We start from the raw sequence: 144,179 nt of genomic DNA, 5'->3' as shown, positions 1-144,179 counted from the left end.
ACAAACAACGACTATTTACACAAAAAAAACTTCAACAAAAAAATGATACATAATTGTGTATGAGCTTTTATATTCTTACTACGTATGTTCAAGTAAAGATACAAACACATATGTGTTTAACAACTGCGATGAATATCGGTGGACCATGTCCAAGTAGGCTTAACTTTGAAGAGTCAAATGCAACGCGAGTGCAAAATAAACAAAGTGCTTTGTCCCGGTATTTTAGCAGCGTTTGTAAAACACCTGTAAAAATGAAGCGACTGAACATCCAGGGGTTAATCGTGGCCCCATTCACCCCCATGCACGACAATGGGTAAGTGTGACGTAACTAACAGAAGTAAATTTTGTTTTGTGAGCATGAATTTTTAAAGCTCGATTAGCAGAGAATAACAAACATTTCGTGAAACAGCATTAGCATATTAATTAATATAAAATTTTAACAAAATATGATAAAAGACGCATTATTTTCAAATAGCTTTTACTTTTTCGATTGGGTAAGAAGCAAACTTACTTCGAAAATCATTTTAAAGAAAAAAATCAAAAAATCAATTGAATTAACGGCACTTGAGACACTGATCTTAAACTACTTGGCCTGATATAATTGTCTTGACATTTTTTGACAACTCGTCTAAATTCCTGTTTTGTACGCGTGAAATAGTTTTTCCACTTTTTATGTCCTCTGTAAAGTTTTTGCTTTTTGCGTTTCAATTTAAACTGTTGAAATATATATTTTTTTATTCAAATTACTTGACTTGCAATCAGCACATTTTTTTACCTGGGGGCTTGATTTGTTATTTATTGAAAATGACTTGACTCTGACTTTAGTCATTTTAAATTGATTTGTTTACAACAGTACAAATAACATTATGACGTCACCTTGCGTGTTGTTTCGTCACAGAGAGGTGAATCTCGAGCTCGTCGGGAAGTACGTTGATACGTTGGTGGATCAAGGAGTGAAAAATGCGTTTGGTGAGTCACAAGATGCTCAATTATACATTATCCACCTAGCGGACATCTATAGCTGAGTGTTGTACCGCAAAGTGTCGCTGTTGTGTTGAATTGTATATAGGAGATGCTTAACCTTAGCAATGATGCCATTTGGTTTTGGAATAACGTGCAAAGAAGCATCGGACATCTAAATACATTATTCATATCAAGGATGTATTTTAATTTCAGTAAACGGAACTACGGGTGAGGGGATGAGTCTTACACTGGATGAGAGGAAGCAACTTGCCGAAAAGTGGATCCAATGTGGAAAGGAAAAGTAAAAACATTTATCAACATTTGGTTTAAACCAGTAGTTCCGTAATATACCTATTATCACCCTGTTACGTGTTTATCAACACTTAAACACCCATATTAATTAATTGCCATAAGCCATATCTTAGAGTTCATTAAGTGATTTTACGATGTGATAAATGGGGTTTTAGATTACGCGTTTCAGCTTTCGTTTACCAAATATTTTCTTCAGTTACATAATATCATATTTGATGATGCAAAGTTTTCCGTATTGTTGTGTGTAAAATTCCTGAGTTTTCCTGCTTTAGTTCGCCTCGTTTCAAACTTGACAGTATGACGTTTCAGCTGCCTAAAGATCTTGATTAATAAAATCAGCACGGGTTTAATAATATTGCGCATGTGTTAATTTTATATTTACTATTGCGAAAATACATCGATGTTTTCGAAAATTTGCTGCTATCAGGTTTGATTCATTAGTTAGCGCTCAACTATAGGTAAATTTCAGCAGAATTGTATGAAAAAAAAACACCAAAATATATGTTAAACTAACTTTGAAAATTAGGCAATGTTGGAAGTAAAAGTAAAAAAAATTATCAACATTTAGTTTAAACCAGTAGTTCTAAGGTACACCTACCAAAAAATCGTTACAGCTTACAGGTGTCAGGTGGACAGCCTAAAGGCCGTTGTAATGAACGTGAAGCGAAAAAGGTCGAGTAGATCGACATCATCTTAATAAAGACGTTTAGATACGAACTTGTTTCATCTTCAGTTAGTGTGGCTGAAATCTATTAAACCCCATTCATAAGCTGGAACGCAATTCTTACCATTTGGAGGATTGACAATTTGTACTAACTTAGCACAGGTTTTATTATTATTGCGCTTGTCGTAAGTTATATTGACTATTGACAAAAATAAATCGATGATTTCGATTTGCTGCTGTTTGTTTTTTGGCGCTGGTCTAGAATCCCACCCCATTTTCTCCAGGGGGTTTATATTGCCAACAATATTTGGGTTAAAGTTAGCGTTTAGCGTTCGGGCTGGTTAAGTATTTTTTTTATTTTAAGGCAATTTAATAAAGTTACTTGGGTTTTGTTGTGCTTTTACGCGGTACAGACTTTTAATCAATGATTGTTGCGTCATAGACTGGACAACGTCATCATCCACGTTGGATCGGCGAGCTTGGCAGATTCCGCCAATCTGGTGAGTCACTTTTGTAACGAAAAAAACATTTCAGGTCACACTTTGAGCAAAATGGAAAGGAAGCTTGTAAATAAAAAATGACATTTGTAAAATTAAATCTTGTGACACCAACTGAATAAAAATTTGTGACAAAATAAAATCCGGGCCATTTTATAATCCCGGAAGTGAAGTAGAAGACTCAGCTTTAAGTTTAACAAAAATATAATAAGAAATGTCCGACACTTGACGTTTTATCCCGATATCGATACTTTGATAAAAAAAAAAAAATTATCGCGGTCCGATATGTTGCTACTCAAGTATACTATACTGCTACTCCACATTGAATATCGGACGATCCGATATTATCGGGCGCCCCTACAAGGAACGTTTTGATAGTTGGGTAATATTTGAAGCTACTTTTTTTTTTTTTTTTTTTTTTCGTTTTGGTCTTCGGGCTTTTGTCGGAAACCGCCTATTGACTTTGTATATCTGAAATTGCCTTCAAACGTGACCTTGACTTGACCTTGTTGCAGGCCAAGCATGCTGCGTCATCAGGTGCTGACGCAATCGCCCTGCTCCCCCCTTTCTACCACAAACCCCCCTCGATAGATCTTCTGGTGGAACACATGGCTGGGGTTGCAAGGGAAGCCCCTAACACGCCACTGCTCTACTACCACATTCCACAGATGACCGGGGTTGACTGTAAGTGTCCGATAGAGTTTAACCGATACTTAAGAAAAAAAGTATCGCGATTCAAAGCGATACTAATGGCGTAGCTACTCTGCTTAAACGAGCAAAATGTATGTATACATTCGAAGGTTTTTTAAGGTTATTAGGCCAAACTTTGCTTTAGTTCTAAGGATTAGTTACTTCCAGTCGTCAAGCTACTACTCCGTCAACTTTAAGTCCAGTCATTGACATACGTTAACCATTGAAATAAAAAACTTGCCCGTCTTTGAGCAAATCGTTTTAGGTGAAAATATTGAACTAAATTACTCATGTTTTAGTAGAAAATATATAATGATTACATGCAGGCTAATTCAACCAAAGTAATTTAACACAATGACTCAAGTCCAAGTCAAGTCATTTGTCCAAAAAACTTAAGTAAAACAAGTCACTTAAAAAGTGACTTTTATGCACTAAAACCAAGTCATTGATTTCACAATCCGCTCTCAACTTGACTTGGTTTCATTCTATTGTTTAGTGTTTAAATTATCGTAAGAAAATCGTCATAAAAACGTTTTTTCACTTAGTTTCGATGCCCGACTTACTCGGCGAGGCGATGCGTCGAATCCCCTCTTTCGCTGGAATAAAATTCACCGACTTCAACTTATTCGACTTCGCTCGTTGTGTGGATAAGTACGGCGACCAACTTGCCCTCTGCTACGGGAAAGACGAGGTTGGTGTTGTCATGATTTACCCTAAATATGATAGATAGATAATCAGGTGGCACTGTATAAAGACAAATTGTATTGAATTCTCGAAAAGCTTTCGCACAACCCATCATCAGGTCAAACTATAAATGAAGACAATTAAAAATCATGTAAAAGCACAAACGCGAGTAAAGGGTGATAGGAATGGTGACGTTTAACACAGTGGTTTCCAACCAGTGGGTCGCGGGGCTATTTCAGGTGGGTCACGAAATATTTCTAAATTTGAGTTGATCGGGAAATTATTGCATTATCCTTACGTAACATTTATGCAACAATAGCACAAATACGTAACAATTAGATGTGTTGTGTCGCATTAACTATTTCAGTACGTACGCTGGTAGCAAAGAATCAGGTTTTATGCTTTTTTTGTTTGGTCATAACTCATTGTGGGTCGCACAGTAAAACTTACATTAAAAGCAGGTTGACAACTGAAAAAGGCTAGGAAGCATTGGTCTCGCAAAAACGCAAAAACAATTATAACGGGAGGTCTGCGCTTCAAAGTACGCTGGGCGTAAAAGTAGTGTGTTATGAGGCGTAATGTTACATAAAACCCATATCCTAATTGGGCCCAACATTGATGGCATCTAACTTTCTAACTATACTCTGTTCAACAGTGAACAAATACGGCTATATACCTAAATGTACTGAAGTTGTTTTAAATCAGGGGCCACGGGTCAAGTAATCCGGCCCGCGGAATATTTCCACTTGCAATTTAAAAATTAACTTTGATGAAATTTTAAACTGTACGGCAATTTATTAGGACTCACTACAGTTTTCATTACTTAGTTTTTTTCATATTTTCTTCATATAACGTTAATCATGTAAGAAAAGTGCGACACAAGACTTTATTTTAGGGCTGCAATTGTAAATCCCAACAATTATTCGGCACTTCATGGAAAATATTTAGTGACTTTCACTACTGTTAGATGGATCAACTTTTTCCCCAAGTATTTGGTACTTCTGTATAAAATGATGCCTATACTTCTGTATGAGTTTTGATATTCATTCTACGTCTTACTAAACCTCCAGCCATTATCTTAAGATTTATTCGAAACCTTCAAAATGCAACTTACTTCTGTATGGACTTTGACTCTTAATTTTTCGCGCAGCAATTATTCCCTGCTTTGGTGCTTGGAGCAGACGCTGGTGTAGGAAGCACTTACAACTACGCTGGAAGAATATACAGCAGAATCATCCAAGCGTGTCGCTCACGTGACTTCGAGGCGGCAAAACAGCTGCAGTTCCAGTCACAACGATTCATTGCTATTTTGTTCAAACACGGTAAAACAGGGAGTTTTCTAGTTCTTAAACTGAAACAAAGTATTAAATTCCCACTTTTACTTATCCCAACACTTTAGGATGTGAACTAATAAATTCATATTTTTATTTAATTATAAGGTTTTGGACCATTTACTATAAAATTTTCAATTATGGCAATAATATGTCAGTTTTAAATAATTGGTAGTTTGATGCTTGCTCTATTTTATTATTTACAAAATGGCTAAGTTTTAAAAAGAGAGTGTTTGCTGTTTCATACGGTCATAAGCAAGTCGGCACTGAACTTATTATTTCTACAACACGATAATAATAATTGCGAAAAGGTTTCCTCAGTGAAAAAACAAACATAGAATAAGGCCTTAAAAACAATTGATGTTAGATTCGAAAACTACGTATTTTTTTCGGGAACATAATTGTTAAAATTATTAAGTGATTTAGTGGTGAAAACAAGCTAAATATTAAACGCTTAAAGCTTTACTTTAGGATTTGTCAAAATTTAACTAAACAATGGCGAAATATTCTTTCTTTTAGGTTTTAGCATGGGGCTCCACAAGGCTTTGATGGAAAGAGTTACGGGAATACCCGTGGGAAAGCCCCGTTTACCCCTAGCCCCAACAACAGATGTTGCTAAACAAGCGCTCTTCAAAGATCTCAAAGAAATTGGATTTTTCGACTTTATTAAATAAATATTTGAAAATTTTGACACAAAACGTTGTCCTTTGCCTAACTCGTTTTAGTGTATATTTATTTCATGGCAAACCATTTTTCAAGTTAATTAAAGATTGCTTTCAAGATTTGTGAATTTAAACGCTTTAAATTTAGGCTTATTCGACTTATTTATCACAGCCAGATACGCGTGAATTAGCAAAAGTTTGCCTCAGGGGCGCCCGCAGAAAATTGAACGAAAATTGCCAGCGTCAAAAATTGTTTACTGAACAGTGACTGTAGATAAAAAAAAACATTTGTGGACAAAAATCTGTCTGATTCGATTTTGACAAAACCAGGGAGGGGGATAATGTGTTTGGGGATGTTGATATAAGGATAGTACAGTAAAATTATGTGATGGGCTTTAAACAGCTTGTCAAAATACGTTAAAATTTTGCACAAAACGACTTGCAATGCCATTTTTTTGCTTATTGAGGCTTTAAGTTGCAGATGCGTTTATTGCGGTACAATGGACATATTGCAAAGAGGGTATAAATCGGAAGAAACACAAACGTGGCCTTGACCAAATGTTAATCGGTATGTTTTAGATTAGTGGTTTTCGTTTTTTTATATTTCTTCCTTACAAGCCCAGAATTGGATGCGCCAATTATATCAACCAGCTAGTTGTAGCAAGGAAAAAAAAATAATTTAATTTTGCAATTTGTCTACATTATTTTTCAGAAGAGGTAAAAATATCCCAACAATATTTCGCCGTAAAACCCCCTTCTCAAAAATTTAGAGTGCGCTTTATCTGACAAACATTTTATTTTACCAACCAATAATTTTAATATATGTTGTAAAACGAAAACAACTGCAATATTATATTAACGGTACCACACATAAAAAAGGTTTTATGAGCGGACGTTACAAAAATATTTTTATATACCACAATTCAGCATTTACATTTAATTTACCGAAGGGACTCTAAAAAACATTCGTGCATCAAAAATGGATCGTTCTCCATTGGATGGACAGAGGTATTACTCATTATTACGAAACTATGAAAAAAACTGTAAAATGTAATTCCTCTCCAAGGAATAATTTATCAGGAGGGTCTGATGTTGGTCACTATAGTCATATTTACAAAATATTTAATTATTTTAATGTAAACCCTGAGAGCTACACCCTGTATAGCGCACACATCACTTAATAGTAGTGATGTAACCTACAACATTGAACAATTTTAAATATTTAAATTTATCAGATTTATTAAGCGGTACTAATACTTTATGATAGGTCGTGACATTTAGAAAACCATGGATAGAAACAGTCAAGAAATGATTACGTTTTCCTTTTATTTATCTGCTGTTTTTGGCTTAAACCTAATTCAGGAGATATCATATACTTTTTGGGGTAGTATTTTTGCCCATTAAAGTTGAATATACTTTGGTAAAATTTTGATCACGTGGCTTTAACACGTGTCTTTGTTTACTAACAAACACGCTTGAATACGTACATATATTCCCCGCAATAAAGATAGTTTATGCCGGTGTTGTTACACGCAAATATGTATCAGACGTGAAATATATCACTAAATTGACATTTTCATCAATAAGGTGTTAAACAACTTTAAATAGTTCAAAAAAATTAATTTATTATAAGAAATTTAGTTAATATTTTTTAAAGAATTTTTAATTTTTTGTTAAAGTAGTTCATTTTAACAACAAACTAACATTGGAGTGTCAACTTAAGGTTATATTTCGTCATTGAAAGTCAGTTAAATTGCCGTAAAGAGCCGATTACATGTTGATTTAGAATAAATTGTGTACGGTTTCTATGCTGACCGTTGTAATGGCGGTTTCGCGCAATCGATAAATCTCCAATAGCGACAGCGCTCAATTACTTAGGTCTGTTGTTCGAAAAAACAGTAGCGTCCCAAATCCGCCATTTTGTTTGTTTTAATGATGTTTGTTAATCGTTTAATTTAGTGCTTTCAAACATGCAATAAATTAATTTAAGATCAGAAACGCGTTCAGGCTTGCTTTATGGAGTCCAGTTTTGCTTTAGATCTGCATAGCGCGCGATTTTATCGCTTTATTTGCTTTTGAAAAGGCGTGAGTTATTGATGCTTGGATTCGCTGGCCGCGTCAAGTTTTGTTGACATAGTTCGCAGTTTGCGAGATTAAGTTACAGTTTAAAAAAGCCGACTTTTCCCGCGCAGAAATGCAATTAATTTAAATTGCACTGTTTATTAACTAACAAGTCGTTTTTTCACATATGTTTGGTTTGTTTTATAATAATTGCCTGATTTTCAAAATTTGTGAGAAAAACGAAAGTTGTGCGTTTTATTTTTTATTTTTGAACTTACGAAGCTTTTAGGATAATAAGGTTTCAAATGTTTATTTTTGGCTAAATATATTCATATGTAAGTAATAGATTGTAAACATGTAGTATAGCTAATTAGAAATGTTTAGAAAGTGGAGTATGAATTTGTACACACATTTTCAATTATTTCAGATGTCAGCCTACAGTTGTAAATCAAAAAGTAGAACAAACTTGCAGAAGTTCCTAATATAACCTTCCCGGTTATGACCAGAACTATAATGTTTGGCTCTCCTGAAAAAACACCACATCAAAAATGGTTGATTTTTTGTATTTTATTAAAATTTGGCAGAAAACCCATTTATTTATTCTTTCTTAAACGTGAAATGCAGACTAGACTGCATTCTGTTTCAGGTGTACATCCATTATTTTTTTGAGCAAATGGTGTGCACAACTAAAATAGTAAATTTGAAATCTAAATATTTTGATCTGCACCTGATTTGGTAAATTGCAAATCTATATATCGGAAAAAATTGAGTTGTGGCTAGCCTGCATTTCATTGCAGTTGCACACCCAAATTGTTTTAAAGAAATTTATGTGTGCATTTAAATAAGTATATTGACACTTATATTTTGAAAAAAGTTGTGGTAGGGTTTTTAACCTCGAGTGTTTAAAACACACACTTGCAAACCTGCACACTTAAACATTTGGCGCTGCACTTCCAAGAGCTTGGCATGAAATGCAGACTGTGGTGCCATAATAGTTTGTTATTTTAAAAAACCTGTATTTTTTAGATAAGTTGATATTATATAATGCACAAAAGGTACCTGTAGAAGAGTGGATTATTTATCGATCTTGCAACTTATATTTTGGATTTATGTTTGAACTACTTTTCTTTCGTATTGGAAATATATTGATAAGAACAAGTCAATGGTGAGTATTTTAATCAGTTTGTACTTTGTATATTATCATATTGATTGCTGACCTCTAAATGCCAGTTCGTCTACTTTAATTTAACAAAATCTAAAAATTTTCATGCTTGTGGATTTCTGCATTATAAATTAAACTTTGGGCGCTGGCCACAACGCACTTTATCTTGGTTAGGGTGCGGGTTAGCGTTTTGGGTTCGGTTGGGTAAAGTATTATTATTAAATAATAAATATAATGATACTTGACCCACCCACACCCAAACGCTAACTTGCACCCTAACCCAAATATTCTGCATTGATTTAATAAATTGTGGTAGGATTCTAGACCAGCACCAAACTTTGCTGTGTGCAATGTTTACAATTGTTATTGTTTAACACAAACCTTCATACAACTTCTAATTTGTGTCCGCCACTGTATTAACTTACTGTAAAATTGTGTTTTTACTTAAAAGACACACTGATATCTACAAAGATATGTTTATTATCTACCAAAACTTTTTCGAAAAATTAAATAATTTCTGTAGCACATAACTCACAAATTTTCAATTGTGCTGACAGAAGGTAATCTATATGTATAAAGGTATTACAAGCCTTCTAAAGTTTTTTTTTTACCTTAACTGTTTTTAACTTTTAATTGTAAAAGTATATATTCCTAAAAAGTGCTAAAAATTCTGTATATATTTATAGATATTTTGATTTCAAAACATCTTAGAAGAAACAGCAAAGATATCACAAAAAAGTAAGTATACAAAGTACATAAACCATCTTTTTATTAGGCAATGAATGTTCCATTTATTTTATTGTCATAATTCATAAACCAAAGCTAGCAGTTGAACAACAAAAACATGAAGAACACACGTTATTTGAAAGATTTATATTTAAATTCTGCCACTACAAAACATACCACTGATTGACCATATTCATTATATGTCAATCAACATAATTTGCAACCATTGTAGTTCTATTTTTGGAAGACACCTTTGCATATATGGAAACTTCATCAAAGTATAAATCTTAAAAACAAACAGATTGTTTGACACGATGGTAACCAGTTCTCTGTAAAATTGAAGATAATTCTTTATTTTTATTTAGTCAGTCTTTTATATGCATCTTTGCTAGGTCCAACAATTCTCACACCTCTTACAAATACAGTAGGTTATGTGCCACTAGGGTGTGCAACAGCACTGTAGTGTCAGTCTGCACACACTTTATTGACACAAGCATAACTTAACATGGGCAGAGGTGCTGCATGGAAACTGCAGCATGTTTTATCACATGGTTGTGAAATTCTTCCCTCTGTCTATCTTGTGGCTGCTGATTTATTTGATGTTTCAGGGTTTTGAGACTGATTCTAGCTTTAGGCTAGTGATTCAAAGAAGTTAGTTTTAGTTACTACTGGCCAGTTTGTTGATATATTTGTACAATTTTACCGGTCTAATGTTGAAAATTAATATGGAGATATTGCAAACGTTCAAAATGCTGCCACTTCTGTATGGCTTTGATATTCCTTCTATATATTATCAACCTAAATTGTGAAAAATTAGCATATGTTATTTGCCAACACCAACGACCACTCTTGTATATTGTAATGTACAGTTGTATGTATGTGGTAAACAACTGTGTTGGTTGTGATTGACAGTGCTTTATAAGTTGAACAAGGTACACAACTTCACACAAACAACTATGGCTGAAATACAAACTTGCATTTATCAGCCATCATACACATTAGAAAATATTTTCTGGACTATTTAGATTTTGGAAGCTGTTTAAAACTGTATTCTGCTATTTGAGAAATGCTTACCAAATCATTGTTTAAATGTTTGTGAAATATGTGAATACCTATAAGAAGGGTGAATTAATAGGCACTAGCAGATGGCTTATATAGAGAGTGTATATATGTTATTTAGTCCAGCTTGTAAGTCACACAGAATACAGTTGTAACACAAGTACACAAACTAGATCTTGTAAATATTTCCTGTTTTAATGCACAAACAAAAAATAAAATGATGGTATAAACAGCTCAATCTGCTGTATGTATCACCTCATAAATATTTAATGCCCATGGTTTTAATTTAATTCCAACTTCTGTGCAAACCAGGCCAATGGTTAGCTCGGTTCTAGCTCTTCTATGTTGACTCATAAACTACAAATCTGTCACATTCTTGGCTCTTTAATGTGCCACATACAAAGCTTGACCTTTGTACCACAGCTAACTGCTCTACAGAGTTATAAATGGCTTAGCACAGGGTAACTTATGGCAGCCAGCACTTGTTGGTCTCTTGCATGTTGTGCATCAGTGGGAGTCATACGACCTTTGATCAATGATTCATTGCTGCATTGGTGGAATAACAGCAGGATATCTTTGTTTATCAGCTGCTACATAGCTCTGTTTACAAGCTAAGCATGCCAAACAGTTAGTTGAGTCTGTTGGTTACATTGGTTTGTTGTACTTATTAGACAGGTGAAATGGTTAATTAATTGTGGTAGTATTCTATGGTTGGTTGGTTGGTTGGGTTAGTGTTAATGTCCTTTTTTACATTTGGTGTTGGTTATTATTAGTAAATATGGTCGGAATTTGTCAATACATATTTAGAAGTAAATCATAAGCGCATTGTTAAGTTAATGGTAAGGTTTGATTTTTAGTAATTTTATCTGCTTTAAAGTTTGGTGGTGAACTGTAATTAGTTTGGGTTTCCAAAGCTCAAATCAGGTTATAGCAAAACGTAATAAGAATATCAAATCCAATACAGAAGTAGGAAGCATTTTGAACGTTTCAAATAAAAATTTATTCATTTTCAACATGATGTGACATGAACATGATGTTGAAATGAATAAAGAGGTATTCGAAACTTTCAAAATGCTACCTACTTCTGTATGGGCTTTGATATTCTTATTACGTCTTACTACAACCTCCAACCATTGTGCTCCAAAGGTTATAGCAACATTTACCGTTTCACTGACCATTTAACAACTGCAATTAAGCCGATTTTCAAGCAACAAAACACAGATAGATCAGATCTCATTTGGCGTAAATATACAATTAGAAATTGAACAATGCTTTCATTTTAGTGTTGAAATACACTTTGCACAATATACCAAAGGTTTCATATATATATAGTAGGTACAGAACTTTTTTAAACCTTTCATTTACAAAGCAGTGAGTGTCAAACTAGTTATAGCAGTTCAAACTAAGGCTTAAAATACCCAATGACAAAAAGATGGTGTGAGATTAATTTACTAGACCAAGTTTGATAAAGTATCACACTTTACTACACTATTTTAAGTAATCCCTGTGCTGTCGTTTTATTGGTTTGGTGTTTAAGCATTTTTGTACCTTTATTTAGAGACTTAGCAATTATGCAGCGTTGAAATAGTTATAACTTATACATGTGCTTGCAAAGTAGGTAAATTATTAGATTTATTTCTGTTCTACTCAGCAGTTAAAATACAGGAAATTCCATGCTTCACCATCCCATAAATTACATAAAGATTGTAAATGTTTTGTTGTCTATTATGAGTTGGTTTTCTACAAGCGGAAGTATGTTGCCGTAAAGTGTTTGTCCAAAGTTGATAAGGGTGTGAAAGGGTGTGTATGCCATGACAGGGACCAGACTTATTGATTTTCAGCAGACAAAGTATCACTCTTGCTCTTTTAAGGGCACTCAGTAAGCGTTCTCTGTGATGCAACTTCAAGTCAATACAAATCAATTTTGTAACTAACGGTCACAGGCCAAAGTGCCTATAGTCTCAGGTGCAAGTTTAGTGAGCAGTTTTCCATACACTGCAATTAAACCAGGTACTTTCTTTTGTGTAATCGCTTTAGCTTCTTTTGTTTACTTTCAAGCGTCGTAATTTTGTAAGAACAATGCCACAAGTCGGGTCGATTGTTTCGTTATAGTCAGTAAACGTTACGTCATGTGACCTGTCACGTACAATTCTCCCGCCCTTTTTCTCGCTCGCGCCATTTTTTCTCTCGCCCAGTCTCGTGAGAGAGCTTTGTCTCTCTAAGTAGGTCGCACACACACGCGCCGTGTTTGAAGTGGCGCGCCCGACGCGAGTGTGTGTGCGTGCGCGAGTGCCCGAGACGCTTTGCATTTGACTGTGGCGCCCTGATACCAGCCCGCTGTGCATTGCTGTTGCTTTGTCGGGTTAATATTGTACAGACAACGACGTAGCGTTCTGCTTGCGTGTGGAAACATGCGCCTTGTGTTGTAAGGATATTAGAGATCAGAGCTTCAAAGAAATGTTTTCGTTTTCCGGTTTGAATTGCAAACAGTCGAAGAGCGTTACTTGTGGCCAGAATGCCCAGCGAAGCCATTGTTACCGGTATATATGTCACGATTGCATCGTTGTTCCCGACGCCTGCTCGACAAATGTGACACGATGCAATTATGACGCCAGCCGTCAGCTGTTTGCCTGGCAACTGTGGCGTAACAATGCAGGGCATCAACTGACAGTCGAGTCACTTTTAACCAGTTGTTGATACAAGATCAAGCAGCGAAATCATCGGAGCGGGAAAGCTAAGTCTCTCGGTTTTTGGTTTCCTTTCAAAGCTTGCCTGGGGCATCTTCACCGAATCTCTGCGTTAATTGTCCTCGCCAGTCTTTATGACGTGTCTGGTCACGCATCGGCGCTCGCATGTTTTCGTTTCCTCTGTGACGTATAAACAAAGCCTTTGTTACGCACAAGGAAGTGGCATGTTGTGTTGACGATTAACCAGCAGACCTGTGTGTATGGCGAATTGTGGCCGCCATAGCGGTTAGGTGTTTAGGAAACGTTGCAGAGAAGCGCTGGAGGTTAAGAAATCAATAAGTAAAGTGTGTCAGAACCCCAGAGATGTGTGTGGCTTAATACCTATTGATTGTTGAACCAATTTACCTTGTCTGGTAATAATCAATCTTTACTGGACAGTACTATAGCCAGACAGACACAACTTATTCTGTGATTAATGGGACAAGTAGCTAGATGTTAAGGAAAATGTATAAACCCGGTAGCTGAAGTATATGTTGAGACTAGACTTTATCTAAATTAGCCATTTATTATATTTTAATAAACAAAATATTTTAGGCAAAAAATGGATATATCTTTTGGTTAAATACCTGAGCCTACCACAAGAAATTAGGGAATGCTGTTTAACAGGATTTTTTATAGTTTGCTTCATGCCTAACTGGTCGTGTTTTTTTAGCGAATTTGTAATATAAACAAACTGATATCTGCTGAGTTTTTCTGAGTTCTTTTCTGCTACCTGATGATGCCCGGACTACATTCATGGTTGTGAAAAACGGAGTAATACGTTTAGCAGAATGCGATAGAAAATCCAGCTCGCAGAAGACGGTTGAAATGTGGGGTCCTACAGTTACTGTGAGCGAGGGTGGTCAGTCTCATGTCTCCTGGAACGAATTATCCTCATGTAGGATCGATTGGTTTAACAACAAGAGCCATAGATCACAGGAATACCACTTGGCACCCAAGAACAACAAGGTTGTGTCTGTGAAAAGCAACAACCACCATCACCAGTATTCTGGACATGGAAGTGTAGCTATTGTTGAGGACGGTTATAATGGTGCTGGGCCTCTTCATAGTGGAGGGAGAGGTACTTCTATAATTTCCTTCTGCTATAAAGTTGTTTGGATTTTACCAAATTTTCTGAATTCAAGTTTGCTTTCTCTGCATAAACTGCAAATACAGCTTTGTTTATTTGTGAAAATATACAAACAACGTTACTGTCATACATTAAACATTTTATATAACGTCACCCCCATAACCAAATTGCCCAACTCATTTTTTACACATTTTTAAAGTTTTTGATTCAGTCACTCATTTTACCATCCCCATCCATAGAAAAAGTGCTTTTCGTTTTTAGGTTATTTTCCATGCGCTTGTGCAAAAAAATAGCTACTTATATGAATTTGTAAGATGCTTTAATTATAAATGAACACCCAACACATATAGAGTATTTCCATAAAATATAAACTTTATAAATACAAAATTTAGTGATACTTTTAGTGTTTGTATTTCACTAATATAAATCCATAGGTTCTTTCAAAAAAATGTTCATTCTTTAAAAATTGTTTATTTCTAGGTATTCCTGGCAACAGCAAGAACCCATTCAAAACCCTCCTGGCACCTCTTGGATCCACTGGTACGTGTCATTTAATGTTTAGTTGCGCAATTTTGGTTTCAGTCAGATTATATAAGTGTAGTTATTTTCACATAATGCATGCCATGACTCTGCAATCTTGCTGCCTTGCACATGTGACTTGAGCCATATTTAGCAGGATTCTTCCTGCTCTTTGAACTGTGGTTTTGCATACAAGTGCACAAATGAAAGGGGATAAATTTAAACTTTAACAAGTTATTAAAAACATTACTTGCCTGTTCATAATGGAGTGGCTCTTTTTTATTGTTTCATAATGATTTATACAGATTTTAGTGATCATAGAATGGCACACGGTATATGTGTTAAAAATAAAAAGGGCACAGTCTCGTGTTCAATCTGATTTATTGGCACTTTACAAAGAATTTGTTTTCCAAAACAGTTAATAAAATATATTAGAGACTTTATACAAGTGCGTTGATGATTGGTCTTCATGCATCTTTTCGACATTCCATTGCAGTACCCTGTATTGCTTTATAACGTTCCAATTGAAAAAAAAAACAGATGTGACATTCAAAGATTAATGTAATTGTCTTTATTATATTGCAATGTCAAGCAAATCCATAGGCAACCTTATACTTGTAGGGCATTATGCTTTGCTGGTTAAGACAGTGTATTAAGGCATTTCATAGTTCTATGTTTTTTTGCTTGTTTTGTCTCTACAAAGTAGTTGTTTAAGTTTGCAGCTTTATGTACAGCATACTGATAATTGGTTTGTTTGAACTTGTAAGGCCTTGTGTTGTGGCAAACATTATAAACAACATATTGTTAGTTGGTTCCATAAAGTCTTTGAATCTTTAGTAGTCTTTAAATTAATTTTTGCGTTGAAAAGTCAAACCTAATATTTTTCCAAAGTCTTAAAATATTTTTTTAATTTACATTACGTGAAGCTTAAGTTATTTTTTTAAAAAGTCCCATAAAAACAATTTTTAATGGTGTTGATGTTGACCATGGTATTTACGCTGTTTTGTTATCAAAGCATATTAAAAAAAACTTACTTTGATTTGTTAATATTTTTCTCAATATTTTTTTTTCTTTGTGGACAGCCCTGGTGCTATATTGGCCACTTTATATAAAATCTTTTTTTAGTTAAACTCAAACTGACAAGGCTGTCTGTTGTTAGCAGCTGCCTTGAAATTAAAACTTGCTGGTTTTAGCCAACATACTAGGCCATTTTTGCTGATAAATTTACCAAATTTATGATTAGTAATTGCCCCCATCTTCCAAGGCTGTGTATTACTAGGCCACTTTATGTATAACATAATTTTTGGTTGGTTGCTTCAAACTTTTAAGTGTGTGCTGCTACAGTTTCACATCAACCAGGGCTTGCCATACTTTATAGTCAGCCACCACTTTTAATTCATTAAAACTATCTTGCAACACCTTCACTTTATCTGTTATAAACAAAACATTTATCTATCCACCATAGCTTGTATATAACACTATCAAGCGTACTTGTGTGCAAAACCTATGCTAAAATTCAATTTAATCACAAGAGAACGAAAAATATTATACTTGTCTTAAATTGGCAAAACAAGGACACATGGCACAATACACACATAGAAGAGATTCACACATTGCTTGTAATAACAGCATTTATCATTTAAGAAATTGCATTTTATGGAGTTTGTGAGTTCACACCAAACAACAAGCCATAGAATGCATGGCTTTTAGGCAGAATTTCCTTAAAACTGGACAAAAACAACTCACTGTTGCTCCTAAACTGCCAAACCCAGTTTGAGATGCACTGACGTAAACAACACAATGCTTTGTTGGCCAAGGTCCTTGTCCTAAAAAATAAACCTTGAACGATTAAAAGTATTAAACCCATCCACGTATGAGAAATAACTTAAGTAAAAACATAACTGCCACATATAGCACAAAAATTGTTTTATGTGCAAAAATTTAGATAAAAACTCATTTTCAAATTAAATGTTAAATGAAAACACATTATTTCAACCAAGGTCGTTGTCCAAAAAACTTAATCAAGTCATTTGAAAACAGTGACTTACAATGCTGCATTTATCACACATAACTAAAACAACCATATAGTCTCTGCTTCAATAAGTAAACGTCAGCCTAGACGTAAAACAGTTTGTGTAGGGCTTAACTGAATATGCAATTCGTGTAATCTTCACTTACTAATCAAATATTATAAATGTTTAAAAATATAAATAAAAACGTTTTTAAGGGAGATCTAAAAAGGCCCTGCAAAATATTTTTCAAAAATATTGTCTTAAGTGCACTTATATCAAGTCATTAACTTAGGTCATTACAACTTTATCACAAGATCCGCATATTGGTTAAATGTACAGCATTTGGAATGAAATTTTAAAAGGAGTCAAACTTTATGAGTTTACAAAAGTCCAGTCATTTGAAAACAGTGATTTAAGTGCAATTGATTCAAGTGAATACAACACTTACAATGTTGTGTGTTGTTTAGCTGCTGGGGACGGTGGGGAGAGTCGTGATTCCGACCATCGGTCTTCCCGTCACAAGATGTCGCAAGATATGGACCAGCAGTTCTACGCTCAACAACAGAAGGTAAGAATAAAGTTGCTACACCAGGCAACATATCAGTGGATAGGAATCTTCTGGTGTAAATGAAGAAACCGTTTATAACTTCGTTTACACCAGAAGAGCGATTTCTCTGTATTAAACAGAAGGTGAATACTACTCAATCCTGAATTTGAACATTGAACATAAATTACCATAGTTTTGAAAATTCGTAGTTCAGCAATCAGCATCCTTACTAAGATACTGTCAATTTGGTCAATATATTTGGCGTTGACATTGTTTTTAAAGCTACACTTAATAAATTAAAAAAATGTAAATTATTTCCAAAGTAATGGAAACGAATTAGGATTTTTAATTCTTTTTTTTGTTCTTTGTGTCACTGGTTGCTCATCTTTAAAACTAAATATGTAGCTGCATTATTGTTCATTTATGACATGTTTTATTTATGGGATTGGCAAACAAATTGATTGGTTTATGAGGTAACCTCATCTGAATGTGTATTTGAACAGTGAAGGTAGTAACTTAACATCCCAAGACTTAACGGTTGTAAATAGTCGTCCACAATGTTGACACAGATTTAAAATTAAATACCATGTTTCTGTTTTTAGAAACATAAAACTGGGTTATTTTTAGTATTTAACATCCCAATAATGAGAAAAATATTTGCGTTTTAGGAACAGATGGCTCGAATACCTGGTGAATTCCGTGACTCGAATAAGGCTCCGACGAGGAAGCTGTCCGTTGATTTGATTAAGACCTACAAGCATATTAATGAGGTAAGTAAATATTTGATGGCTTGTGAAGGCTAGTTGCCTGTTAGGGCCTCATTTAACATTAATGTTGGCGTGTTGTTGTGAACAGTGCTGGGTAGTAGACTGACGTTTGCTGTAGCTCTAGCATGTGCTGGAAATATGCTTTTACCAATAAAGTTGGGGTAAGAAAATAACTTTTATAGGAAAAAGTTAGCAAATTGTTTTTAAGTGTTTTGTAATAAACGCCAATAATTTATAGAAAATACTGTTAAAGTAATATATATTTTAATAAACACAGTATAAGTTGGAATACCATTTTGGTTGGTACATTAAGAATGCTTATATATATTATGTCAGAATATGTAGAAAATTTGTTTTTTATATGGACTTCATTTTTGTGTAGAAAAGAGCACTTTTTTAGGTGATTTTTAAAGAATTAGTATAAATACAAAATATAAGGTTAAATTGCCATAAAGTTGAGGCAGTCTATATATATATATATATAATTTCGCATAAGTTTCAAAGCCTAATCTTTAATAATTTTTATTGGGAAAAATGTTAAATGTGTTGTTTCATCACAATTTTCAGGTTTATTATGCCAAGAAGAAACGAAAGCAGCAAGCAGCGCAAGAAGACGCCAGACCTCAGAAGGAACGAAGAGTGTTTAACGATGGATTTGATGACAGCAACTACGACTATATCATCAAGAATGGTGAAAAGTGGAATGATCGATATGAAATCGATTCACTTATCGGGAAAGGGTCTTTTGGTCAAGTAAGCAATACTCTTGTGTTTGGTGATTTTTAATGATTTTAAATATTTTAAGCTACTTAGATTTCTGTAATTATTTTTTGATTTTTTCTAAAAGATGTACTCTTAAAAAATATCTGCAAATCCAAATTCGTTTTTTTTAGAAGTTTTCTTTTAGGTCATTCTGTTTTTTCAACGTAGTTTACTAGTTGTTTAAAGTTCCATAATAAACCTTATAAATTTTTCAGGTTGCAAAAGCATTCGACCATGAAGAGCAAGAATTTGTTGCAATTAAAATTATCAAGAATAAAAAGGCGTTCTATAAACAAGCTTTAATAGAAGTCAGACTTCTCGAGCTGATGAATAAATACGATGCCGACAATAAGTATTATGTTGGTAAGTAGCCAATAAAAAGAAAATTTTATTTTATATTTAAAAAAAAAAATAATTTAGCAACAAAAGTTTGTAATACTAAACTAAAAGCAATATTAAATTTGATTTTAACTTAAAATTATTTTTTATATTTAGTGATTAATGTATTTTTGTGCCATATTTATTTGATTTAATATGTGAATCTTTTTTCTTTATTTAGTTCGTTTAAAACGCCATTTTCACTTCCGCAACCATCTTTGTTTGGTCTTTGAGCTGCTTTCGTACAATCTTTACGACCTTTTAAGGAACACAAATTTCCGCGGTGTCTCCTTGAATCTCACTAGAAAATTTGCGCAACAGGTAAGTTGGCTCTCTTTCGGAAAATCCTTTTATGCTGTGTTAGTTTGCGTTCACAAAATGTATCATAATTTTAAAACTTATTAAATTTTGTAGTAAATTTTGTATGGATTTTTTTTGATAGATTTGATGACTGTATGGTAGAGCAATGTTTGTTAAACTTTCTAGTTTTTGTTCACCAACCACAGAACGCTGAATTTTATTTAATCATAAATCCTAAAACTAATGTTTGTATTACCCCAGCTATACATACTTATGTTATGTGAGATTTGTGCAATGTATAAGATCTAGTTTAGCTTTGTGTTGCAAAATCCTCAATGAAATCATCTGATCTATTTAAACAAACAACAACCTTTCAGAAATCTTATAATTATATATAAGTTTTGGATAAAGAGTTCTAATTCTAGCCATTATCTGTTTCACACTTGGAAAACCTAAATTCTCCCTTGATGCACCAATTTTAGAAACCTTACATAGATAACTTTTCTAACTATAGATGTTACTTTTGCTTGCAGCTGTGTACAGCCCTCTTATTTCTGTCCACACCTGAAATCAACATCATTCATTGTGACTTAAAACCCGAGAATATCCTTCTTTGCAACCCAAAGCGAAGCGCCATAAAAATCATCGACTTTGGAAGCTCCTGTCGTCTTGGGGAAAGAGTAAGATTATTGTTTAAAGTTTGGGATGAAATTTATCACATTTTCATAACTTTTATACAACTCTAAACTTTGTTTAATATAGACAAGTAACTAAACACTGAATTTGACCATAAGTATTATATTGCAGTATTTTTGTTAGTTCATGAATATAATCTGTTTGGTTTACATAATGTTGTTCTTGAGCAAACCATATGCATATGGCTCAAGTAACGTTATTGGGAACTTTAATATGATTAGGATGCGACATCAAAGGTTCTCAACCGATAATTTCTCTAGTTGGAAATACACGTTTTGTAGTTTTGCAACAGATTTGTTATTTTTATATCCCAAAATTTAGTGTTTTGCTCTGAAATTAAACAACTGCAAAAAATCTGATTAAAATTTACATAAATTAATCTTTAATAAATTACTTAACACTGTGTATTTTATGATCTACCAGCTGATGATATTTAAATGCTTTCTGAACTAGCAAATAATTTTTGTTACTTACAGATTTACCAATACATTCAATCGAGGTTCTATCGGTCGCCCGAAGTACTTCTTGGTATTCCTTATGATATGGCCATCGACGTTTGGTCTCTTGGTTGTATTTTAGTTGAAATGCACACCGGAGAACCAATATTTGCTGGATCCAATGAGGTATGGCACTGCACAAATGGTCATTTGATACATTTTATTCAGAAATGTAGTGTCCATTTAATTTTATTATTAATCCAATAAATGAAGCATTTATAAAATCTTAGTGTTAAATATCGCACAAATGCCATACATTTTAAGAATTAAATGATAAATAGGTTTATTTTAAGTGTTCTACTAGTTGTTTTTATTTTTCATTCAATAATTACATTTATGAATTAACACTGTCAGTGTCATATATTGTATATGCAATGGTTTCAGCCTTCTAGGTTAACTTTAAGTGTTTCAAGTGTCATTTCTTGTTAATTCTAATGAATAATACTGATATTAGCTTCTGTTAACATATTAAGCATTTGGTGCATTTTAATATGTAAAAAAGAAATCCAGGTCAATTTGACATTTTGCATGTCACTTTATTCATCGGAGAATTCAAACGTTTATAAATATCTTGGCCTGATTTAGTTCTTTCACACATATCATAAATATTAGTCATTCAGTGACTCAATGGTGTCAGCAGTTTACATGTTCTAAAGGTTTCTTTCAACAATTTTTACTTTAACGTTTATTTTTTATTCTTAGAACCTAAAACTTGTTTTAATGCTGGTTGATAGTGTATTTGTTAAAAATAAGTGTTACTGTTCCTTTTGTACAACTTGCTTCAACAATTCAAATACCTGAAGTAAAGGCGCTGCAAAATCATTGTTTTACTAATTTGTTAAATTTGAAATATTTCCACAATACGTTACTTGAATCAAGTTCACAAATTGTAAACAAAATTGTTGATATCTTGTATTTGATAATGAATTTGCAAAGCCAAAAAGGTTGAGTAGATCGACATCATCTTGATAAAGACATTTCAACACGCACTTGTATCATTATCAATTAATGTGACTAATACATTAACTGATGATGATACAAGTTTCTATCAAAACTGCTTTATCAAGAAGATGTCTATTTACTCAACCACTTTGGCTTTGCAATTTAGTATGAAGCTGCATTACAGATCTGTGCATAGGCACCTGAGTTTATTTAGTTTTTGTTTTGAACTGTTGCAAACTTTGTTTTGTTTTCCAGGAAGACCAGATGAACAAGATAGTAGAGGTTTTGGGGATGCCCCCACAGTCAATGTTGGAAAATGCTTCGTCGCAAAAAGTTCGTAAAATGTTCGAGAGGCAAAGCGATGGTTCGTGGAAAATTAAAAAACAAGGAAAAAAGGTAAAAAAATTTCAGGAATGATTTATTTATTGTTTTATACTTTCTGCACAGCAGTAAACAAATATATTGTTAGCTTATTTAAATTGAGGTTCATACCTTCTGTAAGGCTTTTACACATATTTTATACTTCTTTATAGAATAAAAATAAAAATTATTTAATTGCTTATAAAAAAACTAAAAATATTGTTTCTTCTACTGGATGAAATAATTCATTTTCAAACATGTTAAAATGCGAACTATGTTATAAAATCATCCTAATTAAGTTTTTATGTGTCTTTAATTGCACCTTCCTTCTCAGTACAAGGAACCTGGCACTCGCAAGTTGCACGCGATTCTTGGTGTTGAAAGTGGAGGTCCTGGTGGCAGGAGAGCAAGCGAAAACGGACATTCAGAACAAGATTATCTGAAGTTTAAAGGTAATATACCTCTTTGTACATCAACTAGGTCCAAAAGTGGCTGACATTTGATTATTTGAAAATTGTCACCTTACTTGTTTTAGCAGTTTTCCTTTTGGTAAAGCTATGCAGACCAATTAAACTTTTGTAGTAGAAAGCTCAATATCAATTGGAATTATGGTCACTTTTTACTTTTTTTTCAAATAAAACTGTTACCAAGTTACAGTAACATACATAAGCCTTTTTGCATTTTACCAATATTCATTCTGTGACATAACAACCCCCATTGTTTGCCAACAGACCTGATCCTCCGCATGCTGACGTACGACCCGAAGGAACGCCTCACCCCATTCTATGCATTACAACACAGCTTTTTCAAGAAGACCGCCGACGGTTCGACAAACACAAGTTCGAGTCCGGCACAGGATCTTAGCAGCTCATCAGGTTCGTACTGACCCTAGGTGGGGCTAATGAGCAATGAACCATTGTTAATTCACTGTGCCTGTTCTATTTGGGAATACTGGTGTATTGATAAATAGAAAGTGTGGTAAGATCCCTTTATTATGTTTTGTGTTTATAAAAACAAAGCTGCTTTTGAATTTATAAGGGTCAGGTTTCTATTGCCTCTAGATGGGGCTAATGAGCAATATCCACTGTGAAGTCACAATGCTTGGCTTTTAAAGAGTTTATAGTCCCAAATTGCTCTGTTGGTTAAGGGACCTATTTCCATTTATATGATAATAAAATAAAAACTTATTTAGATATATGTAAGATTGCATAAAGCCAAAAAAGGTTCAAATCAAAAGAACAAGCATATTGCAACAATAAAAATACCTCAAGGCATTGTTGCAAATGAGGTGTTTGATCATTGAAGTGGCTTATACACCTCTCACTGAAAATTGGTGGACGGATTAACTCGAAACTATTATTAAAAAGAAAGCAAAGAAATTAAATTATTGAAACAGAACCATGATAACCCTATTTACGAATCAAAACTGTGTCTATTGAAAAAAAAAATCACCGTTTAACTTCAATTACATTCTAATCAACAAAGTATGTTATTTTGCTTACAGCGGGCAGCAGTTCGTCTGGTGGTCGTGCAAGGTCAGACCCTGGCAGCCAACAAACCTCGTTTGGAACCACTGCTGAAATATATGCACAAGAATCATCCATCACATATGCATCTCCTGGTACGTGCCTTTGTGTGAATGCATTTTCTAATTTCCAGTTTTAAAAAATCTCCCTTCTAAGATTTACATAAATTAGGTTCAGTATATAAACAAAACAATATTTTCAAATCGTTTTGTGAACTTTTTTCAGTTATTTGCTGCTATAAAGGAATGATTTTAACAACACCTCATTAATTTCCAGGTTACAGCAGTGGCACTTACCTCTCTCCCTCCGTATCAAGTGTGAAATCTCCCACATCAGCCCCCCACACAACGGGGGGAACATACCCCCAATACGCACACACATCGGCAGCCTACCCCCCTCACTCCCCCAACAAACCCCGGGGGGAGCAGTACACCCACCCACCGTTTCCGGCGCCGGCCCAAACCTCGTCGTTCTACGGCACCACACGTTCCCCCTCCTACAATTACCCCCCTGCCGCCTCTGGGGACATGACAACCATCATACAACAGGGGTTCATGCCCCCCACCGTTGTACCCATGGACTTTACCCAGCACCCGATGGCCCGGAACCCCCCTGGGGGTCACTCGGGCCGGACTCAACAGGACTCCCCCATGACCGGGGTGGTCCAGCAGTCCCCGGTTCCATCGTCCTGACCGGAGCCGTGCGCCGGGGCGTTTCGGGCTCCTAGAGGCAGAATTCTGGCAGTGAAGGTCGAGTGGTGACCTTGAAGGGGTGGCTGAAGGTCAGACAGAGGTCGAACGCCGAGGAATCTTGTTGTTGCTATTTATGGTGCTATGAAGCACGAAAAACATGACGTTGTTTGTGTAAATATCTTGCTCTTTTTTACCTGTTTTTGCATTTTCTGCAAAAAATACAAAACGAAAAAATTACTCTTTTGTTTGCTTTACTGTAATTATATTTAGTTTTACAGTGTAACACTGTGACAAGTTTTGATTCAGTTACTATATGACCAACAAAATATTTTTGACACAAATTTGCTATAAATGTAATCCCTAAACAGATATAGGATGCAAGTCTTGAATCATTTAAGTCTGATCCATCATATCCAATTAAAACAGCAGTTTAAGAAAAAAATCAAAGTTATTGCTTTACACATTTCACCCTAACCTGAGTAATTTAATTTTACCCCAATATGTATGCAAGCTATAGATTGATTTCCACGATGGTTAACGTTATGGATATTTTTAAATACAAACCTATTAAACAACATTTTAACTTGAGCACTTGATAACTATATAAAACAATCAAGCTTTTGTGATGGTACAAGGTAGTTCTAATAAAATAGGTTTGTAAAATGAACTGCTATATATAGCTAACAACAAATGTTTAGGAATATAAACGCAGTTTTCCTAGACATGAATTATTAGGCTTAATGATGATATTGACTTTAGACACACAATGCCACTGGAAGAGCAAAGGAACTGCTGCCCAAAACGAAAGTGATTTAATCACCTGACTAACTAGCTTTACTAAGCCATGACTCTTTAATACAAGCACTGGTATAGTTTATCAGGAATGTTTTTAGAGTAAATTTGTATACTGAAGTTTTTAAAGGAAATTTGAATTGCTTAAAAATGGCAACATTTTGTCCTAGGTTTGTTTGGTTTTCATTAGTTGTGCAATTTTGGCTGTTTAAAGGTAAGTTCGTTATAATTTTGTATTAGCTGTAAGAAGGTTTTGTCAAAGTTTATAGAAACATTTTATATGTCATGAATACAAAAGCTCAAAATGGTTACACATATCTAAATATAATTTTCCTACTTATGCAACTATTTCACAACTAAACTATACAATGAGTATTGTCCTTGAAGTCAATTGTATGCTTCTTCTGCATAGCTTATAGCAACACAGGTGATAAGGGTTTAAGAATATTTTTGCTTTTAATCAGTTCATATTAGATTGTTTAGAAAAAAAACAAGCATATGATGACTGTTTTTTATTCAGCCAATATATATATATATGAATATATATATTTTTTTTTTCTGAAATGACTTCTGCTTTCGTGTTTGTTTTGTTCATGGCCAAATATGTTTTCTTTGTATATTGGATAGTTCTAATTCATTTATTTACTAAATTACATTCTTGGTATTAAAACTTTGCAGGCACATCTGGACAAAATAATTTAACTTTGACAGCATTTCCTGACAACCAAACTATTTGGGCAACAAACTTCACAGGATTATTAGCCATTGCAGAAGTCAATGTAGATTATGCTATTCCTTGTGATGTAACTTATTATCTCCACCCCACTGTAATAGGCAGTTTTAATGCAAGTAACTCTACAAGTGCATGGCCAGAAGTGAACATTACAACAATTGTGGTGAATGGCTATGTTACTGCTGAAATTACTTTCAATAATCCCATTACTAGCAACTTTGATCTTGCATTATCATGTTACGGAGTTTCTGGACTGGGTTTTTTTGAAACGATGAAAATATCTGTCTCAGGTATGTTGCTAATTATTATATAAATATATTTCAATATGCTACCAGGTACAGTATATATTGAACATAGGTTTCTTCAAAAACAATTTTCAGAAAAACTTGTTTTCCGGCATATATATATGTTTATATGTAATTGGGAAGTCTAAATAAAAATAAATTTCAATATGCTGTTGCTACCAGGCACAGTTTATACTGAAATAAGTTTCTTCTGAAATATTTTTTAGAAGAACTTTATTTTCATTATATACATATATTTCTATGCAATTGGGAAGTCTAAATATCCCTTTTATGAAATCTTTACAATAAATTTATTGAAACAAATGTTTATTTTTCATAATGCTTTGATCAGGATTTTTCAATGATTGCCCCCTGGTGCGTTACAGTGCTTTGTTACGGGGACCACAAGCATATATTATTTTATTAATTATCAAGTTAACCTTAAATCTGCCGTTTTAATTATTAATTAATAGAACTCGCTTGTGATATTCCAGAACATATTTTGCTGAATTGTAGGTTGAGCTTTTTGTTATGAGCCATAAAATGGGGTAACCACACATGAAAGGTTGAGATCCACTGGCCTAAGTACAATATTCAGGAAGTTTTTGTTGCTATGAAACTCAATATGTACTATTTAATATTTCTTGATAAATTGTTAGTGTAGGTTATTTTCTTTAATTTTTAGATTGTCCATCAAACTTTTCAACTTATGTGGCAATAAGTTTTAATGAAACAGCAGATTTCGAAAGACCAGGTGAATTTCAATGTATTGACACCGACAGAGAACTTTTCCATTCATCCGGTCATTTATTGAAAACTTCAACTATTTGTCAATCTGATGCTACTTGGGAAAACCAGGAAAATGTTCAATGCTGGAAAGGTTCGAAACATTTTTGTCTGCAGTTAACCATTGCTCTTTAAATACATTTTGTAAAGAAGCTGTATTACAGAATCTCTTCAAAATAAAAATTATGTACTGGAAATCAAATTTTTTAACTTTTTAGCTTGTTCCACATTTATAAAAGAGATTAATTTGCCTCAAAATTTAATTTTTAAGAAATTGAATTTTTTTTTGAAAGTTGCACTTGCACATATTCTATGGGCTTATATGTTTTAGAGACCACTACAACACAGCAGGGCAATGGGTAAAAGTCATCAGTTGATTATTAGAAAGTGCATTCAGTAATTGCAATTTGTTAACTAGTTGTTTTCTTTTCCCAACATTACAAAAAGTTGTGCGACACACTTTGTTAAAAACTGACTTACGCAATAAGTATTTGAGTGGATCAACGTGTAACACACAAATGCCCTTAATTATAAGTGTATATATTGCAATTCAATAAACCTTATCAAAAGAGGCCAAGATACGCAATCCTGTGATGAAACAGTCTTTTGATTAGTTAACTGATATTTAATACATTTGTAGATAGAAATATCTGTATACCAGCCTTAACATCTACATTTAACTGAAAATGACAATGAAACCAAGTCTTATTTTTTTAAGTTACTGTTTTGCAAAAATTAAAAATGCTTGTTGACGACAAAATTTTTCTCACAGCTGCAAGCGTAGAGTTGACGGGAACTTATCAGTTAAAAGCAGGAGAAACAATTTACTTGCGATGTGAATATCTAGATGATGGTTTTCCCAATGGAACAAGTTCAACAATGTTCGTTGGAAATCAAAACACAAAGTTATCAAAAGTAAATGTTTTTTTATTTAATTATATATTTCAAATTTAAAACAAAATAACCCAACAATTATTCCTGCTTTTTCTTATAATAACTATATATTTGTAGCATATGTGTAGCAATTTTGGATTAGTGGGGCTATGGCATTGAGAGGTCATGAATGTATAACATTTTAATTGTTCCTCAGTTAAATTAGAAATTCAGGTTCTCATTGTGACTTCAGAGTGACGTTATGTGACATAGATTTTCTCGACAAAAGGGAAACCATGAATGAAAGGTTGAGAACCATATTAACCCCAAGGGTTAATATGAAATTAAGACTGAAAATAAGCATATGCAATTTTATTGTTCTACTAATTTTTTTAATTTTGTCAAAGGGTGACAATTACACCAGAGTTGTTACTTGGGAGGACAACCACAAAGACGTTTATTGCCAAGCTGAAACTCAATTTACTCAACATTTTCCAGAGAGTGGAAAATCAAAGGTTGAAACAATTGACATCATTTGTAAGTATAAGTAGTTAATATAGTTTCAGGTTGCAAAACTAGTCGGCCAATAGACTTTTAATTTAAGTTCACAGTGGTCAAAAGCATGTGGTAAGTTTTAAACTTCTTTAGGGTTGTCTCTCCAACAACTAAACTTTTTCAGTGATACACACGCCAACACAATAAAGTTCTAAATTGGTTGATCCAACTTGTTTACAATAATTATACGCACAGGTTTTCTGTGATCTAACTTTTATGAAGTTGTACTGATGCAAGATACCGCCACATTAATACTATTAAAATTAGAAAGGACTGCTATTCAAAAGTCTTTAGCGAAATCAAGCAGCAAGTCACAAACCAAAATATTTGGTTGTTTAAGAACAAACACTTTTAAACTGTAAAAACACACTTAAGCTAGGTTATTTTGGTTACATGCAATAATTTGCATATCAACGCTTTTTTTTCTTGCTGTTGTTTCACAAATACTCAAATTGTTTTTTTTTATGTTTCCAGATGCACCTCTGGTCACAACCTCAGAATCAATAGTTTGTGAATGGCATGTTAATATTTCTGGGCTGTGTTTGTTAAACTTCCTGTCAAATCCACACGTTGATGAGGTTTATTTGTTTATCAATGGTAATATTTGTTTTACTTACATTGGTTATGATATTTCTACCAATTCGTTATACCTGTTTTATCTAAATTTAAAATTAAATCTCACTTGTTTATTTTTTGACTAGGTTCGACACCTGTTTTAAGTGAAGCAAAAACAAACTTAACTTCAAATGGGGATGAACAGATATTTCATTTCCTGAAAGAAAAGGTTTGTGACTTTTAGTTAGTTTCCTTTCTTATGTCTGATTTTTTGTTATCAACATTTCTGTTAAATAAAGGCTATACCATTATTCTACGTATTTTACTTTTATTACAATTTTGTCTGATTTTAGTTAATGTTTTTTTTTGCCCTCTCCGGATTGACTATAATTTAAAAAACTATGTATAGATTTTAATTAAAGCTATATCGTTACTCTGAAAAAGATTTTTCATGATAATTTTTCTTAATATTATATTTGCAGTTCAAAGAGATTTTGGTTGATTTACCTTATGTCTCAATATTTCATTCATTAGTATATTTCAGTATAATTTATTTTTAATTAAAAGCCAAAGTGGTATTTTACATAAGTTGTTCATAAATTGTTAAGGGTTTTATTATTTTGCCAGGTTGCTATGATTGACAACGGAAGCTACACCCTAGAAGTGAAATCATCGGCATTCCCAAGCAACCGCCTTTACATCAACTTTGACATATTTGTGTACAAAGCCCCTGAAGTAATTCCTCCTCAAACCGAACCTTCAGAACTTCCATATATCATTGGCTTGTCGGTTATGGCAGCTGTCCTGGTGGTTTCTGCCATCTTCAATATTTACTTGGCCCGAAGTAAAACAGTCCATAAGAAGAAGGTTGTGGGTGAAAAGAAAGTGATCACAAGTAAGTTAGTTTCACTTTGCTAAAGTGTCTTGAAATTTTTGCTAGGTGGTCTAGTGTAAGTCACAAACAAATGAAATTGAATCAACTGTGCACTACGCAAGAAAGCTTATCAATAGATCAACATTTAGAATTCTAAACCATCAAAAATATATTTTGTGCAGCACATTTCTTGCTTGCTAGTTTCGTTTTAATTTTTGACAAACCATTTTCTATTTAACAATTATTCAAACTTTTTTTCAGGAGTGAAAAAATAATTGACACAAGCCTTAAAAATAGGAATATTGTCACCAAAAAATATGTGTTTAAGCATTTGTGTAGGAAAATTACAAAAAATGTCTGATTAGGTTCTTATATTCCTATTTTCAACAACAAATATATTTTTGTTTGCAGTTCCAAACCGCTATGCTACTGCGACTAGTGTCCAGGTAAAGATTTAAAGTATTTGTTATTTATGTTGTCACCCAATGGCTTTTAACAATGTTAAAAGAACATATGAATTTCGGTTCAAAAGTTATTGCCTCAGTAATTTGTAATATCATTATTTCAAGTCAAACAACCTAATAAATTTTCAAAATGCTTGTCTTGATAGCAATGCAAGGTTTAGAATTTAATGCAATAATATTTAAAGAAAGCATCACTTAAATATAATCTAATACCATTTGTAACAGTTTGTAAATGTCCACTTGTTATTGATTTTGACGACATTTTTTAAACTTGCATCTAACAAAATAAAAAAACTTGTTATAACATTATTAACTGAAACTGACTAATAGGTAATTTTTACGCCATTGAAGAATAAACCAAACTATTCCTTTGCAGGTTCCAGACACAGAGGAAGCCATTTATGAAGGAACAGATGAACACATTTATAATGATAATGTGGGTGATCAAGACATTTATGCCGATGTCATTTAGATGAGAACTAATATTTATAAAAATACAAATCTGTTGTTCGGCTTAATTGAATGTGTACTTTTATTGTGTAAACATATATTAAAAATTTCAATAAATTTATATAAACATGGTTGATAGGTTAGAAAAAACATCAACTTTATTTTCTAGTATTAAACTTTTAAGCAAAATTCACAATCGTAAAATTAGCTTTTCACCTCATATTTTTGTTTGATCTTGTTTGTTTCATGTTTTCCAATATTGTAATTTCTTTTAAGTGTGTTTTAAAGTTACTAAGAAATGTACATAAGTTTTGACAGCATTGTTGAATACTAAAATGTTTTTTGAAATATTGAGATGCACAATTTCTAAATGACTTTGTTTTGGTTGTGCAACTATTATTCATGTTTGCTTGTTCATCGTTTTGAGCTTTTACATTTCATATGTTTCTAACTGTACACGGTAACAGATTCAATGAATTATAAAACCTTATTACTTTTGAATCCTAAATGTTTATCTTGTTAATGTGTTATGTTGTTGCTGAATTTACAAGGAATAAAGTAAGTTTCACAATAATAAGTCTGAGTTAATTATTCCAGTAACAACTACAGTACCGTATTAAAAAATATAACACAAAATTTCACAGAAATATTGATAATAAATAATTTTCTTTTTAATATGCTCATCATATTTAGGTAATTCATTGTTGGCCTTACACCATTATCATGCACCAAGACAAAGTTTGTTCAAGCATCACAGTTGAGAAACTTTGAACAGCTAAAGTGAAAGTGATTTGACAACCTAAAGCATAACGACCTAGATGCAGAAAAGTTAATAAATCAAAGCTAGTATTATCAGTGTTATTCATACTGCTGTGGTATCATTTCACGGTATAGCTTGGCAGCTTTTATAAGTTTAAAGTGTTTGGGTTGACTTGATATTATAGAAGCTAACAAACAATCTGTACTTGTCAGAATGTCGTTTATTATGATTTGTATCTGCTTTTTTTTTTGTCTTCAAGGTAAGTGTTTGTTTTAAAAGAGGACATTTTTGTATGCCTTATATGTTTAATTATAACAATAAATAGTGAATTTTTTCAAAAGTCATATAAGGTAATTTTACAACAAAATAATGAATTATGAGCCAAAAATGTTGAGTAGATCGACATCATTTTGATTATTAAGACGTTTCGATACAAGCTTGTATCATCTTCAGTTAATGATGACAATCTACTCCGCCTTTTTGGCTTTGCAATTTATTATCAAGCTACATTACAGATCCGTGCATAGTGTACCTAATTTAAACAAGATTTTACAAGCTTTTATTTATGTTTTGTCTTATTTAGTTAATTCGTTGGTTGTCAAAAGCTAACTACTATTATCAACTAGTTCAAAGTGTAATGAAAACTAATTAAATAAAACTATTTGTAGGCTGTTGACATTTATATTTTCTTAAGATGCCATTGCTCAGCAAAACATGACGTTTGCCACAATCCCAGAAAATCAAACAACGTGGGCGACAAATTATGCTCCATTGCAAGTCCGGGCAAATGTATCTTTTGAGCATATAACTCAGTGTTGGATGTACTTTGGCAGTGACACAGCAGTGGTTTTTAACCAAAGCTTTGTAGGAATACATTCTGGATACCAAGCTCAATATGAGCATAAGGCGGACAGTATTGCAATGATAGTCACATCGCAAGATCCTGTGAAAAGCAGTTTTAATACCACTTTGCAATGCTTGAACAATTTGTCAAACTATGACAGATTGCAGCTGTTGATTCTAATTAAAGGTATTGGAAAATATTTGATGAATTTTTTTAAACAGACACACCTAAAAGAGTAAGCACTTATGACTATATTGAGCAGTAGGTTATTCTTTTTAATTTTCTAGCAATAAATTAGTATCGTTTCTCCAGAAAATATTTAAAATATCAAACCTATATTTAATACTATAAAAGTGAACACATTTTTGGTTTATCACAATAAGATTGCCCACTTGTTAAAAATAGTTTAAAGGTGCACAACATGAGAGTCTGTATTTATGTTTTATCAATAAAAGATCTTACATTGGTTTTGCAGACTGCCCAACCGTTTTACCTGGCAATTTAAAAGTGAACTTCAGTGTAAAAGCGGATTTCCAAAGATTAGGCGACTTTGAGTGTTTTGACACAAACGCGGAACTTTTCCATTCCTCTGGAAACTTATTAACAACAACTTCAACTGTTTGTCAATCTGATGCTACTTGGAAAAACCAGGACAATGTTCAATGTTGGAAAGGTTTGACATTTTCACATAGACTCATTTTTATTTAAATTTATAACTGTTATGTGTTGGCTGAAACATTCATACATATAATAACAACTGTAGTCTAACCATTCAGAAAGTGTCCTTTTGTATCAATGCCAATGGCTTTTAACCATAATCCAGTGGTTCTCAAACTGTGCGATGCATCATTTTAATTTTTTAAATGGCGTCACACAATGATTGCATTTTCTATCTAAGCTTAATTGCAGCATTAAGTTCCTCATATATTATTATCCACTTCGAACTTATTGTTACAAGAAAACTGGGGCAATTGATTAATTATGGTTCAATGACACAAACAAATAAATATATTGGCTTTGGTGTAAAAATTTAGATGAAACTTAATCAAGTTCTGATTGCTGGGTGCATTGCAAAACCTAACAAACTTTAACAAAGGCGTTGCAAGTAAGAGTTTGAGAACCACCGCCTTAACTAATTGACTAATTCACAGATTATTTTTTTAGTTTCTGTTAAAAATTTTATGTGTTTTAGCTGCTGTTGTGACATTGAATGGTGTTTTGCAAGTCATGGATGGTGAAACCTTGTCACTTTACTGTCTATATGCAGATGAAGGTTTTCCTGAAGGTTTAAAATCAACTTTTTTTGTTGGAAATCAAAATCAAACAATAGACAAGGTAGCTTACTATAAATTACAAGTTATTTTGCAAATATTATTCGAGAAATTGACAATAGGATTTATAAAAAAATGCAAATAAATAGTTTATAAACATATGATATAAAAATTACATGAAAAACGACAACTGGTTTATTACAACATATGCAAACCTATAACAAAAAATATACATATCAATTATATTATTAATGTTATGTTTGTATGTTTTACAAATTTAAAGTGTTTGCAGAAAAAAAGTTTTTCACTTCTTAATGAACGAGAACTTTTATTATTTAAAAACACTATTGAAAAAAAACATGCAATGACTAAACTCAAATAAAAATATAATAATAAAAGCTTTATTGCAGAACCAAAACTACACACAAAATGTTACTTGGGAAGATAACAACAAAGAAGTTTATTGCCAAGCACAGACTCCATTCACTCAACATTTTCCTGAGAGTGGAAAATCCTTGGTTAAAACAATTAATGTCATGTGTAAGTATTTTATTGTTCATCACAATAAGTAATTTTTTTCACAGAGAAACATAAACCAAATCCTTGTTAGCTTTAACTGTTTTGATAAACAGGCTTGCTTTCAAATTTTAATTTAACATTCTTAAACATATTCAGTAAATTCCAAATATTTTTGATATTCTTGTTATACCAAAGGGTTGACAAAAGGTGATATGCTTGTATGTTAAAAAGATAATGCTTTTAAAGCAGTGGTTTTCAACCTGTGGTACGTGCACCGCTATTGGTACGTGGAAGCTTTTCAGGTGGTATGGCAGCAGCTTTTGGATGTTAAGCAGTATTGGAAAATTATTGAAAATAAAATATGCTGTCAGAAGTTACATAGTTAAATTCTTATTGTGTTACAATAAATTGACTGATAACCCAAAATGTGAAACTGGCTCTGGTGTCAAGTCATTTTACATCAATTTTTTCGTCTTTAATTGAACTTAGTAATTTAATTAAAATGCCCCCAAAAAAGGTTGAAAACTACGGAACAGTTAAATTTTAATCAATATTTTTCATATTAATTGGGCGATTTTATTTTCATGCATCCAGATGCACCCATTGTTGTTTCACTTGAGCGAGTCATTTGTGAATGGCATGTTAATATGACTGGACTTTGTTTGGTGTCGTTTCACTCAAACCCAAAGGTTGATCAAGCTCTTCTTTTCACTAATGGTGAGATTCATGAAACACAAGTTTTTTGTCAGTTACATTTAAAAAATAATAAAATAGCATGACAATGCCATAATAACTTATATTTTAGGCTCAGTTCCTGTTTTAAGTGAGGCAAAAACCAACATGTCAGAAATCCAGGATGAACAGACATTTCATTTTCTGAAAGAAAAGGTTTGTAAATTAATAAATAGTGCATAAAAATAAATGTTTTAAGTAGAGATCCAATATCACTTTTTGGGACCGATAATGGATATTTTAGGTTTTCGCCAAGTGTTATTCGAAACCAACTTTTTTGTTATCTACCCAAGATACAGTGGTAATTAATTAATTTAAAATTTAATGCAAATTACTTTTTCTTTCTATTTTGTCATTTAATTATTATATTACATGCTAACTTTGCTTATATATGTTTAAAACCATAAAACTATAGTGAATCAGTCGGCCATTAAAATAAGCAAATGACAAATTAACAAAGTTCAAAAATTAGGAAAACCCTTTCTTTTAAATAAACCATATTTAATACTTTTATAGATTATAATTACTCCAACTTTATGTAACATAAATCATTTTAATGTGTCTTCCTGTACAGGTAACACCATCAGACAATGGAACATATACACTTGAAGTGGAATCATATACCTTTCCCGGCCAAAAACTAAGTTTAAACTTTGATATAATCGTACATGAGCCCCCACAAGTTATCCCAACCCCCGACTCATCTCAAATTATCCCATATATCATCGGGATTGCCGTCATTGGTGTCCTGATTATTGTTTCAGTAATTTTTAATGTATATTTGATCAGAACTAAACCTAAAAAAGTTAAACAGAAGAAGGACATTAAAGTCACAACACGTAAGAATTTTTTTATCAGTTCCTACAATATAAGGATACTTTATTTATTTAGAAATATACAAATGTTTTTCCTTGATAAATTTAATTTTCTTGAGTTGCTTGTTGCTCTGCCCTAAAAACTTTTTTTTTTTCAGTCCCAAACAACCCTGCTACAAAGACGGAAATGCAGACCCAGGTAATGCTTGCATATGTCTACTTTGTTGTTTATGTAACATGTATGAAAATATATCAGACTGCAAGATATATTTCTTTGGTGAAAAAATTCAAAAAACCCTTTAAAGTGTTTTAATCAAAACAGTATTTTTTTTTTCATCCTGACTTGATGAGAGTAAAAAGGCAATGTTTAACAGGCGATAGGCATGAATAATGTGCCTTAACCAGGTGCTATAAGATACTCTTTTAGGTGAAAAAAACTCTTAGGTGAAAAAAACAACAACTCTAAAGTATTTCAATTAAATCACCATTTGTTGTGTACCTACATCCTGACGCCCTATACCACAGCTTGGTGTGTAAAAAGCAATGCATATCATTCCACAAGCATGAATAATGTGCCTGCTTTACTTTCATATGACGGAAAGCATGCTGGGTCATGCCAACCTATTAGTTTATTATAGGGGTGGGCAGATCTATTCAATGGAAGAGCCATTTGCAGAAAATACAAGTACCAGTTACTATCATAGGAATGAAATTGCGTTAACATGCTGCTAACTAATTACATCTAGTGTTACATCATAAACAAAATTCTGGCCTAAATAAAGAAAATAAAAAGAGACAAACGTATATAAACTATACTTAGCCTTCACAATTTTTTTTTAAATATTCCAAAGAGCCACAAAAAACATGCTGACAAGCCACAGTTTGCCCACCCCTGGTTTATTATATATGCTTATATCGGAGGTACATGGTTTGTGTTCATTATTTTGTTTGCATCAGGGCTGTAAAGTTGGTTTAAAATAACATGAGTCAAATTCTGGATTAAGAAAATAATGTCACATACTATTTTGACTCTACAGCCCTATATTGCAACAGCCCATGTAACTAAAATAGGGAGGATATACAGCGACTCATACGGGTGTCATAAAATTATCCACCCACATTAAGTGGTTGGTAAATATTGCACCATATGCTATTCTACCAACGATTTAAAGTGTGCAGCTCTAATGGTTTCAAACTTGCTAATGCAAAATCACACTTCAGACTTGGGCTTTAGTTTTGTCACACGTCAGCTAAATAAGCTGTCCTCTTAAAGTCCAGGGTTGAAAATTCTGAGGCCAACTCCAACTCCACAGCCCTGGTTTATATATATGTTGGCATTAACCCTGACAAGGCGGGCTGTATGAATGTTGAAGCTTTTGGGTAAAAACACAATAGCCAGAAGAAGTGTTTTATGTGTAGATCAATTAATATTATATTGTTGCATTTAGGATCCTCTAAAAAGAAACGTAGAAGCGAGTGACGATATTTACGATGATAATGTGGCAGAAGAAGATGTTTATGATTCTGTTAAATAAATGTTGCAAAATTAAAAGCGACCATTAACTTCTTTGTGTATATTACTTTTGTTTGGGCTGTGAATTGTATAAAAGTTGTGTATTTGTAGAACAGCAGTGTACGCATTTTTACCAAAAAAATCAATTAATTTACAACGCAAATTTTACTAATAAATTTTTCTTAAAACCAACTGTAATATATTCTAACCAGAGTCGCTAGACAGTTAAAAACGCTTACTACAATTTTATTTTACAATATCTTTAAATCATGTCACACTCTCCCAATGCATTCTTTATGTAGTTATGAATCAAATAATGAAATGTGTGGATTTTGTCTGGAGGGTGTTTGATGCCAAGTAGCTTACATAAGATATTTACCAAAATCTGTGACATAGTTTGATTGAATAAGATGAAGTAAGTAATTAAATCTCCTGCTTTTAATTTTTTCTTTATGTAGGTTGCAACAAGTATGATGTTCATATAACAGTTGCATGTGCTAACAGGAAACAACATGTGGTGTTTTATTTCGTTTATGTTTTATTATGCATTTTTATTTTAGGGTAGTAAAAATTCTATAGATATCTACCTGGAAAGGTATTGAGATGTATTTCTCATCTAAATTCTAATCAAAACACTATAATAGCATTTGTAAAAATGATGATTGTGAACATATAGCTTTTTTTAAAAGGGTTTTAAATAAAATATTGGGTTTTACTTACAAACCAATTTTATGTTTTTAAAACTTAATATACACAATATACACATTAAAATAGCTATGAGTCTATTAAAGTGAGTTGGTAAAATTTTAAATAATTTTTTTATTTAATTAACAATGCTCACACTTTTATTTGAACATTGTCACAACAGGGTGAAGTTTATATTTCAATGCCATAATCCATTGACATAATGAGATATTAGTTAATTTTAATACTTTTGCCATTATCATGCTAATTAATTTTTAACCTTGAATGGCCAATGATTTTAAGGGCAGCAGTAAAACAAACACCCAGAAATAAGCAAAGATTTAATTTATATTACATACACAATAATCAATTAAAGGAAAATAGTACAGGTTTATTATAGTAAAGTGTCTGATGAATAATAGTTGTTAAATCAGTGTCATAGATATTTATTTTGAATTATAATGCTTTGACTTCCACGAACAGAAAGAAGTTTAACGACCTATATTTTATGACCTTGGTAGGAAAGGTAATACAAACCTGATGTATATTCACTGCTTGAATGGCTTTCTACAACACTGGTGCAAATTTCAATGCACTGAAGTTAGTTTTCAGAAATTAAAAAGTTATTTATAATAGTGAAGGGTTAATGATGAGTTATTTGATTTTATGGTTTCTTTGTTCGGTCTTGTATGTTAAGCGTGAGTACCAATTTTAAGTGCTTTAATTGTTTTTTTCCTTCAAACAGAAAATTATTATAAATTGCAAGAAGATTTTTAACAGTTAATATTGCGTTAATTGATGTTTTGTGATACTAGCAAAATATTTTTTATTCAAATTTGGTGAGAACTTGACTGTGTTTATTTATTGTAAGAATATTAAATTACAAAAAATACAGCAAAATAAACACCATTATTTCCATTGTCAATAAATTGGTACAAAAATATTGTTTTAGAATCCCTTGCACAACCAAACATGACATTGTCTACGATTCCTGAAAACCAAATGACAAAAAATTACGCTGGATTGCAAGCAATAGCCGATGTTTCATTTAAACACATCAGATACTGCTGGATCTACTTTGATGGATATACATCAGTTTACTTCTCTGATGATGGACGTGTAAATGTATATTCAGGATTTCAAGCCCAGTATGAGTACATTAGTAATGGCACAGCAATTAAAATGGTGGTCACAACATCAAGGAAATACCAAAGTGATATAAGTGTGTTGTTACGGTGCTACCCTTATTCTGGATCATATGAGGATTTGTTGTGGGTCATTTCTGTTGTGGGTATGCAATAATGTATCTGTAATTGTTTTTTTGGGGGGTGTTCTTTCAAAAACATTAACCTGTGATATTTGTCTTGCAGAATGTCCAACTACCTTACCTGGCAACATAGAAGTAAAGTTTAGTGGAATGGCAGATTACCTGCAAAAAGGCTATTTTCAATGTATTAATAGCGATGCAACTATTGTTGATTTAGAAGGAAACCTTTTGACATCTACTTCAACTGTTTGTCAATTTGATACTTCTTGGGAAAATCAAGAAAATGTTCAATGCATATATGGTTTGTAAATTAGGAAAATCAAGAAATTAAGTGACAATTAAACCAAATAAACAAATAAATATGATATATTTTCTTCTAAAATAAAGTATTATTAATTTTTTTATTCCACAACAGTAATTTGATATTTTATTACCATTTTGCATGTTTTTAGATGCACTTCCACAGAATTGGACACTGACAACAAATCAAACAAGTTGGGCAACAAATTACGCTGGAATTCAAGCCCAAGTTTTTGTTTCGTTTAAATACATCTATAGATGCTATCTTTATTTTGATCGGGTGCAGTCAGTTTATTTTCATTATGATGGCAGTGTTCATATGTATGCAAGCTTTCATGTTCAGCATGATTACTTAAGCAACCATGCTGCCATCACTATGCTTGTCACATCCCCATGGAAATATCAAAGTGATATCAGCATTTGGTTAGATTGCTATTATTCTGGATCATATGAAGATTTGTGGTTGCATATTACTGTTGAAGGTATTTTTTGCTTTTATAATGGCTGTGTAAGCAATTCTCTGACAAATCAATCAATTTTACAATCTTTCATTTATAATCTCTTAAACAGTTAAATAACTTCTAATTTAAAACCCAATAAACTACTATGATGATAATAGTTACTTTGCATTTACATTTACACACTTGAACACCAAACTTGGCTTACAATATGTAAAGTTAAATTATTTGAATTAAATCAATTGAGAGTTCAAGCATTGTAGAAAACCAAAAATTATAAATGGCCCTACATTGGCGACCTGTTTTTATACAAGTCATGTAGAACTTAGCAACTTTGAATAAATTTGTTGCAAAATATTGCAGCCACTATAAAGGTTTAATGAAAGATGCACACACATATGTTGTGATCTAGCCCTTCTTAAGCTGCTTTTTGACCAATGACTACAGCTTACGTATCATTAGTATACCGCAAAGCCATTGCAGACTCTACACCGAATCTGTCGATCAATGATGCAAGCAAGGCAGGATAAAAAAACAACTAGTCTGAATAATGACATGGTACAGTGGGTCCTCTTCAATATGAAGTTACTTGTACTAACATAATGTAGCAAGCATTGGCATATAGTTGTTTCTCAACTCGCTCCACTCTGAGCCTGTGTAGCTTAGTTCGTAGAACAACAGTCCCGGTATGACTGGAGGTCGTGAGTTCGAACCCCACTGCAGGGTAGTTGTATTTCTACCGTGCTTGCATCATTGACTGACAGTTTTGGCGAGTCTGCAATGGCTTTTGATTGTACTACAGTAAGCCCATACAATTTAAAATTTAAAGGTTACAATTTAAAGGTTGTGTTAATCATACTAAAGCTAAAATCATTATTTACAGACTGTCCATCGTTTTTACCTGGAAATGTGAAGGTGCACTTTGTTGAAAAAGCAGAATATCAGCAGTCAGGTAACTTTGAATGCATTGACAAAGATGCAAGGCTTTTTGATTCAGCTGGTAACATTCTAAATAATAACTCAACTACTTGTCAATCTGATGCTACTTGGGAAAATCAAGAAAACGTTCAATGCTGGAAAGGTTTGTTTAAGTAATGTTTGTCAATTTATTTGTAAACGTTGCAATTTAACTGCACTTAAATCCTGTATTCTATGGTTCACCAAATTTGTTTTTTTACATCAGTATTTTTATAATGATTATAGACAATGCTATTACTAACATTTAATGCAAGCAAAGTATGAAATAACTAAATTATTTTACATTTAATCGGTTCAGACTTGACCCAAACAATTTTTTGAAATAATATTTGTAGTTTTATACTTATACTACCACGCTTGTGTAAACAAATTTTGGTTCTAAAATATATTTGCAAAAATATTGTTTTATGTACTAAACTAAACATTTTTTTTTTGTTAGATGCATATAAACAGCAGATTACACCATTCCACACGATTCCGGAAAAGCAAACAATCTGGGCGACAAATTATGTTGGATTGCAAATTCAGGCAAATGTTTCGTTTGAGTCTATTGATGTTTGCTGGATTAACTTTGGTAGCAACAAAGCTGTTAAAATCCAAAACGATGGAAGGGTAACAATAAATCCTGGATACAAAGTTAAGCAAGATAACCATGGTTCTGGCATCGTAATTCTAGTCACTTCTGAAAATAAACTTCAAGATGATTTCAGCATCACTTTACAGTGCTACAACCATACTGGAATGTATGACACCCTTTATATGCCTATTCTCCCCCAAGGTAATTAAAAATATTTATATCCTTCTGGTAATTTAAATATATTAATATACTTAAAAATTTTGTATACCTTTACCATTGACTTTTGCTTCGTAACTCCAATTAAATCAATCTTGCAAGTAAGTTGTCATAAACGTCTGTGTTCCAATGGAATAGATTTCAGTAAAACAGGAATTAATTTAACTCAATTTTTACATATAAAAATGTTTTTTTATGATTTGTTTTTTGTTTATGGTATATTTAAACTTTGGTTCAACAAAGTCAGTTTATTTAGCTCGAGTTGGACAGAAAAAATCCTGTAGTCCTACTTCTGACATGCTTGCATAGCGGCAATTACAGGATCAGGCTGCACTGTAAATTGTAAAAGTAGCAAAAGGTGGAACACTTTCCAGCCACATTCTGTAAATAAGTTGTATGACACCTCTATATGTAGATTGTTGAGTCACGTCTGGACTCAGAAGTCAATGTATTTGGTTTCTACCTTATTTTCTAAATGGCTTGGACTAATTCATTTTCTAGGCTAAAGAGGCTTTATTTTCTAGGCTGAAAAGATCACAATTTTTGCTTGAGTTGTTTTAAACTGACTCTACACCATCTGGTACACACAATGTTTAAGACCGATATGATTAACTACATCCACTATGTGTTACAGATTGCCCGACATGGTTACCAACAGATTTAGTTGTAAATTTTACTGGAACAGCGGATCACCAACGCTCTGGTGACTTTGAGTGCTTTGACAAAAGTGCAGAGCTTTTTTATTTACCTGGAAACTTATTAACAACAACTTCAACAGTTTGTCAATCTGATGCTGCTTGGGAAAATCAGGAAAATGTTCAATGTTGGAAAGGTTTGAGATTCCTTTAATTACAATTATTTGGAGAGTTGTTAATTACAAAAGAGTAATACAAATGTGTATGTGTTTAGCTGCCTAGGTTGAATTAGTTGGAAATTTGCAATTTACAAATGAAGGAACTCTATCCCTCCAATGTATGTAAATAAACAATGGCTTTCCAGATGGAACATCATATTTGGTGTTTGTTGGAAATGAAAAATTTGAACTGGACAAGGTACTAAAATATTTAATCATTTTGATGTAATTATGGTAAATTCTCAATAATGACAAAAAGTAAAAAAAATGAGACAAATTAAGAATAGAAAAGCGAATACAGAATGTGTATCATTTTGAACTTCCCTTTTACTTAAAATGTTCAAACTATTACCTACTTCTTTTATGAGCTTTAATATTCTTACTTCGTTTTAGTTGCTACAACCTCCAACCATTATGCTCCAAAGTTTAAAAGAGTGACTTTATAACAATAATAAAATCTGGTGAAACTTATTAACTAGAAATCCGTGCAACTAGTTACTTTGTAGTAAATATAGTAAATGTGTGCAAATAGGCAAATTAATAACATTTTAAAAATATTTTTCACCTTTGATATCTTCTAGGGCCAAACCCACACACAAACTATTACTTGGGAGGACAACAACAAAGAAGTTTATTGCCAAGCACAGACTCCATTCACTCAACATTTCCCAGAAAGTGGAAAATCAAGGATTAAAACAATTGAATTTATGTGTGAGTGTTTGTCGTTAAGTATAAAATTTAGCTATTCATGAAAACATTTTTTTATTTAATTAAATTCCGTTTTTGCAGAATGTTGCTAAATTAGTTAATAAATGTTTCTAAATTGGCTGTTTCCATTAAGGGGCACAAGGTGCTATTTGGTCACCACAGTCATTCAGTATAACATGGACAGATGGCCACCACTTTTAAAATGCTAAGAAACCCTGATTTAGAACATTGTCTCATGTAGACTTGTTTTTATTTGATTTCATGTATTTTTTTATGTTATAGATGCACCTCGATTGCTTTCAACAGAGGAAATAGTCTGTGAATGGTTAACTGACAAACCTGGTATTTGTTTGTTAACATTCCGATCAAACCCAAGTGTTGATGGAGTTCAACTTCTTATTGATGGTACATTTGTGATTGTAATATTAATAGAAGTTTCAGTAATAAATTATTGACTTTTTTGTTACAAAAGCCTTATTATATTTCCAGGTGAAACACCAGTTTTAAGTGAAGCAGAAAACAATTTAACATCAGATGGGGATGAACAGATATTTCATTTCAGAAAACAAAAAGTTTGTGCGGTTTAAAAATCATTTCTTGATGAAATTAGTCATTTATTTGGAAAATACTTTTTCGTCAGGTAACTTCTTTGGACCACGGAAAGTACATCCTTGAATTAAAAACTTCCATGTTTGAAATGGTTGAAGTTAAATTTGATGTTATTGTGCACAAACCCACAGACGAAACCCCATATATTGTTGGTTTATCACTGATGGGTGCTCTGATTGTTATTTCTGCTGGTGTTAATGTCTATCTTGTTAAATTCAAACCTGAAACGAGCAAAGGGACACAAAAGATCAAAGTATCATGTAAGCAAACTTTTATCAAAATTGGTTTAAACAATTGTATATCTCATTGAAACGTTGTTTAAATAGTGTCTGTACAATTTTCTATGAACTTAAACTTATTTTTTTACTTAACAACAAATATTTGTCAATAAAAGCCCAAGCATTTTTTAGATTCAAACACCTATTCAGAAGGGACAACAAAACAATCACAGGTAATAATTTGAATATCTGGCTATAAATATATGTTAATAGCAATAACATAAATTCATTGTGAGGTATTTTTTTCATAGCTTCCTCAGGAGATTAACACAGAAAATGTATATGCTAATAACATAGAAGACAATCAAGAGATTTACGCTGATGTCATTTGATTGGATTATTTGGCTCAACATTAAACATCTCCTATATATAATCCAAATTTTGATTCCTTCTGTTTTGATCAAGGAGCCCAAACTTGTGATGCTTTCACTTTTGTGTATTTAATAATTTGTAGAGTTAAGCATTCGGTTGAAAGCATATTCAGTTATTATTGGTCCATAAGACTTCCTAAAGGTTGTATTGTTATCGCAGTTATGTATAAAGTGTGTATAAAAGTTTCACTTTTTGCTTACGTGAATTTTCAAGTCAAGCACTTGTTTGATTTCATTATTGTTTCATATACTTTAATAATGACATACATTTTTTCTTATCGTAAACTAATAAGTGTTTCACATTAATTTTTATCAACAGTTGTTCATCGATGCACATCATACATTTATATAATTTTGTATTTGCTTGTCCCATTAGCAACTATTTTATAATTAAGATTAAATCGTGAATTAAAACCGAAGAGTGCTAGCTGTGTTGCAATTGATTTATTTATTAGGTTCACAGTTGGCTTTGTGTGTCAGTCCCTGACGAAGGCTTGCCGGATAGTAAGCCGAAACGTTGGTAGAAAGTAATATATATTGTCAGAGGAACCTGTTTTAAATATACTATGCCTGGTAGCAACAGCATATTTATTTATAGGTTCACAGTTATTCAGTACTTTAACAGCTAACTGGCACAGAAGGTACATGCAATGTAGATTAAACATTTTAAAGTTTGTTCAATGTGCTATGGGTTATAAAGTTTTGCCCAATATGCATACAATCTTAAACTTAGTGTTTATATTACAATGTCTTGTAGCAGGGATTTAGAGTTGGTTTAAATAACCCGGCACCTGTATTCCACCCATTCACCTTTTTCAAATAAATATTCAGCAATCCACTCGTAGGGTTGTCAGAAAACTTATCCCCCATTACTAGTCGGAAAATATCTCACCCTAACCTTAGCACATTTAAACACACAATCTTAAAATTAGTGTTTATATCGCAATGTCTTGTAGCAGGGCTGCAGAGTTGGTTGAAATAACCCAGGTCCGACTCACAATCCGACTCCAGCCCAAAAAATGAACCCAAGTTTGCCTCCACATTGTGGTTCCAATTTTACAATTTACAATTTATGGCATTATAGGTTTTAAATTGGGGACCTTGTGTCAGGGCTGTGGAGTCGGTTTAAAAAAAAACAGAGTCTGACTCCCTAGTTCCGATTCCGGCCAAATGCGCGTTTCAAGTCCGGTCCTGACTCTACAGTCTGTATTCCGCCAATTTATGTCACTAATGTGGATATTCAGCAATCCACTTATATAATTCATTCACTCACAATACATGGTTAGAAAATATTCAACCATATGTTATTCCAACTTTGCATAAACACAAAGGACTAAGGTAGTTTTATGTAAAATAAATGCTTAATGTAAGTTAATAGATAAGTTAAATTATTAGTTGTGTTAAAGGTGAAATGTGTGATTAGCAAAACAGGGAATGTACCTAATTAAATAACCAGGTTGAATGGCTTGTACAGTTTCATTTGCCCTAAAAATGATGGCTTAGTGTTTCAATTAATCTTTATAGTGAACATTTTAGTTCATGATAGCTACCGTTGTAGACACTTTGTGAACCAGATTTTTCTACTGTAGTCTCAAACTTTTATATTCAGGCAGTTTTGAGGTAAAAGTTTTGTGCTTTGGCCTATATTACTTATACCTTTACTATTGGCCCATTTGGAAAGTTTGGCAGATCTTTACGAGATCTAACAGGTGCACGGCCGAAAAAATCAGGCTGACCGGGCGCAACTAAGCTAAAAATACAACTTGTTACTATAAGGTATGGGAAAATCTGTGTACCAGTATATTCATTTTTTCAGGTGTTAGACATTGCGGGTGCACTTGCCATTCTTCCCATACTGAGCTAGTGATGACTCTAATTTAAAAAATATAACTTTGCAGAATTTCTGACTTCGGAAATCTGATATATATTTGTTGTTAATTTATATAAAAACAGTTTTTTAGAATTTATTCCTAGAGCTCTAATACAGTGCTTCTCAACCTTTTTTCGCGAAGACAGTATGACAACTGAGCTTTGGCGACTCCAATTGGTTTTTCTTGTAAGCGAAATAAAAACTAACTTCTTGTAAGCGATCAAAAAATAGGCATTAGCATAAAGAATTTTGAAATTTAATAACTATTATTAGCATTATTTGTATTGCTTTCTTAATTTTCCTAATTTATTAATTTTTCTCTGAACCAATCTCAATTAGTTTAAACATGTGACTACTGCGGTCGGCGACCCAACCAAATCAAACAGCGACCCAATTTTGGGTCGCGACCCATAGGTTGAGAAGCACTGCTCTAATAGACCGCAATAAATTCCCTAATTTCACTCCGCAAAAGACTGTGGCAATTCAAGTTTTCCAAGTTCCCTTTAGGAACCCTACATCGGAATCAGATGGGTGAACAACAAATTGATTTTATATTTGGCATCGCAAAATAAAAACTTTTCGAACCACAACCTAAGCCAAGATTAAACAATTTTTTTGTTTCAGTTATCCAGGATGTCAATTCAAAACGAGCCAAAATGTTGTTACAACCTGCAGAATGATAAAGATCTGTTGTGGTTTATTGAGAATTGTGTCTACATTGGAAATCGTGTAAGTATTATTCAGTCTTTATTCAGAGTTATTCAAACAGTCAAAATACAACCTAATTCTGTATGGGCTTTGATATTTTTACTATGTCTTACTGCAACATCCAACCAATGTCTCAATGGTCATTTGCATTTATTTAAAAAACTTAATTTGATAAACATAAATTAAATAGCTAATACATTTGTCTATTCCGAATTGACTATACAAAAATATGTATAAGATGAATTGGCTATACAAAAATATGATATTGCTCAAACAATATTTATGTCAATTAATTATAATCTAATTAATAAGGGAAAAAATAGAATGTCATTTAAATTCTTTTTCAACTCATTTTAGTTTGTTTTAGCAGAAGTCAAGTATATGGTTTAAACCTGTGCCCTAATTTGTTAATAATTGAAAATAATGGACAAACATTGTAAGGTACTTACACCGTTACAAAAAGTAAACATTTGGATTTTGGCAGCGAATGTCATAAGTCAAGTATCAGATATGTCATAAGTCAATGTTTTCCAACAACAGTAACGAAAGTTAGCATCGCAGCGATGGCTGGCCACAAGGAAATAAAAATGAATAGTTTGATTTTGTCGTTTCTTTGTTCTATTTTCTATGCTAAACGTAAGTGGCAATTTCATCTATTTTTCAACCTACATTAGTAATTGTGTAAAATGTTGTTTTAGTAACAAAATGAATTCCATAGCTTAAAACTTGTATTTAAAGATACAATTTTGTAAAATGGCCTACACCGAAGTTTCTGATACTGGAATGATTATGAAAATTGTAAAAACTTTGGGAAGCATAGTTTTGTTAAGGCTGTTATTTGTAATTGTTTTTCATAAAAATGAATATATTTACTTTTATTACCTATAAACAAATTGAAATGTTTTCAGAATGCCTTGCTCAATCGAGCATGGCATTGTCTACAATTCCTGAAAACCAAATGACAAAAAATTACGCTGGACTTCAGGCAAAGGCCGATGTTTCATTTGAATACATTCATTACTGTCGAATCTACTTTGATGGATCATCATCAGTTTACTTCAGAAATGAAGAATATGTGAACATATATTCAGGATTTCAAGCCCAGTATGAGTACATTAGTAATGGCACAGCAATTAAACTGGTGGTGACAACATCCAGAAATTATCAAAGTGATATAAGTGTGTTGTTACGGTGCTACCCTTATTCTGGACCTTCGGAAGAACTGGAGTTGCCAATTACTGTAGTTGGTATGCAATACTTCTTTTGTCACATATCTTTTGAGTTCTGTCTAAAAAGATAAAACTTCTTCTAATATCATATCATGTGATATCTTGCAGATTGTCCAACTTATTTAACTAGCAACATCAAAGTAAAATTTGATGGAATAGCAGATTATCAGCAAAAAGGCAATTTTCAGTGCAATGATAGCGATGCAACTTTAATCGATTTAGAAGGAAATCTTTTGACATCTACTTCAACTGTTTGTCAATCTGATACTTCTTGGGAAAATCAAGAAAATGTTCAATGCATATATGGTTTGTAAAGTAGGACCGTCAAAGGAATAAACTGATAACTAAATTAAATTAACAAATAAATATAAGGTTTTAAGTCTCAAGAAATCATTAATATTTTTTTATTCTATAACGCTATTTTGACGAACATTTTGCATGTTTTTAGATGCACTTTCACAGAATTGGACACTGACAACAATTCCTGTAAACCAAACAAGTTGGGCAACAAATTATGCTGGAATTCAAGCCCAAGTTTTTGTTTCATTTAAATATATCTATAGATGCTATCTTTATTTTGATGGGGTACAGTCAGTTTATTTTCATTATGATGGCAGTGTTCATATGTATGCAAGCTTTCATGTTCAGCATGATTACTTAAGCAACCATGCTGCCATCACTATGGTTGTCACATCCCCACTGAAATATCAAAATGATATTACCCTTGTATTAGATTGCTTAAAGCATTCTGGAATTTATGAGAACTTGCAGTTTTCTATTACTGTTAAAGGTACTTCAGTCTCAAATACATTTTGTGGTGTTGATCCTTATAGCATTGTATCACAAAAAACATGTACCTCCTTGTTTTATAAATATTGTGACATTTGTTATGTTCGTATATAAGGGTTTTTAAATTTACAAAAGTTTGAATTTACAGGAAATACATTTTAATAAAAATTACTTTACTCAACCTATTTTACATACTTTTCTGACAGAAATCTGATTCAACCTAAAGTAAAATATTGTGTTTTAATCAAAAGATTGTCCAGAATTTTTACCAGGCAGCATAAAAGTGGATTTTTCTGGAAAGGCGGAATATCAGCGGTCAGGTAACTTTGAATGTATTGACAAAGATGCAAGACTTTTTGATTCAGCTGGTAACATTTTAAATACAACCTCAACTACTTGTCAATCTGATGCTGCTTGGGAAAATCAAGAAAACGTTCAATGTTGGAAAGGTTTGTTTAAGTAGCATGTTGATTTTTAATATTTTTTGGAAAAAAAATTGGTATTTTTTATGTTTAAATTTATACACTAGTGTAAACATATTTTAGGTCAAATATAAAACTTGGAAAAAGGATAATTTTATCTTCAAACTATCCATTTTATTTGTTGTTAGATGCATACAAACAGCAAAGTATAACATTCCACACGATTCCTGAAAAGCAAACAATCTGGGCGACAAATTATGTTGGATTGCAAATTCAGGCAAACGTTTCATTTGAGTCTATTGATTATTGTTGGATTGACTTTGGAAAAGAACAAGCTGTTAGCTTCAATAAGGACGGAGGGGTTTCAATAAATCCTGGATACAAAGTTAAGCAAGATTACCATGTTTCTGGCATCGTAATTCTAGTCACTTCTGAAAATAAACTTCAAGATGATTTTAGCATCAATTTACAGTGCTACAATCCTAGTGGAATGTATGACACATTGTACCTGGCTATTCTTCCCCAAGGTAAATACAAAGTGATACTACGTAAAATGAATGGAGTGCCAGGTCCCACAAGTGCATGCACAGTTTCCTAATAGGAAACTGCTACAGCCGCAAATTTAGGATTGTAAAGGTGGATAATATATTCTTAATTTTTTTTCCAGCCATGTATTGTGGTTTGGTAAGTTATATGACACCCCTGTGAGTGGATTTCTGCATATCACCCTATTTTAGTTGAGTTGATTGCTGTATTTTATCCTATAATTTATACAAATGGGTGGTATACAGGCTGTAAAGTCAGAGCCAGACTTGACAAAATCTCAAAGTTGTCAAGAGCCAGACTTGGTAGTGGGACTAGGGTTTATTTTTTAGCTGGATTAGAACTCTTGTTAATTTTAACCATTGCGGCTAACTGGTATTTCGACTCGAGCTCCATTGCTGTTTGTTTCTTGTTAGAATAGGGATTTGCCCAAGTCTGTTTATTTAGATATATCGAATAAGGGCTTGAGTGAAAACTATTGGAGTCATAAGTCAACATGCACTTTGCCTTATGTGTTACAGATTGCCCGACAAGGTTACCAAATAATTTAGTTGTAAATTTTGATGGAATAGCAGATCACCAACGCTCTGGTAACTTTGAGTGCTTTGACAAAAGTGCTGAGCTTTTTCATTTACCTGGAAACTTATTAACAACAACTTCAACTGTTTGTCAATCTGATGCTACTTGGGAAAACCAAGAAAATGTTCAATGTTGGAAAGGTGTGCAATAATGAAATTTTTGGAAATATTTGTAACTGTGATTTGATTCTAAAGTTATTGTTTGGTATGTGATAACAAAATACTGCATTAAAAGCAGCTCTTTTTTAGCTGCCGAGGTTGAATTAGTTGGAAATTTGCAATTTACAAATGAAGGAACTCTATCCCTCCAATGTGTGTATATAAACAATGGCTTTCCAGATGGAACAACTTACATAATGTTTGTTGGAAATCGAAAATATGTATTGGATAAGGTAGAGTGGTCATTTACAAATAATGTGTAAAATTCCCTTGCCTTATAAAAACAAGCTTACTATGTACCAGAGCATAGTCGATAAAGTTATGGTCCCCTTAGAGGTTGTGAGTTGAAACCTCACCGCCGGTTAGATTTTTTTATCCTTGAATTGCTTGCACTACAGTTCTGGTTAGGACGACTGATTTTAATATTTCTAATGGTGCTTGGTATATTATAATAAGTTAATCATGTTAGTTAACATCCCTTATGCAGGCCTGATGGCTGATCACACTATATACATAATATGTATTTAATTGAAATTGCTGGATAAACAGAATGTTAAAATAATTTTAAGTCCTAATTCTTCTAGGGCCAAACCGTCACCCAAAAAGTTACTTGGGAGGATAACCACAAAGAAGTTTATTGCCAAGCTGAAACTCCTTTCACTCAACATTTTCCAGACAGTGGAAAATCTTTGGTTAAAACAATTGAAGTCATGTGTGAGTGTTTGTGCTTTAAGTTCAAAAGAATATCAAATCATTTCAAGGAACATGTTTTTTTAGTTTATTTAAAAAAAATATGTTTTTGTTTTGTAGTTGTATGTTTAGGTCATTGTTGGTCTCATAACACTTTTTTATTTTGCAGTTGCACCTCGATTGCTTTCAACAGAGGAAACATTTTGTGAATGGTTAATTGACAGTCCTGGTATTTGTTTGTTGACATTCCGATCAAACCCAAATGTTGATGAAGTTGAACTTTTATTTGATGGTAACTTTGTTTTTGTAGCAGTTGGCGTAAGAATTAATTGTTTACCACAGTCCTGTTAAATACTGAATTAACCTAATTTTAGAAAAAAATGTACATGTTGTCTTAGTAATTTTAATAGAAATACTAAAGCCATAATTTTCCATAAAATTAATATTTCGTCATTCACAAATGTTTCAGGTATAGCTCAGGCTATCATCAGATTCAAATTTAGAGTGAAGCTAAAAGCGAAAATAAAAAAAATAAAAAAATTAGCCAGTAAAGAAGGCAATTTTATAGCGCCACTAAGTGGTTAAAATGTATGGGTTAAGCTTTGGCTTAATTTTAAATTGACTTAAAGTTTTTTTTCAGTAGAAAGAAGTGGCCCAAATAATAGATGAATAATAGATGCACTTGCCGAAACATATGCAAATAAAAGAATGAATCTTTTATCTATTATTCAGGCCAATCTCTTTCTACTAAAGAATATGAACAGACCTGTGTTTAGTGTTACTACTTAAAGTGTTATTTCCAGGTGTAACGCCAGTTTTAAGTGAAGCAAAAAACAATTTGACAACAGACGGAGATGAACAGATATTTCATTTCATAAAAGAAATGGTTTGTGCAGTTTAAAAGTAATTTATCGTTGAAAGAGTTATCATCAAAATAAGTTTACTCTTTTGGCAGGTAACTTCATTGGACCATGGAAATTACATTCTCCTATTAAAAACTTCCACATTTGAAATGGTTGAAGTTAAGTTTGATATCAATGTGCATATACCTACAGACGAAACCCCATTTATAGTTGGTTTATCATTCATCAGTGCTCTGCTTGTTATATCTGCTGGTGTCAATGCATATTTCATCAAAACTCAACTAGAAAAGAGAAAAGAGAAGAAAAATATTGAAGTCGAATGTAAGAAAATTTTACTATACCTAACATTTAAAAAATAAATGTAAGTATTGTAATGGTTTAATTGATGAATTATATCAATTATACAAACACATATGTGTTACCAAACCTAACATGGATAATTTTATTGCTAGATTCAAACACCCATTCAGAATGTACAACTAGACAAGCACAGGTAGTAACTGAATATTTGGCTATTTTAGTGGTAATAAAATTTAATTTATTATGAATACTTTTTTCATAGCTTCCTCAGGAGATTAACACAGAAAATGTATATGCAAATAACATACAAGACAATGAAGAGATTTACGCTGACATCCTTTAATTTGGTCATTTGGCCCAATATCGAACATCTACTCTATTAATTCCAAATAGTACTTTATTTAAATTTGTCATTAAGAGCCCAAACTTGTAATACTTTCACTTATTTGTCTTTAACCTGATTTAAGCATGTTGTTAAGTTTGATATGAAATGTATTTTTGCTCATAAATACAATTATTTGTAAAAAAGCACTTGTGTAACTCATTCATATTTTTATGCGTAATTTAGTCATTTAATTCTGTGCAAATATTTGTTTCAATCCTATAAAAGTATGCGTATTGATTTATTTTTGATATTTTTTTTTGCCTGCATTTCATTACTCATTTCATGTCATTTTTAGTCTTTTTTTAAGTCTGCTTGTCACCATTTCTGCATTTTGTTTAAATAAAAGTATATTTGCTTATTGAGAACATGTCCAGAATTACTGTTTTACAGGCATACCTTTTGTGCAAATATTGAATGGGTCTAAATACACTCAAGATGTTTTTTTTCCTAATCTCTTTTCTTTTTACAAAATCAACTTTTAAACTACACCTGAAAAACTTCAATTAGGCCTCCACAGGGTTGGCAAGGTACAGGCTGCCGTCCTTTTGCGAAACAAAATGCCTCATGCTGCTTGTCTTTGGTGTAAAAGCCAGGTTGTTCTTTGATTCCCAAAAGCAGACCATGTACAATTTTAAAGTGAAATGTGGTGTATGGTTCAGCAATTTTTTCTAAAGCCATTCAAACAAACAAAGTAAGACCAGCTTGTCCTTGAAACAATTTTTTAGAAGTTAAAAATACAGTTTAGTGTCATGTGGGGCGACTTTTAATCAAAAAAAGATACTTCAGGGTTTGTACTTAAAGGCTAGGTTGTTCATAGCAGTTTAGGAGGTGAAAATGTAGACAAGTAGTCGTGGTGGCTTATACGAGTGTTTTTTAAACAGGGACATCTTTGCCTGTAAGATGTAGATAAATTAAAAGTAGTTTTGGGTACCTAGTCTTATAACGGTGCTATGTTTTACAAATTAAAATAAAATTATTACACCAAGTTCAGCTTGATATATATTTTTACAAATTTCGAAAGGCAATAGCAGGTTTAGGCTTAAACCATTCGGCCGAGGCTATTTTTTATGCAGGTAGGCTAAGTGATGTTTAAAAAAAATTATGAGAGTGATGCATTGGCATATTACTATCATTCTCTTTTGGTTGATAGATATTGTCCAGTATTTTCAAGTAGATTTGAAAAATAGCATAAATACAAATATAATATTTCTAGTGTTTATTTTGTATGGTTGGATAGCATTGAAATGGTAAAAGTGAGCGTTTAAGCTATTTTTAGAAAACACTAGATTAACCCGTGACTGAGTATAACCTTTAATGAAAGGCTAAAGTATGTCAACAAATTGATGACGTAATTTACGCGTGACTCACAAGACGTGACGAAATACGCAGTTTATCAACACCGGGAATTTACCTTTCAGGCAACTGTTTGAATAGTGGTTTGTTTTCTTAAATCTTGTGCAGATTCCAAAGTTGGAAAGTTTGACTGCGCGAGAAGCGCAAAGTCATTCAAACACGTATAACTTAAGTCGCGCTTTACGGTTTTCGTAGCCTAATTTATTTACAAGTTTTTTAAAGGAATTTTATTGTTATATTTACAAATTTAGGCGCAGGTATACAATCCTACCACATTTACAAACACTATTAGCGTTTGGGTTGCGGCGGGTCAAGTATAATTGAAATGTTGAATGAATAAAATAATACTTGAACCACCCACACCAAAGGCTTACCCACAACTTAACCCAAACATTATACATTGATTTATTAATTGTTTAAATGCTGGGTAGTATTCTAGACCAGCCCCTTTTTATTTATTTTCTTCAATTTGTATGAATTTAATAATTTAACATCAAAGAACTTTTTAAGGAAGGTACTGGAATGCAATTGGGACCACCACCTGAACAGTGCTTGTATCAATATGTTGTTGGTTAAATAAATAGGCTGTTGCTACCAGGCACCTATGCTAAAAATAAGTTCTTGTGGTATATTATATATTGGTTAAAGTTCCGCATTCAGAACTGTGTGGGCTTTAAGAATAGGAAATGAGAACCACCCAGGTTTATTTGGATAGCTTCTATTTACAACCTACGACTTCCTTTTGTATCTTTGGAGTTTATGCTGTGCTCAAGCAATAGCTTTTCAAAAGATTTGACTTCAGTTTATTGTTAGAATATTGTATATAAATATCTACATTCTACATATTCTTTTATATTAAATGCAAACCAGAAAGTATTTACAGCTACTTTTAAAACAGAATTTGTTTTTATGTTTCTACAGCATGAGTTTGTTTAACATATTTCTTCTGGTTTTAATTATTCTGAAGAATATATCACTTAATGGAGTTCAAGGTAAAGTTGTAGTAAAGTTTAGATTTATTAAAAGTTTCCAAATGTTGTTTTTAAAGTGTGATTTTTTATAACTGGTTGATCTAAAAAACACAATTAACAGGTTTCTCTAACTATTTAAATAAAACTGAGCCAAAACATTCAGTAAATCTTTATATTTGTTATTTCTGGGCAATAGCTTATGCAATCTTTAGTGTAAAAATGCTAAAACAAGTTTTTTTAAAGTATTATAATATTCTCTAAAGTTATTTATGTGTAGCTTAAATCATCTGTTTTAAAAGTGCCATAATAAAACAAATTTTAAACGATTTTTTATTGTGTTGACTGTTGACCATGGCATTTATACAGTTTGTTTTCTAATTATGGTCAAAACCTGTAAAGCAGCGGTCCCCAAAACTCTGCGGACCAGCTGGGGTCCATACAGCAGTTTCAGAAGGTCCGCAAGGAGAATTAGTCTTTAAGTTTTCTACATTAGGCTTTACCAAACGTTTTTAAACATTAGTCTATGTTTTAAACATTATCTGTCATCACTATTGTCTTTTGTTATGCTTTATTATTCGATCATGACATGTTTTACGATGTCTCTTGTGACATCATAAACCATCTATTATACTGTACTACCTGCTATAAGGGTCATATCTAAACCTTGAATTTTTATAAGGCCGCAAAATATCAAAATAATTGAAACAGGTCCACCAGGCAAATTTTTAGAAAAGTTTGGGAACCACTGCTGTAAAGTGATCAAATTTTGGGTTATTGAAAACCTAAAAAATATATTTGAACTTCTTTATTTTTTTTCAGAAGAATATGTGGCAACCCTTGTATAGTTGTTCTATTTTTATAGAATTAAATTGATTAACCAAACTATCTGACAAGTGTGTCCGTGCTTTAATTAATGATACTTCATAGCAGTGTTGTAATGACTTATGTCAATGACTTGACTTAAGTGCACTTAAGTTACTGTTTAGTAATCACTTAAGTCGTTTTGGACAAAGGGCTTGACTTGGGCTGAAATAAAGTGTTTTAATTTAATAGTTTGTTCTAGAATTGTCTTAATTGTTGCACATCAGACGATCCAAATGCTGCATTTGTTTTTTTTATTTTTAGTTTTCCCGACCCCTGGCCTATAGGGATTTGCTATTTACCCGGCTAACAACTAATTTAAATCAATTTTCGAAAAAAAATATTAAAAAATACGCAAAACAGCCAAAACTAAATCTAATACAAATGACTTGTTTACTGCTTCATAGTTATTGTGACTTAATTGTGATCTCACAAAAATGTTAAGTTTCAATGCTTTGTTTGTTGCAAGAAACTGTACTCCCCTCTAGTGGGCTCCAGGACCAGTTACATCTGAGAATATATTGCATATTAAAATTATTTTTTTAAAAGACTTGACTTTGACTTGAGTTATTTAGCAAATGGCTTGTTACAACACTGCTTCATAGTTATTGTAACTCCAATTAATGTATAAAATAAAATAATTTTAAATGTTTGGCTGTGACCTTAACCCAAATTTTAACTTCCATTGTTTGTTTGTTGCAGGAAACTGCACCCATCTTCACACAGTGCTGCCTGCAATTGCAACATGGGCCACCAACTATTCAGGAACATTGTACACAGCAAATATATCTAAAGTTGCAGGGAATATATCTTGGAGTATAGGAACGATAGAAATAAATAATCACCCTTCCAATTCATGTCTACATTCAGCATCAAGCAGCTCAATGTTTGGGACGAACTGTCATTCTGACGAGAGATTTATTTACCCTTCAGTCAATGTTACCAACCTTCTGTCCTTGTTTAATCGTTCTATTTCACTCTCTTTGTCTGGGGAAGTTTGTTTTCGGTTGGAAATTCTTGTCAAAGGTGCTTGATTAAACTTCATATAGTTAAAAAAATTAATGGCAAACACTTTAAATACCCTATTTTTTTAACATTTAAAATATTTAATTTTTCGGAAATTGTAAATATATACTGCTACTGGTATGCAATTTGTATAATTACCTTTATTAACATATAATTATGACAAAATCGTTTTGCTTAATTTAATTTTTTTAAGTTAAAACATTTAAAAATTGTTTGTAGATTATTTTGTTTATATATATTTGTAGAAAGTTTTGCATTAAGTGTTGATATTCAATCATTTTATTTTGGAGATGTTTATTACTCTAATATATATGTTTTTTTAGATTGTCCCGCTTCAATTGGATCGGGCATACAAATAAGCCACACATCTCGTAATTATCGTGCAGTTGGAAATGTTTCTTGCAACAATTCTGGAACGGAGTTGTACTTCTCAAATGGGACCAAACCCACCACTACAACAACATTTTGTCGTTATGATGCAATGTGGGAAAATCAACAGGCTTTTCAATGTTGGGGAGGTAACTTTTGTGTGTTATTCTCTGTACAATAACAAGTATGGCTCAGTTGGACAATCTTAGCTTAAATTTTGTTTTTGTCTGAAATTTTATTTTTGTACAGGTATAATTGCAACTGTGCCGTAAAGAATAAATATGAAAGCCCATACAGGAGTGCGCAGAATTTTGTTAATATTTGAAACTTCAAATATATTTTTAATTATTTAAAAAATCGAAAAATATTTATTCTAAACAGTCGAAAATATGCCTACTTTCCTACAAAGAAGTTGGTCACTAGACCATAAAATAAATATTTGTTTTATAGTTTATTTGTGTATCTTGTGAAGATTTTTCTTTATCTATCTTTTTAAAATAATCCCAATTTAAATGTTAAGAAAGCTATCCAGTGTTACACAACTGGCCTTGTTATTGCTAATATTGTGGCCCGGGTGCTTTTTATTGAGGCATTTTATTTCATGTTAAATAATTAATTATTCATGAAAACAAATGCCTTTAGTTTTGAGATTATCAAATGCTGAAAAACCATCTTATTTAACTGAAGCCTGATTAAAAAAAACACTTTTAATTTGTTGTTTAAAAAGATGTAAAGTTACTAACTTACATATATTTTCCTTTTGTAATCTATTTTCTAACTCACTTTATCTTATTATTTTCAGCTCCGACCACAACAATTATAAGCAACAGCTCACAACCATGGACGTTTTTGAATGGTTCTCTCATTCAGCTATTCTGCAGCTATAGAAGTGTGAGACCATATGGAAACCAAACTATTTATTATATTGGTCAAACTGGCTATGTTGTCCAAAGAGTAAGTATTCAAAGTTGAATTGCTATTATTAAAATATGTCAGATTTATACATCAACAGTGATTTAAAAACCCTACAGTTTTTCTAAACCACCTTTTTTCCAGCTGTGTGCTTTTATCATTTGTCACAATCGATTGCTCCTGAATAAAAAGTTTCACACTAAATCTTCACGTCAACATTTTATTCTACTTTCATAAGCATTGTGGCCGAACACTAGAAATTGATATGAGTTTATTTTAAAATCCAGCATATTATTTAAACTTTGATAAGTTAAAAGGCATTAACACTTGCACGTAAAAAAAAATTAATATAATAAAGCTTATCTTTGTTTCGGTAACTCAATTTTAAATTTTAAAAAACATACAAGATTGAATAAATAGGTGTGTCATTTGATTTTTTAAATATGTTTTCTAAATATCAAAATACTGCTTCTTTCAGCTTTATTTCTTTGCATTATAGACATATTGTATGTAAATAAAATTGACACAAAGCATTACTTATATATATACTTGCATGTTTCCAAACTTTTTATATTTTTTGTCCAACAAATTTTATATTTACTAAAGGGAGTAAATTTCAGCATCACAGCTGAGGAAGATTTTGACGCCAAGTTCGTTTCCTGTCAAGCTGTTTGCCCATATACTTTACTTAACAATGCAACTGGACGCTCCCAGCGATTTCCTCTCTCCATCACATGTAAGCCAAATCCCTCATTCGTGTGGTAGTTGGAGTTAGTTTGTTGCAGAAATTTGTTGCCAAAATATATTTTGTTTCTGTCTAAGAAATAAACAAATATAGATGTATGTTTATTTTCTCAAGAACAGTGTTTGAATAGGGATATTTATTTTTTATCAAAATAATTCACTTGAATAAAGATAATATTAATTTTAACAAATAAATTTAGAGCTAAATATGCTATAAAAAGCAGATTTATAAAAAAATATTTTTTTTACTTGACAGATTTTAAGTGGTGCACTTCTGTAAGTTTCTGTTTAAAATAGGAAAATCGGGATACTTTAATGACATGCCTTTTCTGTAGGAACAAAATGTTATTTCTTTCTTGCAAAAGAATACCGTTTATACCGTCATTATATTTATAAAAAATAATTCGGTATTTTAAAAATAATTTAGAATGTTTTTTTTTTAGTTGCACCTCATGCTGAGCAAAGTGTTCCAGTTACGTGTCTTTGGACTTTGGGAGAAAACAGCAGTTGTGAAGTAAGGTACTCAGTCAACCCCCAACAATGCAACACAACTTTCACTAAAAATGGTAAGCAGTAGTTACTTTGGAGCTTTGTGTAAGCACATGTTACTATGCCAGATAAAACATTGTGACATTTTTGAGACTGGTTACGTGTTTCAATGTGTTTTGCAATATTTTATTTTGCTTGAAAATTTAAGTTGTTTACCTCTATGTTCAGACTTTGTTCAATATTTGTTACTTTTAGCTATTTCTTAAATATGGCAATGATTTTAAATGTTTGATAATTATATTAGATGCCAATTGCTTGACTTGGGCATTAAGTGATTTTAAATGACTATAGCATTCTTTGGGTTATTTGTGTTTTCTTAATCTTATTTACAAGTCTTGTATAAACACCATTTAACACACAGACCTTATTTTGTGGTGAATGGTGATGTCACTTGCTGATTTCACTCGGTTTAAAGTAGGTTATATAACAAATAAAATCACGCAGGAAAGGCCTGGTTTACTTAAAAAGGCTATATATTAATTTACACTTAGTGATAATGATAAGGAATTACTAATTAGGTTGTCTAATTACAGATAATGTAACTAAAAGGTTATTTAGACATAAATAAAAACATATTTTATTCTAATGGGAGACAGAAGTTCAAAATAAACGTAAACAAAAATATATGGCATATTGAGTATTCATCGAAATTCCTGTAATTTTAAATTAAAACACCAACACAGCGTTTATATATTTTTGGGGCTTCTGGAGCTTGTAGCAAGAATATCAAAGCACATGCAGAAGTAGGAAGCATTTAAAAAAAACATTCTGTATGGGCTTTATTATTCTTACTGGGCCTTTGTATAAGCCTTCATAGTAAAATGCTCCAGCATATAATCTTATTTATGTAGGTACTGCAGTGAACAATGAAGCCACAACGGTGACAACAAACAACAAAACTCAGCTAACATTTACTTTTCTGCGGACAAAGGTTCAAACATTCATAACTGTTTGATCAAGCAACCTAATGCGATTATAGTAGGGTCTTTAGGATAGATTTCAGGAATAAGTCATTCTATGAATTCTGCTTCTTAGGTTTTTTTTGCTATTTCTTTTAATTTAATTAGTATTTCTTTGCTAGATTTATTACATATACACATTTTTGTAGCAAACTTGGAGTTTTAAAGTGGTTGTTATTCATATTAAATTACAACAAAGCATAAAAAGGGCTTATTGCTTGTTCAAGTAAAGTTATTTTATTACTTCAAAGTGCAACTTGTGGCTTCAATATCTATTCTTTAAGATGGTTTTATATTTGTTTTTTATATTAAACATAACTTGAAAAATTTAAAAAGAAAAATAATTGAACAATACAAAATCAAATAAAACAATAAAAAAGCAACCAAAGTTTCACAAAGTCATGCAAATCACTAAACAACTTGTCTTTTAGGTTTCATATAACGATGGGGGAAACTACAGTTTAAATGTCACCTGTACGACCGGTTCTTTAAAAGTTCCAGTTCACATTTCAGTGAAGAACTCAACTTCACTTTCAACTTCTGAATATGAAGGGAGTTCCCCTCTTACTACCCCAGGTACTTCCACTACAGCAGGCCCCAGCCTTGGGGGGATTATCGGGGGATGCGTCTCCGCCGTTTCAGCTGTAATCGTCGTTGTTGGAATAGCGATTTATCAGCATAGGAAACGGTGCAAGCCGGCCAATATGTGTAAGTGTTGAAGATTTTGCAGTTTGAAAACTATAAAATTTCATCCTAGTTAAAATTTTGTGTAAAAATAAAAAAAGATAAAAACCCATACAGAAGTAGGCATCATTTTAAACGTTTCGAATAAATCTTTCTTGTATGGGCTTTGGTATTCTTACTGCGTTTTACTACAACTTCCAACCATTATGCTACCATCTTATGTGTTTTTATAATAACTGCTACCTACACCTGTGTATTGTGTTGCAGCAGGATAGATTTACATAAACATAATTACACTTTAAAAAATAAAATTATAAAAAAAACTTTTTTGTGTCGCGTATTCAATAAACTTTGGAGCAATCAATATAGAGATATTTTAACTGTTAGAATGTTACCTACTTCTGTATGGGCTTTAATATTCATTCTACGTATTTAATATAGTTTTTGGATGTTTATTTTTTGCAAATTTGGTTAAATTTTACAATAAAAAATGTGTGTTTAGCAGATATATAAGTACATTTAACAGAATATTATTTTTAGGATCTGATGGTAATTTTATTCAACATCATTTGCTCTTTAATTATTCTTATAATTTTATCATAAGCCTTAGGTATATGTGCGGGTGGGCAACTGAGTTTACTGTGACTAAAGTTTTGCAGTGTTGTTCTTTTGAGGCCTACACATTGTTTTGATTGGAGCAGTTAATAAACACAGGCTAAATATATAATGTGTTGTGTAAGAATGGGATAATGATATTCATATGATTTGCATCCACTGCTGCTGTTTCTCTAAGGATGGATATAAATAAATTGTGTTGATTATTTTAGCACAAAGAGCTCTGCCACAAATCAACAACTCAATGCAAGGTAAAAAATAGAAACACTTTATTCTTGGTTTTGTAATAACTTTTAAGGCATTTATAAAAAAGTAATCTTCTGTTGTGGAATGCCAACAACAAAATGCTATTTACATATATACTACATAAGCTTGAAATACAGTGTGTCCAGAAAGTCACTGTGCACTTACATATTCATTAACAGACATGTTTCAGTATAGAATCCAGGAGTTAAATATGAATGACAATTATAAATAATGTTGAAAGTGACCCCCATTAGCATCAATACAGACTTGCAACCTCCTTATTTTGTCGCATTAATCAGCTGCTGCCTTGGAATAGACTCAATGAATAATGTTATATACCCAGAATTTAAAATAGTTTTTGGTTCATGGGCTATTGTTAGCCAATAATCCTTGTACAGTGTGTTTGGAAAGTCACTGTGCACTTACATATTCATTAACAGACATGCTTCAGTATATAATCCAGAAGGTAAATATGAATGACAATTATAAACAATGTTGAAAGTAACCAGTGACTTCCCGAACACCTTGTATATCTAATTATAATAATTACAAAGCCTGCCTCAACAAATGCTGTTGAGTAACATTTACTTTTTAGATGAGCAAAACTATATTGAGGTTGAAAACAAGAAAAGACCAGTTCACAAGGTAATAACTGTTTGTTGTAAAATATTACAATGATATAGAAACCTAACGTATTCTACAAAAATTTGTGGGGGTCCTTAATATGAGGTCGTGGGCAGGATCCATCGTCAAGTGAGTAGAGCGTCATTTTGTTATTGTAAACTAAACCCATAATTTTAAAATCAATTTTAACTTTTCTGGCTTTTGTTTGAGGTATTTTGTTTGGCACAGCTCAGTTGGTTGAGCGACGGTATTCGTTTGGTGGAGGTTGTACATTTGAACCTCACCACAGATTCGATTTTTATAGCCTGACCTTTCTTAAATGCAAATCCTTGATTCAATGACTGATGTTTATTATTCTTATAAAGGTCCCCAGTGTACTATGATAGATTTATCAATTGTCAAAAGAATGACTTCTAAAGGGCTAGTTTACAGTTGTTCTACATATACTTGTTTGAAGATTTAAGTTGAAGTTGCAGTGACTGGTAAAATATTATAGGAATCAACTTATTTAACTAATTATAATTTTACATTTTAGAAGAAACCTGACAGACCATTAACCGATTATGACAACCTCCAAGATAATGTTAATGTTAAATTTGGTAAGTTTTAAACATTTTTATCATAACCTATAGACTTTTGTTGAACTGAATTTGTGAATAATAGAAATCACCTTGACCCTTGCAAGATAAATGTCGACCTTAATTGCAGATCAATAACAGCAAAATAATCTAGCAAAGCTAGCAGTTCAGGTCAGACACAATAAACAGATCTTAATATATATATATATTTCGCCAATCAAGGCATTGTCAGTATATCTTAATTCAAATGAATTACTAGCCTTGCTAGAGTATTTTGCTATAGACTATTTGCATGTTTTATTTATAATTTAATCGTTGGTTTCAATTGTTTGTTCATGATAAAAAATATTTTTAATCATATTCATTTTGTTTTCTCAAGCCCATTAAGAATCTATGGTATTGTTTGTTTGCATGCAATAAATCAAATACAAACAAATATGAAAATATTTCTGTTTATCCATGTATTCATAACTTGATGTAGTAGTAACCTGACTGAAGTAGTTTTATTACCTTTTGATGTTTTTAGTTGAGGGTGGATACGTTGAATTGGAGGCCACCTCTCCACAGGTAAATTCTCTGATTAATTTCATAGCAATTATCTTAGAACTATGCAATTAGGCCTATTTAGCTACGTGTTTAAGTTTCTGTTGAACAAAAGTTTGCTGAAATCTACTGGTAATATATTACTGTTGGCAAAATTCTTCAAACCAACTTGTTGTTTCTCAACCTAATATTCTAACACTTTTATACGAATATTAAACAATTTGCTGAATTGGAGGTAAACGCTCAAGTTGAAACTAAAGGTAGAATATTTTCCTTTTGGAACTGTTTTTTTTCTAATTACCATTAAAAACTTTTTCGGATTAAAATTAAACAATGGCTTTTTTAAATAGTGTGTAGTTTATATCTTTAAAATGTGGACATGCCAGCTTGACAGTTAGAGGTTAATATGACTGAATATTAATGTTCATATGAATGTTAATATTTTTGGCTGTTTTGTTAAAAGTGTGTCGCTGGATAGCTGAAGTTGCATTCTGAAGCTATTTGCTTCAAAAAAGATCTATGAAAAAAGATTTTAAAGTTGCCTAATTCTGTGGGACGATTTATCTTTTTTAGGCACTAACAAAAATTCACTTAATGTTCCATTTTTATCAGACTTATGAAAATGGGCATTTACCTGAAAACGAATATGAGGCTCCAATGTATGAATCCCTGGAGCCTTCAACGCTGAGGAACTAATGGCTACCTTTGCTCATTCTACACCAAAGATCAACTATAAAGTTTTACCTGATCATGTGTTTTTAACTTAGTTTCTAAGGGTAATAAGAACGTCGGGTGATATTGTATCCAAGGTAATATAATGTATACCGAATTTTGGTACTTCAGTTTTTTCTGCTACCTATACTACCTTTTTTTAAATGTACTTTTTTAGAAGTTTCATATCACTTAAGCAAGCTGTCACTCAGTAACATGTAAATAACTCCACATTTGTTTAACCCAATATCAAGCCTTTTATGTAGTTGTATGTATTTCTGTGATTTAGTCCTTTTGTAATCATGCTGACCAGTAATATAAAATATGTACAATGGGTGCATTTCTATAGGCTTGGCTAAACCAGGGGTGAAATTTTGACAAATATACCAAGGGGATAAAAATAGTTAGTTAACAAAATATGAAGTAATATTTATATAATAACTGGGGGATTAAATTGGAACCTATATCTGATCCCAGGTCCTTGTTTGGTGACTCCTTTAGAGTGACTGCAGCAGTATGTAATAAAAACTGAGGTTGGGTTTCAATCTACGGTGCTTAAATATATAGAAAGCTTTTTCTTGTTACCATAAAACCAGCTATTTCAATTGTTTTATCCTTTTTAAGTTGGGTTATTCAGCAATTAAAATATAATGCAACTATAAGGCTTGTATTAAAAACTTGCAAGCAACTAAATCTGCGCTTGGTTATAAGACTTTTGCACCTTGCCTGTATTTAAATTACCGATAGGCTTATTTTCTTAAGTACCACAAGCGATATACATAACTGAAGCATCTTACTTGTACTTGTGAATCACTCATTTACTTGTGTGTTTAGCACTTTAATGCAGTTACTTGTACAAAAAATTTGTAGGTTTTAAAACTTTTTTTATCATTTGTATTTTACTGTGATCAAAAATGTTTTTGTTTGTTGAGTCAGATTGAGCCAGACTACCTGCAAAGCATATATTTTTGTCGAATGTTTTTAATCATTGATTCCAAATTTGCTTTTTTGTTTTAAAGTATATGTGGCTGGTGCAATACGATGGCTGCAACAAAGTAATATTATCTGCTAAACGAATTGTTTTATTTTACACACTAATGCAATTCAGGGTAATTATATGTTTGGATGCCTTTTTTTTACTCCACTGTAACTTCAAAATCACTTTTTATAATTTATTATTTTTTAAAACAGATTTTTATACTTTAATAACAAAAATGTATGCATGGACACTTGTTGTGCATCTACACTATTTTAGTTTTTTCTGTAATTTTATTCGTAATTTAAACTTTTTACCTATGCCAACAGATTCCGTAAGAATGTTTAATGTTTATAGTAAAACTAAACATTTATAGTTTCATATCACTTCACTTTTTCATTTGAGCGATCATGTTTTCACCTCATTCCTGCTATTCTGTGAATATGTTATAGTTAATAAAATCCAGACTAGATTTTTAAATTTTAATCAGGGTAAAGTAAAAAGTGTGGTGGTTGACAACACAATGTCCACGAAATTGTACAAAGGCATTTCATTCAAATAAGTCAACAGTGAAAAAAGCAGCTAACTGACACATAGTAGATGGAATAAACAACAAATAGTAAAACAAGATAAAGCCTTATTATTACACAATCCTTCAGAAATGTAACCAATTTTAAACTTTAAAACAAAGCAAATGAGTTGTAAGCGATAATTGGCAAATAATAAACAATAGAAAACGAATTGCTATATTAGTTTTGAGTTGTTTTAAAAAAAAGTTCAACACTTTTTTTACATAAAATACACAGTTTTCGGCATATTTAGGGTTGGTTGCTGTCTTAGCGACACCTAATATCCGGTTAGATTTGCTTTAAACACGGAAATAAAATTGGTTTCACCAAAATAATGCGAACTGTGCCTTCCTTCCATTCATGCCACAAGCATTCAATCAGAGAAAACAAATTCTACCAGCAACAACAAATAGCAGATGTACAACACAACAAGATATTTAGTTTAAAAGCAGCTCAAAATTAACGACGCAACTTCTACTCAAAATTTGTCATACAGGCCAATGGAGAATGGGTGAAACATTTTTCTCTAAATTTGATACAATTTTCACAGAATTTTGGTTTCAATGAAAAGGCAGTTGTAGAAAAGTAGCAAAAAAAATTCTGCTTTAATTGTTTTATTAATGTTGATTGGATCGAAAACATATAAGCCTGTCTATGCTCATTGCTCAATCTTGGTGAAACTTGTCTCTGTTGCAGCAGGCTTAAAGTCGAAACAAGTCGGGCAAAGGCTGTTGTGCAAAATAGTAAACATTTATAGAAAAGGTATTTTTCATTCCGGCTTAATGACCCGGGAAGTGTAAGCTATCGAACCCATTGGGGTGATTTTCTTGCCGTGCTTTGCGATCATATGCCTTCTGTACGTGTTGCGTGTCTTAAACCTCCGAGGGCAGTCTGTGCAGTGGTAAGGTTCTTCCCCTGTGTGTCTGTGTAAGTGCTCCTGGAAGTAGAAAGTTTTTACACTTTATTTTGTGAATCATTTTTTAACACATTTTATCAGAAGTATCAGATTTACAAATGTTTATTGTTTTACTGCACATTAAATGCAAATTATTAGGTTAGCGTTGTTTTCTCAATAATCAAAGGCAGATCACAACGTAATGCTTTTTAAATAGTGGTTATTGAAATCCTTTAAAGTTCATTTTATTATTAGTTTAACACACTACTGTATCTAGGCACGTATAATTACAGCCAATTTTCAGACTTTTAATGTTCATGCTAAACTGAAGTAAGATTCCTAAATTATGCTAAGCAGCTCAACTTATATTTGATTTAAATCAATATATTATATTATACACATAATGGGACTAGACTAATTAATATAGTCAACAATGGCTGACAAAATTGCTTTTTTCACACACAACTATTCCATGACTTATTGGACATAGCTCTGTTAACTCCAGACCAGCTATATGCTTCACGTTAATTTTTTAAGCCAGTGCTGTTAAAATTCAAAATAAAGCCATAAAATCAATGGTTTTCACATTTTGTTGTATTAAGTACATAGAGAAAAACACAACCACAAAATATACTATTTACACAATTGTTTGCCTGCCAAATACAAATGTTCTACTTACATTTCAACTGTGTAACCTCCCACAGCAAATCTGTGGAAACTCTGAAGTTTAACGGCAGCAAAATATCTCATTCTAACGCTTTCAGCTTTTCTTTGTCGTCTTGGTTTTAGCAACACAGGCTTCCAATATTGTATGACGCTGATAAACATGATTAACACTGATTTATTGGAAAACAAATTAAATGTTGCCGGTTTCTTTTCCAATATAAGAAGTAACCTTCTGTGTGAAGTACTGTATTTACTAACTTAGTTGTAAGCAGCTTAATAATATACCAGGGGCCACAAAACTATGTCCAGCAGAATATTAGCACGGCTAACAACAGCTATTTAATGGAAATCTATAGACTTTAAGTAATAAAGTTCTGCCTTCGTTAAATAGTTGTGATTTCATACCCGGCGATGATGGCTAGTCCTTATAGCAAGGCCAACCATTTGTTTTCAAGCACCAATTTTTTACTTATTCAGGTGTACACTATAACAATTAATCTTAGTCAAACTCATTTCGAGCTAGGAGTTACTTAAATTCCCTTTTTATTATGTTTCACTAACATCTGGTCCTTCATGAAAACAGTTCAATGAACCCTTACACTAAAATCTAATGAAGTAAAAAAATAGCTTTTCTAAGTGTTCTTCTGAAATGAATGCTTGCCAAATAACTCATCTTGTCATTTGAACATACATTAACTGTACTGTAAACGTTTCTTTTGAATTAAGACTAATATCATGATATGTTACTATTTTTTTACATTTTTAAGCCTGTAAAATTTAAAATACTGACAACATCACAATGTTTAGTAACTACCTTATAATGGGTTGGGTGACGGAACCTCCGCTTGCAATATTCGCACTCAAATCGCGCACTGTTCGTGTGGATCATGGCGTGGTAGCTTAAGCTGTGTGAGCGAGTGAACGTTTTTCCGCAAACATCACATCGGAACGGTTTGATTCCTAAAAGCAAGAGAATAAAACTTTACAGAGTAGCACCAAAATTAGTAATAACGCATCTACAAAGTAATTTTAATTAAATTATAGAACCGAAAGATTAAATGACAGGTTGAAAATCGCACGAAAACTGAGGAATTTTTGCAATTAAGATTTGGCTTATGGCAATTAATTAATTTAGGTGTTTAATGTGTTAGTGAACAAAACAATAACATTCATTAAAATCAGCCTATTCGGTATCACCTTCATGCATTAAAAAAATTGCTAAAATGCAACTGAAAAAAATAAAGAAATCGATTTTAAATGAGAGTTAAGTTACCTGCATGACCCCTGTAATGTCCATACAGTGAGTTTGGTGCAGTGAAGCGTTTGCCGCATATCTCACAAGTATAGAAATCTTGCACGATGAATGAAGACTGGCCGTCGCTGACAATACGCTCCGTACAAACCATCACCTCCTTCGGTTTGCGATGTCGTAACTCAGCTATTAACTTCAATGCACGAGCCTTCAGGTAAAGAGAGGTTTTATTAATCTGGTGAATGACAGGATATTTGTATTTTATACCGATAACCATGACTGATGTTTAGTATTTTATATATTTTGGCCACTTCTAATTTGCATTTTACTGTTTGATAAAGAAAGCAAACTGTTTTCCAACTTTTTTATCATAAAACTTAATATTTATCAAAATATTTTATTTTTAGCTTTGTTTAAAATCTGACATCATATCAAGGATAGTTTTCTTAGGAGATCAGAATATCGCGTGAAACAATTAATATCATAACTTGTTCATTTATCCGTTCATATTCATCATGTCTCCTTCACAATCACGGCAGGATTGCTCATGAAGGTTTTCATATCATTTCGACTCGCGTGAGTGAGCCAATCAAATAAGATCAATGTGTTTTTGTGAGTTTGTAAGTTTTCGCAAAGTTCGCAAAGTGGTAAATTTTAATGTTAAATTAACTTTTCACAGTATAGGATATAGAAATTACAGGACTTCTACATCCTATCATGGAAAAAGTATAAAATATCCAAATTTGATTTATAAAAGTCACTTTTGCGAACCAAGCATGTGTGCTGAAGTCAGTCTCACAATGTAGTGCTTGAACATTGTGAGAATACCTTGTTCAACTAACTTCTTGGCATTTAGATCACGGCTTTGATGGTGGTTTTTGCAGCAAAGCCATGGACCTGTAGCCATTTATTTTAGATTAAAGGACATAGTACACTGAAAGCATTTGAAAAACCCCACAAAAAATGATCCTTCTAAAAGAGAGGTTACATTTAAAAAAGGTGATACCAGAAACGATTGAAAAATTACCCAATATAAGCGTCAGAGATTGTAAAAAGTAATCTGATGACCCGAATAAAAAGCCAAAGGTCGGTATGAACTACTAAATATTTTTTGCCAAACTCTAAAAAATTGTATGAGTGGGAAATAAAAGTCATTACAAAACTCTACTGTTTGTAATATCAAAAGTGCAAAAGTTAACTTCAAAAACCCGACATAAGAGCCCATAGAGAGTCGCCAGCAATAAAAGGATGGCAACCACTATGTTTATTCAGGGTTGTGCATACTTACTCTGATTTTCGGGTCGGTTGACGTCTCTATTTTTGTGCTGCTCGGACCTCGGAGTCTGTATTCATTCCCTGTGGTTGTTTGACCTTTGGAAAGCACTTTTATCACCTCCTTGGACTTGTTCGGGTGTTTGCTGTGATCAACAAGGTTAATTAAATAAATTATAGTAATCAAATAGGCAACGCATGTAAAACAGGTAAAATAACTAAATTTGTTACTAGATAAACCATAAACATGCTAAAAGTTGTAAAGGCGGTCATAGGCTTGATATATAAATTTGGTTATTAATACATTAACTTTGTTATTACCAAAAAACTTGCCGTATTTAAAAAAAAAACTTTTGAAATTGTCAGTCAGTTGAAAACATTATAAAAAAATCGTTTGCATATCGAAAAGATTTTACTATGGGAGGGTAGTTTAGTGACCAATGGTTGATACTCTAGAAAAAAAGACTCACATCACACTTAAAAGACAAGTATTTTCTTAACAGTGCTTATTTAAACTGTAAATTTTAAGTTTGTTGAATAAGAAACGAGTAAAATCACGAACCCGGCAGCTCTGTTTGTCTTGTGTGCCAACCGGCTCAGTAACTTGGTGCTGTTTTGTTTAACAAACTTCGAAAAATCAAACTGAAACAAATGTTACAACAAATTAGTATTATTCTATTGTCAATTTACAAGGCATATGCTTAAAATGAGGGCAATTTTTTAATAAATAAAACGATAAAGGATTCTTTATTTCTTCAAACTTATATAATGGATTCAAACTTATATAATGGTATTTTCTTATTTGTGTTTTGTTAGTTTTAAACTTACAACATTGGGTCACCACCATACAGGTTGAGAAACTATGATCCACCTAAATACTTGCAACATTTACAGTTGAACAACATTCCAAATTTTCAGTGAATTTAAAGTTGTATGAAATCGTGAATGTGGCCCTCTCGGTGATATTCTTGGTAATGTGAATTTACACTATCCGTAAAACGGTGACCGTTTCCTATATATTTGTATTTAAAATACAATTTAAAAACTCCACAGAGAACTATAAACTCACAGCTTTTTCTTTGTCGATGTAGCAATGGTCGTGGTGGATGTGAAAAAGCAAGTCATTGTTCTCACTATTTTCATTTTTTGATGATACAAGGATCTGGATTAAAATTAAAATAATTCAGTTAATATGCAACTAACATATTTTAACTAAGGGTTGTCGTTTTTTTATAAACTTATAAACCCTGGGACGAAATTTAAAACCAGAATATATAATTTTTTGACAACAATATTAGGGATTTTTACTTTAAATTCGAAGTAACAAACTTCTGTCCAGGCTCAAAATGAATAATATTACTTTGTGAATAATTAAAAAAAAAATATTTTTTTTACTAAGGCATACCTACAGGATTCACAATTTACCTGTTTTCTTGGCGCTTTTTTGGGGGTCACTTGTTTTTGTTCTTCTTCGGAATTCCAAACAGAACTGTCGCTGAAAATATGACACATCAATCAGGTTATATGTTAAAATTATGATATCATGTTAACTTTGAGTTGCACAAATAACTATGAGTGTTACAAGTGGGGATTTCCTTAGTCAATGCAGCAAAAGGCTAAAGTTACCTCTTGATTTATTTCTATTTATGCTTATTACTTAGCATTCAGCATTGTGATATAATAAGAAATGGACCAGAATGTTTTAAACAACGTTTTTAAAATAAAATATCTTTCTGTGAAAAAATGTTTACATGTTCTTTTGTCTATTGAACAAAAGGAAAAAATATATAGAAAATAAAAAATAAAATAAATATTACTTGGGGATGTTTAAGGCAAAATACCTTAGTGTTCTTGCAAAGGTCTTGAAACTTGAATGAAGTATACAATTAAAAAAATGCAAAGATATTTTTTTTAAAAAAAGGACAAATTGAAAAACGCTTTGGTAACTTTTCCCAAAATGTATTTAGCCTCCAGTTCTATTATCATTATTGCACATTTGGAGTTCCACCATAAAAAGCAGGTTTTAAAGTAAATTAAATAAAAATATGGTTTGACCGTAGTCCAGGCAAACCAAACTTCTTTAGGGGTGGAAGCCACAAAAATGCAAGAAATTTTACTTTTACTGATCCAACCTGGCCATATCAGATGAAGAGTCGCTATTATTTCCGTCTCTATCATCATTTAATGGTGCGGTGTCGACATCTTTCCTCGTTTCACCAACATCATCATCGTTGTTAATCGAAACTGGGGACGGGGGACTGTCCGAGTCCACAACATTGATTGACCTAAAAGTGTATAGAAGTAAGGTAAATAAACAGCATTATACAAATAAACACAAGAAAATGTTGTGTTGTGCAGTTTTTTACAATATTTATGTTTTATATAAACTTTTGCTACCAGGCACCAGATTGGAAACTTTAGATTTTGCGCGGGGAAGACGATTTTGCAGCTTGAAATTGCACGGCTGTAGTAACATTTCTGCCCAAATTTGCGCGGCTGTAATAACGTTATTTGTAAAATTTGGACGGCTGAAAATGGAGTATTATACTGAAAACTGTTAGCGCAACAAAGTTTCGCGGGCTGTAAGGAAATTAAGCGGGGGATAAATCCCGCGTGCAGGCCTTACTTTCCAACCTGGACCAGGCATAGTAATAATAATCAAAAACAGTTCCTCTGGTAATTGTTACAAGTATAAATACCAAAGAAGCCGTTTTTTGTTTAAGTTTTATTTAATGTGTTTTCTTACTGAATTATTTTATACCGGAAGTATAAAGTATGTCAAGCAAAGATGCTAGATACACATTAAATATTAAAAACAAAGGTAATGTTACGTTGAATATGTAAGAAGCACATAGTGTCACAACAGTTTCCTTTATATTTTTAAGTTAAAATATAACTTTTTAAGGAAATGAGTTACCATTATCAATCAGTGTGCTGCAAGAAAAAATGACATTTACGCAATATGTAAAAATACAAGGGTTTGGGTTCATCTGGGTCAAGTAATATTATTATATTTAATTTCCTATATTTATTTCTTCCTAGCAATTTCAATTTGTAAAAACCTGTTTCGTTACTGTAAATAGAAAGTGTAGGATTGTAGACAATCGCTCTATTATTTTTCTTCTAAAGCTAAAACAAATTAAACTATTATAATTTAACTCACCTAAATTATATTCCTGGTCTACAAACAAATCAGTATGGATGCAGTAAGCAAAGTATGAACAACCATTTGCTACAAATGTTTCATAGAACTGAGTGAACATTTAAAAGGTCATTTAAACACATGGTAAGACACAAGAAAAAGGGGAAATCATTCAACCATGGAATTAAAAGCAAATATTTTAACTGGGGAGTGTAAGATAAGGGGAGCTTATTAATACATTATGGGGTGGCACTAAAAATCGTTTATATATTTATTGCGAGCAAGGTCATGAGAAAAACAGAACAATATGTTTTTAAATATATTTAACCACTAGAACTTTTCACTTATAACCAGTGATTGGGGATCATTGGCAACAAAAATTTTAAGTTTTTAAACATTTATGGATTAAAACTTAATCACATATCTTAAAATGATAACAACCTCATTTATATTTAATGTTTAGGAAGCTATATTTTGGAATACTAAACATTAGTGATTATTTGTTAGTTTTCAAGGATTTTATTTTCATAGTAATATATCAAAAAAACTTTTAAATTTAAGCGTGATTACTTGACTGACTAAGTTTTTTTATTAAAATGTACAAGGCCTTTGATACTGTGGTTTGCCAAAATGAATCATTTCTGTTCAAAATTCAAAACTTGTTTAAAACCACAAGTCAAGAACACAAAATACTTAGGGCCCAAATTTACTGCTACTAACATACTGGTAGGATGTGATATACAGCTTAGGTTATTGGTATACCTTAGATCAGGGATGTCCAACCTGCGGCCCGCAGGCCACATTGCGGCCCGTCTGAAATTTTTGAGCGGCCCGCTAGTCATTTTCACTCCCAAGTAGTATTTTAAACATTCAATATTAGCCTAATTAAAATGTACCAGTTAGCGTTTAGGGGCGCACTAATAGTATAGTATGGGTAAAAAAAATATATATATACCTCTAAAGGCCCGTTATAACACTAAAAGCCAATACTAAATCTTGAAACTTAATAGGTTCTGCGTCCCATTAAATTATTTCAAGTGTCAATGCAGCCCACTATAATAAAATGTTGGACATCCCTGCCTTAGATCAACCCATATCTACAAGCAATAGACAAGACATAATAATTGGTCGACTACAAGTCTGTATTGCAAATTTACCAGGAGACAAAAAAAGTGAAATATAAGCCCAAATTAACTGCGACCTGCATACTGGTAGCATGTGAATACTGACCAGTATTATTGGTAAACCAATTTTCAATCTATATCTACAAGTCTTTAAAATTTACCGACTCCTATTAAATCTGTATTACACTTACTGTGATTCATCTTCCTCGCGAATTGAAGAGTAACTTTCGATTTTGATTTCCGGGAACGTTGAAGGAATGGCTGAAGAGTTGTTGAGGACAAGAGGAGCTGTGTTGGTGGATTTGCGAACCCTTCTTAGAATACTTGGCACTCGTTTCATGCGCGGTGGAATGCTTGGTTTGGCTTTCTTGGGAGGCAAGGATGCTAGAAGGTTTTTTGTGACCGACATCAATTTTGCAGGCGATGTTTTATCACTGTCGGTTGAATCTAAAACCACATGAAGCAAGCATTGTTAAAACTTGATAATTTATTAAAAAATAACCTCACTCTTGCAAGTAAATAGCAGTAATAAATTTACGTTGAAGCAAAGATTTTTTAGTCTTCTCTGTCGGAATCTGATCTGACATTTTATATGATTTACAGAAAAATATATGTCACCAATAATTACATTATTAAACACTCAAAATAATTAATTTGGGTGTTTAAGTGTTGATAAACACGTAACAGGTGTCTAAAATGTGTTGATGGCCAACAAAACCAAATCTAAAATTCACTGGGGAAGTCTGCTTTTTTATGGGTATTAATATGAAAAAAGAAATGATAAGAGCATTAATGCTACCGGAAGCATGCATTTTTGCAAGTCCCAGTGCTGGCTCTATGTAACTTTTTAACCTGTACGCAGGTGCCCACATCAAACGTAAAGTGCCCAAGGGGCCATTTAAACACATATTTTAAACTTTGAAAAATTATGAACAGTGGGAACTGGAGGTAATATTATATAAATATCAATGGAGAATTAGGGTTTTGTCTGTGCACTTCCATAAAAAAGTGTGCAGAAGCACAGAAATTTAAGCATTTGTCAAAAAATATGCACTTAGTCACTGACTAAGTAAGGTAGAATTTTACTCACCCGAGTCTGCCGGTATATCTCCGTCTTCATCAGAATCTGCAAATATACAAAAGATATTTAAAAAACAACATCTCATTGATCAATTTCAATGCAAATTAATTATTGACCTTAATTGACTTGTTAAAAATTTGGTACATTTAATAAAAAAATTGCTGGAAGAACAATTTTACAATTGTTATTAAAGATTGCCCATAAAAACATAACTTTCAATAAAACAGGTTTTAGGAGATATGCTGTAAATACTAAACAAATGAATCCAATTTGTTCAACATGCAGTAGTTTGGTAGCCTCTGTAATAGACAAAAGGTGAATAAATCTCACCAGAATCAGCGGGAATGTCTCCTTCATCGTCCGCTTCACTCCCATTGTCTGCATCGGCTTGTAATCCAACAACTTCATCGTTTGCATCAACTACGTCCTCCTCCAAAGCTGCCGTCCTCGACAAAAAGTTGGCCACGCTTCCCCGCTGATCAAAGACTTTCTGCCGTTCCAAACGGATTCTTTGCGCTTCAAGAATCTTTTGGTGGACGGCAAAATCCTCGACCATAACTTTCGGCTGATTTCGGAATCGTTTTAAAAGTTTTTCTTTTTGTTTTTGATGCATCGTTTCCTGTTTTTCCTCAGTGACCTTCTTGCGATTTAATCGCGTGTTAATTCTTCGCGATGACTTCTTTCCACCGCTGGTTTTGTTACGACATAATGACACCGCCGTCAACAATGCGTCTTTGTCGCCATTCGCTTGAAGCAAACTGCCCGCTTGCACCACCGGCAAATCAACAAAATTTAACGGGTCGCTTAATACTGTGCGCTTTCTCGATTTTTTCCTTAGTGGTTGTTCGGGAATGATTGTTTCTGCTGCAAACAATAAAATAAGTTCGAAATCTCAATTAAAATGTCAACAAGGCATTTATTTATTTATTTTAGTGAAAACTATCAGGGCTTTTTTAATTTCTTACTCAGTTTATAACTTTGTAAGTAATTTTATTGTACAGATACTATTACAACTAATTTAAGGAGAATCGGAAAACAATACATTAATTAGAAAGAGTAAACGCAAGATTGTGTTTCAACATTTGTTCTTGTATATACCTAGTTTTGGTAAAATTAAAGAACTTTTTGTTCAACTTACCAATTTCAGTTTTTACTGCAGCTTTACTTGAAGCAGGATAATATCGTTTTCTGCTGTAGAAACCAGGATCTGAAAATTAATAATGTTTTAAAACACTTGGTAATAATGTATCACAAGTTTTGTTTTCTCCAATTTTAGCAGCTATTTGTTGCACATTTTTATTCAAGCGATACTGGCAACTTTTGTTTATTTTAGAGAAGGTTCAAATCACTTATTATTAAAATTAATTATTGTACTATGTGGTACACAAATCTTAACAATTAATGAGAAATATAGCATCTAAATCTAAGTGCTAGAAGTCTAGTTGTGTGATATTAATTGGCTGTTATGTTTTTTGTGCATTCTTTCTTTTTTTAAGACTATTTAGCAAGTGCACAAAATAGGGAATTCCCCAATTGAAAGCAAACCAGACAGCAAAGTTCTGCTAAATTTAAATTCTCGTAAAGGCATAAGTGACTTACTTTTGAGTGACTTCTTGGCATGGATTAGGACATGCTCGAGGAGGTGACCACAAATTAATCGATGACCCGTTTGTTCGCTTGCTTTCGTGAAGCTTTTCTCGCAAAGATTCGGTGCGAAACAACATCTGAAATAAGTTATAATGTATTTTACAGCTCGGCATTTTTTTTCCATAAAATATAACACACAAGCTTGGAACTAAATCTTCATATGCATTTTAAACAATTTCTTTAGTTTAAATGTTTTGTCCAAAGCCATATTTGTTTATTAAAAATATTTTATCTTCTTTTATCAGGGTATTAGGCTATGGAAAGCAGGTCAAACATAAACTAATTAATATGAAAATGATTAATTTAATTCATTTTATTATGTAGAACAATGGTTTATTGTGTTGTAATACACAACAAAGTAAGTACCATAGAATATATATCCCATACAGAAGTTGGAAAAAGTGTGGACATATTTCTAAAAATCTATAATTTAAATTTGCTCAAAGCATTTCACTAAAAAATACTGTAACCAAATATTATGCTTTTTTTTAATTTAATTTAATGATTTTTTTTTATACTTAAATGTGTGCAATCCATTTTCTGTTATTTCTGTCTGTGCGAACAGTTTAGTGAGGGTCGGCCCGTCCATAACCCGAAGGTCTTTGAGTGAGTAACATTCACGAATATCGACTTTCATGTTGTTCATAACCTCAACCAAATTTTCACGCTTTCGCTTCAAAACCTTAAAGCAGAAACAAGGTTAATTAATGAATTGAACATATTATACGGCTATTAACAAAACTTAACTAATTGTTTGAAAAACTAACCAACTTAATTTATGACTATATAATTATTTTAAATTGCCAGTGACACTTCACTGGCGGGGTTTGGGGCAAGCATTCTATGCAAAGAATGAAATGCAGTTTTATTACTCTTGCTGCTTTTATGCTGTAAATAAAAATTTTTAAATCAAATAAACTAGAAAAGCATCACTTTAAGTTTACCTGGGCCAAAGTTTCTTTCGTGGGTTTTTCATCCTGTGTTTTTGTTTTTGCCTGAAATAAGAAAAAAAGTTTTCGTCTTAAAATAAAAAAATAAGCAATTGAAGGAAAACTTTTTAGCGCTGATCTAGAATGCAACCACATTTTCGGCTGGGGGTTTATATTGCTACCAATATTTGGGTATGGCTGCGGGTTAAGGTGAGTCAAGCATTAGTATTTTATGTATTCTCCTATATTTGTTTCATCCTCGCAATTTTAATTGTGACAATTTGTTTCATTTAATTGTGACAACTCGTTTCACAACTTGTTTCAAAAATGGAGGTATTTTAGGCCGGCGCCAAAATTTAAAAACAATTTTTTATAAATTTGACAATTGCAATATGACAATTTTTATGAACTATCTAATTTACACAAACACATGTTAAGGATAAATAGCAAAATTTTGAGATCACACTTCAGTCTGCATTTCATGGAACATCTTAGGTTAAAATTCCTACCACATTTTACTATGTCACACTTACATCTTTTTTACCAAAACTTTCCTGTTGTTTGATACTTTCGGCGAGTCGTTGGGTTATTCGAACTGGACGGGAACTCCGTTTAACAGCAACACTCATTTTAAACAGATTTCACAAAAACACTATGGACATAACAATATATCAGCAATTAAGTTTTGTATCTAATATTGTTACTTGTCCTAATTTTATTTGGAATTTGACCCAGCAATATTGTTTTCCTGTTTTTCTTTTTTAAACAAAACAGGGCATTTTTGCGAATGTTTCTGATATTTATCCATAGATATCAGCAAAATATTTAACCTGCTTTGAGTTAATTAGAGAGACGGGTGCTAAAAACCTAAAAAAAATCAGAAAAAAATACATCATATTTGCAAGGAAAATGCAGAAATCCCATTGCATACCATGACTAGAATATCGATGCCAAACGTAAACCTGTAGCGTATTCTGTGTTCGCAAATTGCTTTAAAACTTTTCAGATCCCGCTAGGTTTAAATAACCTGCATTTTTTGGCGAAAATTTCCTGTCTTCTGCTAACGGGCAGACGATTTCCATCGACCCTGAAAACGTTTTACCGGAATCTCCACAAACTATCGTCCACTACGTAACCCTTGACCTTCAGTTCATAATGACGTCATAATCATGCAAAAATCTCACTATTCCATGAAAACTAGTAAATATTTTACATGAATTTAATTAAATACATCTAAATTGACCAAAATAGAATCAGAATAGGCGTAAATATTTTGCAGATATTAAAATATTGGACGTTGCTGAGATTTAAAATTGTCCCGAGCGTTGTGAAAACACTGTTACCGACTAAAGTTGACTGCAAGTTGTGGAAGCACTTCAACCTGTAAATTTTTCCAAAACATCAAAACAACATTTCACCGAGATATCATGGTTTCCATTAAACTAACTTTCATACTTTCCTATTTGTGCTGCATAATACCCTATGTTGCAGCGTTAAAGTTACTTTATAAATTCCGCTATATTGTGAACTAATTTGACATAAAGCAAATGACAAAACACCACGTTTTTCGTTGTTTTTCTAAAAGATAGCAAATGCAATGCTATTGCAGTATCAGTTTCTGCATTTGAAGACTTGTCTTCATTCAGTCTTTTGGGTAAATTACTTGACTTGAACTGAAGTCAATTAGTCAAATGACTTAAGTTAAATTAAAGTGTTTTCATTAGGCATTTTTAAAATAAAATTGCGTAATTTATCCTAATTTTTTCACCTCAAACAATTTGCTTGCTATATGTTGCGCCTTGGTTAATTTTTATTGCAGTAAATGCTCAAATCGGCCGGGTTTACCACTTTTAAAAGTTTACCTTTTTATTTTTTGACAAAGACTTGACGTGGAGCCGACTTGCTCTGATAATGACTTTACTTGATCAACTGATGACTTGGACTAGACATAACTTGTTATTTATTTAAAAATAACATTTTTATTTAAACTAGGACTGTATTTTAAAATCATTTTACTTCGACATAATTCAATTCAAAATGACTAGTTCATAGTAAACTTAACAAAGTGATTATCAACTTGAGAAACATATCACTGGATGCAGGCTACGCAAAGCCGTGTTTTGTGGCGTTTGGAAAACGCAATAGTAGCGGTTTTTCGTCCCTTTGTTAAATTGGCCTACAATCTGTGCTATTTAACAATATAGAAGTGTCTTATAATTTGTATTGATTCCTTGTGTGTTGTTCTTGTCACCTATGTTTGGGCAAAATACGTTCTTTTATAGCAGGTGGTACGTAGCGGTATTGAATAATAAAAATAGCCCGCAATCTAAAAAGGTTAAATACCACAGTTTTAGAAACGATGTATTTTGGTGTTGGAACTATACAGTCTGGAGTTGCATATCGAATAAATAAAATAATAACTCTGATTTATAAAACAGTAATAGAGAAATATGAATAATATTTTGGTAAAATTGCGAGATATAAAGATTTTTAAAACTATAAATTGTTGATTGCATTGGTAACATAGAAATCAAATCTGACGCACCGTTTTGAAAAACTCATCGCACAGAAATGTTCTTCGTTGTTTACATTTTGTGAAAGTGTAGCGCGGGTTTTTAATTTAATTCAGATAAATTAAATTTGCATTTTTTGGAAAACCTTAGTATCAGTGTTTAAAAGAATGCGATTGCAAATTATTACGAGAATTGTCACTTGTTCATTGAACTCCAGCAATAAGAACGAAATTAGAATGAAAACATCGGCGATTCGTCGGAATAAAACGTGAGACACAAATAGGACTGTCGGCGCTGTTCCCAGGTTGAATGGTTAGACCTACGCGAGGGATTAATCCTTAACTTTCAGCCGCGTATTTCGTGTAAAATCGTCGTAAAATGTGGGGCCGCGCGAAAATCGCTTAAACGCGCAAAACTTCGTCGTGCTAATATTTTGCAGTGTAGTACTTTATTTTTAGTTGTGCAAATTTTTCCAATTAACGTTATCCCAGCCGCGCAATTTTAACCTGCAAAAATGGATCCCCTCACCCGGCCCTAATATGTATAGTCACAATGAGACCTGAATTAAAATAATGCCCAATAGTCTGAATAAGACCTAAATTGCCAAAAATCATCCAGGGAACCTTTTACCTAACCCCAAACCCAAGCCTTGCCTTTATCACAAAACTTCCCTTATAATTGTTACCCTTACCCAGTTTATAACCCCGTCCACCCACCAATGACCCCAAGCATGCCATAAAGTGGAGCACCAACACCGCTGTTCAATCTAGGGCACACATATGTTAGTACCAAAACACTTTTCCTATATTGTTAGGTGTTGTTTAGATCTTATTCCAATGAGTTTAATCTAATACTGTAATATAAATTATTGCATATAAGGTTTAATCATTTTGGTGGTCGAATTTAATGTATTCTAGATAAATCCACTTTAGATATTACCGCAAATGCTGAACATATTGTGTGTGTGTTCATTATTCATTATTATTCTGTATAGTTTTTAACATGTTTTTATGTTTGTAATCATGTTATATTTATTTGTTACGTTTGCAAGATGTAGACACCTAAAATTGCAGAAATGATAATTATCAACAGAAGAACACATCATAATTAACGGACGTATGTAATCTGGATTCTAATTGTTGCAAAAGACTAAGAAAATAATTGACAATGAGCTTTATGTACAAATCAATGGGTAAGTGAAAATTAGTTTGACAAATGTGTACATTTAGGAAACCGATGTCTATTCAAATTGGTAACCAGCATTGTATAGATCAGGGCTCTACAACCTTTTTTAGTTTGGTGAACCCTTAAAGTTTTTGAGACAAACTCATGAACACTGTTTACTTAAAAGGTAAACTGAGGTAAAAAACGATATGAAACGTCACTATGCATATCAATATCATCATGTCAATTAAACCGAGCGGAGCTGCCGAAGTTTTAAACACTGTCGGTGAGAGTTTGATTATGGCTGCAGGCTGCCTGCGAGTACTACTAAATGTCATAAAACTGCATTTTTATACATTAGTTACAACCTTCATATTTTTTCTAATATCCTGAATGTCAAATATTAATGGTTCAATAAAAGTTTGTGATGCACCCTTGTATACCTTTTCGTAGTGGTTCACCCAATGCATATTTTGATGCACACCAGGGTGCACCGTGCACACCGGTTGAAGAGCACTGGTATAGATAAATGTACAACTAAAATTTGCATATCGCTGTTTTACAAATGCACAGTATCAAGAACAAAATGTGAGAATAGCTACAAACCAGCCTGAAAAATATGACACATTTTGCAACACTACTAGTAATTGCAGTGAAAAAAATCGTGACCCAATCCAATACCAAATCACCCTATTACTATGCCTAAACAAGCACAAAAACTCTAATTGAAACATAAATGTTAATTAGACCCAAATTTTGTTTTTAGGAAGTTTAGCCATGTCCAGATGTCAACCTACTATTTTTCATAAATTTACCTTTCATAGTAGAAGTTGCTAAATTTGATTCCAAATCATGGCCGAAATTCCATATTAATTTGAAATGAGGTTGCAATCTTTAATGAATTGTATTAAAATCTTGACAAGCTTTTGCGCAACCCGGCTTTATCAGGTCAAAGTACAATTGTTAGAGATAGATTCATATTCATTTGGTATCAGATTGGGAACGATACCATCCTGTTAAACATATACAGATAAGGGCCGATACTACCAGCTTAACTTGCACTAACACTTTTTCAAATGACTTAAGTCTGATGGGTAAAATGACTTGACTTGAAGTGTTTTCAATATGCATTTTTTATAAAATTGGCGAATTTATCTTAATTTTGCAACTGAAACATTTTTATTGCTATATGTTTAATTTTGTGTTATTTTTCAATTTGAGTTATTGATCATAATCAGACAAGTTTACCAATTTTAACAGTCTAACATTTTTCAACATTTATATTTTTATGACAAAGACTTGACTTGGAATTGACTTGCTTGAATTATGACTTGGCTTTTTATTTACTCATGACTTGACTTGGACTTAAGTCATTTTAAAATAACTTGTACAACACTTCTACCAGTTGACATTTAGCATCGGCCCACATCGGATAATCTCCAACATCCTTACTATGAATTGTAGTTTTTCCACTTTGTTTAATATTTAGTGAGTCGAGCTCCTGGCAAGAGGAAGATTAAGATCCAGGAGGAAAACATCCTCCGTTTGATCCAAGATGAAGGAGAAGATGAGGATGAGGATGATGACCAGGACTTTGAGATGATTGGGTCCGGTGAATCAGATAAATCAGGTGCAATATTAGATAAGCGACAACCCACTTTTACCTAAAAAGTTTTAAAGAAAAAATAAATTGTTCAAAAAACTTTGAATTTCCAGTGACTTATTAACACTAAGCAGATTTTACTTTAGTGGATTGCTGAATAGCTATATTATTTTAGTTACGTAAATCAGTAAAATACAGGCTGTTCAGTCTAAACCGGACTCGGGACTAGACTTGATGAAATGCACATTTAGTCAATGTCGGACTCCGGGTTGTTCCGACTTCGCAGCCCTGGTTACCAATGCAAAACCAAACATAGAAAAACGTTTGGCATGCGAGTATTTGATATTTTAAAATTGTTCATAAACTGGCACACTTGATACGAATGGTTGCAGACCCCTTGTCAAGGATATTGCCATTGAAATTGAAAGTTTGTTTAACAAGATTTCAAAAGAATTCAAAAATAGGTGTTAGCCTGAAGATTGAAAAAAACTTGTTTTTTGGTGTAATCCATTGATATATATATATATATATATATACTAAGTTGCTTGTCAAAGAGGTGGCGGGCTGGATGCCTGGATGGTTTTATCTTTCAGACCATACCAGCCTCTGCTCTAAAATAAGTTTTATATTTATTGTAGTATCAATGTCTTGTTTCAACATAGTCAGTTATGCATCCAAAAAGAAACCACTGAATATTAGGACTCATAATATTGCAGTTATGCCCCAAAATACCCTCAAATAACCAATAGTGCCATATTGAATTAACTGCGGTACTTTGCTGTATAAATAAAGTTTTTTAGGTTAAGAGTTGTTACTGAAAAGTGTAAACAACCTTTAAATGACTTGAATATTTGGGCATAATGTTTCAAAAGTTAGGCAAAATTTATTTTGGTTTCAATAAAAAAAAGAAAGAGGTAATTTTTTTTATTTAATATACCTTTCAATTGTCCCCATACTGATAGTTTTTTCTTATATTTAGGTTCTGATGATTCAAGTAACAGCAACTTTGACAAAGAATCTGACGAAGAATCTTCAGACGAAACATTCACAGGTTTAGTAAATGAAACTAATTTTAGAATTAAATATTTTGCAAAAACTTTAAAAACACACCTGGAAGCCCCAAAAGATACAAACAAATACAAAATCAAAAAAACTTGTTTAAAATCTTTTTGTTTAACATTTCTTTTGTTGTGCTGCGGCACCAAGCTATGGCCCGTGGGCCAAATCTGGCCTGCAGATTTAATTTTACCAGCCCACCTCACTTTTATGAAGATCAAGTACAGTTAAAATGTTGTCAGGTGTAATTCCAATCTTTCTTTTACATTGATTGTCTCGATTCCTTACAAACAAACGTTTGAAACCAAGTAAAAGAGTTTATCTTGTGTAGGCTTTACAACTGAACAAAACCAGACGAGATCTCCACAAGTACCTGGAACTTCTGCTGGTGTGTTACATTTCCTTAAATGTTCTGTTCTTCTTGTGTGTTAAATAAAGCAGAATGCATATTCTCTAACTTCTTGTGTGTGAAATAAAGCAGAATGCATATTCTCTAACTTCTTGTGTGTTAAATAAAGCAGAATGCATATTCTCTAACTTCTTGTGTGTTAAATAAAGCAGAATGCATATTCTGTAACTTCTTGTGTGTGAAATAAAGCAGAATGCATATTCTTTAACTTCTTGTGTGTGAAATAAAGCAGAATGCATATTCTGTAACTTCTTGTGTGTGAAATAAAGCAGAATGCATATTCTGTAACTTCTTGTGTGTGAAATAAAGCAGAATGCATATTCTGTAACTTCTTGTGTGTGAAATAAAGCAGAATGCATATTCTGTAACTTCTTGTGTGTGAAATAAAGCAGAATGCATATTCTGTAACTTCTTGTGTGTGAAATAAAGCAGAATGCATATTCTGTAACTTCTTGTGTGTGAAATAAAGCAGAATGCATATTCTGTAACTTCTTGTGTGTGAAATAAAGCAGAATGCATATTCTGTAACTTCTTGTGTGTGAAATAAAGCAGAATGCATATTCTGTAACTTCTTGTGTGTGAAATAAAGCAGAATGCATATTCTGTAACTTCTTGTGTGTGAAATAAAGCAGAATGCATATTCTGTAACTTCAGTCAACTGTATTCATTTTTAATTTGGTAAAGTGAGTCTGAACTATCTCCAATTTCATAATATCATGTGAATACCTTGTATAAAGCTTTAATTTTCTTTTTAACCTGAACTAGAACTGATTATTTAAAATCCAGTGCCTTGTTTTGCATTTTTAAATATTTGGTTTGTTTGAAAAAAATGAATTTCAGCTTTTTAATTTTCAAAAATGTAATTTACCACAAATTTTACAAAAAATAGTTTCACAATGCAATCTTAACAGTAATTTAAAACTGCTGTATAGCTTGTAAACTTGTTTTCTGTTAAAAGTAAATCTAAAAGAAAGTTTTTTTAACATAAGTGCATATTTTTTTTAATTTAATTGTAAAAATCCTATTCAAGCATTTTTTAAGATGTGTTTTTTTAAAAGTTTTACCGAGAATGCTTTTCATATGCAACTTTGACATGTCAATTTGGACTTTTGTGTGGTTTGTTTGCGTTTTCCTATTCTATGAATTTTGTTAAAGATCTGCCGAGCACATCAAAGTCTGACCATCTAAAGCACGATTACGAGATTCCCACGGTTAAAAAAGCAAGGACTTTTATTAAAAGCGGAGACAGCACTAACTTCACAGAAAGTCATCTAAAACTACAAAAACAGTGGCAAGCATTGTCCAAAACTGTGAGTATATTTTCATTAATTTTGTCTTTTTTTATTCATTTTAACTATAGTCGTATCAAAACCACCACAATCTAACTGTGCAGTTGTTTTATGTATTTTGAACAGAGCATGCCAAAAAAATTTAAAAGACCCTTTAAGAAACTAGTTACTAATGTTAAATTTTTTTTTTCGTAAAATGCTTATTTTACCTAATTTTATATTGTTTTTTGATGATAGAGGTTGCTTGAGAGTTTTTTTGATTTGTTTATTGTTTAATTCTGAAAGTTTATTGTGTTATTCAGAAGAAACTATAACTTCCAGAATGAGGTCCAACTGTGTCTTGTTTTAGATAAAGCAATATTGAAGAGTCCCGAGTCCGTCTCCTAATTTAAAGCATGTATTCATGTTTATCCACATAATCAATAAAATAAGTTCAACATTTAAAAAAAAAATTGTTTTTTAAAGACCATTTTTACCAGTTTAGCATAAAGGGATCGGCTCCAAAGATCCCTGGTAAAACCTCTCACAAGCATTTTGTGTAATTAATAAAGGATCATGCAAAAGTTTTTGTTTTGTTTCTTAGGTTAAAAAGATTGCCAACCCAGTTTCAGAAAGTTGCTGCATTTGCTTAAATGTAAAACCAAGGGAACCAGTTATGATTTGCCAAAAATGTGGAATTACCGTTCACAAAAGTAAGGACCTATTTTAGTTCCCTTTTTGTCTGCTATGGTTGTTTATAATTAAATAATTAAGGATTCGTATTTTATCAATCTTTTGCAGGCCCTATTTATAATTAAACATAGTGTATGGCTGGACTTAAAAGAATAAATAAATAAATAAATAAATATATCAGTGTAAAATAAATATATTACTTTAAGGTATTTTCGCGAACTAAGAGTTTTTAAATATTTTTTGCATTTTTAAAACATTTTTGTACACAATTAGCAATTACTTGTTTAAATTATATTTTTTAAGCTAAATCCTCCTTATTTTTATTCCAGGCTGCTACAAAGTTCTCCCAGGATTCCATCAACAGAAAACATGGTTCTGCGATTCCTGCTACAGAGACTGCCCAAAAGTAAGATCTTTTATTCTTAACGATTCACCAAATTTTATAAACCCCTTATTGAAAATAATAGTATTATTTTAGATTGCATTTGTAACAATATGACAAGAGTTGCACATTAAACAAACTTTAGTTTATGTTCAGTTTATGTTCTTAAATAACTAAACACAAATAAATGCTACTTTTAAGTAATTAAAACTATTTTTTTATTATTTAAATTTGATGTGGAAAATTGGTGTCTGTGTATAAATCACCCAGTCTAAAAAGTTTCAATGTACAAGTTAATAAAACCAATTTTATAAAATCTCACTGGTGCTGAAATAGTCAGTTTGGTCACCCATAAAAAACATCAGATTGGACACTAATGCATTAGGAAATAAAATGTTTTGCATGGAAATCCAATTAATGTAGTGGCTGGTTGTGATATATTGCAACTATAAGTACTGTTTTACACTTGGCTTTTATGTAGGAATGTGAGTTTTGTCCGTCGACTGAAGGTTGTTTGAGAGAAACATCAACTGGAATGTGGTGCCATGTTATCTGTGCAAGGTTGGACAGAAAAGTTATTTTTGCCATAATGACCCTAAAACTATATAATTGTCTATATATTCACTTAAATAGTCAAATTTTTGTTCATTTAAAGTGATTAAAAAATCAAAGCCATTTATTACGAAAGTGTTTCAATATTAGTTTTTTTAATTAGTAACTTGAGTTGCCAAAAATTAGTGTATTTTAGGATTCTCTTTAACTCATGATTTGTTTCTAGATATGTTCTTGGCGACGACATGCTTAACGATCAAGGTTTAATCGACTTTTCACACCTTAACAGCAGAAGATATGGTTGGAAGGAATGTAGCTTATGTGACGATAGCCTTATGACTAAGACAGGTATTGTAACTAAATGTTTTGTACTGTAATACATTACAGGTTGCAGTTGAAATATGAAAATTCATTTTCATATTTAAACCTTAAATTTAAATCTATGTTGAAAATAATTTTCTGGATTGTTTTTTTCAAATTAGAGTTTGTTTATTTAAAATCATATTTTTGAGCTTGTTAGATGGTAATTCACAGTCCTACGTTAAGTGGTTCTTGAACTTTTTTAGCTTGTATTACACAAACATAAATAAAAAAACTTATGACTGGGCAATAGATTAATACCTAAATACCATCGGTTTTATAATTGATAGCATTCAAGTAATGCTTGCACGCCTATTTATAATACAATAGATTATTTTTTTAAATTACTTAAAGTTCCGCAGTACCCTTGTGAATCTTGGGATGCACACTGGTGTTTTGTGGCACACAGTCGACAATAACCGGGTTAAGCAATTTACAATTTAAACTTGTTCGACCAGGAATCTGTGTGAAATGTGATGCTGGTCTGTGCAAGTCATTTTTCCACGTCACTTGTGCTCAGAAATATGGATTGCTGTCGGAGAACGAAAACAATTTGGACTGGTTCGTTGTTGTTTTATATCACACTTAACTACTTACAGCAGCAATTTTTAACCTAGATGCTAAGAAAGGTTGCCAGGTGCGCTACAGGCAAACAGATATTATATAGTAAATAAAAATACTAATTTTTATCATTTTTTTTGTTTTTTCTATTGGCTTAACCAGGGTGCCTATGTAATAAAAACTTACAAAAAATTTAAGAGAAATGCATGTGTCCCTGTAAATTCTTACGCCCGCTTTAAACGCCTGTTTTTTTTTTAATGGTTAAGAAAGCACTGACCTATAGACTAGAGCTGCCATTTTTAACTTTTTAAAGAATTTTTTTTATTTGTTTTTTAACTATTTTTAATAATTCACAATCTGCTGCTATATAAAATTTATTGTGGAAAGAACGAAGTAAAACCAGCAAAACTCAAACAAAGTTTGTTAGGATGGGTTTACTTACTTTGTTGTATTCCATTCACCCAATTGGTGTCGGGGTAACTACAAACTTTAATTTGTGTCCCAAACTATTTCATGGTTCTAAATTTATTAATTGGTTATTTTTAGTGACACCGATCCATTTTTTGTCTACTGCCCTGCTCACCTGACTAAAGAAAACATGACTCGAGCAACAAAAAGATACATTTCAACGTTTGGAACGATTGAGCTACGCGCAGCACAATACAATGGATCCAGGGTAAGATGTTCCACTTACCTATGCCATCTGTTAGTGGCTGTAAATGACCGTAAAATACATCAAAATTTATATATTCTAGTTTCTGTTTTGTTTTTGATGTTTTTAGACTGATATACACTGCCATTTTATATAATATAACTAATATATACTGTATAGTGTGCAATTAGTTTTTATACCTTTTTATGTTTATATATATTTTATATATATATATGATATGGTTGAAATGGATTAAATTTAACATTTATGTACCATCAGAATTTTTGCGAATAACAAAATCTACCTGAATCTCAATGGTGAAAAAAAATGATTCTGGTTACACAACAATGATAAAAATCAAAATAGTACACACTTATTTAAATCGTAATCAGTTTGTGCTTGATGCTTGTGTTGAGTTTTTGTTTTAAGTGTACTTCTTGATTTATATTTTGTTTGGTTTTAGATACTGATGACGCTCATAGGAGTGAAGTAAATTTATCTAATAACATCCAAACAAACTGATTTTTGATTTTATAAGTTCGTTTGTAGTTTAATCTTTTAACCATTACAGGAGCACATCAGCAGAACAGCGTACCATAACAAACCCCACTACGTACCCCCACCCCGACCTATTGGGGATCCCCCTCATAGACAGCTTACAAGCAATGCGGCTGCTATGAGACTACTGAACCAGAAGGCCGAGAGGATGTTCAACATCGATACCCGGGTAAGTTTCAAGCAGAAAAACAATTCAGTTATTGTGGCTAACTAAACAATTTGTTAACGCCAAACATTAACCAATAATAGTGATTTTTAATTTACTGGAACTTGGTTTTGCACACCCCTGCAGGTCCAACTGTTAAGGGTTTTACATCTTTAAAGGTAATTTATATTATTTAATGATGTATATCCTTCTCATTGGTTTCAAAAGACGCATAAAGATTTTACAACCCTATTTTCTTTTAAAAGATTTAGAAAATTTCAGAGAAATATTTGTTTAACTGAAACTAAGAAAACGTGTTTAAGGCAGTTATATATTATTTGTTTTAACCAACTGGTAAATTTTATTTTTAATTTCATGTTTTAAATAGGTAACCCTTATTATTTTAAACTTTAATGTTATCTAAACTTTTAAAAAAAACTTGTTTTATTAAACTTTTAAAATGTTATGGTAGAAGTTAACATTTTAATAAATTTAAATTTAACTATTTTTTATTTTTTACCCCAGTCCCACTTTACATTTTTCCCTCGTCCGTCCGATGTGCGTCGGGCCCAGCGTGTACCCCCCACTTTGACCCCCCAGTTTGCTTCACACTTCGCTGATCGCGAGCTTAGAATCGATGAAACACGTGAGCGACTTCGACAGTCTGAGGAGGAACACAAAGAACTGACAGAGACTGAACAACAACTGAGGGAAGAATATGAAACGGTGGGTTGTTTATTCTATATTTGCAAAAAATCCCATATAATACAAGATCATGGCAAAAAAATAAGCCGGAAGGATATATCTATTTTCATATGTTTTTCGACTTGAATTTGGTGACCAATGAGCAATTTTACTTTTTTTTAATTTTTTTTGATAAACCCGCAATTACCTTATATAAGTATTATTACTGCACATAACCCATGTGTTAAATGAAAGTTAGAAGAAAAAATTTAAACCAGCAACAGTTTAATTATTCTTTTGTCCTAATTTTTTTAAATCAAATAATATATAACAACAACTGAGGGAAGAATGTGAAACGGTGGGTTTTTGTTGCTCTCCTGATGTGTGGCTTGTTGTCGTGTCTTAACCAAGTCATTCTGGGAAGATTTAAGTCCCTGTAAAGCCATTTAAAAAATATTTTTTTTAATTGAATAGTATATTTTCAATGCATAATGGTGTTTTACTTCCGGCGAGCCATTTGTGAAGAATTGTTATTTGTTAGCTGAACAGTATAATGTGCATAAATGATATTTTACTTTTTCTACAGTTACAAAAAGCATTGGAATCTAAGCAAGCGTTGGAGCAAGGATACCTCAATAAATCACAGCAACTTTTCTCAATGTGCGTTTCTCTAAAGAAGTGGGCGCAAGAAAATAGAAAATCAAAGAGGTTTGTTCTAGAATGGTTCGATTTTTTTAAATACCTGGAATATGGTCAAAATTATTTCAAAACAACATCCAAATAACATTCCAACTCTTGATTTGTATAATTACACATTAGACCTAATACTAAAACCCAAATATTTTTGCCAAAAAATAGGTAATTTCTTCCTTTTACAGGAATATCATATTTTTGTAGTAAAATATAACGTTAAATTTTTGTAGGAAACATTTACCGATAAACTAGATCTAACAGTCAAGCCATTCATAGTGTAAAAATGTTAAGCTGAGATACTTTAATTGACTCATTACTAACCATTTTGTAATCTTTACACCTTGTGGCCGCAGTAGTGTTTGAAAAAATATTTTGTTTTTTTACCAAATGCAATCGTTAGAATTTATGTACAACATTAAATACATGATTATACAATTTTTGTTTTTTGTATCAAAAGCAAAAAAATCAATGATGTAATTTAGTTTTACAAAAATATTTCTTTTTAGTTCACAGCCAACAAAACTTCAACTGATGCCAACTTCATTCGTGAAGTTCTTAAAACAATCTCCTCGAAAAAGGCCATCCAAAGAAAAGGTTTAAACTAGAATTTACACATTTTTTAATTAAATAAAAACTTTTTTCACATTTTTGATGTAATATAGATAGTCCTATTTTAGTCTCCCAAACTACAAAGCAGGATAAACATACCCTAGTATCTTTTAAACTTTGATATATTCATTTCTCAATGAAACCCTATTTTAAATTCTGTTGAAAACTTAAACTAAATGCATTAAGTATACCAAAGCTTGTTTTTGTTACTTTTAACGTACAAGAGCCACATTTTTTGCCACTAAATTATAAAATACAATAATATATGAAACTTAATTTTAAGTTATATTTTATGAGTTTGTTATTAGTTACGGTAAAAAAAAAAGTAACTGAAAAATAGTAAATTAAATTAAAAAATATAATATCTTTACAAAAACGTTTTAAACTATAAAAAATAAATTAAATTAAAAAAATTGTTTATCTTTATAAAACAATTATACATTTAAACAAAACATTCATCCTAAAATTTAGTAAAAATTTAGAATTTACCTTTTTGATTTTCAGTCCCCAGAGAAAAGCAGCAAGTCACCTCGTAGCGCGCACACCTTGTTGAACTTGTGCGATATTTGCAAGCGCAACCACGACCAGCATCTACTGGTCGACTGTGGAGTTTGTCTCAAGTGGTTCCACCTTGCATGCCTCGACCCACCTTTGACGCAGATGCCGAGGAAATCAAAGTTTAGTTTGTGGTGAGACTTCAAGTAGGAATGTCCGATCATTTTGTGATAGCGTCAGCAAGTCATTTTGAAATGACTTCAGTCCAAGTCAAGTCATTTGCAAAAATATCGTCCAGTCCCAGGCAAGTCAATTTAAAGTCATCTCAGTGGCATTAAAGAAAAATGTTAAACTATTAAAATTTGTAAACTAGTCTTTATAACTTTATAAGCAACAAGTAAACTACAAAATAACACTAACATAATATACAGCAATCAAATTGTTTAATGTGCAAAAACTAATATAAATTTTAATGAAAAAGACTTAATTTAATCTCACGATATTTTACAAAATACCTTAAGTTCAAGTCAAGTCTTTTGTCCAAAAGACTCAAGTCATGTCAAGACTCAAGTCATCTCATTTTAAAACAGTGACTTAAGCGCACTCAATTCAAGTCACTGACTTAAGTCATTACACCACTGGATACCCGATATTTTGGACAAAAATTATCACGATCCGACTCAATACCAAATGACGTCATTACTTTGCTCGTAAAAGCAAATAGAAGAAATTGAAACAGGCAATTTTTATTTGAGTGTTTTTCCCTTACTTGGTTGATTTTGAAGTTTATTTACCTCCAGTTGTTAATAAAAGACACACACACACAACTATGTTAACAATTGTGATCTAGCCATTCTGAAGCTGCATTTTGGGCAACGATTATGGCTTACCGATCATTATTCATTAGCACAGCGAAATCCATCTAAGCCTGTGTAGCACAGTGAGCCACCTTTTTCTCTTTTGTTTAAATTTTTTTCTTTTTGTTAAAAAAAGGTTTAAGGAAAGGATTAATGGCCTTGCTTAGAAACAGTAGTTTTCCAACCTTTTTGTTGTTTTTATTTTTTGTTATTTTCCAACTTTTTTAACTTTCCAGGCAGTGTTCTGAGTGTGCGCCCTCTAGTGATTCCGACTCGGATGACATCACACGCGGGAGTGACGTCACAGCTGAAGGTCGTAGGGTCACACGAAGGTCACATCGACCTCCAGACAAACTGGAATCGACCGAAACTTTTACGAGCAACGATATTCTCGAGCAAAAGCGAATGGTGAGATTGAGTGAAAGATAATTCGCCAAGATATTCTACAACAGTGTTCAATCTTTTGGCTGGCCAGCCGTAAAACCAAACTTTAAACAACATTAACGTCGGAATAAATCATACTTCGCAGTAAGACCAACATCGGACTAATGCCTAAATGGTCAGAATCAAGCATATACAACCTTTGTACTTTACCCTAAACCTCACTAACTTCACTAATAATTTTACCCAATTTCTATACCCACCAATTACCCACTACTAACCCTAAACAAGGGCAAACAACCCTGTACCTGAACAGCATATTCCACAACAGTGTTTCTCAACTTTTTTTCGCGGCCACCCAAATGTTAAGCGTAAGTTTAACAGCGAAGCGTTGGCGTCCCAATTATCTTCACTGAACTTTTTGTAAGCTTTAAATGAATTAAACATAAGACATAATTAAGTTTGGTTAATTATTATTAGTGTAAGCTAGGTCTTGTGTTGCCTTATTTAAAAAGGATTCTGTCAAGTTATGTTATGCAATCCTAAAACCAGAAGTTACCATCTGTTAAGTACAAATGTTAGGTTGTTGTAAGATATAGGATCTGAGCCTTTTGCATCTTTTTTTTAATTTTTATCCACTTTTTAGGTACTTGGTTGTTTGGGTTGTAAGTAATATAATTTATATGAATGGCTTGTCTTTGAACAAATGTTATATTTCAGATGAGCTACTATTCGCGAACGATCCGTAAAACGAAACACTCTCAACGACAACGAATCATGAGACAAATGAAGAAACAAAGAGCGACTTTTAGATCCATGAAAAGCGGTGAGAGAAAAATAAAACAACAATTTTAAGTTTATCAGTAATTAAAGGTAAGAACCGTTTAGGCCGCAAATTGTAAAAATGGCAAAAAGCATAAGATAGATTATTTTTCCAACCATGTATGTGGGTGGGTAAAGTAAAGACACCCCTATGAGTAGATTGCTTAATAGCCACCCTATTTTGATTACGTGGATGGGTGAAATTCAAACTGTAGAATCGGCGTCAAACTCGGGACTCAAGAAAGTTGTTTAATTCGGCCGAATTGAGATTCGATCATTCGCCATAATTTTTACAACCAGAAAACCAAATTAGGTGCTATTTACATTTTGCAAAAGGAGTAATTTGTTAAAATTGAATTTTATTTTCTATCTTATCTCAATTACTATCATGGAATTGATTTTATTCCAGATCTCAAGAAATTACAGAATCCGCAAGTAGAATCTAACCCCAACCCTCTGAGCTCGATGATTCTGAAGTTTCGCCGCCAACAGCAATCACGCGCTGATGCTAACGAATCACCGGCGTCGAGTAGCAAGGCTGTTTCTCGAATTTCAAGTCCGCAAAATTCCCCAGAAAAACGAAGAGAAAATCTTGCAGCTGAGACAACACCAGAAAGAACGATAGAAAATATGTTTGTAAAAACTGCGCCGAGAAGAGCAATCCCAAGTTTTTTAACTTCTAGTTCAAGCAGCGCTAAACATGTTTCACCCAAACATAGTTTAAGCAAAGAAAAAGAGATTTCTCGCAAACATCAAACTTCGCAAGTTTCTCCTCCTAAAACTTCAAATACAACTAAATCCCATTACTCGCCCCCATCGGAGAAAATTAAAAGCTCTGTAAATTCAGCCGCGGAAAAGTTACAATCACTGGTGCGAAAAAGAAGCCGCGAAACTGAAATTTTGACCCCAAAGCCCCCTGCGAGATCTCCCCCAAAATCTTTGTCAATAGAAGCGATGAGATCAAAAACTTTTACAGTTCCACTCACCGATTTCAAAACACAGGTAAAATCAGCGCTTGATATGCCAGCACAACAACTTGCCCGCAAGAACTACAGCCTCATTTTGCCCACCCACTCCTCAGTTTTATCCAAAACCGACTTGCTAGCCGCTCTTGGGAAGTTAATGACCAGTGAAAAGCATCCAGGTCAAACTCCTGTTGTTAAGATACAAAACGAAACCCTTCAGAACAGCAAGACACACAGGAAGCCGATATTGTTGTCACATAATGTGAGAAGAAACAAGAAAATACTCGCACCTGTACCTGGAAAACAAAAAGTTATAAATGCTTTGAGAAAATCAGAAATTCCACTTAAATCTGCGAAGTTTGTGCACAAAAATTTTTCCGCTCAAAAACCCAAGGAAATTGTTGATACTGGACATAAATTGGAAGTTAGGCAGTCGCCCTGTGCTACTTCTGTGGTGCCAGCTAATTCTGCGGGTTCCACACCTGATAAAGTTTCCAGTTCTACCTCATCCAAAGTATTAAGCGCCGTTACTTCGCCAGAAACTACAAAATCACCCACTAGCTCTCATGCAAAGTCGTCTGAAAAAGACACAGGTCAGAAAATTTACTTGTTGGAAAGTATCTTTTATTAAGCAAATTATTTAACTATTAAAATAAAAAATGGTAAATTTGGTAATTAAATTAGGAAACCTTATCACATTTTCAGTAAAATTATATTGATGCCATTTTCGATTGTTTTAGCTGTTAAATTTAAATAAGTATAAATACAAAGGCCTTTAAAAGTGTAAAAGTCAGTAAATTTGCAATAAAATTATTTTTAAATAATCTTTATAAATGTTTAAGTGAAGATTATCTAAGATATTTGAGTTTGACATTTGTTTTTCTTCTATAAAAGGTACTACTTTGATTGAAAGTTTTACACAAATATTTTCTAATTAACCAAAATAATAGTCTCACCAGTTTTCAGACGTTATCAGAAAAGTTGCCAGAATTTGTTATTGAAATTTTTTCCATTCCAACAGCCCCTTGTAAGATCTGCCACGTTTTTTCTAACACTGGAAAGATGCTCTTGTGTTCTCTGTGTAAGGAATACACTCACACTCACTGCTGTGATCCACCTCTGAAGTCTGTACCGAGGTCTTACAGGTTCTGCAGATGGTATGTTATTTTGTGTAACCCACATTATCAGTTTTAAAATAGACTTGTTGCAATTATTTTAATTTCTGTTATTATTAAATCGTATTTTACTATTGTGTTGTATTTGTGCTTTATTCGTTGGTCAAAAAAGACTAATTTAAATAGAATTTATTTCAAGTCACGTCATTGACATCCAAAAATAAATGTTAACTTACAAAATTCCATTCTCAGACAGTAAAGCACTTTAATTTAAGTTGAGTCGCATAAATGACTTAAGTGTAAGTCAAGTCATCCACCAACTTGACTTAAGTCAGTTAATTTTGCCTATGAGACTTGAGTGAAGTTATTTAAATAGTGACTTAATTGAACTGAAGTCAAGTTGTCGTCCTCAGTCATTACAACAGTGCTGTTTACTGCCGTTGCTCCTTATTAATCACATCGACGCCTCTATTTTTGGGCAGTGTTTAAGTCATCCACCTACTTGACTTAGTCAATTCATTTGAAAACAGTGACTTAATTGAACTGAAGTCATTACAGCATTGACATTTACATTCAATGCTTATTATTATCCGCCCAACTCCTCTATTTTCAGGGAGTGTTCTGATTGTTCCTTGGATCCAGACGAGGATTCCGTCAACGATGAAGATGCAGGAGGTTTGGAGCAAACTCCAGATGGAAGGAAGAGGATCACTCGCAAGAGGAAACCTCCGGAGAAGTTCTTCTACATGATCAATGTACGTTTTAAGCTTCAACCTTGTTATTCTAAATTAGTGATGCCAAACTATGGCCAAGTTAGTTCTTTAATCCTGTGGCATATTTCCTAAAGAAGATGATACACAGTTGGTTTATTGAAATGTTGGACTTACAAACAACTGGCCAAAACTCCTCTGGTTTCTATTCGATAGGTTTTTTTTTTAATTTAATGATAATTATAATTTAATCAAATTAATAAATCCAGCCTTGCACTGTTTAAAACTAAAAATATTTACTGAAGTTTTTAACTAAACGACAGACTCGCCATCATTTTTATTCAAAAGTTTTTTCTTTATTGAATAAAAATCAATTTTTTTTTAAATGTAACACAAAATGTATATCCAGCCCACAATCTCCAGGATTAGGGTCCAGTTAAATGAAAAATGTTGGTGACACAGCCTTATTATTGTGTTAAGAAAAGCATTATAAAATATTTTTGTACCAACCGTTAATAGCGTTGTTTGTATGCAAATTTAGTTTTTTCGTAAATTTTAAAACCTAACCACAATTTGCTTCAGAACCCGGAACAAAAACGAATCGAGAACGCAATCAAGCGGAGAAGGTGTGCATCGAAGCGGAAAGCCGCAGCGAGGAAAAAAATCTCGTCGATCAAGAAAAACATTAAACGTGAAGCAAGTTCAGACGATGAGAGCGACGCATCTGGAAACAATAAAAAAACACGAATCCAACGACCCACTGTTGCCATGCCAACAAGCACAGCGGTGACGTCACCGGGAAATACCCGAGCGAAAAATATTTCAAGGTTTTCTTCGGACGCTGTTGCCACGGCAACCGAACCGAAACCAAGTAAAGTTACTTTTATTACTTCGAGGACAACGAACCTGTTTCCCATGGCAACAAGCCTCGTCTCCATAGCAACCAACCACATCTCCATGGCAACTGGCTTGTTGCTAGGCAACCGAATAGAAGGGGTTGCCAGGGGTAACGCTCTCACCAGCGTTTCGGTGGTTACGACGCCCAAGGTCACCGCCAAACTCGTTACCGTGGCAACCACAGGTGTGACGTCATCGGTTGCTATGACGACGATGATGCTTGCGGGCAAGACACCGGCTCCTGTTACCTCACAGTCGAGTTTAAAGGATCGTAATGTTATAACGAGCCCACCATTGCCGGTCCTGTCCACCTGCAAACAACCGCTCTCACTCAACCGTCCACTCATACTCACCACACCAAGTAACCGCCCCCCAGCAACTGTCACCATAGCAACCAACAACTCGCTCGGGTCGCGCTGGGCAACCGTCTCCACGGCAACGACGCCCGTTGCCATGACGCCCATGGACGCGCTCGTTTCCATGGTGAAGGTTCCCAAGAACATCTTCCCTCAGCGCGTCGCCCCTGTTGCCATGACAATGCCCTGTATTTCTTCTGTGAAGAGTCTTTCGACGAGTGGCGAGCTGCCAATTGTCAAGGAGGAACTGGCAGGTGCCACTGACGTGTTGCCACTTGCCAGAACTAGCTCGAATACAACTTGGAGTTTAGCTGGTTCTTCCAGCAAAGCAACTTCGCCACAAAGAAGACAAAGTAACGATCGTCAACTATTTGTCGTCAAATCATTGGACATGATCAGCAGGAATCCAGTATACCAAGATGTTACTCCTGGCCGAATCGAGCACTGTAATGCCAACTCGTCAATTCCTGAAAGCTCCCTGACAGGTGCCACCTCGCCAGTGACTATTGTTAGCTCACTTGTGGCAGTGGCAACTACGTCACTTGCCACTGGCAGCATAAAAAAGCCTGATGTTTTCAAGAAAGGGATTCCATCTGTTCAATTTCCACGAGTCAGTGCCACACCTGTCAATCAAGTTACCGCGCAGCCAATCAGCGTCGGCCCTTCCAGACCGCCAGCCCTTGTAAACATACCTGTCAGTCGAGTCGTGTCTGGACCAATCAGCGTCGACCTTGCACGAAGCACCGCCCTTAATGTACCAATCAAAGTAATTTCGAGGCAGTTGGTGAAAAAGAAATCACCTCAAAGTGAAAACAATAGAAATAAAACTTAGCTTGATTTCTTACCTCCTTTTACAGATTTCTCGTTCTTGCACCTTTCGTTCGTTGTTCTACTAACACGTTCTTTGCCGCATTATATTTGCAATAAATGTTGCTTCTTTTTCGAATGTCGAAACATAGTTTACAGTCTGTAAACTAAGATATCTAACCCACCTGTCGACGAGAAGGTTTTCTGATTTCTGTTTATCTCTGCGAACAAGTTGAAGAGATGTGATTTTTGTGACAGCCAATGCAGACTGACCAGGCGCGGATCTAGAAATTTTATTGTGGGCGGAGCCATGAAATTTTTATAGATGACAAAGCTACATTTAAACGTGACGTCCTAAAAAGTAGTCTCAATAACGCCACACAGTTCGTTTAGTCTGTTGAAGTTTTACATTAAACAGGTGTTTAAAGATATTATCGATTCGCGCAAATTGCAAAAACGCCTTTATTCCTATAAGTTGCCCTAAATTTCATTTTCGAGGGTGCACGACGCTTGGACTAAAACCACTTTATCACGTGGTCCAAATTCTTGAAACATAATTGGATTCTTATTTTTATAATTAGAATTTTTTGTATTTACTTTAAAAATAGTCAAAAAATACAGTTTTGGTGAGGGTCATGAGTCCTGACCAGTCAAACATGGACAAACTGCCGTCCGTGGGTCAGATCAGCAATTTTAGGGCTGCAGAGTTGTTGGTGTGCGATTTCGTTCGAGTCCTAGGTCTGGCTCCTACTCTACAGGACAGCCTGTCTTCCACCCAATCCACTCACGGCCCTGAACAGTTTATTACAACTCACGGCTAATTTTCCAGAAATGGTGATAATTAAACCCTTTAAAAGTTTTTTAAACCGTGATAATCCTTTTAGAGGTTTGTTAAAAAAGTATTTGCCCACGTCCGTGATAGATCGTACCCCTGAAAAGTTTTTTGTTTAGCTTTTATGAAAAACGACATTTGTTTGCCACTGCTACCGACCTGTAACATACCACTTGATTTGATGTCATTGTCAGAATCTTTTCAATCTCGTTAGACGTAATTTAGTTTACGTTCTTCTTGAAACAATCGGGCTTTCTAGTTTTTCTCTAGCATGTCAAAATGCTTTTTAACCAGTTAACCATCTGCTGCTAAATAGCTCAACGCTTAAACACTAAAATTGAACCTAACCACAATGCTGACAAGCTGAGCTTTACTGAAGAGATTAGCACAGCAGTAATATTGGGTAAAGTTTGTATTTAAGCGACGAGGACACAAGTTCCTCCGACTGCCTTAATCTTTTCCTCTGCTCTCCTGCTGAAGAAGCGAGCTTTGACGATCACTGGTTGCTTGGGGAGAAGGCCTTTACCAAGAACCTTGTAGTAACCCTGAAAAAACATGTATTTTTTTATAAAAGCTTGTTAAGTTTATGGGTGATTAAAGCCATATCAGTGCTGTAGTGACTTAAGTTACTATTTTCAAAAGACTTGACTTTACGTATGTTTGTGGACAGGGGACTTGGGTTTAAACTAAAGAGTTTTTATTTAACATTTTGTCTTGACAAAATGTTTTCTCTAACTTATTTTTCCAAATCGGACGAGTTTATGAAATTTTAAGGTTTATAGTTATTGTTCAGTAATTTGACTTGGGTAACTTATGACTGGGACTTTTTTTCAAAATGAAGTGTTTAAAACATTGGATATTATAATACAAGTCAAACTTTATTGCACTGGGCCGTTTACGAAATCTCAACATATTTTTGTCACTAAAGTCGCAAAGCACAATAGAACAGAGAGATATTGCGCTTTAAATGCAACCAAATTGTTTTTGTTTGCCTATTTTGACGCTGCAGACTTTACGGGGAAAAGCTAACAGCAACACTTAGGCAGCAATGTAAAAGTATTTACTTTCCGAGAGCAATTCCCAACATTCTGGAAAAATCCAATCCAATAACAATGTTACTATTTTCGAAATGATATTGATGTCATATTTGCTTTGTATTGGGAAACCTATAAATTTTAATTATGATTTTTCTTAGAGATTACCCTTTAAACAAGACTGTAATGCACATACTTTATCAAGATCGGTATGGGGTCAGAGCCCACATTGAAACATCCTTTTGCCCATTTGCAAAAGAAAAACTTGTAAATTTGATGAATGATTACTTACAGCTTTGACAACGTCGATGACAGGAGCCACATCTGTTCTGTCCTTGTAGTTTTCCCTCGTCTGTTCGCTCACAAGCGACCAGATTTTGTCGAGGTTTACGATGGGACAGGCGTGAGGGTTGCGCTTCAAATGGAAATGGCGCATTCCAACTTTACCAAAGTAGCCAGGATGGCTGAAAAAAGGAGAAAATCTTGAAATTTGATTAAACAGATGATTTTTGAAAGTCTTTCCTTAAGACCCCCTTAGTATTTTAAAATATAGCCAAAAAAACTATATGAATGTATTTTTCTAATTTTCCTGTACTTATTTTACTGTGTGATGCTTAAGTACAGAGTAAGTTGTATTTAAAACAAAATCTCTGTGCCAAGCGTCAATTTATTGTTTGCAGTTAACACTCTGAAAAACCCACAGAAATAGGACAGTTCAGAACCTTAGATCTGCACAAAATACAAAAATATTACAGAAAAAGCTTTTTCTGTCCCATTTCACACCTCGTTGTCAGTTTTAATGACAGCTCAAAAAATATTTGCAATAGCAGTAAATGCATTTTAAATTAAGCAGTGAAATGTAACTTAATGACATGACAAGTTGACTTACTATTTGTCGTAGTTAATTCTGTGGTGATGTTGACCTCCGGCCTTACCACGACCTCCCGGATGCTTGCGGTGTTTACCTGAAGTAAATTAGTTTTTTTTTCCCGGCCAACAAAATCATGTTGTATATTTAAATATCCTCCTATAGTCACAAACAATTATTATAATATTTAACCGGATTAATAACATATCCTTATATAATTATCTATTTTCATACAGATTATGCAACCTTAAGAAACATATCTGTTTTTATTTTCAGTCAGTAAACTGTTTAATGTTAGTTTTTCAAGTATGTGAAACTTTTGATAATTTCTTGAAGCTGTGTGATGCTTAAGTACAGAGTAAGTTGTATTTAAAACAAAATCTCTGTGCCAAGCGTCAATTTATTGTTTGCAGTTAACACTCTGAAAAACCCACAGAAATAGGACAGTTCAGAACCTTAGATCTGCACAAAATGGTGCTTTTAAATCGCTGATAAATCATCGTTTAAAAACAAAAGGTCTTTAAAAAAACTGCTTGCTTTTTCTATTTTGGGTGTGCAAGTTTGGTCAAGCTGTAAGTTTAAAGTCCCATATTAGGCACTGGTCTAGAATCCAAAAACATTTTTTTCAAGGGGTACATTATTTGGGTGCAAATGAGCGTTTTGGTAAAGTATTATTATTAAATAAATTCCTACATATTGACAAACCGTTTGGTTAGTGTTCAAATAAATGTGGTAATTAGCCACTGGAAAGAACCTTCTAGATCAGTGATTCTCAACCGCGGCTCTCAACTGTACATTTTGCGGCTCTCTAACCGAGTGAAAAATTAGTTAGAAGTAGCAGAATTGCAACAAAGTAAGTAAGAGAAATGAAGAATTAATGAATTGTATCAGCAAGGATCCCGAGTACGAAGTACTAATGTTACCGGGTACTTCCATCCGGCTCTTTAAAATAATTTTGTGATTTGTTACGTCACAATATATTTAGTCCTGATCGACAAGCTATGGCAAACAGTGTTAATTAGTTAGCCTGGCTAGCGTAATGTATATTTTATGTTTTCTTGTTGCTTTCTTAATATTTTTTAATTATATGCCTACTGTTGTTTTTTATGCGGCTCCTTGCAAACATTAGGTTTGAAATGCGGCTCTTGCTCTAAAAAAGGTTGTTCTAGATCTTATACTTTCCATACTTTTCCAGTAACGCCTTAGGTGCTCGCCAAATTTTAACTTAATTGCCTTTTAGTTTACATTGTCGTTATGTCACACTGGCGTTAGTTTTAGCAATCTCTACACAATGAAATACACCAGGTTGAAAAGTAAGGCCTTTGTGTAAAATCAACGTTTAGCAGCCCCCGACTGCATTCTATAATTTGTGGCCGCCAAAGATTTACGCCAATTTTTTTTCGGTTAAAACCCTACGTCAAAATAGGACAATATATACGCCAAACACAACAATTAGTTTTGGTAAATTCACTAGTTAAAAAACCACGCCAGAAATGTTTATTCCACGCCAAATCACGTCACTGGCATGGTTTTCGGCAAGCATTCCATGCCAAAGATATCCGGCGGGAAGGCAGTGGAATGCAATCAGGTAGAGCCAGCCGAGAAAAATCGCTCAAAACTTTTGTTGCGCAAATGGTTTTCACTATAGTACTCCATTTTCAGCCGTGCAAATTTTACAAATAAGGATATTACAGCCTCGCAATTTCAAGCTGCAAAATCGTCTCCCCCGCGCAAAATCCAAAGTTTCCAAACTGGAAAATACATACAAGTCAAAACAACTTGCTGGTCTAAAAACCTACCACAATTTCGTCCGGGGTAGTTGGGGTAGATTAGGGTGAAAGTTAGCGTTTATGTGGGTCTTGCACTGTTATTCTTATCTTGCTATTGACAACACGTTTCGTTACAGTTAACATAGATGTGGTAGGATTGTAGACCAGTGCCCAACTTTTTTATCTGTGCACTTACCGACACGTCCATGCCCGTGGCTGACGTGGCCACGAAGCTTTCTCGTTTTCTTGAGTCGAGACACCTACAACGAAAAGTTAACCAAACATTACAAGGAGTCACTTTTCGGAGCAAATTGAACGCAAACTGCTTGTGACGAATTTATATTATTTCATACACTGCTAGACAACGATCACCTCAATCCATTTGAGGTAAAATTTATGTAATTTACTACTAAATAAGTCCGATTAGAGTCGATCATTTCCTAACTCACCATTTTGAAAGGTCTCTCAAAAAAGGGATTCTTCGAGTTGCGTGAGCCAGATCAACGCACTTTTCACAACGTTTCACCACAAAGTTTCAACTTTAATTGGGAATTTTTCTGATTGTATTTTCCTATATGGCAATAAAATTTATTAAATTATTAGTATGTAAAAAAATCCTTGCAAAAATTATTTTTATTGGAATTGAACGTTTATTGTTACATTTTTTTTAGTTTGCGACCCTAATTAACACGTTTACGTATGTCGAGTTTTAGGACTCGACATTTTCAAAGAATGGGTGTTGAGCAAGGGAAAAAGTCCGCGCTTGTCAACCGTGTCACTCGTCTCTCTGGAAGGCCGCGATGCATAATATGAGGAATTGAGGGGCCACCAGTAGCCAATATAACATTTCTTTAGATCTTCTTAAATCGAGGTATTTTGTAAATTGTCAAACTAGGGAGAATCCCAATCATACAATATTATTACAACACAATGTGTAACTAAAGTATATTAAAACAAATATACTATAATAAAACCCTTTTTTGCCCCTCTTCACCAGGGCTGCGGAGTTGGTTAAAAATAACTCGAGTCCGACTCCGGCCAAAAAAATTAAACCGAGTCCGACTCCGGTCAAATGTACGATTTGGTCAATTCCCGAGTCCGGCCCGGACTCTACAGCCTATATTCCGCCCATTTACGTAACTATAATAACGTGGATATTTTGAAATCCACTCGGGGTATCGTATAATTCATTCACTCACAATCGGCCATATCAGTTTTAAAACTCGGTACTGGGCATGCGCATGTCGTACTCGGGTAGTTTTATAAATTCTTACCCGAATCCGACTCCAGAAAATACAAACCAACTCCTCGATTCCCGAGTCCGACTCCGACTCCGGAGCCCTACTCTTCACCCGCAAATCCCGAATCATCTCGTTTTATGGTACGGTTGAATAACTGTTTCAAATATTTTCTGCTGTTTTTTTTTAAGCCTATTTTTATTATTGAGCCGCAGAATTGCAACAAAAATGGGTCACGAAAGAAAAAAGGGTTTAGAACCACTGAACTAGGGTTTACTAATTCAGGCCACGATCAGTTTTATGCGATTTCTATGTCGATTGTTTGAAGTGAGGAGAAATTCCTTTTTTATTTCAAAGCTGTGATTTACAAAAGGGTTTTTACGAAGGAAGGAAGTATTTGTAATAGGTTTCGTATTTCCAAGCTCACAGTTTATAATCATATAGGTTGTGCTAATCAGAATAAAAAATGGGTGCTATTGGTTATAAACTAAAGGTGACAGTAATGCGCCGTTTAGTTGTGAATACTTAGGTTTACTTTAAAAGAAAAAATCCAAGTCTTATCAGTGCCTATATAGAGATATTGGTCTTATACTATAACTTAAAAAACTCATTAGCCATGATATAACGCTGTGTTTGAAAAAAGGAAACAATTTGTAGAAGATGATATTTGTAAGTTGTAAATACAAGCCTAAAATCTAAATGAGTTCTGACACTTTTTTAGGTTATATTTTGTTAGAAGAGTCCTGGGCGCTGGTGTAGAATCCTACCACAAAATTTTATTAAATCACACACAAATATTCTGTTATTAAATCACACACAATATTCTGGTTAGGGTGTCGGTTAGTGTTTTGGTGAGGGTGGGTCATCGCTTAAACTACCCAAACCCGCACCATAACACAAGTTATGTTTGTTGTGATAGGATTCCAGACCAGCGCCGAGTTCTGCCTATATATTATGAAATAAACAAATTACGATTAATTGTTGGGACTGGTTTAGAATCCTAGCACATTTTGTGACTGGGGTTTATATTGCTGAGCTGTGCGAGTAAGAGTTTGGGTGGGAGTATTATTATTATATTAATTTTTACATATTTATGCATTATCTAAAACTTTGACAACTTGTTTTGTTACTGTAAAAAAATGTAGTAGGATTCTAGACTAGCGCCACCACAAGTTATTTCTTAAAATCATACATTTAAAAATAACCAAATTATAACTGCTTTCACAAATTTGTGTTAGATTTTTAGTTTTTTAGTGAGTAAACTGTATCATATGGAGTATATACATATTTCGAAAAACTTGGGTTGTCTTGTATTTTTATTGATTTGTGCTTTCTTTATATAGTAATTTTGTTAATAGGTTAAATGGTTTTGTATGCAAGAAATGTAACAACATCATTTGGCATCAGTTCCTAACCCTTTACTTTTTGTCTAAAATAAATAGTATCTAGATAAAATATCATCGCATCTTTAGTAACAAACATCTTTTTAATTACTTTACTTCTAATTTAGTTTTTCTTGCTTTTGTAACACTGTGTGAAATAAATGACTTAAGTTCTGGTTTTGTTGAGAGAAATGTGCCAAAAGACAAGACTCTGTGTATTTTGTGCTACTTTAATATTCACACTATTTAATACTGGTAAGTTTTTCGGGGATAGTGTAACTATAGTTTTATTAAGTGCTAGTTTTGTACCAGTCTATTATAGAATATGACAGTGTTGTAAACAATTGATTTTAAAATGACTTATGTCAAAGTCAAGTCTTTATGAAAATACCACTAATAACAGTCAAATCATTTGTAAAATAACATATTCCAAGTGAATTTTTTTGCAAAATAACTGAAGTCCAAGTCAAGTATTTTGCCAAAATACCAAGTGAGTCCCAGTCAAGTCATTAAGTTATTAACATAAAAATGAAACGTTAAACTGTTGACAATAATAAACCTTTATGATTATGGGCAATAATTCAACTAAAAAGTAACAAAAATGTTACATAACAAATGACAAAAACTTAAGCCTAAGTGTATTCCTAATGCTTTGACGACCAAATTTTTTCACTTAGTTCTTTAAAAGCAAGAAAAACATACGGTATTGCAATATTAGGTTTGAATATTTAATATTTTTGTAGTTATATTGCTTCTTTATTTTTCTTAAATTGTTAGAAATCTAGCTTGGAACTAAAATTATCGGCAAGTCAATTTTGATTTGCGACCCATGGTTTGAGAAACACTTGCTAAACCTACAGAACTAATATATTTTTGTTGATTTTTATTTTGACAACAGTTCGATGTGAGGTGAATGCTGTCCAAGGGAAAGAGCAGGGCTTTGAATGTTATAGCCCCAAAGTTGCACAGCAATATTCCGACTTTTACGTCCAGGTCAAATTTTTGCCACCATCAGGCGTCGAAGTTTCCTCGCTTTGCCAATACCAAGTAAGGAAACTTTAACACTATTGAAAAGAATAGCTACTTCCAATAAATGAGTATCGGTAAATTTGGACCAATATTTTAGTATTAAAAAAGGATAAAGCTTAATTTCTAAAAAACAAACAAATTTCCTCTATTTAAAAAAAAATCGTTCAGGGTTGTGCAAACTTATGCAAATAAAAAAAAAATATATATATATTTCAGGGTCGGGCTAAAGCACTCGCCCGCAATGCGAGTGCAAATCGCTCCTGACGAGTGCTGATTGACACCCGACTGGCGAGTGGCTTTGGCGATAAACTTAATTAGTTGGTGTAGGACAACTTGTGTTAATCACCACTGCTAGGCGAAATATTAAACACAAAGTCACGTTTGAAGCTCGTAATAAACACTCTTTGTCCCGTTGTATGATCGTAATAAAGTCTCTTCGTCCCGTTTTAAAAAAATCGTCATTGCTGCAGTTTTTGGTAACAATAAGTTTGAATGCAAATGTCTTGTTATACTATTTGTATGCAGTGTTTTTTTAAGATATTTGAAGGGACCAAACTTAAAATATCGCCTGCTTGTGTATAACTACAGCTGAGAATTAGCGAATTAGTCTATGAAAGTGTGTTGTTGCGATCTCTTTAAGTTCATAGCTGTTAACCAAGCCGAAGCTTAAAAAATAACTGACTGTGAATATTTTATATCGCAGTTATGTTAAGATACAAATCCAAACCATTGCGGACGCCTTTGAAAGTAGAAACAACCCACTAAAAGCGTCGCGCAGCACAGAACCTCTAGTGCCTGTGGCAACTTTTCGAATGAATGGTTTAGTTGTAAATTTACAATTATTTTGTCATTATTTGCTGCTCAACCAGTAACTATAGTGTTAGGCGAAATGTGGCGTTTTGTTTCTGGTGCGAAGCAACCTGCGGTGAAACGTCCTTTAAGCACAGAAAAAACAGAACACGAAAAAAGACTCATCCATGCATGGAAACAAACAACCAGACTTTTATAAACTAATGTATAGGTATAGAAATGACCGCGCTAGGACGAAAACTTGCAGACGGTATGCCAACAAATTTGGCGAGTGGTATTTCGTCCGGGCGAGTGCTGATTGATAGTAAATTTTTACTTAGGAACAACCCTGTATGTAGATAAACTAAATTTTATTTTTATTTTGTATTGATTTAAATCTTAGTACCATAATACAAGTTATATAAACAAAAATCGGTATGGGGTAACGGTTTGCAAAAACATAAAAACGGGAGCCGTCCAAAAATTTGTTGTTCTTGCCTTACTTTAAAATAGTCTTCATATTTGTTGGTTGTTGCATTTTTTTCAATTTGCAATACAGCTGCATACCTTAGCTTTTTTAAATTACCATTTATCTGAACTACCACATTTAACTTTTTTTCCAATTACCTTTTTAAGGTTTCAAACAGTCGAATCTTATGTGAAGATTCAATAAAGGAGAGAGCCGCTTTTTCCTCAACCGGGACGTTTGTAATAAGTAATGTACAACTAGAGGATGAAGGAACGTATACGTGTGTTCATCATGCGTTTAGCCTAACTGATGAAGAAGTTGTGACAAAACTAAATGTTTATGGTAAATTGTCTTGTGTCAGATTTACAATAGTACTTTTTGTTTATATATATATATATTTTATAATGGTGAGTAATTGTATCAACGAAAAAATATGTACTTCAACATAAACTTTGTACTGTAGAAAATGGCTTTGTAATTTTTAGTCTTTTATTATAAGAATTGTATTATGACCATAAATTTAAAAAATCACAATTTTTCAGTAATTAAAAGGAGGTTTGTCAAGTTTTGGATCACTTCATGTGTTTTTATTTTTTATGGAACCATTTACCAATGTCTTTTTTTCCTTTTTCAGTCGCTCCATCAATTAGTGTTCAGAAGATCGTAAGTCCACTCCGAGCTGATTCAGGGTTTGTTGAAGCAGCTTGGTGTACTGCGTCTGGAGGTTCGTTTATATCCTAATTTTAGCTGAGAAAAATCTAATTTTGAAACCAGTGAATATTAAGGAAAATAAGGCTGTGTTGTATCTAAGAGTTTCTTTGTTGATTCTTTTCTAATATGTTCGCATTTGAAGTGACAAGTAAATATTTATCTTATCGTGTATTACATATTTGCTTTAGTATTAACAAGCTGCGTTACCAGAAAAGGGTAATTTACTATTTTGCAAGATACTACTGCTAAAGATGTCAAAAAAGATTTTTAAAAACATTAAAAAAGTTTTGTGATGCTAAACTACTTTATTTCATCAATTAAGTGGAAAATTTTCTTCCAAAACCAGCTTAACTACAAAAATGTTTAGTATAATGCACCTTTAATTTCTTTTTATATATGTCCATTTTAATTTATCTATTTTGAGTTTTTCTATATTTCTTCAAAAAGAATTGTACAAAAGTACAACACTAAACTAAAAGCCCTATTAAAAATTTGTTTAGCCACATATTATTTATATTGTTTGCTTAACAGCAGTTTCTGTTTGAATTATGTTATTGTTTAGTCACTGTAAAAAAATAAAGTGTTATCTTTAGGAAAACCAGAAGCTTCTGTAAAATGGATGACGGACAGGCATATGGAATTCAACGAGACACTGTAAGATGTCTATGTTTTCTTATATTCAATTTTCCATGTTTAAGGGTTTATATTGAGTGTATTTTAATCAGCGCTCGCTCGTACACACTGACCAAAAACGTTAATTCCACCATGCCTAAATATTTTCAACTATTATTTATTGTGCCTTTTACTTGCAATGCGTTTTGATAGTCTGTATGGCAGGCTTGGTTGTTTTCTTGACTATTAATTGCAGAGGAAATTTTTCCTGGTGCAATACACTTTTAATTTAATGTTGCATAGTTGCAGAAGCATGTAACGTCGGCTATTTACACAATAATTTGCTTTTAGTCTTTGACCTTTAAAAGAATTTGTCTGCTACAAATTAATGGTAATCAAAAAGCTTTAGTATTGTACACCCTAAAAAGGTGACTTAAATAGGTTGCAGAAACATGGTTAACTATTACAATTACCAGAGGAGGTGTTTGTTGATTATTCTTATTAGGCCTGATAGCAACGGTTGAGGAAACAAATTAAGACTGTCAGTGGTTTAAAAAAACAACTAATCTTTGCTTAAATGTATGGCGAGAGGGTGTCAAGTAACTTGTTAACGATGCTCACACTTATTGTTTTTGTAGGTAAATAAAAGCCCTTGGTTTGTGTTAGGAATTCTTAACTATAGTATTTATTTAACGATTTTCAAAATATATGCACCACAAAACTATTTTCTCAAATTTTACTTGGTTAGCAGATCAGTGCAAAATCTTATTCTTTTTCTTTTTTTTTTTTTTTTTTTTTTTTTTTTTTGTTTCAGACAAGAAGTGGTTGGTGTTGATCAAGGTATAGGTTTATCTACCGTTCGGAAAGTACTGAATGTTCAACCAACGAGATATTACAACGGACAGTCGTTCTTTTGTGAGATCAAGCACCCAGCGTTTGTAAAAGCAGAAGTTCAAACTTTAACCTTGAACGTCACATGTAAGTAAAAAGTGAGATAAGTCATTTGTGTTGAATTTATTTCCTGTAAAATACTTTAGTTTGTATTTAAAGTTTAATCAATATTTAGTTTCTTAAAATCAATAAACTAAAACAATGTCAGACGTAGTAAGCATATCAAAGCCCATACAGAAGTAGGTAGCATTTTGAACACTTTTCAATAACACTTTTTCAATTTTTGAACACTTTATTTATTTTCAACCTGAAAAAATGTTACAAGTTAACCGTTACATTTATTTTACTGACTATTTGTTTGTATGATAAGTCTAAACTCCTTATACATGAATAGTAATTGTTTTCCACCATTTTCAAACAATAGTAAATTTTTTTTTTTATTTCCAAAATGCTAGCAAAAGACTCTGCTGAAAGTTGAATATTTATGTAATCTATGGCAGTTGTTCTCAACCTTTTTAGCCTACAGACCGGTAAAATTTAAAAACAAATTTTGCCGACCGTTGGATCTTTAAAAATCAAAATAAACCCAAAATGTAATTGCGACAAAAATATGCAACTTAAAAGCATATATTTGAAACTTTAATGAGTAATATGCTGCTTTCTTTTCGGTGTCATACATGTTATACATGGTTTTATTCAAGTTTTTCACATACAATTGGTCTCCTAGTTTAAGACTTAAACGTTGTAGCCTACTTTTAAACAGTTGGGCACATGTGAATATGACAAAGTCCAAAGAAGATCGTTAACTCTAAGCTACGTCACAATGCTGCAAATTACGGAACTGGCAAAGTTCTAAATTTGATGTTTAAGCCTTCAACATCTTGCATTTGCAATTAAGATGTAAAATTATAATATGTTTGGCAGACTGGCAGAAAAGTTGACGCAGACCGCCACATTTTCATCAACCAGTGCACCCAGCTTTAACCAGAAGACTGTTACTAATCTTAAATTGGGGTCCCTCGCCCTCATAGGGTTATGCTGACTTGTTTGAGAGGTTCATGAAGTCCTAAACGAAATATTGGTGTCTAATTTCAAAAATAAAGTAGTTGGGAAACTGTTATGGCATCAGTTAAGACCACATTTCAGTTTTACATCTATTGGCCGGACGGCAGCTGTTTCTTAACTCTACTTGTTTATGACCTCAATTTATAAAAATTCATGAAAATTGCATTTCAGACCCGCCAAGCCCAGCACGAATTTCTCCGACTGCCGATAAAAAAGGATTAATCTGTACATCTGAGGGAAACCCCCCTCCTATTTTTACGTGGACGATGCCGTCAATTTCACCTTTGCCCACAGTGACAGGTTTGTTAAGAAAGAATTTGTAAGAAAGTAAAACATCATGCTTTAAGTTCATAGGTAATTTTCTGTGACAAAAAGGGACGTGTTTGCACTTTTCTTTAAAAAAAGAAATAATTCTTTAAGATTTTTTCTAATTTTTTGATGTTAAAAATGCAAATATTAGTTTAAAGAGTTTTTAAAAAAAATTTCAGTTAAATTATTTTTAGTGAAAATTTTATTAGAATCAATGTGATGTCATTGGATCATAATGGTTGTAGGTTTTAGTAAGACATATTAAGAATATTAAAGCCCATGCAGAAGTAGGTGTCATTTTAAACGTTTTTAATAAATCTATTCAATTTGATAAAAATGAATGAAGTGTTTTTTGAAACTTTAAAATGCTACCCACTTCTGTATGAGCTTTGATATTCTATTGTTTGATTATATTTACTGCATCTTCCCAAGAATAAAGGCAATGACATATATTCCATTGCTAAACGCACATGACTAAAATTAGTACCAGTTCAAAACTAATTTATGGAGATGATAAATTTGTTTAGGTTAAACATGCAGAAAATAGTGAAAGAGATATTTATTCAAATTTAATAATTATAGTGTATGAAGACAATACTGTCAGTTTTATGGACCTACTGTTTGCTAAATCATGTTAAACAATATTATGGCGGAATATAATTTCATAGTCTTTAAATACAGAAATGAATTCTCAATGTTTTAGACCTTTAATGAACACCCTATTTGTTGGTTCCCTCTAAAATGAATTTTTTTTATAAAACTTACCTAACTATTGATAGATTTTACTACATAACGTGAATAAACTTCAAAATTATAGCAAAACAAATTTTGAAAGAAAAAACTCATTTCTAGGAGGAAATAAAAATATTATAAATCGAAGTTTGCACATTAGAAAAGCAAATTACAGGTATTTGGTAAAAATATTTTATTTGAAGGAGACACAGTAGACCTGATTTCACCACAAGATCCAGCTCGTAACAACGACACTTACATTTGCGTCGCAAGCAACGGAATATTACCCGATCAAACAGCAAGAATGACAACTAATGAAGCAGTATCTGTTGTTGCAAGTAAGTTGAAATCACTACCAGTTAAAATTGTGCCGTCAGTGTATCAAATGTCAACCACTTTATGTTTTCTATCATCGTTATGTGATACCTTGACATAGTTTAGTAAGAAAACGCTCACCAACCAGATCTTTTGTTTTGCACATTCCAATCAACGACTCCCTTTATTCGGTTAATTTTCTTTACAATCAGACCTTAAACGCTCACCACAGATTGGTAGTTCTTAAAAACCATTTTTCCATGTACTAGACATTATCTCATGGGTACAAATAAATTAATAAGCACAATGATAACAAACTTTAGAAAATTAATAAAGTAGAACGCTGGACATAGAATGAATAATAAAGCCAGTTTTAAAAATAACGAAAGAAATATTGGTGATATTGAAAGTGTGCTACCTTTTTCTGTTTTGGCTTTAAACTCTGTGACTTTTACCAAATGGTTGAGAATTTTGTTTATAAATCTTTGGTTTGAAATTTATAAATTTTTGGCTGGTAAACTACTCCACTAATATGATCATTGTGGCCACTCAATCGAAATCCAAGTGGTATCTAAAAAGGTACTTGAAATCATGAATGGTGATCTTTAAGCAATCTGTATTGAATAGTTTGTCATCAAAGTGGCCCTGATTATCTATACATTACCACATTTAAAAAAAAATTCAGGAGGCTTTTTAGATGTTTAGTCTTTGTTGTAAGGAAATACATTCAACAGTTGTAACTTTACATGCTAATTTTTATACTATAGTTAACTCAATGGCTGACTGATTAAATTAGTTTAAATTGTTAAGCATAAGAATAAATATTCTAAATTAGATTTTTTAATTAAATAGGCAGAAAAAATATGCAAAATATGTAATAATAATTAGAAGTATATATGTTAATTTTTTCTTGTAAAAAATTAAGTATATCATTAAGTATTAGAAGCTGAAAATGAAAAATATTTTATTTTTCCGGCTCAAAAGTGTGACCACTCGACCTTTGATAAACCTTGCATGAGTAAATTAAATAATGAAAGTTCGAGCAGAAAACATTTTTTTGTTTCTTGCAGTAACAAGCAGTCAAAATGTTGGCGCCATAGTGGGAGGTGTGATCGGAGGTTTACTTCTGCTTGCCATTATTGGGATTGTTGTTTACTACTTTGTGCTGCGGCCGTCAAGAGACAAGGATACCGGACCTTATCAGTACACCCCAACCATTTACAAGGAACAAGCAAGGTAAAACATGTCTTTAAATAGCTTGTACAGCTCCGGAATTGCATGTTTGCAGTGTGGTTTAAGTGCTTTTTTTTTCAATGGATGAACAACCCTATAGCTTAAAAGTTTCACAATTGCTTTTATTTTTTGTGAGAATTTTACTGTGCTTTTTTAGTTGTTAGTTTTTTGAAATGCTCATGCTGGATTTAAATTTGAGTTTTTTTTTTTTTAATTTCCAGTGTATAAAAGCACACTACCAATATTGCATATTTGCATTGTGGTTTTAATTGCTAAAAAATCATAATACCATAATAGTTTAAAAATATCAGAAAAAAAGTTTCCGATATTTTTAAACTATATGATATCATTACCAGTTTTAAAAAACTAATTTTTACTAGTTTCAACTTATCTTATGGATAAATTAACCAACATTTCAGCCACTGTGGTCAAAATTGAGGTTTTGAGTTTTGTACAAAGTTATAATATTTTTTTCAGCTGTACTTTACTTGACTTTTTCTATCAATCATCAAAGAAATTTTGCACCTAGGTGCGATGTATTATGTGCTACCAATGTCACAACTCTCTGTTGTACCTTATCAGATTTGTAACACAACAATATCACAAATATCATGGGGTTTTAAAACGTGTTTAAATTTTTATCCAGTCCCATAGTAAAAACATTACACAACTAGGCTTTAGAGAAAATTTTTTAAACAATTAAAAAAAGTGATTTTTTAATTTATTTGGGGTAAACAGACACACTTTTTAAGCTGTTCTACAAATTTAAAAACAAACTGGACTTTTGTTATTATTATTTTTAAAAAGATATGATATGAAATTTTGCCTAATTGGTTTTGCAAAATTTAGGAGCGAATACCATTAAAAATTATTTAGGCTGAGAATTCAATATTTAACACAAAATAAACCACATTCCTATCAACAGTTCTGTCCAGACATCCCAAATTTATATGTCTCTAAATTGCTTATTTTATTCAAAACTGTGCACGACTTCTTGGTAGCATTTTGTATATTTTAATGTTAAATTTTACCGTTAATCAAAACAAACACTGTTTTTAAAAAAAACATTTTTAAAAATAAGTTTTCGAAAGGTTGCTTACTACAGCGTGTAACAAAACCAGACGTTTTTCCAACTGTTCTTATGCAATGAACATTAAAAAGGATTTAACATTAAAAACATTAATATTAAAAAATCAAAATAAAACAAAACAAACAACATTTGTCTTCTTAGCAGTTCTCGTCCCACAATCGAACACGCTAACGGAAGTTTGAACAAAAATCGTCCTCCGAGCCCGGTCGGCCCTCCACCAGATGAGAGAAACGAAGGAAGCGACGTTTCGAGTAGCGACTCGGACGAGGGAAATCACGACGTTGACGTCGAAGTAAACCCCGCCACGAACCTGGTCGACCCCGATAAGGACAATGCTGAGATCGGGGGAATCACCAGCCGGGCTTCCATTAATTTTCAGGTATTTTTTTTTGTCTGAAATAAATTTGTAGATCGTTTAGCTCAAATTGTGATTCACATTTGTAGCTTTGCATTGTAGATGATGAAATTGTTGACATCAATTTTTAGTTTTTGTGTACTTTTAGTTAGTTTTTTCAACTTCACATCTTAATAATTTTGCCTGTAGTTTCTAGGTTTTATTTGTTGTAACACAATCATCCCATCACCCCAAATTATTTGCTAAAAATGTAAGGCGAATTATAACAATCTTTTTGTAATAAAGACATGTTGCTGTTTCATATGGTCATTAAATAAACCTATGTAAAGGTGAAACTTTTTTAAAAAAGACAATACTAAATGTTTATTAAGTTAGCTGTTAAAATCAAATAACAAAAAAATTTAGTAGATTAAAATCATTCTTCTGGTGTAAACAAATTTTTACTGTTTGGCAGCAAATAATGAAGTTCTTTCTAGAATAAAAATTTTTATTTATTGATATGTTGCCTGTTTGAGCTGAGTATATTTTAAACATCAGGCTTGTTAAAGTTAGAAAACGCAGACTTTACAGGAATTTTACAATAACTGAGTCGACAACTGAATTATTAAACAAATCACGTCTATAACTTGTGGCCTAATTCCGCAAATTTACCATTGCCAACTTAAAGGTGAAAATAAATTATTTATGCAAAATGTGATTGACTTCTTAATAATTGATAAATTTTAAACCAGCCATATTGGAGGCATTCAGTTTGCGAGGTTAGTAGCACATTTATGTTTGCAAAGGCATGATTTTAAGTTCATTCGAACCACGCATGTCAATGTTTTATTGTGTGGTTATTTCACATTTATGTTTTTGCCTGCATTTTCCAAAGAAAAATTTCACATTTCACAAACATGTGTATTTATTAACAAAAATGTCAAGCTATTTATTTTACTTTTAAATTTATGGTTTATTTACTGATTTTATTTTCTTAAGTTTTTTTATAAGGCTACAGTATTACACATACATTAAAACTTTAAGGCTATTTTGTATTTTCCTGGAAAAAATGACTGACATACCATATTTGGTGTGCTAAAAAGCTAGCAGCCTCAGGCTAAACATTAATTGTTGTCTCTGATTCTCAGTCATTCAGCCAAGTGTGACCACTATTTACTATGTGCGACCATGTGTGACTGAATGTTGCAATACAAAGCACAATTCCCAGACTGGTATTAAATCACATCCATGGAGCATATGTAATTCCACATTCACAAAGGCAGTGTATTCCAACCTTGGCTTTATGATGCTAGACTTCATTCTATAAATGCAGTGTTTTTTTATAAATATGGCGTTTTAAAATGTTTTTTCATTACACAACAACTTATTTACTTTTCTCAAATAGTTTGCTATTTTGAGCAAAATTTAGCATTCAAATATTTTTGTCAGATTAAATTGTCAGTTTTATTTCATTTCATGTGACTTATTATCAAGCCATTTATCCCGTTTACCAAAGAAAAAATCAATCAATGTTCCATAAGACTTAGGTAAATATGTGAAACGGTAAACAAATAACATCCAATCTGAAAATGTGCATATGCGTAAATCTTTGTCAAGGAGCCATAAGTAATCAGTTTTATTCACGTTCACATTGAGAGATAAACCCCATTCCACTGTGGATTAAAACATGTCTTTGTGGTAGCTTTAACGCTGTCCTAATGGACAAGAATGTACTGTAGAATTAGACAATTTCCATTAGGCAGTGACAATGTGATTTGTCACAATAAATCAATACAATGTTTTATGCTATCTGGAAAATCGTGATTCACATGCAAGTTGTTGTTTTTTTTGCTTTGTTTTGACATTTTATTTCAGCTATGATTTTAGGATGTGTTAAAAGCTTGGCAAAGTTATTTGTTTTTTTCATTGTTTTTTTATGATTTTCTAAATCTACATTTGATTCTTTTGTATTGATAAAATTAAATTACTCCGATTAGATTCTGTGAATCGTAAAAGCTAAATGTGTTATAAAGTATCACTTAATATATAGTATGTTATTGAAGTTTTAATTAATATAAAACACATATCACTACCATTTGATACAAAGCAGTATTTCTGCTTCTTTTAATCAATTTTTTTATAAAAAAAGATTATAAAAAATGAAAATGGTAGAAAATGTTACAATAGTTTAGTTACGATATATGCAATCATTGATTTGTTACAAACAAACATCATGTAACAAGCTTATTGTTATTAACCCAACACTCCCAAATGTGCATCATTTAAACTCGTACGTTTATGACATCACACAGGCCAGGAGAAAACGGCCAAGCACGTCACCGGCCCATCGACACAGTCGGGCCGAAAACCACCGAAAAGACGAGTCTCCTGTGCCGGTTGCTAGGCAACAAGTTAGATATGACACGCCACCCGGTGACAACTTTGACCAGGTGATTTGTCAACGTTTGCCGAAGTATTTTACTTTACATGACTTGAGGTTAAGTGTCTCAAAACTAATCAAATGAACTGCTTTATAAGGTCTATTTTAACAGGTAGTTTGATTTTATTACCTAAAAGTATAATTGAAGAGTTACACCTAATTGTATAAAGTTTTCCTCCAAAAAATCTATAAACAATTCTAAGATGGTGTTATTGTTGTTTGGTTCCTTTGTATCAAAAAGCTCGTTAGTGTTATATTTTTTTGTATTATTATGACTGGGATGATTATTTGGATTGACAAGAGCTCTATTTTTTTGGTTAGACCGGTATTTCTCTTAAAAAAAATGCAAGTTTGTATACTATAGGCCCGATGAAATGGATAAGCCAAATAAAAAAATAGCAAAAATGATAAAGAATATATGCTTTTATATTTTAAAATATGTGTTTTTGCACCTGGTAATGTTCCATTCTGTGGCAGTTAAAAAGTTCTGTTCATATAATTCATGCATCTTATGTAATGTTTTCTATGTATGTTCAGAACGACCGCTACCCAATGATCCACGACGAACAGTTTCAAGGTTACGGAGATGACGATTACAATGAACCTTACAACCAACCAAAATATGTGGGGTTCCCACAGGTATGAGCAACTTACTAATTTACCATAGATGGCTTTCTAAATAACGTTTTTTTATCTACTTCATATATGTTTTATGCAACTGGATAAAAAGTTTGTTGTATAGTTTAATCGCAGTAAAAATGTGCAAAATTGTATTTATGCAAATTGTTTTTTCTACACTACACATTTATAAGGTAAATAATATAAAGATGAAGAATTATTACAAAAAATCAAAATTAAAAAAGTCAGATAAAGTTTTTAAAAACGTGGACCAAACAGCGATTTGAAAGTCATTTTGAGCTGACCACAAGTTGAAAAATATTAACTGTACAGATAAGGTGTTATTTTTTGTGAATTGCCTTAAATCCTAGCTTTATGTTTGTAGGGAGGCCAACCCCCCCGCAGAATGGACAGTCTCCCCCAACATGAACCAAAGTACACAGAGATCGACCACTCCAGATACAATCCAGGTAAGCCACCAACATAGTTGTGGGAAATATATATTACCCCCTTTATCACTGCTCGTAATTTTGCGTTTTAAACACATAAAGTTGCCTGTATTTGTTGAGGTATCAAAATAAAAAGCCAATTGTGAGGGGTCGTAATATTTTTAGTCCAAATGTGAACCACACCTCTACCCTTGTAAACATAAGCCTATTTAAGGTTAATTTAAATTTAAAATCACGGAAAGAAACTGGCCAAACAAAGTGAAAAATGCTGACCCACTTATTCAACTGGTGACTGTTCAATTAGCTATAACTAACGAGCGTTCTGTCATTCACCCTGATGAAGGAGACTTGCAGAGGTTGCCGAGATTGCCGAGACGTTTGTATAAATTTAAAATTACCAGAGGAGCTGTTTTATTTATATAGCTGTAACTAAATCAAAATTTATCAAGGTATTAATTTTTTAGATTTTTGTTTTAATGTTACTTTTTGCGATTTTTTTTGTCAAATATATTTTGTGAATTTGTGGTATAAAATTTCAAGATAAAGTAAGCATATCCTGAACGCTTACAAAAAAGGTGTCACTTTTCACGTCAATGAAGCTGTAATAAATATTTAACTTAAACAAGGCATCCCCACTCGTAAGTTAATTACAACATGTTGCTGTATTAACTGATTGCAATCGTTGGCCAAAAATCCAATAAACGTCCCGTGCAACTATTACTTTTCCCAACGGCCATAGTTCGTAATTGTGACGTGATTTGCTTCATTAATCCAAATTGGCTCCCAGCCAACTTTCCCGCAGCGAAGCAACAATCCTTCATTGCAATTAAACTTTAGTCCCAAGTCGCTAGTATTACATTATGTCAATCGATTGCTTTAAATGTATTTCGTTTTGGTGATTAACCTACAGCCAAGTACAACCACGGTGGTAAAACTGTTAACCCCTACGATACAGTCACTCAACTAGTTTTAGGTTCCTGGTTGATGTTTTGCTTATAATGTGCGTCTTTCTTAATGTACAGCAAATAAGAACCACATCACTACAGTGTTCAATTTGTTTCCCTAGGCCGGGGCAAATCTAAATACGAAAATAAATAACTACTTTTAGGTACCTCCTTTCGGTTTATTGTTTTAAAATAGTACAAATGCAAAATGTCTCTAAAGCAAAAGGCGAGTGTATTTTTTTAATTTTAACAAAAATATAACCCAATCGTACCAAAAGTAGTAAATCATTTTAGATATTTTTAAAGGGTGGATATTTTTTGACATCAAACTTTAAAGTAGAAATCATTTTCTTTTCCTTAAACATTAAAACCTATAAAATATTTTAAGCCGATGGCATATTTTCAGGCATCATTTTGTTTTATCAAATTCTTTACCAAGTTAATTTTTTTTAGGGCCGCGAAGACAACAATTTGAAGAACCCGTCGAGTATGCCCAAATAAGGCATGGCTACTCACACGTGGTTTAAACCTGAATCTTTCAACCTTCAACACAAACTATTGGCGATGGCCGAAAGCTACCCATGCTTACAGAGCAGAAATATTAGCTTTAATCGGCCTTCTGTGGTGTGCGGTTGTGTACAAAATCTTCTTGCTTTTTGTGTGTGATTTTTCAGACCTTGTGTAGTTTCTTATGTGTCGTGGTTTGCTGAGATATCGAATAGACGGTACGCCACAAATTTGGGGGTTCATGAACTTTGTTAACGCTAACCCCCTAACAATCTTTTTTGATCACGTGGATCAGGGTCATTTCTAGTGATGACGTCATGAAATGCTGTCATACAACAATCAGACTTAAGAAGCAAAACGAAAAAAATTATTGAGAAGTCCAAATACATTTTAATAGAAGGCGCCAAGGCCTTTTTTCAATTAAACTCTGTTTTAATTAATTCCATTTTTTTAATTATACACCAATATTTTAATTAAGCCTTTAGTGACCCCTTGAAACTTTTTTCGCTTAAAATGCATGATAATGCCAAAATCACAACCTATTTGTTGAAAAACGTCAGATTTTGTTCTTTTTTTTTAATGTCTTAAAGATTGTTTTTAACTAAGATGAACCGTTTAATCTGTATTTTCACACGAAACTGTATTTTTCTACCGTTTTAATCCTTTTTGTTGTAGTTTGTCTTTATTAGGCGCTTGCTGCTTTTAAGTGGTTTGTAAAACTGGTTAAATTGGGTTTTAAAATCAAAACTGTACGAACACAAACTCTATAAAGTGGCCTGAACAGCTTGCTCGATCTAAAACTGTACGGTTTTTTTTTGTAAGATCTGTGTTACTTAAAGCCGTTGCCATTATTACATATGTAAATAGTTATTTTTTATTGGCTAATATTGAAGCTCTAAACAAAATCTTACCTAATTTTACTGATAAAATTTAACAAAAAGTTTTACTTTATTTACATTATTTACCAAAACACCTAAACCCAATGGCCCATAGGAATAAATTTAACGTGGTGTTATAAAATATATTGTTATCCAACATCATCTGTGCCTACTGTAAATTCAAGAACAAAAACCCACGTTTCACTAAACAACAATTGTAAGTTGCTTTAATCTGTTTTTCTCACCACCTTTTAAAGATCTGATACCAAGAACAGTTGAAGTCACTTTACGATACGATACATTTTCGTCGTGTACATTCTGGCGTGTTTTTTTTTAACCACCCACCACTTTGAACTAAATGCAAGAACTTAATATGTAACCACTGTTGTCATGGATATTTGGTGCTCATCAAAAATCATCAAACCACCGCATTATCATATATATTTCATGCTACCGTGCTCTTTGCAAAGTGTGAACCGAAAATGTGCTTTTTGCTACTTAATGTTTCGTATTTTTACAACCGGAGAATAACACTTAACTTTGCTCTGTTTAACCAGGGAAAAGCTACGTTGTCTACTTATAAAGCGACTTCATGGTTTCAGAGTAGATTAATTTGCCACTTGTTTGCTTAAGTTGCTACAGTTTCTTGCTATTTGTATTACTTTGCGCGAATGCTTACGTACAGTTGTAAATAATGCTTTTACTACTTTTGTATATTTCTGCGTTTACAGCATTATAATGCCCCTGTGACATTCAGAGCACAATTTGAAAACGCTATAATCAGTAAAATTGATTAACCAATGTAACGCCGCAATTATTGTGCTTTAGTTTCGAAACGCGAATGTTAATAATTAGGTGTTGGTTGGGACGTTTGATACTGTCAGATCGAAGCTATGACGCGAAGTTGTGTGCTTTTTTACCTGTGTATAATTTCAAAGGTAGATTTGTCCACAAAAGCATTAGAGCAGTAATGTAAAGCTGACTATTGCCAAGGCATCTAACAAACTTACAGTAGAACGGCACCGGGTTGCGGACCAATGATTGCGATCACTGGTCTAAATGAATGACTTTTTGTCGTTAACCGTTTTTCCACCTCATTAAGAATTGAACTGCAAACACCACAAAGAGTAAATGCAATATACCGTGGTGGTATAATGGAACATTTTTTATCATAAATCGGCCAAAACGCCACGGGCTTCTAAAAGTCGCGTCCTACTGCTTATAGGCGCTACCACAAATAATAATTTTACAAATGTGAAATGCCTGTGTTTTTTCGCGGTACAATTTGCTTGTGCGAAGTCGTTTTCGCCCAATGTCCTAGTTTCACCGATGTACTGTTTTTTTACGCAGCTAATGATTCTCTTAATGTTTAAGAGAAATCTGTATAAAATATAGACAAAAAAATTTGCGTCGTGGCATATTTTGAAGGCAGAAAGAAAACCTAACTTAAAATTCAGTTTGACAAAAAAGATCGAAGTTTTAATGTATGGGTTAAAAGTCCAGACTTTACAAGTGATGAAATAAAATGTAGGCCTTTGTCCCTTTGGCAGATTTCCTGAAGTGAGTAAAGTAGGTTTTATTACTTACGTTGGTAGAATATCAAATCCCATACAGAAGTAGGTTGCGTTTCGAGGGTTTCAAATAAATCTTAAGATAATTGCTGGAGGTCGTAGTTGGATGTGGAATGAATATCAAATCCCATAAAGAATTAGGTAGAATTTGAAGGTTTTCAATATCTCCTCACATTTTCAACAGAGCCGTACACAAAAAGAAAATGTTCAAAATGAATAAAGTTATACTGTACTTCTATGTGGGCTATAGTAATCTTACTACGTCTGCCCTAAATATTGTTCTGTTTCTACTTGCTACCTAATACATTGGGAAAACGCCAAGTCGACTTGCAAGTTCTGAACCGAGTGGCGCACATTGTTAAGTGGAGTATTTTTCGACTATTTATTGTTGGTGGATGGGTTATATGATAAACACTTTTAATTGCGGATGGGTAGAACAAACGCTGTGGTGAGTTTCAATCTAGCTATAAACTGATCCGCTCACTTAGCTTTTGAAGGTCTAATTAGCAAGGAACCATATCTGTGAACTTTGACTTTTTGAATAAGTTTGCGCAAATTGGTTAAGTTCTATAAAACCGACTAGATGTTTGATTGCTGGCCACTGGCCAGGTGTTCTTCTATTAAAAGTTTTCATTTATTTTTTTTAAGAAACAAATAAATATTCACATAAAAGATTCCTATGATAGAATTACCTTCGAATGATATTCAAGCAAGCACCGTATCATTGAAACCAAAGAAAATGGTCAATACAATGTTTCTATTTCTGTATAATTTATATGTCACAATATATAAATACCCATAATTATTAGGCTGCAAAAATAGCAAAATATGAGTTCTTATATTAATCATTTTAAAATTATGAACGGTATTCAATGGTTTCACACTGACTTAATCAGCAACTTTTCATCCATTTTTTACCTATTGCAAAATAAATAAAATAGATTTTCTAAGACCTGAAAATTAAAAACCTTGCATATGCAGTGGTTTTATAATAAAAAAAATAATGAGTAAGATTTACAAATGAATCGCCCTTACACAAGAATGCAACAATGTAAAATGTTACTGCTGCATTAATTTTACAGTCCATAAAAATGTATTCTATACAATACGTTTAGTCACTGTACAAGTGTACAAAATATATATATCGGTCAAAATAAGGAGCTAACACAATGGAACTCTAAAATCCTAATTAAGGGGTAAAATAGATTAATTTTATGGAAACAAAATAGTTTTTAGCTAACTTAACTTCAAATCAAGCTAACTATATTTGTTTATCTTAGATGTTTCCCAAAAGTAAAACAACAAAATATATATATAGATAAATTGTACATGCATGGATGAAATAGTAATTTAAATGGAAAAATCTCATATGTTGTATATTTTCCAACACTACTACATCAATGGAATGATTGAAAAAACTTAAAACTTACAGTTTTATCGGTTAAGCATCACCTAATATCGCCTAATGCCTGGTCGCAATGATCAAATCATTGCACCAACAACTTCAGTAATATGTTCGCAGAACGCCTAAAAATTTTCCTAGTTCAGGGATTTCAAAATATTATTTACAACAATCCCGAACGCCGCCACCCCAAGTAGGATCACCAGGTTTGTCAGTCCCCTATTCTGCTCGCCGGGGTTTTCCCTAAGTGGGTTGGCAATTGGGTCGGCGTCCGGGGCAGTAATAGCATCGTCCCGCATATCCTCGAGTGCTGCTTTTCCGAGAAGCGTTTCGCTCAGTTTTAACTTTATATCTTCAACAATCTCGGGGAATAGTTCACAGAACGAGTCGTTCTTAAGGTTGTACGATAAGCTACAAGTCGCTAGATTCTGTTTCGTTAGAGTCGAAGTTTCGACCGATCCAAGAGTCGGTGTTTCCTCGACCATGAAACTCAACAGACCGGTCAAAATGGTAGTGACTGACCAGGCCGGGTTCCACGAGTCGGGATGGAAGTCGCTGATGGACAGACAGAGTCGCTGGTTGCACTTGAATCGGCCGCTAGGGGTGATCATGTAAATTGCTGGGGGTCGAAAGGGGAATTCCCTAGGAAACACCAGCTTTCCGTGGTAGTAACCCCCGACGTAGGGCGTATCTTCAGGACCCCTTACCTAAAAAAACGCATCTGAATTGTTTAGCAAGTTTATATGTGTAAGCAGTAAAAAGATGTTTAAGCAATGTTACATGTCATAAATTAAAAAGCAAATTTGTAAGCTGTATAATACATAATTGTTCTCAGCCCTGAGTCTGCAGACTTGTTTGAGTCGGATATACTTCAGTTATGGTAAATGGTATAAAACGTAAGCAATTTTAAAAGCCATGTGTTCTGATCCATAAATAGCGGTGTTTACTGTTACCTATAGCTAGGCAAATTATGAAACTCGTTATCAAAACTTTTGATTTGTTAAAAACACATTACTGAACAAGACTTTGATCACACCATTTTTAAGGGTCTCTTTAGGGATAATGGATTGATTTCTAAAGTGCTTCTTTGGGCTGTGGTTTTTTGCCATGCAAATTAACTAATTGGCTCCATGCAAGAAAAGTCCACGAACACCTATGCTAGTAAGAAATTTATCTGCCAGCTAAATAAGTTAACAGTATTAGATAGAAATGAATAATACTAAAGGAATGACATTGATTTTCCTAAAGCTAAAAAAATAAGGTTATCGAATTTTAATTAAAAGCCCTTAGGAAAATCAATGTCATATAACCTTCCGGTGTTATATGTCCATAGTGGAGATTAACAGTAACAAAAAAAGTATATCCAAACCAGTCTCAAAGAAATACTTGGGGTATTAAAATTGAAAAAGGGTGTGCCATTTTAGTTTGACTTTTTAATACTGCTAGTATACAAACTTTTGCACAAACTAATATGTCTTGTGTGTTTTTAAGCTCTTATTAAAATAATTGACAACAAAAATAGGAGATTCTTTATACAAATTTTATTAGTGTATATAATTTTTTGGGGGTTATATAAGTTTAAGATAATAGAAAACAAATAAATATGAAATGTTGGATTTCTGTCGCATTCAAACAAAAGGTATGTTTCAATTATAGCATATATAAATATATATATAATCATTTGAAAACTTTTCTTGCTTACCACATAATGCCATTCCAGTATGTTTGATGGTAAAGGTTCAGCAGTTACATAAGGTACTGGATCTCGTTTTAATCGCATGTAATCCTGCTTTAAGCGTTGCGTTGCCGTGATTGGAACCTTTGATGATTGTTTGGAAGAAGACATTGTAAGGTTTTACTTCTTAAATGTTTCTGGTAGACATAGTTTTTGGAACTGGAAATTATAATTCCAACGTTTATTATTTAGCAACCAGTGCAGATAAACAAAATATTTAACATTTATCTTTGAACTTATATATAAACAATGTTATGATGAAGTCAGGTTCGGACATACTACCAATTTATGTTTCTCAGGTGTACACCTGGCACAAAACCCACACTGGGCATGGGGTAAACATTTATGCAGCTAAAACTGTGTGGCTGTAATAAAGCTATTTTTAATTTGTGCAATGGTAAATAAAGTACTGTACCGTAAAAACCTTAAGCTGGACAAAAGTTTTGTGCATTTAATACTTTTTGTGGCTGAATGGACTCCACATGTTTTTCACAAAATACACAACCACCACCGAGGCCAACTTTTGCTATTTTACGCTTGCACGCTGAGTGATTATATGTTAAATTGAACTACTTAGGTCAGTGGTTCCCAACCTTTTTTGCTACATTCCTCCCTTTGTTCATTTTTGAACTATTCATTCCTCCCCATAAGACGAAAAATAAATATAACGCAAAAAATTGTGGCAATTTGAAATATCAATTTATTTTACATTACAACTCAATGGGAAATTTGCTCTTGTTTGCGCCCTAAAAGTAGTTGTATACGCGGCAACGCAAGTCATCCTTAACACCAAGTTTATATTTGGTTTGCTCTTAATCTGTTCCAAATGTGAACCGGATCTAAATTATAATGGACGGTGTTCATCTTGGTTATATTGTAGTTTAGTTTTATAAAGTATAACTAACATTTTACCATATAATGTGCTTATTATAAAGTATAACTAACTATTTACCATATAATGTGCTAATTTGTACCAACAGTCTAAACTAAATGCGTCTACAATTGTATGACAATAGGCTTAAATCTACCAGGTTATTTTAAGGGCAACATGTTAATTTTGTAATTTAAAGGTGCTCCATAGATAGCCAACCTACAATGAGGAATTTGTAAACTCAAACTGTTGATTGATTTCGATTGCTCATGTGTGTCATCGTGAATAATGTGAGAACCACTGATTCGACCAAAAAATCTAATTTAAATAGGTCAGTTATTGTCCCGTTTTCATTCCTAATAAGGATATGTGAAACAGAAAAAGACAGTTGAAAAAACACTGGCCTAGCCCATGAGGCAAATAAATATTGACATGCCTATATTTTACATGATAGGAAGTTATCTGTGGCCAACATAATGGACATCCCTAACGTATATACAAAAATATTCTAAACAAATTTCCAATGTAAATTTTTTTTACTGTATTTATGAAATTCCTCCCCTGAACTCATAAAATTCCTCCCTAGGGAGGAATTCCTCCCCGGTTGGGAACCACTGACTTAGGTGTTCCGGTGGCGCTGGCAGCTGGTCTAGAATCCTACCACCACACACATTATTTGGTTTAGGTTGCGGGTTAGCGTTTTGGGTTAGGTTGGGTCAAGTATTGAACTAAATACGGAAATATAATAATACTTGACCTACCGAAACCCAAACAATAACTCGCACACTAACCCAAATGTTATGCGTTGACTTAATAATTGTGGTAGGATTCTAGACCAGCGCCTTATTATTTAATAATAATACTTGACCCACCTTAACCCAAAACGCTAACCCGCACCCTAACCCATATTGTGCGTTGTGGTGAAATTCTAGACCAGCGCCAAATATTTAGTATATGTCGTAACATAACTTTTAAATCATATAAGAAAATAACATTTTAAAATAGGGAAGTGAAACCAGATTTTAACTTAAACACGTCAAGGACAAAAAAGTAATTAGGGAAAGTCCCTACAAACTTCTTTGATAGATACATAAAAAGTCCGCTAGGTGCTGATAATAAGCGAATCTATGCACTGATTTGCATGAATATTGCATAATGCTAAAAATCTTTGTTGCTGTAATGTTTGTAGCCGACTTTTGCGGATCTTGTAGTTTTAACCTCTTTGCATTTGAATTATGAACACGTTTAACTGGAGCCGTAAATATAAATTTAGAAAGTTACAACACTTGGATTTAATATAATACAACTTAATTATGCTCTGTGTCAGCGCAGGGTTGAAAAATACCCCAAAAATTCATACCGGTAAATATGCTTTTGCTACCAGGCATGGGATATACTTACAAGTTCTGGTATTTAATCGTTTACCGACGTTTCGGCTACCTATACGCAGATTGGCCACGCCAAACACCATGCCAAGTAAAAAAAAACGACAAAAAAGGAGAAATTAACAAATAAATACCAGAAGAACTCATTTTCAGTATAATATTTAAAAATTCGTTGCCTACATTAAAACTCGACAAAAAATAAAGAATGCAACGGTAAAATAGCAGAAAACTTATGCAAAACAGAATAGTATGAAATTTTAAACAAACAATAGCATGGACAAACAAAGAAGTTCTAAAGTGACCTTTTGCAAACTTAACCTAATTCAGCTGGGAAATAGGCCTACTACAAATTAAACAAATTTAGACCATTTTCTTTTAAGTTATAAAAGAGGCAAAATTAGCAGTTAACGTAGGATATTGCTAATTGTTCAAAGTTGAACAGGCGATTTAAATCTACTTTGCATTTTGTGACCTTGATATTATACTGAGCGTTTTTTGCTTATAATACATAATGTATTTACGATAGAGAGAAATAAGTGATTAAATCAGAACCAACATGCTTATATAAAACACAAACAGAAAATGGCGTTCAAGTTGAATATACAAATTCACAAAAAAAACACTTTTAATTGCGACAACAGTTTTATTTCAACTTTTTAAGCATCCACAATATAGATGAAGTTTTGTTCGAGTTTTCTTTAAAGCACATTTCGCGCTAAGCATTGACGGTTTGTTCCAAAACGTCACTTAGTTTCGCTCGCTCTCCTACTGCGCATGTAATTTACGTCTCTTGCTCTTCGAAAGGTGTTTCGTAGATTGCACCAGTTGCTGGAACAAAAACGTCCATAAAATAGCAATGAGCGTACAAGAACCTGACTTAAAGTGGACTTGCTTAACATTGCTTAAATTGTGACTTGACTGGGACTTGATTTGTTATTAATTAAAAAAAGTGCTTGAGTTATTTTTACAAAAGATTTGACTGGGACTTAAGTTGTTTTCCAAATGACTTGTTTACAACATTGTAATAACCAAGTAAGAATTGTGGCTCTTGGTCCCTGATTGTTGGCCACCTCTGCTATAGAGCGTTAATCCTGGCCTAAAGTGAAGGTGAATGCAAAGCGAAACTTTTATCCTAACGAAAAAGATGGATAAACTTTCCTAAGACATAAACCTTACCTATGTTTCTTCTCATATACGTGTACGTGTGTCGTTCCTCAAGAGGAATTTCGTAGACTGCATCAGGTTCTGTGAAGATTTAAAAAACATAGTGAAGTACAACGTAGATAGTCCGATTTTCGGTAACTTTAAGACTCAGTGCTTGTCAACCTTTTTCGGAATGATAAACCCTTTCAACGTTTACCTAAAACTTATACACCCCAGTCCACGCAATACACCGAATCTGTAATAATCCTAATCGGAATGAGGATTGGCAGGGCTGCTAGTATAGGAAATCAGCAGCATATCTTTATACAAATACAAAATTTCATCAGTCATTTAATGCGAGCGTTGCTGTTGAATATTTTCAGTGAGTTGTGCAAACCGAGGCAGAAGCCTTGTTTCGAGTGCTCCTATCATATGCGTATAAACATCCTTGATAAAATTTATTTCTTTTTTGGTTTTAATTTCAACAAGAGCAAAAAATCTTTGCTCGCAAAGGTATGTCGTGGGCATGTGATAAGGGTGGAAGTCGCTTTTTTACTGAGATTTCAGTATTTAGGAATTTTGAGAAGCGATACCAAGAATTCCACCCAATCTGTTAGAAATTAGTTCAGTTCTAAGCAAAAAGGTCTGTGACATTTAGGGCATCCAAGGGCAAAACAGTCTGACTTTTAGTCCTTGAGGTCCTGGCAATGCACTAATTTGGACCTTTAGGTAAACTTCCGGCGTAGATAAATTGAAAATATTCGTTGAAAGTGTTCACAAAAGATAAGGAAATGTAAGATAGAATTAATAATACTTGACCTACCTGAGCTCAAACGCTAACATTTAATAATTATTAGAACGCTAGGGCAGAAGATGTCGCACATTAATGTACTGGGACCTAAATCGTTTATGTAATTATTAAATCAACGCACATTATTTGGGTTAGGGTACTGGTTAGCGTTTGGGTTCGGGTGGGTCAAGTATTATTGAAAGATAAGGGCATCGTTGCAACCATATTTTGCTCTAGTCCAGGGGTGGGCATTATTTTTCGTCAGGAAATATTTCGCACGCAATATGACGTTTGAAAGCTAACGAATTGTTTTTAGTATTTAAAAGACTAAAAATCGAATTGGCGGGGTCGTGACAAGTTGCGTCCCTAGAAAAAATGTTTACGACCAAACGTGTACAAACTTGTTTTCCGCTTAGCCTATGTATTTTAAGGAAAACAAGCCGCGGGCCGGATTAAATTGCTTGGTGGGAAGTATCCGGCTCGCGGGCCGCATGTTGCCCAAGTCTGCTCTAGTGTGTCACAAACTTTCAATTACTATTTTGTGCTGGCACACCCTTATCGTGTACAGCAAAAACTGCAGATGCTTACTTTAACATCGTTTACGTCGTTTATGTCGAATAGCCACAAAGAATAGGTTACTACAGGTCAAACTGGTAACACGATAATATAATAGGAATATTACGTCACAATGGTCAGGAGGACGCGGCAAAGTTACGCAACTGCTATCAGATATATATAGCCATCGGCCTATTGTCATGCGTTATCTGGTACCCCCCTGTACACCCCATCAAAGTGGTACACCCTTTAAACATTTTGGTACACCCTGGGGTGTACAATACACCCGGTTGACAAGCACTGAATTAAGTAACACTCAACAATTACTTACCGAGTAAAGCACAACAGTACTCCATCACCAAAACGAGTTATACGTTTAACATTTAAACAACCCACGTTTTCTTTGATTTGTCGCTTTAAACCGGTGACTTCTTAAACCAAGAAATGTAGTTGTTACCGCCACAATGATAATAACCAGAGCAAAAACTACCACCACTGCAATCAATGAAGTTTGACTGAGACAATTTTGTTGGCAAATCGCATCGGTGGGCGATGTTGTGGGCAAAATCGTGTTAGTGGCAAAAACTTGGAAGTCGACAAGCAAGTCGTTCACTTCTGATTTGATATGCAGTGTGAATTTGTGTTTGAAAACGCTGGCGTCAACCTGCAATCGAAGATAACTGTTTAAATGTTTCTGTAAAAACTAAAAGAAGGAATCATACGCTCACCCTTTCTGGGGAAAAAATAAACCTTTGAAGAAGTTCATCGTTTCCTCCAAACTGTTGAATGCTACAATTTTGGCAAGATATGACTTTACCTAATGAGAAACATTATGCTGTTTGAAGAGAAGTGTGCAAACGGTTGTACGGTTGCTAACTCTTTTTACCATATAATTTAATGCAACACACTACGTGCAATACAAAAAAAAGGACGCTTACGGCTGTCCAAAAACTATTTTTTGAATGTTTGCTGAAAACAAAACAGCCAAAAAATACGTTTTTGACCTGCGTAAAAGTGAAGGTCTATGAAGGCTGTGGAATCCGTCTTGGGACTCAAATAAGATTACCAAAGTTTAATGTACACATGCGCTGTACGAAGTTTTGAAACTGATATGGCCGCCAATTTTAAATAGTGAATGCGGAATAACATAGGGTGGATATTTTTCAAACATTTATTGTGAATGAATTATACTACACCCTTATAATTGGAGTTAATTGTTGGAATACAGGCCTAGAGTCAGGGCCAGACTCGGGACTCCACGAAATCGGTTTAGTTGGGTTAAGTCGCATTCGGGTGACCACGTAAGACTACTTGAGTCCGACGTGCGCATTCTTGTGGTTAGATGAGTTACATGACACCCCTATCAGTGGATTGCTGAATATTAACATTATTTTAGTTGTGTAAGCGGGAGAAATAGCCAGACTATGGACTCGACAAAATCGCACATTTGGCCGGAGTCGGGCTCGAGTGTTTTTAACCGACTCCACATCCAAACTCAAATCCCCTCTTGGTAATCCTTTAGATTTTATAAAGTATAACTTTGCAAAAAATCACCGCAAGTTAAATTTATTTTTACCTTCTCTCGTCAACGTGTATTTGTATGTCGGTGGATTTGAAGTGAATATGACGTAGCAAGAACTATTGGCAACTTCGTCCCAAGTGCAAATTAAATTGCCTTCGATTTCTTCGGGAGGCCCTGAAGCAACAAACAGCTTTCTGGGGATGGTCTAGAATCCTACCACGTTTTCGTCCGGGGGTTTATATTGCTAACAATATCTCGGGTAGGGTGAAAGCTAGCATTTAGGTGGGTCAAGTCTATTATTATGTTAATTCTAACGTATTTATGGTTTTCTTTCAATTTCAACTTTGACAACTCAATCGTTACTGTTGAAACAAAGGTGGTAGAATTCTAGACCAGTGGCTTTATTCTAATTATACACAAATCTTTGCAAGGCAGGGCTTCTCTTACACTGAATATTCAAATACACGGAACGCGTCGATTGACCGAAATCATCTATTGTGGTGCAATTGTATTCTCCCAAATCGTGCCGAGTCACATTAACAAGTCTCAGCAATGGCTGGCCTCTTGTTGTTTTGTTTGGCGAAGGAAGAGTCCAAATAAAAGTCGTGTTTAGTTCATACTGGTAAGGAACGCTACAATCCAACGCCACGTTCTCTCCTGCCATTGGTTGACCCTTGTGTGACATCAGGCTTTTGTTGAATGAAGATCCTAAAATAAAAATTGCGCAGTTTATCTCATGTTACCCTGAAGTTTAATTCATCGAAAAATAAATATTCACAATTATACTTGATTTTATGTAATTCAAACTAGTATCAAAACAATACGAAATCGCACATACTTGGTTCAACAATTATAACTTCCACATTCGAACTATTTTTTGATCGAATTGAATTCGAAGCGAGACATGAGATATTCACAGAAGTCCTCAGGTAATATAAGTGCTGACATGTTTTAGCAAACTGTATGTTCCCAGCAAACAAAACACACGAGGTTATACTTGGATTTGCATCGGCACTGCAGTTTATATCAAGATATTGCGAGTTGTTTAACAAGATTCCGCCATGGAATGGTTTGTGGAAACCATTGGGTTTGATTGAAACGACCACCGATGCCAAGTCTATACAACAACAATAACGTTTAAACACAGCACTGGCATATTTTGGAATGATAAGGATATTACCGACACTTACAATTGATGTTGAGAACAGTAACGTCACTCAAAACCCTTTGTGACGTAGAATTATCCCCAAAAAACATGACGCAATAAACTTTACTCTCATGATCGCTTGGTGATAGGATTCTGTTGTGGATGTCACTGCCAATTATCTCCTTAAATACAAAATTACTTTTATTTTTTAGTTTCTAAAAATAGTCAGTGAGTGAAAAAAAAACACTGAAATTAGTCTTACACAATGTTGCAATGACTTAAAGGAATGACTCAACTTAAGGGCACTTAAGTCACTGTTTTCAAATGACTTGAATTGACTTAAGTTGTTTAATCAAAATGACTTTACTTATCTAATAAATTGGTAGCCTACCTCTGAAGCAATGTAAAACCGGGGTGATGAAGTTGTTGAAAATGCGACTAATTCGTTTGAATTACATTTGAAATCTGCTGAAGTATTTTTCATGTAACTCTCCTTGGTTGTAATAGTTACTAAAGTTAAAGTAATAATAAAGTTGAGTTGAAGTTTAATTTTGCGTAAATATCTCAAAATAACGTACAAAAATATAAGTAGACAAACCTTTTACACAATAAATGAAGTTTGCGTTATTCCATTCTCCACAAACATCGCAAGTTAGATTTACTGAGTTGCTTGAAACTAAAGTTTTAGATTGAACCAAATGTGAACCATTCGTACAAGTAACTGTGTTTGTTTCGCCATAACTTGCTACTCTGTTGCTCGATTGAACAAAATTGTTGGTTTGTTTAAAAATGCAATCTGCAATAAACGCAATTCAAATCACCATAGATTTAACTTAAAAAATACTTTTAAAGGCAAAGACAACAAAGTTGCATAAGAAATTCGAGTAAGATTGTTCGAGCCCTGAATCCGACGTGTGTATTCTTAATAGCAAGTTTGGGACCAATAATAAGGCCGCGAACTGTGAATCGTAAAGGTTGGAATATTTCCTACACACGTATATTGTGAAGTGGATTGCTTCAAGACCTCGACTTTATTTTCTTAGGGAGAGTCAAACTTAAGTTGTTTCAAACCGACTCGGCATCCTTGTCAAAAGTTAAATCACTTACTTGCAAGGTTAAGTTGTTGTTGGACTGTAATATCACCTTGTAATGTAACCGTCACATTCCGGTATACATCGGTAAGTGAGAGCGTTGATGTGATATTTACGAGGTGGTGCGTTCTATTGTAAGACTCACTGGTGCATTTGAACAAATCGCACCCGTTGACTGTGACTTCGCACTCCATGTTAAAAAAGCACGGTGTTGAGTTGATGCTTTCGAGTCTCCATAGAGTGCTAAAGCTGATGATTTGGAACAGAACTCCCGGGGGCTGGTTTATGGTTCTCACATTTGGGTTTTTCCCGCACACGTTGTCGTACAAGTTTTCTAAAGTAAACAAACAAGTTGGTGATAAAAATGTGTAGTTTTCAAGGAACTCAAATATCTCATGTCGGAGTTTTTTTTGTAGATTAGGACCGACACTTAGCCAGATTTTTTGCTAAATTTTGTTAAACACATTTTAGTGCAATGTTTTGGTATTTTTTTTATGGTAGCCCTTATAGCCCTTATTTTTTTGATATGTACCACGTTAGGGAAGAAATTTTAAGAGATGACGGCATAAATTTATTTAACAATACAAATGCACTTAAGGAATTTACTGTTTTCGGTCGAAAAAATGTGAAAGTTAAATGGAGTCAAAATACATTCAGTGCAAAAATGTTTTTATTTTTAATTAAACTCTTTTCCTTGAAAATTTGATTACTTCCTAATTATACACAATAATCTTTCAATAAGACTTTCATGGAACCCCTAAAACAAGTTCACGTACCCCCGATGGGTCTGTGGACTCCAGTTTAAGAACTACTAGCTAGGGAGGAACACTGCTCACAACTCACCTGCAAATAAGCGAATGACAACACATAAACTGAAAAATACGATCCTAGTTAATTTAGTTAAACCGAAGTAAGCTTTTCGACCCATGATCCGGCATTTAAACGCTTCGTTTAAGCAACTTCTGCATACAGCATTGCAAATACTATTAGTAAATTCACGGCTAACCACCCGTTATAGTCTTTTACAGTCGACATCAAATCCTTTTTCTTCGGTATGTTAGCTGTAAAGTTATAGCTCTCTTAGGACACCAAGTGTAGTGTAAAGTTTCTATTGCTTAAATTGACAATCGGTTTCCTTTAGTAGTAAGACTGCCACCTGATTTTTGTTTAATCATTAAAAAATGCAATGTTTTATTATAAAATCATGTTTGCAAATTTTTGAGCAAATAAAAAATCGCTTTGGTCCTCAGTGGTACCATTAACTTTTTTTTATAAAGGACCAGGATCGCAAGTTAATGACTCAAAGGAGCATTGTTTTTTCATTACAATTTACCGTTGGGTTGCATCCGGCAACATTTCAACTGTATATTTAACTCCATTGGGTAAATATGTCGGCAAGTTAACTCTGGGGCCGTACTTTTGAGACCCCTGGTTAGCTTAAGTCAAATGGCCGTGGCTCAATTGCGGTCTTTTGGCAATTATTTCTCAAGGGCGGGTGCAGAACATAAAATGTTCATGAATTGCGTCATACATTTACGTCATACCGTGACGTGTAAACAATTAATCCTAAAACTACCTGTTTTCTCGAGCGAACTTGTAAATAGTAAAAATGGTCAGAATTTTTACATAATTATAATTTGCAAAAATTATATTTTTGGTGCACGGCTGTTGCCCCTGAATCCGACTCTGGCCCAAGGTCAACAATTGCATTATTTTTATTGAAGAGTCAAGCCAGAAGAAGACAGAACTGTTACTATATTTCATTGGTTTTCTATTGTAAATGGTTCACAGCGCATTGACACAAACACCAATTGGCAAAAGGGTTAAAAAACAACTAAAAATTATAGACTTTTATCGACAAACAAGAACGTACTTCGTGATATATGGATGTACAAAGTTTTAGCAGGAATAACAGCCTAAAAGCAACGTTCACGAACTAGACAGTGCATTCTTAAACTAATAGCAATATATATATACCGTTGTCAACGATGTGCATATTTCGCTCAAAGCATATATGAAAGTGTCAGCAACAGCACTAGACAATTTTGCAGCACCAGTAACACCGCTTATAATACTTGAGCAAAAGTTACTTACAAGACAAAACACTACACAAACGTGCTGACCGCTAATCGCAATGGCCCACTTCCCAACTACTGGACGAAAAGACGTTTAAACGCCGATTAATATAGACACCTTCTAAAAAGCAGTTACGTTAAACCCGGAATGCCGAAAAGGGCGTCGACGACAGAAACCCAGTTATTGGAAATTACGCGGTTTGAAAAGAATAGTAAAAAAATAGCGATAGCACGCGATGCGGAAAAACAAATTAACTCTTCGGTCCGAGGACGGCTGGCGCCAGCCAACAGATTAGATCAGAACAAGGTGGCCATTATTTGCGAGATTGGCAGTCATTATTGCGAGATTGACCGAAAGTTTACAAGTCCAGTGGAGAATCACCAGAGGTCAGATTATGAAAATAACTTCACGAAAAGTAAACCTCATTAAATGTCCCGTGTGCAGAGAATGATTAAGCTGGCTTAAAAGTGCCGTGTGCACATACAGGTAACTCTTAAAAACACATACCAATCCGAAATAAAGAATAAAGCGTTATACAATAAAATACATTTCGAAATGCAAAACCCAAAATCCCTAAACCCTAATCTAAAGTAAGGCGCAAATTAATAATTAAAGTTAGAATTCGCAGTCGACAAAATGACAACAAAAAAAATACGCTACATTTCCTCCCGCCTTAAAAAATTCATTTAATCATCGGCCTGCCACGTGAATATACAGTGTCGTTCCTGGCACGAAAATGTCTGTACGCGTAGCAGCCAGTCAACAGGATGAGGATGATAGCAGCTGCAGCTCCTCCAAAAATTGCAAGCACCAGAAGAGGCTTGCCGAGAATTAATAAAGCGACGTGTTATCGGCTTTAAGTGCTTGTAAAGTGTTCAACGATCGAAGACATGCCCGTATGGCATGCGACTGTGCAATGGAGGAACCCAGGGTAGCGCGTGTATTTTCGAGGGCAGACTTTTGAGTTTGTAATATCAGCATTCTATTCTTTTGAATCTCGTGTAAGAGTAAACGATCTTCATTTAGCTGCATGTACTCGAAGCGTCTTAAATCGTTTGCCAAAGCCAACTGCGTATTCTGTAAATCTTTCAAAGATAAACTGCTCTGGGTCAACAAGGCCCCAAATAGTGTCATTTGAGCTGCAACTTGGTTAAATTTATCGTCTATCTCCCACTGCAGCTTATTTAAACGAATAGCAAATTCGTTCTCAAGCTTTCGCATTTCGAAATGAATTACGGCTTCGGAAAATAAACAAGCGAGTAAGGCAACAAAGAAAAAACGTTTTTGACGAAAATGAGTGGGCAAAAATTGTACAGGGGCTACAGGGATATTACGTTCATTTTCAAACGGCGCGTGTGGAATCTTATGCATCAAAGAAACCTCTTATGAGCCTGTTGCCGAGGTGCAAACAGACCTCGATGCCCGAGCTTGGCAGGCGGTATCACCTGCAAGATTTAATGGATAAGTGTCATAAAAATTGTAAACTTGATAAGGGACCGATACATTATGATTACAAGAGTTTTTCTTGATTTGAAAATCTAATACTAAATCATGGACAGGAGGGCCATCACCATCAGCGAAAATGGTCTCATTAGGAAACCAATTAATTGGATAAGACGTGAACAATCTTGAAAATTTATCGCCGAGCCTATATTACGGTAATTTTACAATCAAACCCTTGTTTGAAAAATGAGCGAGTCTAAGGTTAGAAACAGATATATGTACATTCATACGCAAGCCAATAGTGTCAACGGGAGTGGTTTGATTAAAGGGAGCCCAAAACCCGTTAGTTCCAAACTGACTATAAAGCAAACATCCGGGAGTGCGTATTATATGTTCGTTATGATGACCACGAATGTTTGTATCATTCGGAAAAATAAAATCTGTCGAAGAAGCACGAGGATCTTTATCGTAAAGTCTAGGATTTCCTACAGGGATAGAAACGGCCATAGTGCCCAAACAACCCGTCTCAGCACAAGGCGTAGCGCTATTTAAAACACGAAAACGAGTTAACTCATGCAAATCATAATAATCTTGAACAGGCCACCAATCAGCTAATTTGGCCTTGGATGGGTAATTATAGGGCTCATGATCTAAAGTTACGACGGCCTTTATTCTTTCATATTTTGGAAAAAGAGTGCATAGGAAAAGTGTTAACAGACTATAGGCCGATATTAGGTCGTGGACCTTTCCGTATACATCGGTGTGGGATTCCGAATTCACTTCTAGATAGGTTTCATGTAGGCTTGATAGCCTAATGTGATTAACCCCCACCCGAAATGTTACCAATTGTCGTTGTCTATCACATGTGCATTCCTCCGCGTATTCCCTCGGCGTTGCATAATACTTTCCTGTAGGATAATGGTACTCGGTCCAAGTCTTGGCTGCAGACCTGAAATTGCCAAAAATGGGTGAAAAAAATGTCGACCCATTGGAGCTGAAGTTCGTCTGCAGCTGATGAAGCGGAATGGATGTTTGAGATGCATTGGACTCTGGATGAACCTTTGCTTTTAATTTTAATGCGTCCAAATTGGACGCATCAGTCACCGCCACATCGTTCAAATGGATATTCTGAGTGAAAACCACCCCTAATTTTAAAAATAAAAATAAAAACAAAATCCAATTCATTGTTAAACCTACACAACAAAACAAGGTATTAGATCCGAGGCACCCGGAGTCGACGGCTCCGGTTATATGCCCTCAAACAAAACAGACAAATTACAACAAATGCTAATATAGTTAGTGGCATTGCAGACCACTCACTCCATAAGGTCCAGGTAGGTAAACACACTGAACATTTTACCTGACGTCCTTGAATTAAACAAAAATTCTGCTTTCCCAACAAACCTGGAGCAGAAGAGCATTTGGGGCATGAAACAGGACATTTTGCCAGAACACAGGGTAAACAAATCCCGTTTTTACAAATCCTGGAACTATTTCCACAGGATGCCGTACACGGGGCACAACGCATTACCGAATTTGTCCCGTTTTCCACAAAACGTTTTATCCTCCATGCTCTTATATTGGACACTGAATTACATGTCCAAAAACAAACCAGGAAAAACATAGGAACACATCCCAACTTCATGATATGCATTATTTACAGTTTTTTTTTTTTTTTTTCTTTAGTGTTCAGGTTTATCGTTTCAAAGGACGTGCACAATCCAATGAACCCTAGATCTAAAAAAACGCTGCAACATAAGATGATCAGTCTTTATGCAAAAACGTTTAGGTATACCAAAACCTGATTAACACTTAATTTTTATTAGGTAAAACACAATTAACAAATAAACAACTGTCACGTTAATAAACTCGCCGGCGAATGTCAGACATTAAGTCTTAGAAGGACCATAACCCTGTCCTACCGTCATCATCTTCGACACTAAATTGCTAAGAGGAATATTACGTCTCTTATTTTATTGCTAAGAGGAATATTACATCTCTTATTTTATCACCTGTGAGGCAATCAGCCCTACCACATTTTTAACTCAAGAACGTGTCAATTGCGCGACACTAGCACGAAAGGGGACTCTCCACTCCCCAGATACACATTTGTGAGGCAATCCGGCCCTACCACTTAAATATGCAAAAAGATAGTGCGCGTCTAAGGGGATCCTTTCAACCCTAAGTTGATAATAGCTAGGATTCCGACCCTTCCGCCGCACTGCAATTAGGAGGGATAAGTCGATCTCCTTCGCCGCTAAAGGAACTTCCCTAGTCCTTTCTACGACTGTATTTTATGTAAAGGGAAAAAATCATTCTAACCCCCTTTTTTTTTTTTTTTTTAAGTATTTACATCACCGCAATCAGTTTGCACAACTCGCAGTCCTGCACACCAACTGAAAGACACAAATTTAGCAGAACGTCAAAAATCACATTCCCCATCACACAGCAAGCAAACGCAAGATGTCAAACACACGAATATCAACAACTATCAAAATCAACAACTAATGCAATTGTCAAGAAACTCCATTCGGACAAAATAAAGCGCTCATATTTTCAAAAAACATCAGCAGTCCAAAAACAATATTTCTGGAGCATTAGTTCGAGCGTTGGAAACCATATTTCCATGTCCACTCGCCCAAAACAACATATCACGAGCAAAACATTTACACTTGACAAATTCGGACGTTTCGAACACCAGAAACCCAAAGGACTTATCGAACATTAAAGGTTAGTCAAAACGATCGCACAAGCATTTTCAATGACAAAAGCATTCATCTGAATTCAAATTCCCCTACTCATCAACGGATAATGTTACAGGAAATGCCTGATCACGAGGCTGCTTGCGTAATTCTCCTTTAGACAAATCAACAGTCGCGTTAGTCCTTGTCAAGCGAACAATTTTAAAAGGCCCTTCCCGCAGGGGAGAGATTTTATTTGCCCTTGAGCGAACGGGTAAATAAGCGTGTGTAGCGTCCTCCCATTTTGACGGAACTGTTTGCACAGTTCTGCGAGAAAAAGGCAATCGACTATGTACAATTCCGGGCTCCGAATCAACATTTTCAGGAGCAAATCCGGACACTAATGGCGCAGTTACATTTGCAGGAGTTCTAACACAACAAAAGTCGTCTCGCGATCGATCATAGTTAATAGCTTATGATAGCTTGGCTGAGTATTAGAAGCTTGTAGCGAAAACACATCCATATGGCAAGTTCGAAGGCGCCCATTCGGATACTGGAAAGGCTGCAAGGCGACCTGCTCCAAACGCTTAGGGCGATTTTTGATGCAAACCGAACATTCCGCTGACCAACGTAAGATATTTTTGCGAAATTTAGGACCACAATAGATATTACGAAGCGCATTCCAGGTTACACGCGCACTGTGATGAGTGTAGTCATGATATGATTTGAAAACATACTTCTGCGATTCCACATTTGGCAAGAGAACCAGATCTAATGAACCAGGAACATCGCACATTATTAATGAACCGTTGTGAAATTTAGCTAGCCGGCCTTGTTTGACATGGCGCTTTTTTCGTTTTCGTACAGTCACAAAAAGACGATTTCTGTAATTCATACAAACGATCTAGGGACAAAGCTGAAGGAAATTGTGTTCTAGCGAAATACAAAAGGGTTTTTTCATTTTCAGATGAGTCTTTACAGCCTTCCCGACTGAAATAGTCGGCGATAACATTGTCACAACCTTTTACATGCCGTATGTCAAAATCAAATTCCAAATCTGGCCTATCCAATCACGTTGTCTTGCCGAAAGACTTTTTAAAGGCGAATGACCACTCTCTATCGCTCGGACCAGGGGCTGATGATCGCTGTGTATCGTAAAATGATTACTTTCTAAATGATTCCGAAAATAATGCAAACCCAAACGCAACGCCAAAAGTTCCCTTACAAACGTCGAATAACACCTTTGAGCTTTGTTTAATGACTGACTGAAATACCCTAAAGGCTCCATTTCATTTTTATGGTTGAACTGAAACAAAACAGCGCCAGCGGCCTTATCTGACGCTTCTGTGGCGATGTGCAACCTCCGCGAGGGGTAGTAAGAGCGCAGTGTCGTTGCGCTCATCATAGCTTCCCGAGTTTCTAAATATGCCTCTAAAAGAGCTGCAGTCCAATCTATCAAAACTTTGGAAGACATTTTAGCAGGTACATTTTTACCGATCTGATCCAATGAACACGTAAGAGCGGCTAAATGCGGCACATGTTTCTTTTCGTATCTTACCACACCCAAAAATTGACGTAAATCTTGCACCGTTTTAGGCAAGGGAACCTCAAGTAAACCTTGTAATCGAGAGAAAAGGGGGTGCTGACCCTCCCCAGAAACGACGTGGCCCAGGAACCGGACTCTACCCTTCCCAAAAGCGCATTTGTCCTTATTAACAGTTAAATTGTATTCAGACAAAACTCCTAAAGCGATTTCAATTAGTTTCAAGTGTTCAGATTCAGTCTCAGTGACAATTAGAATATCGTCAATATAACATTTTACAGCTTCACAAACAACACTCAAACCTTTCGACTGCCTCCACTCATTGTAACGAATCAAGATTTCCTTGCTCAAGTCATCCATGTTGGCCTGGAAGACTCCTGGCGCACACTTAACGCCAAGAGGGCAAGTCCTCCATGAAACTCCGTAGCAAGTCCCAGAAAACGTGTGGAATCCTCATCCACCTGTACATGGTGAAAAGCTTTTGTTAAGTCAATTGCACTGAAAAACTTTTTTCCTTGTATATATTTCGGCACTGAGTCAACACGAGGCAAACTGTAATCATCCTGAGTTAAAATGCTATTCAAAGCGCGAAAATCAACAACGACTCTGTATCCCGATGGCTTTTTCTTTACCAAAAATACTGGATTCCGCCAAGGAGTGGAATCCCGTTTCAAAATTCCTAAGTCTAAAAATTCCTCTAGCCATTTGTGTAAAACCGCCATTTGCTCGGGACCAGTGCTATATATAGGGCCAGTTATTGGTCATTGTCTACCAGGTTTCAATTGAATGGACAATTTATAA

At 33.5% G+C, this 144,179-nt stretch overlaps 8 protein-coding genes and 1 non-coding gene across 11 annotated transcripts; 5 read left to right on the top strand and 4 right to left on the bottom strand.

The window, feature by feature from the left end:
- The first annotated feature begins 251 nt into the window (after window positions 1-251).
- Window positions 252-5,815, top strand: LOC146170476 (N-acetylneuraminate lyase-like). Its single transcript, XM_083389251.1, has 8 exons — window positions 252-313; window positions 899-969; window positions 1,177-1,264; window positions 2,382-2,439; window positions 2,952-3,120; window positions 3,672-3,817; window positions 4,961-5,132; window positions 5,661-5,815. Exons 1-8 carry the CDS (start codon window positions 252-254, stop codon window positions 5,813-5,815), a joined length of 921 nt encoding a protein of 306 aa, XP_083245377.1.
- Window positions 5,816-14,215: 8,400 nt separating this feature from the next.
- On the top strand, window positions 14,216-24,854 carry LOC146170475 (dual specificity tyrosine-phosphorylation-regulated kinase 1B-like). The gene is made up of 14 exons (XM_083390871.1): window positions 14,216-14,618; window positions 15,108-15,167; window positions 17,626-17,726; window positions 18,374-18,475; window positions 19,040-19,225; window positions 19,450-19,597; window positions 19,794-19,933; window positions 20,446-20,592; window positions 21,085-21,231; window positions 22,303-22,443; window positions 22,742-22,859; window positions 23,139-23,282; window positions 23,912-24,028; window positions 24,210-24,854. The coding sequence occupies exons 1-14, from the start codon at window positions 14,294-14,296 to the stop codon at window positions 24,623-24,625; spliced, it is 2,292 nt and encodes a 763-aa protein (XP_083246997.1). The 5' UTR covers window positions 14,216-14,293; the 3' UTR covers window positions 24,626-24,854.
- Window positions 24,855-55,555: 30,701 nt separating this feature from the next.
- Window positions 55,556-63,803, top strand: LOC146170474 (uncharacterized). The gene is made up of 11 exons (XM_083388711.1): window positions 55,556-55,625; window positions 57,168-57,491; window positions 57,815-58,009; window positions 58,663-58,814; window positions 59,379-59,508; window positions 59,960-60,082; window positions 60,917-60,996; window positions 61,456-61,732; window positions 62,536-62,574; window positions 63,165-63,214; window positions 63,729-63,803. Exons 1-11 carry the CDS (start codon window positions 55,556-55,558, stop codon window positions 63,801-63,803), a joined length of 1,515 nt encoding a protein of 504 aa, XP_083244837.1.
- A 2,666-nt stretch (window positions 63,804-66,469) lies between these two features.
- Window positions 66,470-79,229, bottom strand: LOC146170473 (uncharacterized). The gene is made up of 16 exons (XM_083388935.1): window positions 79,112-79,229; window positions 78,594-78,644; window positions 78,168-78,331; window positions 77,602-77,726; window positions 77,141-77,209; window positions 76,333-76,866; window positions 76,012-76,047; window positions 75,113-75,368; window positions 72,788-72,940; window positions 72,081-72,150; window positions 71,725-71,817; window positions 71,218-71,297; window positions 70,672-70,801; window positions 69,405-69,591; window positions 68,946-69,091; window positions 66,470-67,507 (listed from the first exon to the last, which is right to left on the bottom strand). Exons 1-16 carry the CDS (start codon window positions 79,205-79,207, stop codon window positions 67,340-67,342), a joined length of 2,358 nt encoding a protein of 785 aa, XP_083245061.1. The 5' UTR covers window positions 79,208-79,229; the 3' UTR covers window positions 66,470-67,339.
- Window positions 79,230-82,145: 2,916 nt separating this feature from the next.
- LOC146170472 (uncharacterized) lies at window positions 82,146-99,943 on the top strand. The gene is made up of 22 exons (XM_083388710.1): window positions 82,146-82,283; window positions 83,745-83,885; window positions 84,838-84,909; window positions 85,246-85,302; window positions 86,479-86,633; window positions 87,196-87,304; window positions 87,614-87,690; window positions 88,148-88,227; window positions 88,445-88,566; window positions 89,037-89,139; window positions 89,686-89,815; window positions 90,363-90,518; window positions 91,020-91,220; window positions 91,765-91,886; window positions 92,378-92,465; window positions 92,985-93,169; window positions 94,069-94,240; window positions 94,934-95,039; window positions 95,445-96,593; window positions 97,022-97,157; window positions 97,729-97,870; window positions 98,408-99,943. The coding sequence occupies exons 1-22, from the start codon at window positions 82,259-82,261 to the stop codon at window positions 99,908-99,910; spliced, it is 5,031 nt and encodes a 1,676-aa protein (XP_083244836.1). The 5' UTR covers window positions 82,146-82,258; the 3' UTR covers window positions 99,911-99,943.
- A 1,171-nt stretch (window positions 99,944-101,114) lies between these two features.
- LOC146170470 (large ribosomal subunit protein uL15-like) lies at window positions 101,115-104,922 on the bottom strand. Its single transcript, XM_083381146.1, has 5 exons — window positions 104,838-104,922; window positions 104,585-104,648; window positions 102,641-102,716; window positions 102,044-102,215; window positions 101,115-101,262 (listed from the first exon to the last, which is right to left on the bottom strand). Exons 1-5 carry the CDS (start codon window positions 104,838-104,840, stop codon window positions 101,134-101,136), a joined length of 444 nt encoding a protein of 147 aa, XP_083237272.1. The 5' UTR covers window positions 104,841-104,922; the 3' UTR covers window positions 101,115-101,133.
- On the bottom strand, window positions 101,632-101,762 carry LOC146170471 (small nucleolar RNA SNORA13). The gene has a single exon (XR_014501356.1). It is a non-coding gene; the product is annotated as a small nucleolar RNA SNORA13 (small nucleolar RNA).
- Window positions 104,923-107,112: 2,190 nt separating the features above from the next.
- Window positions 107,113-123,808, top strand: LOC146170469 (uncharacterized). Of its 3 annotated transcripts, none has more exons than XM_083381118.1 (15): window positions 107,113-107,263; window positions 107,907-108,055; window positions 109,463-109,637; window positions 109,930-110,019; window positions 110,600-110,660; window positions 111,433-111,596; window positions 112,746-112,874; window positions 113,819-113,953; window positions 115,001-115,166; window positions 116,395-116,632; window positions 117,340-117,366; window positions 118,900-119,037; window positions 119,565-119,666; window positions 120,031-120,115; window positions 121,492-123,808. In XM_083381118.1, the coding sequence occupies exons 1-15, from the start codon at window positions 107,200-107,202 to the stop codon at window positions 121,563-121,565; spliced, it is 1,797 nt and encodes a 598-aa protein (XP_083237244.1). In that variant the 5' UTR covers window positions 107,113-107,199; the 3' UTR covers window positions 121,566-123,808. The 3 variants fall into 3 exon arrangements, with proteins under 3 accessions (XP_083237244.1, XP_083237252.1, XP_083237261.1); XM_083381126.1 differs by having other exon boundaries at window positions 107,114-107,263; window positions 116,398-116,632; XM_083381135.1 differs by lacking the exon at window positions 117,340-117,366 and having other exon boundaries at window positions 107,115-107,263.
- An 850-nt stretch (window positions 123,809-124,658) lies between these two features.
- Window positions 124,659-128,579, bottom strand: LOC146170468 (ubiquitin-conjugating enzyme E2 J2-like). The gene is made up of 2 exons (XM_083382313.1): window positions 127,099-128,579; window positions 124,659-126,103 (listed from the first exon to the last, which is right to left on the bottom strand). The coding sequence occupies exons 1-2, from the start codon at window positions 127,240-127,242 to the stop codon at window positions 125,534-125,536; spliced, it is 714 nt and encodes a 237-aa protein (XP_083238439.1). The 5' UTR covers window positions 127,243-128,579; the 3' UTR covers window positions 124,659-125,533.
- Window positions 128,580-144,179: the final 15,600 nt, after the last annotated feature.

The sequence above is a fragment of the Ascidiella aspersa genome, chromosome 1, assembly GCF_963924565.1.
Source record: "Ascidiella aspersa chromosome 1, kaAscAspe10.2, whole genome shotgun sequence".
NCBI lineage: Eukaryota > Metazoa > Chordata > Ascidiacea > Phlebobranchia > Ascidiidae > Ascidiella > Ascidiella aspersa.
This window is presented reverse-complemented; position numbering and strand designations above follow the sequence as displayed.

What these genes read in the sequence shown, in the direction of transcription:
- LOC146170476 (XM_083389251.1), top strand. Translation starts at nt 252, where the DNA reads ATGAAGCGACTGAACATCCAGGGGTTAATCGTGGCCCCATTCACCCCC. An exon ending in ACCCCCATGCACGACAATGG is followed by an intron (nt 314 to 898) that starts GTAAGTGTGACG and finishes GTTTCGTCACAG; the next exon opens with AGAGGTGAATCTCGAGCTCG. An exon ending in TGGCAGATTCCGCCAATCTG is followed by an intron (nt 2,440 to 2,951) that starts GTGAGTCACTTT and finishes ACCTTGTTGCAG; the next exon opens with GCCAAGCATGCTGCGTCATC.
- LOC146170473 (XM_083388935.1), bottom strand. Translation starts at nt 79,207, where the DNA reads ATGAGTGTTGCTGTTAAACGGAGTTCCCGTCCAGTTCGAATAACCCAA. An exon ending in TGCCAAGAAGTCACTCAAAA is followed by an intron (nt 77,210 to 77,601) that starts GTAAGTCACTTA and finishes ATTAATTTTCAG; the next exon opens with ATCCTGGTTTCTACAGCAGA. An exon ending in GTCACCCAACCCATTATAAG is followed by an intron (nt 67,508 to 68,945) that starts GTAGTTACTAAA and finishes TTCTACTTCCAG; the next exon opens with GAGCACTTACACAGACACAC.
- LOC146170470 (XM_083381146.1), bottom strand. An exon ending in CCACGGGCATGGACGTGTCG is followed by an intron (nt 102,717 to 104,584) that starts GTAAGTGCACAG and finishes AATTTACTTCAG; the next exon opens with GTAAACACCGCAAGCATCCG. An exon ending in TCATCGACGTTGTCAAAGCT is followed by an intron (nt 101,263 to 102,043) that starts GTAAGTAATCAT and finishes ATGTTTTTTCAG; the next exon opens with GGTTACTACAAGGTTCTTGG.
- LOC146170472 (XM_083388710.1), top strand. Translation starts at nt 82,259, where the DNA reads ATGAGCTTTATGTACAAATCAATGG. An exon ending in CGGTGAATCAGATAAATCAG is followed by an intron (nt 83,886 to 84,837) that starts GTGCAATATTAG and finishes TCTTATATTTAG; the next exon opens with GTTCTGATGATTCAAGTAAC. An exon ending in TAGCCTTATGACTAAGACAG is followed by an intron (nt 88,567 to 89,036) that starts GTATTGTAACTA and finishes TTGTTCGACCAG; the next exon opens with GAATCTGTGTGAAATGTGAT.
- LOC146170468 (XM_083382313.1), bottom strand. Translation starts at nt 127,242, where the DNA reads ATGTCTTCTTCCAAACAATCATCAAAGGTTCCAATCACGGCAACGCAA. An exon ending in TACTGGAATGGCATTATGTG is followed by an intron (nt 126,104 to 127,098) that starts GTAAGCAAGAAA and finishes GCGTTTTTTTAG; the next exon opens with GTAAGGGGTCCTGAAGATAC.
- LOC146170475 (XM_083390871.1), top strand. Translation starts at nt 14,294, where the DNA reads ATGGTTGTGAAAAACGGAGTAATACGTTTAGCAGAATGCGATAGAAAA. An exon ending in GGCACCTCTTGGATCCACTG is followed by an intron (nt 15,168 to 17,625) that starts GTACGTGTCATT and finishes TGTGTTGTTTAG; the next exon opens with CTGCTGGGGACGGTGGGGAG. An exon ending in GGATCTTAGCAGCTCATCAG is followed by an intron (nt 23,283 to 23,911) that starts GTTCGTACTGAC and finishes TTTTGCTTACAG; the next exon opens with CGGGCAGCAGTTCGTCTGGT.
- LOC146170474 (XM_083388711.1), top strand. Translation starts at nt 55,556, where the DNA reads ATGAGTTTGTTTAACATATTTCTTCTGGTTTTAATTATTCTGAAGAAT. An exon ending in CACAACTTTCACTAAAAATG is followed by an intron (nt 60,083 to 60,916) that starts GTAAGCAGTAGT and finishes TTATTTATGTAG; the next exon opens with GTACTGCAGTGAACAATGAA. An exon ending in GTGCAAGCCGGCCAATATGT is followed by an intron (nt 61,733 to 62,535) that starts GTAAGTGTTGAA and finishes TGATTATTTTAG; the next exon opens with CACAAAGAGCTCTGCCACAA.
- LOC146170469 (XM_083381118.1), top strand. Translation starts at nt 107,200, where the DNA reads ATGTGCCAAAAGACAAGACTCTGTGTATTTTGTGCTACTTTAATATTC. An exon ending in AGCAGTATCTGTTGTTGCAA is followed by an intron (nt 113,954 to 115,000) that starts GTAAGTTGAAAT and finishes TGTTTCTTGCAG; the next exon opens with TAACAAGCAGTCAAAATGTT. An exon ending in GGGCTTCCATTAATTTTCAG is followed by an intron (nt 116,633 to 117,339) that starts GTATTTTTTTTT and finishes ATTTTAAACCAG; the next exon opens with CCATATTGGAGGCATTCAGT.